We start from the raw sequence: 139,581 nt of genomic DNA on the forward strand, positions 1-139,581 counted from the left end.
TAGTCTGTGGATTCGGAACTGTCACGTGGTCATGGTAGTAAGTTTTCTACTCAAGGTAGCAATAGAATGTTAGTGGTCTAAGTCGCTATTGTAAAACTTCAATTCTTTTATAGTGGACCTGTTTTACCTTGAGGATAGCTAAGTTAAATCCTCCCCAGGTTTTTTTACCGGTTTGGTTTTCCTGAGTTCTTATATCGTGTGCTCTTTATATTTCCGCATTACTTACATGATATGATTTGATTGTGTTAACCTAGATCTGAATAATTTATTTACGTAATCAGTTAGCTAAATAACTAGGTTATACAACTTGTGTTTTAAGGAGTCTAAAAACCTACAAAAATTCCTCTCATTCTTCTTTGAGTTTAAGCCTCGTGTTTTTATATGATTGAGTTATCTTGGTTCCTTGGACCTCCACCACCTTGGCAGGGTTTGGTGCAAAGGTAAATTGGATTTTCGGTTGTGGGTAAACCCAGGCAAACCGACATAATCAATTGTGCATGAATTATTAAGAAAATGCATGCCAGATCAAACCACTTGGGATTTGGTTCATTCACTCTAAAGTGAGTAGTCTGGCCATTATTGCCTTGATCACGCCCACCCAGCATTGCTGGGTGCACCTAGACCTTTTGTAATTTTTTGACTGTTGGTCTTTCTGAGGCCCTTATAAAGGGTTGTACTCTTTTGTTTGAACCTTCTAACTTTGATATATATATATATATATATATATTTTTTTTTTACTGTTACTCTTTTCATGCACAAGGAGTATCTCAACCTTCCCCTCTTTTGATTTTTTTGCTTTCACACAAATATATAGGGTAAATTGCAAATTACATCCTTAAAGTTTGGAGGTGTTTGGATTTTATACCTTAACATTTTAAAATTTTGATTTTACCCCTTAAAGTTTGGAGATATTTGGATTTTACACCTTTAAATTTTAGAGGTGTAAAATCCAAACACCCCTAAATTTTAGGGAATAAAATCCAAACACTCTTAAAATTTAGGAGGTAAAATCCAAATTCTAAAACGTTAAGAGTATAAAATCCAAACATCTTCAAATTTCAGGGGATAAAATCTAAAATTTGAAATTTCAGGGTGTAAAATTCAAACACTCTCAAACTTTAGGGGTGTAATTTGCAACCTACCTAAATATATATTTGCAAGGATGTTGTGCAATCCTCAATAAGGTTTTGTCACTAAAAGCCATTTTTCTTATAATTTATGCATTAACATATTTTCACATGCTTAAGCATCATCCATTATCACATAATACATATTGAAACACTCTCTTATTATCCTATGTTAATTCATTTTTAAATCATCACTTGTTCATGCATTTCATACATTTCAAGATTTTTGCATCTAATTCTGAGTTAAAGTATATGTTAACTTAATTTAGAATCTAATTTCAATATTCTTCCTATTATTTTTTGTCCATGTAATTTCCATTTTTTTAATAATTCAATAGTTACAATGAGGAGGAAGGATTTAAACCCTAAATGTTCCTGTCAAAAATATCAAGAAATTCATAGTAAGAGTCCGTTTGGGATTTGCTTATTTTGTTAAAATTGAAAACTTTTTACTAAAAGTACTGTAAATGAAAATAAAAATTAGCTGAAATAGTATAGTAGGACCCATGAATAATAGCAAAAATAAGTTGAATAGCAAAATAAGTTGACAAAATTAATCATGTCAAAAGTGTCCGTTTGAGAACGGCTTATTTTGTTAAAACTGAAAACTTTTTGTTGAAAGTATTGTAGATAAAGGTAAAAGTTAGCTAAATAGTGTAGTGAGACTCTTAAATAGTATCAAAAAGTGCAGTAAGACCCATGAATAGTAGCAAAAATAAGTTGAAATTGGAGATAAGTTGAAAAATTTATCTCATCCCAAACACATGCTAATTGAGCTACAACGCTCTTCGTGTGTGATGTGTAGTATATGTCACTGTTCCATTGTTTTGGTTGTTTCTTTTTGCAATTTATAGTAATACTAGTCGCTAACCCATGCGATGCACGGGAAAATTAATAACTAAGTTCTAAAATAGTGTTATTTATTTATTTTTAAGAATGTTAAATAATACATGAGTATTTATAGAAGTTCAAATCTCTAAAAACACTATACCAATATGAGAAATTTGATTGCTTTGTTCTACCCAAGTACAAAGTTAAAACAACATCTAACTTTGTATAACTTATTTGTACCTTTAGTTAATAACCTCAAACAATTGGTTGGCATCCTATGTCTATTATCAATTGCATCCTTTTTTTCATGAAATTTAAGGTCTCTGAACAGTCTCTATCACTTTTTTTAACATAATCCTTTCTATTATTCAGTCTATTTGCAAAATCTTGGTTGTTAATTCCTTGTTCTTGTCACCATCAATGTTGCTTAAAAAATCACCTTTAGGAGTATCATTTGAAAAGTCATATATGGTGCAATTAGTAAACAGTAGAAAGGGAGCACAACATGCAAACACAAGAATGCTTTACATATCTTTATATAAACTACATCCATTTAAATAAATAAATAACATATTAAAAGAAAAACATTAAGGACCTTGAACTTGGTGAACTAAGGTTATAATGTTATTACATATAATGTTATTCATCAGCCCTATCTCAATCTTGTGTGCACTGCAAGCATCTAATTGTTCATTAGTAGAAACTCCATCTCATGTAGGCCAAGCATTATAAAAGTATACATCCTCAGTCTCGTGCCCTTCGAAAGGCAAGAGAAATACAAAAGAAGCTCACCAATGCAACCCTTTTCACCTTAACTATCAAAAGAATAAAAGTTAGACATCCTTAAGCTAAACTCTCTCAATCAAAAAAGGGGAAACAACAATGTGATATTCCTTTTTGTTGAAAAGAGAATAAACAGAATAAATATTCCTAAGTAAAAACTAACCTCAAAGATTCCATGCCACTGGTGAGTGGTATAATTAGTCCAGTTCATCACCAATCAAAATGAAAAGCCATCTTTCTCCTTAAAATTCATAAGCTGCAATAAAGGAGTTGTTATACATTCTCTAAATCCTACATGTTATAATCTATTGTAAATTGGGAAGAGATATATTCTCCTAGAGATTCAAGATATGATGAGAGGGAAAACTATTATCAAATTTGATGGAAATGAAAAAGAATGTCATATCATTCTTAGGTAAAACTAAAACATACAGTTTTTTGGATAGAAATTTCATGGTGTGAGCCTAAGAAGGGACCATCATGCATAATTTTACATGATAAGCTACAACCTGAATATGAAGAAAATAGTCCTCTTGCTAATGCTAATTAGCCAAGAAGGTCATATCATCATATTTTAATTAACCCCTCCTTAGTCCTAACAAATCCAATTCTTAAGGCCTTTGTGCACAATAAAGCATTTTGAACTCTAAATGTAGGTTGTAGCTTCACTTCAAGTGAGAACTTGAGTTTAATATTGATCTTCAATAGCTTCTTTTCTTTAATTATTTTCATAATTATGTAATTTATTTTTCTGTTTTTTTATTTTAATTTCAAAAAATAGAGTAGCCATTGGGAGAACCCATGGTCTTGAAGAGACAATGCAAAAATAGAAGAGAGTATATTATACCTTTTTTATACGCAAATTTGAGTAAGCATTGAGTATATATGTCCACTTATTAAACCTGAAAAAGGGACATTGTACAAAATCAAATTGTGGAAAAAGAACAAAAAACTAATGTAATTCATCAAACAATTTGCATTTTTGAATCAACAACAAATTCAAACTATAAACCCTGTAGATGATGGGAATAAAGTTGAGAATAATAATGTGTTAAGAGAGTTAAAAATTGGATTAATTGAGCAAAAAAATTCCAAAAAGAAAATTTAAAAAGAAAAGGGAAGTACATATTAGAATCTGTACAGGGAAGACTTCCTGTTGTAGGCTTTTGATAGAAGAGACCTATGTTTCTTGAAAACCAAAAAAGAAAGAAATTTTGAAATAAAGAAAACACGGGAAACATATTGGAAGCAAAAAGTACTACTCACAATACCAATTAAGAATACACTTTGATCATATATATAATTATTTAAGACATACAATTAGAGAAAGATTATTAATCAACCTCATGCAATTCATCTAAAAGTAAAGAAAATTAATCATACAAGATTAGACTCAACTTTTACTTAAAATTGAAACCTAAAACAAATCCTAGTATCAAAAATTTCAAAATCTCATAACGTAAGATCAGTAGCCAATTAAAGAAACAAATGGATTGTAGAGAACCAAATTTAAGGTACATAAACTATCCTACAATTGTATTATGACTATTTGTTAATCCTTTCAGGTTTTTAATGAGGCTCCTAATCCACTATTTTATCAAATATGGGAATGACAGATAAATTTGCTTAAGTTCCAATTCAATTTTTCAATCTCTCTATTAATTTACTTGTAGAAAGTTTTGTAGACAAACTTCGTAAAAAAAACTGACAGAGAACAATGATTCTAGGAATTTAATTAAATAAAACTGTATCTCACCAAAGTTCAGTCTGTCTCTTGAAAGAAAGAAAAAACACTTTTTAATAAACAAACATAAGTTGTCATTAAGACTTGCTATGACAATTTCTCTATACTTTTTTTCATATCAATAAAAAATCTGCCACCCCATTATCTTATGCCACTTTGTTGATTACTAAGGATCTGAAATATTATAGACAAAATAAGGATCTAAAATATTGTAGACAAAATATTATAAAAGAGTTTCTAGTCCTCTTGCCTACCAAAGTTTTGAACGTGAAATTAACATTCTAGAATGTGCATCACTTTCTTCTACCTTAAAGCATAAACTTGTAAACAAAACTAATATAAATAAATATGTTTAGATCCCACTGGAAGGAAAAGGAAAAATTATACCTTCTAGATGCAAGCCTTGTCTTAAGAGATCTCTGAAATTAACTTTTCTTGAAGCTTCAAGCAAAGCTAAACACCAACTTAGAAAACATAAATAGTCATAATTTCCATGGGTCAAATAATTTGTTTAAGCATTACAACACAACAATTGATTTAAAAGGTATAATTTCCGGTTGTCTGGTCTACCAAAGTTTTGAACCATAAATTTGGAAGGGACAGATGTTTGGCTGAAAATGGCCTCTCTTGGTGCAATTAGAGGAGCCTAGAAAATTGGACTAATGGTAAGCGGTGGACTCTCATAGAGCATTGTAGAATGGCCACATTAATTTATGCAATAATATATATATTTTTTTTATAGTATAAACACAAAAGAAAAAAAAATGCAGGATTTCTTGTGAGAGCTCTCAAGCCAATAAAGGTGAACCACCTTCAACACCATTCTCGCATTTCACTTCCTCTCAAACTTGACTTCTACTTCCACTTCCACAACCAATATTATCTCACTGATCACTCAGAACTATCACAGTAGTTTTAAACTTCAAGTAACTTTGCTTCTCTTTTTCTCTTTACTGTCATAACCTTGTTTAGTTTTTATTGATCACTTCTAAGTACTTGAAATTATAGTTTCTAAGGAACTTACATGGTTTAGGTGCTAAGAACTTAGCATTTCTCATGTGCTTCCTTGATTTACATTTAGCTTTTTTTCAGAAACTTCCTTTAGATGTTGCTTTAATTATACTGGAAAAAGTTAAATATATTATCTCAGTTGTTTCAAAATGAAGCACAAGAATGCCCTCATTTTGTTCCATTAATACAGTAGTAAACTAATCGGAAAAGCCATTCTGAAGCTTCCATAGACATAAAACCATATATATTAATTCAATTGACATCTGTAAGGTACAAAGTATGTGTTCTTAGATGAATTAATTAGTATCAATATGAGGAGCATATAGGTTCTGATATATAAGATCTATTAATAGTTCCCAAAACCATTCTTTGTTCTTAAAGGGAACAAATATGACAAAGAAATTGGACTGGAATAAAACAGGACCCGTAATTTTTAAAAATCAATTAAATCTCTGAATCAATTTCGATGCTGCATTACACATCACTAAAACTATCAAAGTTCATAGTTTAATGCATAACTTATTAGGAGATTAGGAGAAAGAGAAACAATAAAATTTGATAAAACAATACTTGCAATTGTGTTAAGACGTATATCATTGATTGAAAAATAGCCTTCCTCATCTGCTTTGCTCCATAATTGGTATTCCTAATAATTGGGAATTGACATGCAAAGGTAAAATCTCTTTCAAATCTGGTTTAGGCATTTCTTCAAATAGTTGAGGAGGAAATAACACATGCCTCTGATTTGTGAAAAAGGATTTCGTTAAAACTTAAAATTAGTAGAGATTTATAGGAAATTCACCAGACAAAGGTCAGGGAAAAAAGATTCAAATAGAAAAAAAATATTAGGAAAAAAAAGAAACACAATAAAGAAAGTAAATTCAAAGAAAAGATAAAGAACTCTCATCAAACCATATTGTCTCCCTAGCGGCCAGATTTGTCCGATGGAATTGTCTCAGTCTCTCTCCAATGGAATTGTCTCAGTCTCTGAAACTTGATTTGTTCGAATGACCCATGAGAGTCGGTCTCTTAGATCTGATTGGGAATTTCTGTGGTTTTGAAGTATTTCTTGTACAACAACAGTTAGAGATTGGAACGAACACTTCAAATGGAAATTATTTAACTTCGTTAGTTTAGGTGGTGTCTTTTGGGAAGATAAAATATGTTGGTTCGGAATTTACTGAAATGGTGAGTAGATAGTAATAGTAGATACTGAAACGTTTTAGATTTTCTGAATCAGTGTATGTGTGCTAAAAAACCTAGACAGCAAAATAAAGCAAAAGTTGTAGGTAAAGCAAAACCTGTAAGATTGTTGTCAGAATTTGAGGAAGTTGATGTAGATAATGGCATTTGGGGGAGGAGAAGGGTAGAGAAATAAAGAAGAAAGAGGAGAAGGAGAATCGCATTTTTGGGTATCGGGTTTGATTTTCTTCATGAAAGAGTTTTGGTGAAAGAAAAGGTACAACATGGAGAAGGCAGAGCATCGGGTGTGGGTTTTAAAAAAGTTTTATTATTATTATTATTATTATTATTATTTTAATATTATGCTGACGTGGAAAATTGTGGGGTTCTAAAACTTCGGTTTTATATATATATATATATATATATATAGATTATATTTAATTTATGATTTGGACGAGTAAATGAACTATATTGACCAACAAATAACGGCGGAGTAGGGACTGTGGGGACAATTTCCCCTTGGCCCGCGAAAATTTCCTTTGTATTTTATTTTTTATATTTTTTTAATTTATTTTTATATGTTTATTTTATAAACAAAGTTTCATCAGAAAAAATTATAAAGAATATATTTCCTATCTTATCAGTGTTCTTTAATTTTTGAAAGTTAAACAACGATAGGCAAAAAAAAAAAAAACTCAAAAGGAAAATAAAAAAGCAAAAGTTTTAACCAAAGAAAAGAAAGTATACTGTTACATATTATGATTGATTTTAATAAGTGTTAAGAGTTAAGAACTTAAATTCTTCTTTAAAAAATAGCTAAGGTTCTTTATATATTATTTTGTTAATTTTCATCAAAATGAATATATAATTAATAAAATTTGAAATTAATTGTATAATAAATCCATAATTTTGATATTATTTTTAAATTAACCTTAAAAGGTTCAGACAAACAAATGGTTACTCTATGCCTATAGTTTAAAATTGGTACCTTGAACCATTTCCCTTCCCTTGAACCTCCAAGCACTTTGTGTATAGAGAGATGCTAATTCAACTACAAAGCGCTTAGTTAAAAATTGTTTTTAAAATTCGATGATTTCAAAGTTTGGGAGATGTCAAGGCATATATTTTACCCCTCATAATTATTAAAAATCACAGACTTAACTTATAAGTGGGAATATTATTATGAAAAAGATAAACACCATGTATTTGTATATTAAAAAACGTAAACAAATGAATATAATATAATTGATGTGTTATTTTTTTAATGAGTTTAATAATATAAAAATACTACTCAATATTTACGAGTGACATTTTATTGTCCAAATTGATCTTAAATATTATATAAAGCATGCACAATGTATATGTTTATGAAGATATATGTGCGTTAGTTATACATTTTTCCCATTTTGAAGTCAAATATTGCCTAGCTAATAGCCATTGTTATTAGGGCAGTTGTCCAACATCATCCTAATTTATAACTTAGTGTGCGTTTGGGAAGCGCGTTTGCGTTTCCCAAACGCACGTTTTGCGTTTTCTATTCCTTTTTTTTTTTATTTGCACGCGTTTGAGAGACCAACACGGCTACAATTCATGCACTGTTCATGAACAGTAGCCGCAAAATTTGACTTTTTCTACATTTTCAGCACAAATTTTACTATTCACAGACCCACAAATTTCACTTTTTAGTAACTTTTTCATTAAAAATGGGTTCCACGATATTATTCACATATTTAAAAATTATTTTACTATAGTATTTTTCAATTTTCAATTTCAGTTTTCAGTTTTCAACTGTATCCAAACGGACCCTTCGTATACTAAATCTTACTTCTTTTGGATTAACAGTTTTTTTTGCCATAGACTAACATTTTGCTTGGAAAGTAATAAGAACTAAAATAGTGAACTCAAAAGAATTGATAACAAAACGATAAATAATATAATTTTAACCCTAAACATACAAATACACATATATTTATACATTAAAATATTATCAGTGGAAAATAGTTGAAAAGTAAAGATAATTTCCTACATTTGTGATCCAAAAATGAAATAAAGGTTATAATTAAATATTTTTTAAAGGCTTGTATATCCATGATGAAATATCAAGAAGTTTAATTAGGTTTTGTTAGAAAATTGTTATAATCGCCTATGCATTGAAAGAGTATGTGTTGGCTTGTGTAAATACAATGTTTGTTTTTGCCTTTTGTTTTGGTCTTTAGGGATTTTATGTTTGGTTGATTTTATGTTTGGTTGAAGTATGTTCCAGGCATTAGCTTTAAAACAAATAATGAACCTTTCAAAATCTCTCTCTGTGAAAAAAAGTAATCTTTTATAAAATTTTAAGTATATAAGCTTAGTTATAAGTATCTTACATATTTTGGAATTGCAGTTAGCAATGCAAAATTTTACCCAGATAATTGTTCAAATGATGAAGGATAAAAATCTCTTATCTCATCCATGGTTTAACCTTAATAATCTGATAAGCTTGAATTTGAGAAGGAATTTAGGGAGTATCTGAAGGAACTCCATAAGGCTATTAAGTTATGTGAAGCATCTACAGTTTTAGATTTAATGGAATTTGACATTACTAATGTCAAGTTTCACTTTAATTTTTTTAAAAATTTTGTAACCAAACATTTAAAATAAAAAAAATAAATTGTAAACACCACGTTTGCATTGTCACTATAGCAAGATTCATATAGAACTCGACATTACTAATATCGAGTTTCACTCAAAAGTCTACATTAGCAATATCAAATTCCAAAAGAGGGTCATTCTCCTAGATTTTTTGAAAAGAGGGTTGTTTGGTTACATAGATTAAAATTTAAGGCTATTTAGCTATTTTTCCGTTCAGGTTTATACTAATTTGTCCACTTGGTTACCACTGATAAGTTTTCTTTTTCCTTACTGATGTACATTGATGGCAATGATAGTGGAATAGTTCATGAACACGTAGGGAGTACAAAAAAAAAGAAAAATATTGAAAATATAATTAGCACCAGAACACAAGTATAGAGGCAATATAACAAATAAAAACATAAAGTAAACATAAATACAAACACAAAAAATAAATGCAAACGGTAATATGAAAAATGTTAATATAGAAAATATAAAAACATAAACAGTATCAGAATACAAACACATAAGCATTATAAACACAAACACAAACAAATATGAGAGAGAGAAGGTTAAAATGTTCAAATTTCTAAGTTTAATTATTTATTTCAATCTCAATCTCAAACTCAGATGAGATGACCTCAATCTCAAACTCAGATGAGATGTTCTAGGCTTTATTGTTGTTTATGCTACGAATATTTGTTTAAAATAATTTAAATTAAAAATTCTAGAAGAGAGAAGGTTAAAATGTTCAAATTTATAAGATTAATTATTTATTTCAATCTCAATCTCAAATTAGATGATCTTGGCTTTATTGTTGTTTGCTCTATACGAATATCTGTTTGAAATAATTCAAATTAAAAATTCTAAATTGGTTACGAGATTTTATTGACATCAGCTCAACTTTTAACTTTTTACGTATAATGTTTTAAAATCTCACTTTTTCCTGCAATTTTCTTTTTCGAATTTTTCCAAGGTACAAGTATACTTTAACATACTTTCAACAAAAAATTAAATAAACTATTTCTAAACGGACAATAAAACAAACCAAAACAAACCCGTGATAAAGGTTCTTGTTCCATTAGTTGTAATTATATGGATTGCATTTCCATCTTTCTCCCCTATGTTTCTTTTTCTTATTTTATTTTATATTGTTTTAAACAAGCACAACATTCTTCCATTGGCCATTTTTACTCGAAACACAAAAGCTAAGCCTAATTTGGCTTAAGAAACTTGTTTTCAGATATTGCGAAGTGGTGATAACTAAACACTACCTTATTTCTACAATTAATTAACCCATCCTAGCCAAAATAAAGGATAAATAATGACTCCAGATAATCTTCTACAGCAAAGTAGATGTAACATGAGCATATAAAGCATAAGTTTGAGAATGATTACAAAGATATCTCCCCTAGCTTCTTAAACAATTCAAAGAATTGTAAAAAATTTCAATAAAAGAAACCTGTAGGGATAAGGGGCCCAAAATTATATATTAAGGGTCCTTGGGCTTGGCCGAGGACGTTAGGTGGCCATGATGCAAATGAGTCACAGTGACCAGCACCACTACTTAGAGCTATCTACAAGGTTTTGCCAACCAACTTAGAAAGAAATAATTCTTACACACTAGGACTTCGGAAATGAGATGAAAAGGATAGATATCTAGATATTAAATCACAAACCTAATATGATCTAAAAGACTAAAACCAACAACAGTTACAATGGCAAGTTTAGGGGATGTGCCACCCCCAGTCTTCCCCAAAGTTTTAATACTAGTATTTAAATCTCAAGCATAACCATTTTCAACATAACTAGCTTGTATTTTCCCCTTCGAAATTGTTGTGTTTCTTGCCCCCAACACCCACATGCACTTTGAAAACAAATGTTCAATATAACACGTATACGCCCTAGCAGAAACAAAGGAAAAAAGAAAAGAAATTTAAACATTGAAAGATTTGTCCATAAACAATTCTATGACAGGCACAAACATGGAAAAAAAATCAATATAACAATAGTGGCAGTCTGGTAGTAAATATTAGGATATGGGCAAACAAAGCCTTATCTCTATAGAGAACCCTATAGGCAAGACGAAACTTACAAACTTCTCATTGTTTGCAATCCCTCATTGTCTCATGTGGTTACTTGGAGGGAAGGAAACACTCAGAACTTCAAACAATGTGAAAAAATACCAATTTCAGACCTGATATTATTCCTCAGATCCTTATCTAGATGAAGGCCACAAGACAATATTCTTTTTCAAATTTACCTGAACTTCATGGGTTGTGCCCTCCCCAATTGCACTTTCTTATTAAACCCTTAATAATAAAAATAAAAAATTTTAAAAACCTACCTTGTGTTTGTAAACTGTACAGAGCCCCTCTAATGCTTTATAGAGTAGTTAGACATTATCATGACACAACCATTGCATGGCTAGAGAGAATGTGTGTGTCCTCTATGAAGTCCAACTATTAAGGCAAAACCCAAGAGATATAAGAGCCCTTTAAAGCTTCTATCAAATATTCTTTTTGAAGCTCTAAACCATAAATTACCTAAATCCCAACCCACCACAAGAACAAGTAAAAATGGATTTTTTTTTTTCGGGGGGGGGTGGTGGTTGGTGTTAAAAAATTATCCATCGATCTTTCTTAAAAGGATCACCAGGTAAAATACTTTTTCTGCCTATTCAAAAATATAAAAAGGCTATGAACAACAAAAAAAGTTGTTTGCAATTCAAAAGCTATGAAATTAATAAAATAACAAAATAAATTACAAAATGCACATTAATATTTATAAAAATTCAAGCCAATTAACAAGCTGTAGCCCAAAATGGGATTTCATCTTTGGCAGCGGGTTTGATCAATCCCACTTGGGTGTGAGTGATCTTACATAAGCCCATATGTATATGGTAAAGATCAAATTACACCAAAGTAACATCCTGACAATGTTACACCACTTAAATTGAATAGATATTTTTCAAATCTCACTATTGGATTACATGTTTAACCTGTACACCAAAAATTATATGGTAATCAAATAGTATTTACTATCTAATATATAACCTCATTTTTTTATAAGTTTAAAATAATATATGAGAGAGAGAGAGAGAGAGAGAGAGAGAGAGAGCTTGGTTAGTTAGCATATATTAACTTATTATTTGTGTATGATTTTTTTTTTTTTTTAAATGTTATAGATGAAATAGTAATTAGTATTTAATCATCTTGAAACTTTGTAATATTTTGCAAGCATAAGTGTATAAGAAAACAATGTAATCCAATGATGGATTTTTTTTTTTTTTTTCAAAAACAACATACAATAAAAAGTAATTTAATATTAACTAAGCTAACAATAGGTATAACTTGAACTTAACACACGCATATACACATACTTAATTGTCATATAGGCATTATAGATATAAAATTATAAGTATTATATTTTTTGAATTTTTATATTCACACAAACATTCTTAATTTCCATATAGGTTCTATAGACCTAGAGTTATAAGTATTCTATATTTTGAATTTGTGTACATAAAAGATCAAAACAACCTGCTACCCAAATGCCCAATAACAAGTATACATACCAAAGAAACCTGCTGCAGTTGGGAAATTGCATGACAATGAGAAAGAGCACGCATGTACACAATCACGATCGTTTCATGAATGCTTACAAGCGTGCTCTCTCTCATTGTCAAACAATTATATGTCAAAGCTTGAAGAAATCTGCAAAAGATAAGAGAGAACGTATAATAGCAATGCATCAAAAATGACTATAGACAAAATAGATCCAACTATTATGGCATTTTTACTAAGAAAATAAGGGACAGTGCAATGCAAAAACAGTGATAGACTCCATTAATAGTCCATCTTTGAGATTAGGATGAGATTCCCAATCTACCCTCTCATATATCCACACTCTTGTCGTGTCCCTCATTTCTCTGCTTTATCTTTCTCTTTTTGCCCCAAGTCCCTTAATGGGCTGACTCACAACTTGGCCCGCTGGGCCTTTTTGTGTAAGACTTGGGGACCCATTTCCACAAATCTACCTCTTTTTAGGCTTTTTAAGACTGCCTAATTACATCCTTCTCCATTAAGATTTGAGAAAATAACATTCTACCTCAAAATTGAAAGGAAAGTACATATTTCACCCAAACATCTAATTAACCAAATTTTGTTAAATTACTATTAAAATTGTTGTGTACTAATCTATTATTTGCTTTAGGGTAAGTTTTAAAAATTATACTCCATTTTGTAATTAAAACTCATTATTTAAAATTTTAATTAAAGTATATTTTAAAATATTAATTATAAATTTCACTTTTTTTTTCTTTTTAAAAGGATTATAGAGAGTTTTTTTTTTTTTAAATCTCTCTATAAAAGGATTATAGAGAGATTTGCCGTTATAAATATTTTAGTACTTGATTAATTTTGTTATTTTTTTTCTAAATTTATCGGTTTTTTTTTTTTTACTGATCATCGTTCAACTTTTGTAAAATAATTCTTGTAGACTCTATTAATTTTCGAGACCTCATGCATTGCATTACCTTAAGGAAAAGAAAATTTGATTTTAATTAAATTGCTTTTTGTGATTTAGTCAAAATCTGTAATCTCAACAAGACAAAAACCATGCTCCAAAAGACTCATCAGACCAAATGGACCAAATATACTGCACTGGTCCTAAATGGACCGAATAAACTGTACTGGGATATATTAAAAAAAAATTCTCTCATTCTCTCTGCGCCCATCGCTCACGTTTCTCAGTCTTAACTCAGACTCTCTCACTGCGACGGTTGTCAGGTAATCTCTCTCTCTCTCTCTCTCTTTCTCTCTCTCTATTCGATCGGTCTCTCTATGTTTCGACCGGAGTTCAATTTTCCTCACTCTTTCATTCAATCTTCTATTTATACCTTTTAGGGATTTACAAAATTTTGGGCTCAATATTTATTTTTCCCTTTTTATTATTCCTGTATTTTTTTTATCCTTTCGTGTACAATTTTTCTCAGCTACTGAACATGGATTAGGTTTTAGGGATTTGTTTCAATTTTAGTTTTTTTTTTTTTTTTTTTTAATTTCCCAATAAATTTACGCTACCAAACTGAAATTGGGTTGTTTTGTGTTGTTATTGACCTAAGCATAATCATAATTGAACTTCACCGTTTCATTTTCAGATACATTAGTGTGACCTTGATGAAATCCTTTTACAAGGGGGTAGTTTCCAATTTCGTCCCTATACGTTTTATTGTGGCAATTTTATCCATCAGCTATTTATTTGTGTCAATTTTGAGTATAAAATTGAGCGATTTTGAAAGTTAGGGCAAAGGCTGTCTAGTGTTCAGGTGTACAGGGCGGAATACAAGACCGAAATTTGGTCATTTTTTGGACTTGTGTTGTGTCTGTGTCATGTCAAATTATAAGATAAAATTGAAACCGTGACAAATGTGCAGGACCAAAATTGTAGTTTGGTCTTTTTTTTGGGAGGTAGATTTAAGGAAATTTTTGTTTGCTTGAATATGATATGGCTACTGAAAATTGAAGCTTTTGATTCGTTGTTTATTTTTGATGAATAAAGTTCAACCCTCTTTGTGGTGTGGTGTGGTGTGGTACTGAAAGTTGAAGAGTTTGATGCATTGTGTTGTGGTGCAGTTTTAAAATGTCGGATCCATATGAGAAAGCGAAAGGAGGGAGATTGACCTTCAAAGGGGGAAGTCTCGCCACTCGCAGCAAATCCATCGATAAGAAGAAGCAAAAGAAAAAGAAGAACAAGGATAAGAACCCCACAAATGATGAACCTATTTTAGACGTGGAGGCGGGGATTCAGGGCGATGATGCTACAGGTGGCGATGAATCTGGACAAACAGGAGGAGTAGAATACACGATCGATGCAGCCAAGCGCATGAAGTATGAGCAGCTCTTCCCAGTTGAGGCCAAGAAGTTCAGTTACGATCCAAAGGCCAAAACCAAGTCTATCGAAGATGCTCTTGATGACCGTGTCAAGAAGAAGGCTGATCGTTACTGTAAATAAATTCAATAAATATAAGATGGAGTAACGATTTCTTTCTTTGGGGATGAGGCATAATGGGATGGCTGGGCTTGCAGAGAAATCTAGTTTGGAAATTTTGGTTCCAGAATTTGTTAGCAATGTACTATGCTCTGTAGTTGACTCAAAGAAGGAAGAAACGGACACTTTTCTAGTAAGCCCTTTTTATTCTGTAATCATTGTAAACCCTTTTAAAGAGCTATTGTTTGAGGCCAAAAGAAAAGGTCCATCTCCTTCTCTAATGATTTCCACTTCAATTACATTACTCTCACTTTCCTCATATCTATTAATTTAGGATTCTCTGTTCTTTCCTGTGCACATATCAGTCTTACGTGTTAATAACTTTTGCTTAGATTCTACTGGTATATTGAGCTTGGTATTGTTTTTGAGATTTGGTTAGTTGTGTGGTGATCACTACAATTGGAGCAAGCGAGTGGATTGCATGAAGTTACCAGGGTGCTTTATCATGTGTTATGGAATATTGTCATATATAGTTAAACCAGATTATGCCTTTTGCTTGCTTATTTGATTTGCATTATGATGCTGGGAGTGTTCTATGTTGAAACTTGTAATATTAAACTTATCTTGTTATGCATACTTTGAGTTTTCCTCTAGATATTATTATGTTGGAGTTATGCTATGTACTTGGTTTGTTTAAGCGTTTGTTATGTGAATTGGTAAATTTTATGATAACAAGTTAGGGGTATTGAAGAAAATTGAACCATTTTTTTCCAATAACATCATTAGTTTGAATGGGAGGAAACATTGTTAATCTATTTTTTCCTATAACATTATTACTAGTTTGAATGGAAGAGGGAAACATTATTAATCTTGGTGTGTGTGAAAGACATGGACGGAGAAGCTTCTAACTAATTGGATTATGATACAACCAATCATAGCATCATTGAATCATAGCTATAATGATGCATCTATTTGAAACAATTTAGGTGAATCCTATTACAAGGATATAAGGTTGGAGAAATTAGCAGTTTCCTCTTTATAATTGCCTTGAAACCAGTTTTGGACGATCTTACGAAGATTGAGATAATGTGCCATTCACGATTCCACCAATGAACTACTTTCTTATTTGCTAGAATTTTCAATTCATACTAGGATTTAAGAGCTGGGGGTATGTGGCGGGGTGGGGATCTCTGATGCCTATCACTGCTACGATTGCATGCTGCAGGAGAAAGACACAGATGGGTATATATATCCTAACAGATATGTTCTATGAATGGAAGATGTATGGTTTCAAGAAATAAAAGATGAACGTTATTGGGTGACTTTCCCTTTTCTTGTTGCCTAAACTCTCAAATCATTTCATTGTATTTCAGTATAAATAAGAACAAAATTCTTGCTGTTCTGAGAGATGCTTATTAGTTATTATTGATTCCATTCTTTCGCTGATTTGACTGCTGCAGTAGGTTTGATAGGCTTAAGGTATGCAAGGGCATTGTCCCCCTTTGATTATAATTATATTTTATTGTTGGTTTGTCCAGTTTAATTTAGTTTTATTGGCTCATGTTTTTATTCTTTTTCTCAATCTTCCTATTAGTTTAAACCCCCGACCTTGAACTCTTGGATTGATCTGTTTACTATTTTTACTCATTATCCCCCCAAAAAAAAAAATTCTTAATTTGTGTTCTAGTTTGAAGGGTACTGTACGAGGTTCTCCTAGGATTATTTCCCATTTCCTATTTGGCATTTTGCATGTTGTTTTTTCATAAGACTGGATTTGAAATCTTAGCTTCTGTTCTATGAGTGATCATATTTTAATTTTAATTTTTTTTATCTATGATGTCCTGAGTGATTAGCAATTGTCATTTTTCTATACATAATTGTAGACAACAAAATCCAAGTGTTGATTTGACTAGTTGAGCAACATGATATTTTTTAGTTCATCTGAGCAACATGATACAGTCGTTCATCCAAAACAAAACAAAACAAAATAAAACATGATATAGTGAGCAATATTAAAAGCTAATTAACTCTTAAATTATTAGTATTTCATTTCAAAAAAAAAATATTATTTTTATTATTATTATTTAAGAATGCATTTCTGTCAAGCTGCATTAAATTATTATTATTTAATGAAGCATAAGTAAATTAAGGCTGTTCAATTCTGACTCTATTATTATTTTTCATTCTTTTGAAAAAAAAAAAGTAGTCAGGCTGTACATAATTTTCTTGAATTTGTTTGTGCAATCAATGAACATTTAAATGATTATTTTTTAAAAATGATAATTCAATAGTTGGAAGGGAGGAATTTAAACAATTAAACTTTTGAATTTTTTCGTTGAAAACACTAAAAAGTACAAATTTAATTACAAGATTTTTGGCATTATGCATATTTATCTATTTAGAAAAAAAGATGCATTACAAATCACAACTATTTTTCTTTTTGATAAGAACAAATATACCGATAAGATTCAAAATAAGAAAATTCACTTAAAAATAGAGATAACCCCCTTATTAATGGCTGAGCGATGAACATCCCCTCAATTTTTATTTATTTTTAATTGTATATGCATATTTTATAATTTTTTTAAAGGTTGTGCCCAAAAAAATAAGAGTTTTCTCACCCCAAAAACAAAAGTATTGATCAACTAAATTATAAGAATGCTATATGCACTTTTTTTAAAAAATAAAAATAAAAATTCTATTCTCAAGAGTTTATTAAGAAATAATAATAATAATAAACAACTCATTGTGACTTCAATTGTAACATTATGAATTTGACAAAAGCATCCACATGAAAATAATAATGGATGAAATTTATTATATAAAATATTGTCACTGAACATAGCTTTGATGAAAGTTGCTAAGTTCTTTATTTTATTATATTTTTTACACTTGTATAACAAACTATACAGCTTTGTACACTCAATAATGATTATAAGTTTCTTAAAAAATGTTGGAGTTTGCATATATAATATCAAAGTTTGATAATTTTTATATATAGTATTGTGGGGGCTAGTTAATCAGGAGGTACTGTTAAGGCTGTACAAATCGGGCCTATGCCCCAATCTGAGGACATTAACTAATCCGAGAATGGCCAAATGAGGTTATAATGCGAATGGTATAAAAAGAAAAATAAAGATAGTACGAGATAAGTCCAACACACGTCCGAGGAGAAAAGTCATCTCGGGAACAAGGATCCAAGGTTAGTAAGAGTGTCATATCACCCTAAACCTTCTTCAAAGTTACATCACAACTAGAAGTTAGACGTTAGACAAGGAGTAAGTAAAGGAAGGCAACAAATATCTTCAAAAGCTGCTACCCCCACATTAAATGCCTTCCAACTATCTCTCTGACCGTATTAATGTGGAGGTGATACCTAAATAATGACCAAGCAACCTTACAGCTACTATTTGATGGTTTTGGGAGGTGTTGGATGGGACAAGAAAGAGCTCCTAGAATCCAACCTACACATGTATGGTAGGGATAACACCAAGATTGTAATATATAGCACGAGAAGGTGACCAAAAAGGGGGATCGGGAAAAAATTATAAAATCTAGGCAATAACATTGTGGATTCTGGTAACTGTGTTCATCATCAAGATATTATAAGATAAGTTTCTCAGGCTGTGCCGATGACAGATTTTCTTACTTTACTTGTTCTTAACAATCTTAATTCAGCAACTTCTATGGTCCATCTTTTAGAGTAAAACTAGTTCTTTCACCCACACTCTATAAATTCATTGTTTGGACTTGTTAGGCTTAAACTCAATTCCATACTGGATCTAATCCCAATACTATTCTCACAAGTATCATATATTTATGGGTCAAAACTCTTTTAATATTATTCAACAAATTTTTTTTTTTCAGTATTAGAAAATTAATATTCACACATGTGAACGCTTACATTTTATATAATTATTATTTTCAGTTAGTGTATATACGTTATTTGAGTTTGTCTTGACCCATGCATTAATTCAGTAGTTATCTCCCAACTAACTTGATTTTTGTTAGATATATCACAGTGTGCTAATTTTTTTTTAAGAGAATTTTGACTTATAATATTTGTTTCTAATGATAACTAAGATATCAATCTATTTTTGAGTAAAAGAGAATTGAACTTAAAATTCTTTATTTAACAATTAAAAATTTTATCAGTTAAACTAATTAAAACATAACACAACCTCTTACCTCTTTGTGAAGCTACAAAACTTGGACAACCGATTATATATTTTTTATCAAGTGAAAATTTTGATTTTTGTTTTGTTGGTACAAGCCAAAGAGTAGCAACAAAAGTTACGCAACAGCAAAGCACATAAAATAGGGATTTTTTTTTGAAGAAGCTGATGACTGCTATAAGTGGCACGGTGGCCTTGTCTGATCTAGAATAACTCTTAAGTCTTATCAACCACGTGAAAAAAGAGACATGCATCGTATTGCCCACCAAAAATCTAATACATCATCAACACTTGCCAACATTTCTGCACCGAATACCTGTTCCACCATCCTGCTTTCCCAATCGAGTATAGCCATATTTTACAGCTGTATCCTGTATGTAAGGACTCTTTTCAATTTCCATAACCGCCACCCACCAAGTTCAATCAAACCTACTTCCTGTTGCCAATAGATTTTTTTATTTTATATATATATCAACTTTTTAAGTATTTTAATTTGTTTTGTATATAATTTTTTAACACTTACTTGTATATATATAGATTTTTTTTTAAAAAAAAAATTTATCAACTTTCAAGTTATAAACTTTTAAGAAAATAATAGTACATCCAAACACAAAGTTGGCCACTATTATGGTTTATTAACTTGTTAATAGTAATAATAGGTGTCACAAGTGATGGCTCAACATTAATTATATTTTTTATATTGTCTTATATTTGTGATTCGAACCCCACCTGTTACCCCATTATCTACCTATCATAAAAAATATATATTATGACTCGATGTATGCACTTGGCATCTTAAAATGTGTAGGTTCCATGTAATATATGTAATTTGACTATTAAAATGTATGAGCTATGCCATCACCTTATGAGAGAAAAGATACATACGAAATTGGATGCATAAAATAATGGTTATTTTCAAATTGTTAATAATAATAACGTGGAACCCATATATTATGAGAAAAAATGGTACATATATGAAAATGCACGACGCCTTCTTGACTAATAGACATGTAATATATCGCAACAATACATCATATACATGATATTCCTTCTCCATCATTCCCCTTCTCATTCTAAGGTCATCACCTTGGTGACCAACGGCCATTGACATGTAAACCACTAGTAGACCATTTGCATTTGCAGGCAGAGACCATTTTTCCACAGAGTCTCCATTAAAAGCGCTGCTGCCACTCTTAGCTCAAATCCATTGGAGACGCATGTCCCTCAACCGACTCATACTCTCACTTCTCCTAATTGGGCCAACCTTATTTGACTTGACTTACAATTTTAGCCCCTTCACTCACCATTCATAGCCCAGAATCCTACCAAACTTTCTAAAGTCCCTCTCTCTCTCCTATTGGTAAGTTAAAGTAGAAGTGATGACATGGCTTCCTTGTCTATCTCCATTTGGGCAATGTTAATACGTGTCACCCAGTCAGCCAATTGACTAGGAGTGATCAGCAGCCAAACCCAAATAAGTACTTTAGCCTTGCCTTCTTAGAAACACACACACCACATTCCTTCACTCCTTTCCTTTAATGGCCATTTCCAGAATTCTCATTTGTATCCCATAAAAATCTTGCTTTCTCTTTATTTTATCTTCACGATGTCTTTTCCACTTGGAGACAAATCGCACCGAGTCTCCTTAAAACTCTCTCAGATATGAGATATCTCTCTCTCTCTCTCAGTCGGTGGTCTTAGAAACTGCATGTGAAACACCGTTCATCCTCTCTTTGCATTCTTCACCACCGACTCCAAATTTAAAATCCTCTTATCATGGCTTTGCTAAACTGACCTGCCACACGTCTCTACTCTCGAGGAGTTTTTTTTTTCTTCCTCACAATCTCTCTCTCTCTCTCTCTCTCTGTCCATTCCTCCAACCCCATTAAAAATCAAGCATCAACCTTGCTCTCGAAGTATTCCACACAATACTTCCTTGGTAAGAAAAAAAAAATCTCTTTCCCTCACATTCTCATAACCAACTCAAATATATATATATATATATATATAAACATTGCATTGCTGCTTGTCTTTCACAATATCACTCACTCACTCTTTCTTTCACTAGCTATGCCTGATAGATCAACCACAGGTACACAAACCAATAATGCTGATTCATTCAAAACCTTCCTGGAAGGCTGGATGGTCCGCCAAGAACACTACCTTGATGAGCTTCTCTCAGCTCAGCAACACTGCCATGACATGCAAGACGAGGACATCAAAGAACTATGTTCACGTATGCTCGCCCATTACCAAGAATACTACGAAGCCAAGTCAAGAATAGCTCAAAGGGATGTCTTCCTTGCTTTCTCTCCCACGTGGCTAACCTCGTTCGAGCGAACCTTCCTCTGGATAGCTGGGTTTAAGCCCGGAATAGTCTTCAGAATTGTCACCAACTCGGTGCTTGACATGTCCGAAGACCAAACACAGAGAATGAATAGGTTGTTGGAGGAGACCAAGTTGGAGGAACGTGCACTTAACGATGAGCTAGCGAAGGTTCATGAAAGTGTGGCGGGTCCAACAATGTTGGAGGCCGCGAGACGTAGCGGGAGGTTAGTGGGCGGTGAAGCGAGTGAAGAGGAAACGGCTACGGCTACGTTGAGAGTGGCATTGGAGAGTGTGGTGGCGAATGCTGATTCGTTGAGGATGAGGACAGCAATGAAGGTGGTGGAGATACTAAGGCCAGCTCAGAAGGTGAGGTTTTTGGCTGGGGCGGCTCAGCTTCAGCTAAGGATCAGGAGCTGGGGATTGCAGAGACAAGAAGATGAAAGACAGGAATCAACTATCAAGTGAGGATGAATGGTAGGTTTTAAATTCAGCAATGCTAGGGACACATAATTTGACATAACTTTGTGTTCAACTTGCCACGTGGCAAGTTGTAACGTGACGAGTTGTAATTGGTAAAAGTATGAGGTGTGTAGTATTTGATATTATTGATAAATGTTGACAGTAGAGTTCTATGATCTATGGTGGTCTGGTTGGGGCTGCATTTTTGTCAATCAACGGTGATCTATCATCTAAGACAACCATATGCTTTATCCACTATGGATAAAGAAATAGATAAAAAGAAAAGAAGAAGAAGACAATGAAGCTTAGATCATATAAGACTCTAGGATCAATGTTATTTGGGATTTGGAAAGACAGTATGTGTTATTTTCTACCATGCAACTGTATTAATTTAATGGCAGATAAGGAAGATAATCTGCATTGGCATGAGGCTGCAGATTTGTGAGTTGGTGTGTGTAGGTTTCTACATTTTAAGTCCAAATTTCTTTTCTTTTGTAGATACCAAATTGGGCTTTGGTAGTTTGGTTGTCTTACCCTCTTTTCCACACTCTCCATTCACATCATGTGTTAAGCGTGAATATTCTTGAAAAATGTGAATAACTTCTCTTTGAATACCTTATCTGAAAGTGCAGGACATTCTGTATATAGAGTATTTTTGAAAAATGTGAATACCTTGTGCAGACATTGTGTATACGGAGTATTCTTCAAAAATGTGAATACCAAATATGAAAGTGTAGACATTATTGTGTATGCGGAACATGAAATAATAATTTTCTAATTTAAATATAAGAATAACACACAAAATAAGTAAAAACTTTTAGTAAAAAACAAAAATTATAAAGGACGAGAAAAAAATAGACATTGAAATGTTTCACTAAAAATAGTTTTGAGTTTTGTGACCATCTTTTCTTTTATTTTTTAAATATAATTCGATTGTTACAATAAATGGGAGAAGATTTCGCTCCTCATGAAAGAGACTATGTAACATTCTGACTTACAAGACTTTTTAACATCTTTTTTTTTTTTTTTTTGGATAAGTGAGTTACAAGAATTTTTAGCATCCTCCCATCAGTTTATAAAATGACATCCGAAATAAAGACAGAGTTGCTAAATATTGTTTTTTTAAGCATAACTAATGTGGCTTAATTTTCTTTTTATGAGAACTAATGCGGCTTATTAGTTATGCATTACAACCATATGACTTATTAGTTTATTGGTCAATGCACTTCTTTTTGTATTACAATTTCCAAATTTTAATACCGCATGACTGAATTTAATTTAGAATCTAAATACAAGTAAGGAACGAAGCTTATCCTAAAATGTGACAGTAGGTACCTATACTTCCAAGAAACAGCAGCAGCTAAACCTAAGACATCAGAGGACAAGTTCTGTTCTACCAAATTATGCTTGTAGTTAAAGATGCTGTCAAAAAATTAATTAGTACACACAACTTCATCGAATTGCCGATGCTTATCTGATAGCCTTCGTGATGATCAATTTTATGGGTCCACAAGCATGGATCTAGAACATTACTTTTTCGGTTCTTTTTCTAAACATAGGTGTCCAGAACTCTTTGAGTACCTGAGTAATGCCTCAATATATTATTCTTACACTGATTAATTACTAGGAATAAAGAATCCCTTGGACCACTCTCAAAGCCTCAGCTAGGAAACTTAAATCCAGAACCTCATAGATCACACGAGGCCGGAAAGCCAATAAACCAATCCCTTAGGGTTGAGTGGATCTAGAAAAAGGGACCCTTGATTATAATACGGTGACCTCAAAAAAGGGACCACTGACCTGAGCAACTTCAAGAGGTAAATTGAACCCTTGATTATGGGAGCGCCCTTAATCCTGGTATGGGTCATTGAGACTGATATATATAACTTTAGTTGTCTAGTCATGTCTACTATTACTCCAGTAGATTTAAGAAAGCTAAAAGAAAATTTTGCATTTTATTTCATTTCCATCAACATATTCTATACACCATTTGTATAAGTTATTCAATTATTACGGGCATCAAGACTTTCTCTCATTGGAAACATTGCCTCAAGCAGCACAGCTAACACAATAAGAGAAGGGATAATAAGTTTCCAACCAGAGGGTTGAGGAAGAAAGTATACATTTCTAGAGGCGGCTTCTTCGGCTCGATACAGCTGGCTTGAAGCTAGCAATGCCAGTGACTTCCCTACCTGTTACCAAGCTGTTGATGTCATAGGTGCCTTCATACGTGTAGATCGGCTCCAAATCGCAGAATGCCTGAAATGAAACTCCCAAAATTGAAAAAGGAAAAATAGGTAAATAATTGTTTGGGGGTGGGTTACTGCAGCTCAATTTTCTCAAAAGAAACAGTCCCAATTCTTCTGACTGCAAACTTTGCCACAACTTTTGTCACAACTTGCACATTTGTCAACTTGTGATTGAATTACATCCCTTACACATGAGGTGAAAAGTAATCCAATCACCACTTAACATGTGTAAGTTGTGGCAAAGCGTGTGTCCCTAGAATTTTTTGTCAGCCCGTCAATTGCATGTCTAAAATCTTAATCCTATAAGATTCCATTTATCTATCTAGTCATGTAAATAAGCAAAGGTTCTGTCTATTGGATTGGGCATCTGATAGCTAGCAAGTTCAATTAATAATTGTAATTCAAGCGATCTCTCACTTGGATTATGTCTCATAAAATCACATTCTAATTTAGACCCTTCACAAACCAATCCTTTGCAATTGTTAATTCAAACTTTTTCTAATAAAATTACAGCATTAATACCTTTGCAACTAGAAAATCAGCCAATATTCCATTACCACCAAGTAACTCCCGCCCAATTGCAGCAGTTTCTCTTGCCTTCAAGGTGATCCATGACTGAAGAATTATGGGGAAAAAAATGTCAGCACAAGGAACTTACAGCACCTATCACAAATTTAAAGATTTCTAATTATACCTTTCCCAAGCTTGCTTGACCTGGAGTCATTTTACCGTTCTCATACAACTTGCAAAGTCGCCAACCAACAAGAATCATTGCTTGAACATTACCGAGCATCTGAACAAGTTTCAGTTGATTGATTTGGAAAGCTGCTAGTGGTGCTCCAAACTGTTTCCTCTCCTTCAGATATCTTTAAATCAATTGGAAATATAATCACATCACTTCCAAAAGCTTAAAATGAAATAGCACAGTGCAGAAGAACAGAATTTACTCTGGTACCTGTGACACATATCATAGATGCCCATTGATATGCCAATTGGTTGCCAGGCAACCATAACACGTGAAACTGCAAGAATCTGTTTTGAGGCAGCAATTGCATATAAGCAACATGAAAAAACAGGAACACACATGAATACTATAAATCATGGAACTACACGGAAAAAGAAATTGAAAACCAGCAAAGTATATGCAGAAAATTCATGCACAAAAGCACTGCAGGTGTTTCTACAAAAGACTACCATCGGCAGCATCATATATTTGAAGGAATATATGCTTTATGGACCCAACAAACACATTTTGATTGCTCTCTCTTGCTGGGACTCTGCAATTTCATGTGTGTATGGTTGAATGAACTACTACTGATTGATCTGGTTGAAGTTGATGCCCCGACATTCCAGATGGTGAGCAATGAACACGTTAGTAATGCAATGAGGTCAGAAGAACACATAAAAGTGGCATGTTTGCACAATGGTGGCTAGCATTCTGTTTTGGTGCACTCAAGTCTAATGGCTTGAAACCCAAGGTGTTCAAATTCTCTCTCTCTCTCTCTCTCTCTCTCTCTCTCTCTCTCTCTCTCTCTCATCTGGTTGAAAAGAAAAAAACCAAACTATTGCAGAACCTACAAGACTAAAGTTGAAGTTCTGTATATAGCACATACTATGTGTTGTTTTCAAAGGAATAAGGTATTGATTTTTTCATTAGATTACTCTGCACAAGGACTAACAAAGTTGTTCACACAATAAAAAGATATTAAAAGCAATCATTTTGTGTTGATATGATATTAGGGGTAAGGCTACCTACCAATCACCTCTCCAAAACCAGGCAAAAGTGGGAGCTTTGTGTATTGGGTACTACCTCTATAATATTACCATTTTTTTTCTTTTTTTATAAGTATAATATTACCATGTTTCCAATACTGACATGTAAAAAAGATAAAATCTGACCAAAGTAGATGATACACGATATATGATACTCATTGGGTTTTATTTGCACAATAAATGATGTATTATCACAACCGAAGACGCCATTCTGCCCACTTATAGATGATGGTCAGCCCAAAAAAAAAAAAAAAACCATACACAGCAGGAAGTATACAAATGATGAAGGACAAGCAACATTTAAGACAACTCATCACACCCATACCTTGTTTGTATCCTGAAAAGAATCAACGCCAGGTATCCTGTCCTCGTCAGGAATAAAAACTTTCTTCAAGAGAATATCTCCATTTTGAACAATCCGTAGGCCAATTTTATTTTCTATTTTTTTTACTGTTAATCCAGGTGCATCCTTCTTTACTATAAATCTGAAACAGAAAGCAGAAATATCACACATGAAGAGGATGCCAATACAGAAAACCAACTATCTGCCTTTTCAAACAAAAGCCAGTAAAGTTGTACCACTTAAATGTAAAAGTTTAGAATGACAATCCGCCAGCAATACAGGGAATCCTACAAAAGATCATCTAATTGAGCAATGACAGGCAATTGATGAAGGTTTCAAGGTTTGCTTTGGCCCTTAAAGTTTGGGGTTGTTTTCATTTTGGCCCTTTATGTTTCAAAATATTAATTTTGGCCCTTCATGTTTGATTTGGTTTACATATTGAGTATGCAGTCCATTTTCGTTACTAATCTAACCATTAACTCATTAAATTCCCTTCATATCTAACTATTTCATGAAATACTAACTCTAAAGTCTAAAATCCTGTGGAATGTAAGAATTATATTGTTGTACAGAAAAACATATTATGGACAGTCATATTACTAACAGAAATAGACAGAATGACAATATGAAAAGGGAATCAAAAATGAAGAGCTAAAATGAAAATTTTAAAATGTCAAGGGCCAAAATGAAAACAAAAGTGTACTTTAATCTAATTTTTACTTTCATATAGGGTCTCCAATACTAACTTTTGTGGGTTGTTGGTCTCTACTTTTCTCAGATGAAAGGATTGATCCTTACGCTCTAATGAGTATATATTGAGGAATCACTTGGTGCAAATTATGTTTAGATATCACATAAACTGCTTTGTGAATGTTAATTTGATGTTCATCTAGTTATCAAGGGAGAATTTTTGAAAAGAAGAATGGATGTTATAATAGGTCTGACATGGGTAGTAAAGAAGGATGATAAATAACAGAAAATCCACAGGCATGGATATACCATGTCCAACATGACAGCCATCCAAAACCTCAATAGAGGGCCAGGGCATAAGTGCATGTTTACCAACAAACTAGAAGGAACAAGCATATAAATTTGTACATAAGTGTTTTTGTCTCTACGAACAATAGAGAACAATGTCAAGAGGAAAGTAGCACTATACAACACATGACAAGTTTCACAGGGAAAAAAGAAGAAGATATGTTTGTAAGTAGAACAAAAGAAAGAGGAAAGGAGCACTATACAACATAGAGACCAATTAGGCTCTTTTAAGGACCCACACATATGTTTGAATAGGTTTCCAGCCCATAAATTTCCAGCATGTCAATGCTCGGGTAAAGCATCCTGGATATCATAGAGCAGATCACCTACCCATTTATCTGATTTGTTGTGGTGTTCCTCGCAAAAATAACCAACAAATCTGCAAAGGTACTGTTTCCAATCCAGCGCTTTTGGCCCTCAAGTATCCAACCTCCTTCCACCTGATCATCCCAATACAACAGCAAAAACATAAAGTTCCAGATATGAATGTATGTATGAAAACTGGTGTTATTTGCTGTAGATAAATAAATAGAAAAGAAGTTGAGTGCAAGAACCTTTGTTGCTATCGTTTTCAATGCACTAGCGTCACTTCCATATTCAGGCTCGGTCAAAGCCTTAAGATGTGGAAACAACATATTTCAGTAACTAAAGTTTGACAGAAACTCATATTAAACATGTTTTCGGAATCCCATATGGTAATACAATGCCAAGGGCTTCTTACCCAACACGCTACAGTTTTTAACTCTGCCAAAGAAGGTAGATATTTTTGCTTCTGTGCCTCCGATCCACACAATGCTATTGGCAGTCCAGACAAGTAATATTAAGATTTATTAACAGCATCTCGTTTTTATTAATTAAAAATTTAATATAAATAAAACCCTTCCACTACTCTTATCAGGTCAAGACAATTGAAAGGTAATATGGAGATCTCACCAATAGTGAGCATTGCCAGAGATGAATGCACCAGTATGAAAGTAGAGCAGCTTGCATCAACTCTAGCAACTTCTGCTGTAGCAACAGCACTTCCAGTAATGGAGTGACCAGGACACCCATAACCCTGAGAATCAGAACTAGCTAAACATCCCATTCACCACATCTAACAGCTCAAAAGGGAAAGGAAAAAAAATGCATATACCTTGATTGTGGCACCAGCAATACGCAAGGCACCAAGTTTTGGAATAACATGAAAGGGAAACTTGGCCTTCTCCCAATACTGGAAAGAAAAAAAAGTATAACTATTTATTTGCATTTGAACATCTATCGTCTTCAAAGACAAAGCATCACTTTTCCAATGACTAAATACCATTCCAGAATTTTACCATTGTATTCACAAACTATAGTTTCCATCTTCTGAAAATAAAAATAATGATAAGAGTAATGTGATAAAAATATACCTCTGTCATTATTGGGGCTATTTCTTTTTCCATACACTCTCTTACGTTCTTCCTCACAGTCTGCTCCTCAGGACTCAATAGATCATCAAGTTGATAATAGTCTGACGCTGTAAGTTTTATATACCATGAGACAAAGATAAGAAAGTGACCCACCAAAGAAAATTTTGGTTATTCTCATATAGTGCAGCATGCCAAGGCAACTACAGGGGAAACACTAGAAGTACAAAACACATGTTACCAGTTATAGGAAATAAAAAACACATGTTACCAGTTATAGGAAATAAACTATCATATGCACCAAATCTTATAATTGGGGAAATGATGAACAGAACAATGAAAGAGAAGGCAAAATATAAGATGATGACTTTGACAACTACGAAATGTGAATAGAAATAGTTGAGATATAAATTTCCGAACAATCTCTTATTTGAAAAAAGGAAGAGAAATCGCAACAATCTACATTAGAACAGACAGGACCAAGAGATTGTTGGTGAAGCCTGTGGCACATTTAGAACGATAAACTAGCAAAAGACACTTAACTTCGATTGGTAAAAGGGATAGAAAAGTGAAGTGAAAACAAAGCATCTTGTCTTAAATTCTAATTATATCCTTGTATTGAATTGTTTTTAATTAAACTAGAAAGATAAGAATCTCAAATTACCTATATAAGACATTTCTCTCCCATTTTCTTCCCATTTCAAAAGATTAAAAATAGCGGTCCGGGATATAAATTAATCATCCCTCACTTTTTTCTTCCCATCCCACTTTTTTTTGGGTAAATTTCCCATCCCACTTTTCTACTCTACCAAACAGGAGAAAATATCAAATCCATCTTCCATTTTCTCTCCACTTGGTTCAAAATGCACCTTATCAAACATATATACATATAAAAATTTGTTCCCCTATGCACAAAGTTCTAAATGCATGAATTATCTTCACCAATGACAGAAATCACAAGCAATAAATAATTTTTCACAACTGTTAACGCGACTTGCTATGATAAGTACATAGTAAAAAAGTTACGTCAGTAGTGGGACAACGTGAAAGTGACCACGAAAAAATAGTCATGCCTTTAACAATACTAAAAATCACAAAAGCTAAAAAAATGAATTTATCAATTCTTACTACAAGGAGGGAAAATGGAAGCTGGAGTTGCTTGTGGGAACGCAACAGAGATATCCAACGGTGGTGAATTAAAATAAGAGGTCCTTGGATGGTCACGATCATCTGCAAATCATTGAAATTAAACCATTCATCAGAATAAATTGATCAAATCGAAAAAAAGCCAATTAAGATGCAGTTACATCAAAAATTGATCATTAATGAGTTCAACCAAAGCTTCAAATTGTGAACAAACCTTGCTTTGTGGAAGAGAAAACTGTCATGGTGGAGTGCTGCGATAAGATTAGGTTTCTGAAACCCAAAAGAAAAATAGAACTAGCAGCAGAGGTGGAAGAAATGAAGAAGAAATGTACAAATTTAGAAGTAATATTATTTTAAGGGCTATAGTGATGGCGTTGAATTGTTTTGTGGATGATAGGATAAAGATGACACGCAAGTTTAGATTTGGTTAATATTTTAATGCTAAAATGGTTGTATCATTGCTTCTTACAAAAAATTGTAGTATTTACCTATATATAGTAAGAGGGTTCCGAAAGTTTTTTTTTTTTTTTTTTAATCTTGCTACGTTAAGAGCTAGAGAGGACTATGATCAAAGTAAAAAATTAGAAAAAATGCAGAGACAAAGTGCAAAAAAAAAGTGCCACCCCTCGAAATAGAATTTAAAAGGTAGGTACTCTAATCTCTCTCTATATTTTGTTACTGACATTTGAGTTTTTGTGTTGTGATCTCCAATTTTGGTTTTTGTGGGTTGTAATTTATTTATTTATTTAAATTTGATGCTGTGTAAGTGTAGGTGGGAATTTATTGATAAAGATCTGATATAGTATTTTAATTATATGCTAAACATCCCTATTTCTCTTTCATGTTCTTTTTAAATTTTAGTTTTTTGTTTACTAGGTTCTGTTTGCCAAAATATTCCAAGACCATGATAACATTTATTCTGCATGCCTAGAACTTTATTATGCCCAAATCTTTTAATTTAATTTTTTTCTTTTTCTTCTTAGATTTTAGAATTTCTTATATAATTCTATCAGCAAATTATAGCATGTTAATTTTGTTGGTTGGTTTATGTATTTTGTAGAAAATTTGCACAAACAGGCCCTTTTGATATTGGAGCAATATCTTTACACTCAATTAAGTGAGGATCAACATGTTGAGAATTGATGCTCATGACCACGTCTAACTTATTCTTTGAATTTTTTTTTTCCTTTACTTTTTAGATTTTAGAATTTCTTATAAAATTTCATCATCAAATTATGGCTCCAAAAAACCGTGAATGAGAATATGTCTAAGATCTTACAAATCAGTGAATGAGAATATGTCTAAGATCTTACAAATCAAAGTGGATTTCAAATTCATGTATAATATGAGGGGTATTTTAAAAGGCATGCTCTGATCTCCCACACACACACACCCAAAAAAAAAAAAAAAAAAAAAAGTCTCTACACGAATGCATACAAAACTTTTAAAAATATCATAACTTTTGCAGGATATACAAATCATTTACCTTTCAAGGCTTTTTCTTTTTTCTCCATTCTTTTCTCATTTGAATTTAGATTCTATAAAAATTGCAAAGTTCTCCCTAATGATTTTTATTCTCTCTTCCAAGAATAAAAAATATATATATTAAGAATATTTTAGTATAAGTTTTTTTTTTTTTTTTTAAATATATTAGTTGAAGTTGAGTCTTAATTTTGTATCATATTAATTGTAAGGGTGGATTTGAGTGCCAAGCCCAAATGGTTTTGAATTGAGGCCCAAAGAGTCCAATACAATGAATTTGAAGAGAGCGGGCTAGAAACTAGGCTTTAATGAAGTGGGCAACGCTCACTTTGGGCTAGATAGTAAGAAAGCAAGGAAAAACAAGTGTTGGGCAAAGAAGTTCTTCCTCGGCAATGTCCGAGGAGAGTAGTTCTTCAATTTCTATTTCTCTTAAACTGGGTTACAATTATAGTTCTCAATGCTACAGTGTTTTTCCACAGATTCTTCGATCCCCTCTATAATGGGATTTCTCTCCTTTATATTACCCTCCTTTACTCTTTCTCAACCCTCTACGTGTAGATCAAATAGTCGGCTCTTATCCTTGTCTCATCAGCACCTTCTTGAAGCTTTTAGTGACAGCTGTAAGGCTGAACATCACTATTCAGGTATCACTTCTACATTCATGTGGCCAGAGAGTTAGTTACAGAACATTTAATGCGGTAGTAGTAGCTTTTCCTTAGATATTTCTTACCTTCCCCTCTATCATGGGATTTCTCTCCTTTATATTACCCTCATTTACTCTATCTCAACTCTCCACATGTAGATCAAATGGTTGGCTCTTATTCTTGTCTCATCAGCACCTTCCTAAAGTTTTTAGTGGCAGCTGTAAGACTGAATATCACTGTTCAGGTATCACTTCCACATTAATGCAGCTAGAGAGTTAATTACAGAGTATTTAATACGATGATAGCAGCTTTCCCTTAGATATTTCTTACCTTCCCCTGTGTCTTATTCCTTCCTGATGCTCATCCTTTCCATTAGAACTACCTAGAATATTGTCGCTGACGACACGTCAGCCTTTCTGACCTCTACTCTGTTAAGCCGAGGATGCAGTTGTCCTCAAACAACCTTCCTCCATTCACTAGCCCGTACCTCTATATCAATGTTCCTTTGTCCTCGGACTACTAAGTGTCCTCGGACAAAACCCAAGGCCCAATATATATTTTTGGGCCTATCCCTCCTACATTAATCATGACACTAATACGAAGTATTGTTACTTGAATAGTAAATTCTTTGTTGGCTTTAAAGTGGTAAAAAAATTATGAATATTTTAATAGTCGATTCTAGATGTTTACATAATTCTTTTAAGATGTTGGGATTAATTATACACTAATTTTTAGTAATTTTTCTTTATAAATCAAGTAAAGGTAGGAAGAGATGAATCCATGGACAGAAGTTTGTTCTTTTTGTATCTTATCATTATAATTACAATTTGTATATTAATGGAATAAAATTAAGATAAAGAAAGTATTGACATTTAAAAAATAGAAAAGTCTCTAAACATGCGTAAAAGGGCTATTATGTACATTGTAGCTCATTTATGTTATTGGATAGAAGCATTAGTTCGAGGAGCATTCAAATTGGGTAATGTTTCTAAAACTAATTTTCTAATGATATAAACAATTGACAATCACATTAGAATAAACTAGCCTTTTTGCATGTTCTTGGAGACTCTTCTTTTTATTTTTACTTTTCTCTAAGGGACTACTTTTCATTTATCATAATTTAGGATTGATTCATTTTTCAATCATGAAAATATCTAGAGATGTGATTAGATTTATGTATTTCCAAATGTGTATATATTATGTGCTAAATGTCATCACACTCCTAGAGATTTTTGTGATTGAAAATACATCAACCTCGAAAAGATTTTTCCTTTAAAAAAAATAGAAGAGCTTCTGAGGACATTAAACCAAAAAATCCTAAGGGTGTGATGAAAAATTATTTATTTTTCAATCACAAAAAAAACCTAGGGGTGTGATGAAAAATTATTTCACTTGCAAAGGCATAATACTCATCACACCCCTAGATTTTTGTTGTGATTAGAAAATGTAATAATTCTAAAATATAATGAATACTCTAAATTAATCCTAACCCCAATAATAGAAGAGCCTCTAAGCACGTGCGTGAGTGCATGCTCAAAGGCTAGTCTGTATATATTAAGAGGATTCGGAAAGTTAGTTATTACTTTTTTTACTGTCAAAAATACCCCTAATTTAATTAATCTATTCTTATTCCTTAAAAAGAGAAATAAAGTTAAAATGGTAAATCAACTAAAATTTTCTCACTACTCTCACACTTCCCACTTCCCAGCCCTACTACCCCACGTTTCTAACCAGAAATAAGAAAGGTTGGCTACCCACCCACGATTCCTATAAAAAAAAAAAAAAAAGCTACCATCGGTTCCAATAAAAAAAAAGTACTCACATCACATAAAATTATTTCACCACAAATACTTGACACTCATCACACCCCTAGGTCTTTTTTGTGATCGAAAAATATATTAATCCCAAATTATAATTTATGCAAATTATTAACTTTTACAAAAAAAATAAATAAATAAAAAATAGAAGAGAGACTCAGAGCCTAGTATTAAAGAAAGGAGATAAAAATTGCTTCAAATCAAGGCATTACCCAACAGTGGTGATGGGCTTTTTGCGTATTTGTAAAGCTGACCTTATCTAGCACTAGTAGTACTTCAGACAGGATGGACCCGATAAGGGCCCTAGGTAGTTTATTATATTTTTCATTTTTGTAGTTAGCCTCTTTCTTCTAAAATCTTAGGATCTGTTTGGATACAGTTAAAAACTGAAAACTAAAAAATATTGTAGTAAAATAATTTTTAAATGTGTGAATAGTATCTTGGGACCTATTTTTAATGAAAAAAGTTGCTGAAAAGTGAGGTTTGTGGATCCCGTGATTGAAAAGTTGCTGAAAAAGTTATTGTGTGTGCACTGTTCATATCCCAAAGTCAACAATCATGGCTTTGAAAAAAAGAAAAGAAAAGAAAAAAAAGTTGAAAATGCAGACGTGAACGCTGGAAAGCGCAAAACGCGCTTCCCAAATGCACACTTCGACTATTTTTCTCTTTTAATTAAGTCCATTATCGCACACCCTTATTGCAATGTTCATTTCACAAATATAAATACTTTTGAGATGTGGGGGGTAAGGGTCGGGATTCAAATCTCCAAGATGGAGTTTCACACATATACACTTAGATTATACTAGAATAGAATTTCTATCTTGTATATATATATATATATATAATTAATCTAGCCCAATTAGCAACTATCTAACTCAAAAACTTGGAGTATTTAGCATTCAGGAATGCAAAAAAGTGTTTATTATATATTCTCAAAACTTATTTTATCACCCCATTTTACATTTCCAAACAATCCATGTCTAATTTTACTATGAGTTTGGACCTTTTGGGTAATATCTCTTACACCCTCATTTGGGTGGTATCTTTTACATCCAAATTTTTGTTGTCAAGATTTGGATGTTGCATGTCGCCGTGATGTCAGCTTGGTTCGAGAGGAGAGATTTTTCTAATTCCTACTTAAGGCTTTTTGCTTTCTAATAAAATTTTATTTAATAAAAAAAAGAATAAAAAGCTATTAGCATTGAACCAAGCCAAACTAATGATATGACATGATCCAACTCAAGTCGGATTTGAGTATCCCTAATGGCACAAATTTTTCCACAACTTTACTACAATTTTGCTATATGGTGCCACTCATGAATAGTGAAAATAAAATAATGAATCTATATGGATCTATGATTTTACCACTTATAAGTCGTTGCATAATAAAGTTTAAAAAAAAATTTGTGACAGCATACTTACTCCTCGAATTTTGATGATTTGTGGTATGTGCAGTGCACTACAGCCAACGAGCTCATGAGTCATGACTACTCGATGGAAACACAAGTAGAATTCACGCACCACCATTGCCCAAGAAAGAAAGGTACCCAAAGGCTAATCAATGAGAAAAAAAAAAAATTAAAAATAAAACAAATGAAAAAGAAAAAGATAAATGGTCGTTATAAAACAGATACAGTAAAAAACCAAATGAAAAAGAAAAACAGGTAACGTTTTCAAATGGAGAAGTGGGGTATCGATCCCCATACCTCTCGCATGCTAAGCGAGCGCTCTACCATCTGAGCTACATCCCCTTTGTGCCATTCTGCTGCGCAATTTTATATCAAACACTTCATTCCAAGGTTTCAAAAAGTCGAAAAGGACAAAAGCAAGAATCACATAGGACATTTTTACAAATTAAAAACAACGGCTCAATCAAAAATGCCTATTGCATTGACTACAAAACAAAGAACTTCAAAAATAAAAATAATAATAATAAAAAGAAAAAATAGTGTGTATAAACTATAATAAAGCTCCAAAAAACTTTGCATCGATATAATCACTATAAAAAAAAAAATTCAGTAAGTAAAAAAAGACCGAAGAAACAAAAAAGTCTCCGGCGAAACCAAAAGATTTCAAATTCTTTCAAACTGAATCGTCATGTTAGCCGCGAAGCGATTGATTCAGAAAGCTGTGCAACACCATCAGGTAATGAAATTCCAGCAAACTCACTGTGCACTGTTTCTCACTCTTTGCCACTTTTGCTTTTCGAAATTCATCACTTTCCATTTCCAAACAATACGTGTTGTTTTTGTAGTTTTACTTGAAATGCGATTGATCTAGGGTTTCATTTCTCACTGAAAATTTCCATAACTGTCGAATTCTATGCGTTCCTTCTTTTCTTTAAAGCTATATTCAATATAAATTTTTTTATTTTATATACTAATTAAGCATTTTCATTGTGATTCCTAAGCTATAGTTCTCGAATATACCTGAAAATTAAAGAAAAGAAAAAAAAAGAGTTCGATGAAGCTCAAGCTTAGTTATATATTGCTAGCTGTTACTAATAGAGTCCAATTTAGTAACGATTGGATATGTGTGTGTGTGTGTGTGTGTGTATTATTTTCATGATGCTATGTTCTTAGCTGAAGAACTTGCTAGAGATACATTAGGAGTTTCACTGATCATTGAAATATTTTCAATTTCTTTGAATTTGTTTTTTTTTGAACTTAAATGTGCTCAATGTGTGATGTTATATATTGTATATGTATATGTATATGAACTTTTTAGGGTGTCACTGATTATAGAGATTTGTTTGTTTGTTTGTTTTGATTTAGCGTAAAGTGCAACGTGGTGATTTGACAACGGAAGACTTGGATCCGCGGGTTGCTGTTCACTATGGTGTTCCATCTACGGCTTCGGTTCTTGCTTTCGACCCCATTCAGCGCCTTTTGGCCATTGGGACTCTGTGAGTTGAAATATGTAGTCTTTGTTTCTGGTATTGGTAGAAGTTTAAAGCTGCAAGCTAGGTTTGATATTGTTCATTAGTTATTTGCAAGTATCCGTCTGATACTAATATTAGAATATATGATAAATTCCGTATTATTCAGGTTTTTTTTGGCAAATGTGATTTGTCTATCGATAAATTTTGGGATTATAGCGAGATGATCCTCGTGATGTCAAATGATAATCAACATCTATATATTGTGGCGCATATAATTGACAATAGTGAACTGAAATTGAATAGGTTTGTGTGCTGCCTGTTTGGTTCAACTTATTTTTCAGCCTTTTGAAAAGGTTGTACCTAGAAAAAAGTGAAGTTTAAAAAAGCAGTACTTTGAAGAAGTGAAGTTTCAAACTGCAGTGCCAAGCGGGCCTTTGTTGGTCGGTGGGATTGGTATCGCTATCAGGCAATTTAACCTTGCTGCACAAAAGTTCCCTTGTGCAAAGTGATAACCGTGTGCACGACATTTATCATGACATTAGAACTCTTAATTGCATCATTTAGTGACTTAAATTAACAAATGGAGAATGCAGGGCACAAAATGGTGTCCTTATCACTTTGATTCTACTGCAGGGATGGGAGAATTAAAGTTATTGGTGGAGATGGTATTGAAGGACTTCTGATATCCCCAAAGCAATTGCCTTACAAACACATAGAGGTAAGTACATTTAGTATTCAGTTGATTTTAATGTTTGCAAGTACTTTTGATAGAGTTAAGGGAGAATACTGCTGCCATTTTGACAAAAAAGAAAATGTCAATCTTAATATGAATATTATCAAGTTAATGCTTGCAGTTTATCCTTAAAAAGGAAAAAAAGAAACCTATTTCAGCAGCACTTTTCTATTATGAAGTCTCTCATATTTAACAGAGAAGCAGCTAGAAGCTTGATGCCATTTAGAATCAAATATTTGTAGGAAGTCAAGAAGCATATCCAAATATGATACAAAATATCATACCTAACTTCTGATGCTGATTTTTGAATGATTCATTGAAAAACTTGGAATATATAAAATATATTTTTATCAGTAAAAAGTAAGTAGTTCATTAAAAGATGAAAAATGAGAGTCACAGTATACAGGAATTATACTACAGTACAAATCAAAAAAAGGAAAAGAAAATAAGATTCAGCATACAGAGATACTATCTATCAAGGGCAATAAATCTGAAGGACAATCAGGGGATATGGAATGAGCCTGATGCTATGAGAGTAGCAAGCATTCCTTCCTGTCATAGAAACATACAGATAACATGAGTGATGTTGCTCTGGTCGACATAGACAAAAAAGGATAGGTTCTCTTTACACCTGTAAAGGTTTTTAAATGAGTGTTTGGGAGTACTACAAGATAAAAGTTATAACAATGTTGATTTTGTTACTGATATGCTATACATAGCTTGGACAATTGGATAAACCATGTTGAGTTTTAGAATGCTGTTATTTAGAACCAGTAGGCAATGCTAGTTGATGAGAGCATTATCAACCATTTATCTTTACAAAATCCTGAGGATATTCTCTCTTTCCTTTTTTGTTTTTAGCGGCAGATTGATACTTAGTATCTTTTGGCAGTTTCTACAAAACAAGGCATATATAGTCAGCATTTCAAATGACAATGATATTCAGGTATTGGATCTTAATCATATGCAAATTTCATATTTCTTATCATTATCCCAAAAAAAAAAAAAAAAAAATCTATTTCATATCTACCATGTCTTTAGCTTTTGGCATTTTGGAAGAATTACAAGATAACCTTGTTGAATTTTCATATTTTATGTCTTCTTAAGATTGTTGTGAATGGTCATCCACATCAAATGTCTCTTCATTAATCATTTAGTGCAGTTAGTGATCTTTTGGTAGTTTTTTTTTCAACTTCAATATTCCTTTTAGAGGGATACAATTCGAAAGTTCATTATTTGGTTCTCATCCATATGCATTGTTTTTGGTAATCATGTATCAGAACAATTAAAACATTGCACAAACCCTTCGATATGGGTGGGTGATACTTAATAACAGCAACACAGTTGACGTGGCAATCTATGTCTTTCATCAGGTGCTATAGTTTTAAATGTTAGGGAGGTGCTTACACGTAAAAGTGTGTTTATTTATTCAATCGTTTGATAGCTAATTTATTTTTGGCAGGTTTGGGATCTTGCGAGCAGGAGTATAGCTGATTCTTTACAGTGGGCATCCAATATAACTGCTTTTTCTGTGATCAGTGGCTCCCACTTCATGTATGTTACTGGCAAAAATTTAAAATTGGTAACAGATCATATTAATCAGGTATTTGGCAATAACTTCTTGAAATGTTTACTCTATTACTACATGCAGGTATGTTGGTGATGAGCATGGTTTGATGTCTGTGATAAAGTTTGAGGCTGAAGATGGAAAACTTTTCCAGTTGCAATATCATATTTCTGCAGGTTCTATAAGTGGTAATTTCTCCTTCTCTTTGTTTTAAATGGTTGATAAGAATAATGATGTGATGATGTGACAGTTGCAAGCAATTTTCTACCAATTTACAAAGTCAAGTATTACTTTCCTTGTACAAACTTGTTCTTAGATGCCACAAAGATGCAAGTGAATGTGAATTCTGCAACTTGATATGGACAAATATGTCAATTCAAGCCAAAGAAACTTTCTTTCCCAATCCCTCCATTGCTGAGTTCAGCAATGTAATTCCTTTTTATTTTTTGTCAATTACAATCTTTTCAGGGTCGTATCTTTTCTTTAACACATGGTATAATGGTATCATACTAACATGTGCTAAGAAATTTCTTTTGGCATTAAGTGTGCCAACCTGATAATTGATACATATTCCTTCTCCTTGCTGGTGCAGTCAGTGGTCTTTGATGTATGTGCCAAACTCAATAGGTCATGAATTGTAATTTGATGAGTATTTACATGTGTATTTTTTACATTCATTTTGAGTTGAGATACTGCTATTTGTTATCTTAGGACTGACATGTAAGATTGCCAAACGAGCTATTACTCAAATGACATTTCCTCCTTCCTTAATGATGGCATGGAGAGGAAGGTCATGAGTTCAAGACTCATGGGGTGCATGTGTAACTTATCAATAAAAAAAAAAAAAAACTAACATGTAAGATCAATTAAGCATGCATATTTATATGATAACCCATCAAATACTTATGTAACTGAGAGCATTATATCTTAGGAAAGGCTTAGCCACTTTGAGGACAAGTTCCTTGGATTTCATTTTAATTTAACTTTACATCAAATATTCATATAACAACGACTGGTTTAGTTCTGTTGGTATGCACCTATTGCTTTGAGTTTATATCACTAATTTTTTTAGGCAGGGGGGTTACATGCTTTTGTGATTAGCTACTCGACCTGTATGTCTTGTATTTAGTTATTGAACATATGTGGTTCTAATTTGCTTCAATCTTATTTACTGCATCTGTTTTGTGCTATTTAACAGAAGCCGCTGGGTTCCCTCTTCCTAATGACCAACCTATCATTGGAGTTCTTCCTCAACCGTGTTCGTCTGGGAATAGGCAAGATGCAAGCAACACTAAGGCTTTCCACTTTACTTTCCTGCTTTTGATTCTGAAACAGGAACGGTTTACAATTATTTTTAATGTTGCCAAATATGTTACCTATTCAGGAATATTTTGTTTTTAGATTAACGTACTAAATTGCTAACGGTTTAGACTAATATAAGCAGAAATTATGCTTAAATAATGCCCAGCCATGGCTCTCCTAAAGTTATTCTTTCAAGTGTAACAAAAAAGATTAGAAAATATGTATGTTTGAAACCCATGATTAAAGTTCCATGTTTCTCACTAAGCAATGAGTGATGCTTTCAAGTCTTTTTCTCTCCTCTGTATAATCACTTTCATTCATTTCTTATTAAGGCAAGTATTAGTGTCATGTTTGCAGCTAAAACCACTGTCTCTCTTGGAATGTCTTATTGATTAAAGGATGTGATCAAAGTACCTCAAACTCATGTATACACTCTCCATTAGAGGGTAGTCTTGGTCATCTTTAGATTTCAAAAGGAACATCATATCAACTTTTTTCAATGTCATGGTAGGAATTAAAGAAGCATTGGACATTGTAGGGGATAATCTTATTAAATATTGGAGGTGGAGGGATTATTGTGATATTCATTAGGCGGGCAGACTATAGTGATATGGGTAGTAGTAAATAACTTCAGATTCAGTCCTTTTTTCCTTCTTGTGTGTAAACTGATTAATGTTAGTTGTTCTATGTCCCAAGAATATATCTAGTCATTGATTTTGTTTGGCATGCAATATAGCTATTTACTAACATTAGTCTACATGATGGAGTTATAATGTTATATCCTTATCACTTGAGACAATAAGATAGATGATGAAAAATATTACAGTATATTTTGTCTTTTTGGACTTTTGCAGTTCCTTTTTCATTCCTTTCTTTTTTCTTCTCTTTTTCAGAGTATTGCTTGCATATCAGAATGGATTGATTATTCTTTGGGATATTTCTGAAGGTCAAATTCTCTTTGTTGGAGGTGGTAAGGATCTCCAATTGAAGGATGGAGTTGTTGATTCTTCAAGTGAAGTGGATGCTAATCTTCCCGATGCTACATTGGAACATCATCTTGAAGAGAAAGAGATAAGTGCTCTTTGTTGGGCATCTTCCAATGGGTCCATTCTGGCTGTGGGATACATTGATGGAGATATTTTGTTTTGGAAAACATCGTGTGCTGCATCTAGTAAAAGTCAACAAGCTTCATCATCTAACAATATTATTAAGCTACAATTATCATCTGCAGAAAGGAGACTCCCTGTCATTGTCTTACAGTGGTCCAAAAACCAACAATCCCGTAATGATTGTGATGGCCAACTTTTTATCTATGGCGGTGATGAAATAGGATCTGAAGAAGTTTTGACGGTGTGTTATTCATCTCTAGCTATTTAACATTATCTTTAATATATTTAATTTCATACGGTTGTATTAAAGATTTGATGTAGTTACTAAAATTCCTAAGCTTTCTTGGAAGATATTTTTATTTTTAGAATATATCGATGTGTTTAAAACTGTTGTGAGCTTGTCATAAACAAATAAACAGTTTCAACGAAAAGTTTCTTTCAAAGCAAAATTCTTTCTTTTTCTTTCTTCACACAGAGAGAGAGAGAGAGAGAGAGAAGAAAAGAATAGAAAAATAGGTGAAAAAAACCAAAAAAATAACTCAGGGTGACAACGCTGGTTAAGATGAGAGTATGACTGTAATTAAAAGTAAATCATGCAAACTTTTGTTTGTTTTTCATCTCTTGTAGATTTAATCTCTGTACTTCTACCCTGGGATTCAGAAAGAATTTCTGGTCTCTACAATGTTTCAGCTTGATCACTTTCAAATAGTAAATATGATTCCTTTGGCCCAATTAGTAACAATGCTGACATTTTCATAGTTTGTTGTCAGTTGAAGCAGGTAGCTGAAATGGTTTTCTACTAGTTTGAATTTCTCCTAGCATCCAAAATCAGCTCTTTAAAATTTCTCAATGTTGCAGGTTGTATCTCTTGAATGGTCAACGGGGACATTAAGATGCGTTGGTCGTGCAGAGCTTACACTTAGTGGCTCTTTCGCAGACATGATTTTATTACCAAATGCTGGGGTGATGGGGGGTAACCAAAAAGCTGATCTCTTTGTGTTGACAAACCCTGGGCAATTACATTTCTATGATGATGCTAGCCTATCTGCCTTAATATCTCAGCGTGAGAGAAGACCATCCATCTCTGCGATGGAGTTTCCTGCAGTGGTACCATCATCTAATCCTTCCATGACTGTGGCAAAGCTCAGTAAGATACCCACTGGGGGGGACTCATCAAAGGCTCTGTTAGAGGTATTTCATTCAATTATCTATCTCTAAAGATAGTGAGGTTGAAACTGTGAATCTAGTAGGTTATTCTGTTATGAGAAATTAGTAGCTCATATATGTGTCTGTCTTATATTTTCCAGTTCATTTCTATATTATCATCTTGTCTTCTTTTCTGTTCTCTCAGGTGGCCTCAGTTATGAAACTTGCCTCAACAGTGACTGCAGTTAGTGCTGCCAAGTGGCCCTTGACTGGAGGTTTACCCAGTGAATTGTCTATTACTAAAAATGATGGGGTTGGGAGAATTTATTTAGGAGGTTATTCTGATGGGTCAATTCGGATATGGGATGCCACGTATCCTGTCTTATCTTTAATCTGTCTTTTAGAAGGCGAGGTTAGAGTTCCATCAAATATTTCTGTCATATTCTGTCCCTTGATGAATGGAGGATATATGTTTAATAGTGAATGATATCATCTGATTGGTAGGTACAAGGTGTGAATGTGGCTGGTTCAAGTGCTCCAGTAACAAAGTTGGACTTCTGCTCCATCAGTTTAAGGTTGGCTGTTGGCAACGGATGTGGTCTGGTGAGATTTTTTACTGGATGCTTCATTCAAGGCTGTGAGGCATTGCACTATATTATTGCTTATTGTATTTTTGACTTTTCTAGGTTCGTCTCTATGACCTCAAAGGCTGTTCAGATGGGACACATTTCCACTTTGTCACAGAAACTAAAAATGAAGGTGATCTAGATGCCATTTATCCATAATGGGGTACACCTCCATGTTTTCCTGAAGTGTTGCACTGTTTTTCTTTTATCAAGACAATGCAAGTTTTGGCTTTAGTTATGACTTCCTGTCACAGGGAAAAAATCAGAAATAATGCATATAAAAAATTCAATATGATGGACTTTGGAACTTCAATATTTCCAATGGCCTACATCAACATAGATCTTAAAAATCTATATTTTTTTTTGGAAAAGGACAATTTTGTTTGATGCTGATTGGAGAAAGATTGGTTGTCCAAAATTTGAGTGGTTAAGCTTCTAAATTAATCTTTCAAAATTTGCAGAATGTGATATGTAGTTATGATATTGAAAATTAACTTATTTACAGATGATGCCTGTATTTGATTACGAAGTTTAGAAGAACCATTAGCTGAATATGAACAGGTTAAAAGTTAAGTGATTCGATGATGTGTATGTGAGTTGTTAAAGAAGAAAAGTCATGCTTGTGACTTGGTAATCGAGGAGTTTCTGCGAGCAAGAGTGGACCAGTTTCCTTTGCAGATCTCTGAACTAAGACTAGGACTCTTTTGCTTACCTTGCTTGATTTGCTAGCCAGCCAAATTGTAGACAGTTGAAGACAAGCTAGCTTTTTAATAATACCACCATTGATTCCTTTAAACCAATAATGAGATTATTCTGAATCTGTTTTTTATTTATTCAAGTACTTCAATATCTTGATATAGTTTCTGTATCTGGATATCTTTTGCTCCTTTATCTTGAAATACAACAATAAAATCCTTATTTTCCCAAATTAAGATTGTTCGACTTGCTTCACAGTTTACATTTTGCCTCAAGGAAAAGGACCTCAATGTAGAGCTGTTTTTTGCCTTCTTAATTCCCCAATACAAGCACTACAGTTTGCAAATTGTGGAGCTAAACTTGCTGTGGGATTTGAATCTGGTCGTGTGAGTGATGTTATCTAGTTGTTTTATTTCACCTCTTTATTGTTGTAATGAGTTTGGTGATTAGCCAGTAATTTCAACCTTCTTTATTCAGGACTTCTGAACATATTGCCCCTGTTACAGGTTGCAGTGCTCAACACAAGTTCATCGTCAGTTTTGTTCTGGATAGATGGTGTGTCTTGCTCTAGCTTTCCAATAATTTCAATTACTTGGAAAGAACTTACATATACTCATAGCCTTGTCAAAAGCCCTAAGCACTCTGAAACAAAAGTCCCAGCCTACTCTGCAGAGGAAGTAATATTTGTATTAACCAAGGATGCAAAGATTAATTTGTTTGAAGGTGGTACTGGTAAAATTATAAGCACTCAGCCATGGCACTTGAAAAAGCCATCAGTTGCAATTTCAATGTATGTTATAGGCAAGTACAATTTCCTTCTAGGAGCAATTAGATAATTTTAAGTTTGGTTTCACTTATTATAAAATTCTAAGATATTTTGCTCTCCAGCTGTCAGTATCTCTGTCTCTGAATCATCCAGTGAGATGCAGCTGGAGTCCCATGAGGATAGTGCTACCAAGAACGAACCTATGCCCAATAGTACTACAGTTAGCATAAATTCACATGAAGGTGAACAACAGCCCTCTTCAGAAACTGCATGTTCTGAGGAAAGATTGTTGGATTCAATTCTTTTGCTTTGTTGTGAGGATTCATTGCACTTGTACTCTACGAAATCTGTGATTCAGGTCTTCTATCTGCCTTATTTATTTTAGCTTACAGTATTATAAAATTTCCATTTGCAAGCTAATTTGATATAATTTTATTAGGGAAACAATAAATCCATTCGTAAAGTGAAACATGCAAAACCTTGCTGTTGGACAGCAACTTTAAAGAAAGATGAAAAAGTTTGTGGACTGGTCTTGCTGTTTCAGACAGGTGTAATTGAAATCAGGTAAGTGCAGTTTTTTCTTTGCTTTTGTGCTTACCTCAGTAGAATAATCAACAAAATAATATTTACAGTTGTAGGACACCAACCATTCTTTTGATTTATCATGCAATTCCAATGGTTTTGATAGAAATTTCTCTCTTCCACTCTTGTTATGATAGCATGTTCAGCTACCATCAGTAATGTTTGAAATAATTGGTACTGGTGATAACTTTCTTTTGGCAGATCCTTGCCAGATTTAGAATTGGTGAAAGAAAGCTCCTTAATGTCAATTTTGAGGTGGAATTTTAAGGCAAACATGGACAAGACGATGAGCTCTTCTGATAATGGGCAGATTGCACTGGTATTGCTTTTGTGAATGGGGATGTGTGCATTTTTCAGCCAAAGACATGTTTTCACTTCTTAGATCTTGCAGCCTGCAAGTTTTGTAATTTTTTATTATTATTTTGACTTGTCTGATGTTGAGGAACTTCCATAGGCAAGTGGGTGTGAATTGGCGTTCATCTCTTTATTAGCTGGTGAAAATGATTTCAGGTATATTTCAGAACCTAATGTGGCAACACATTCATAAATTCAGGCATGAAGATCATTTTATAACTTTTAAATAAACAAGATAAGGTTTTATGAGGGACTATGCTGTGGTTTTATAGGATTCCAGAAACTTTGCCTTGTCTCCATGATGAAGTTCTTGCAGCTGCTGCAGATGCTGCCCTTAGTTTCTCTTTAAATCCGAAGAATAAGCAGGTTCAAAGAATAATACCCTTTTTTCTTTCAAGTTTTTATTCTGAAGACTGTTGATGTTTTTAACATAGCTTTTCTGACTTTGTGTTGCTACAGGGTACTGAACCTGGCATTCTAGGTGGTATCATCAAAGGTTTTAAAGGGAGAAAAGTTCCCCATACTGAGGATTTTATTCCAAATCCTAAAGTAAATTTTTCTCATTTAGAGGGCATATTTTTGAAGTCCCCATTCTCAGACTCGTCTCCAGCTGTTACAGATAATCAGGAAGCTGAGGAGCTTAATATAGGTTTTGATCTGTCCACCTGCCCATACACTGTCTTCCTTTTTGTTGTCTTTCTTGTTTTTACCAGTCTTTGAAACTTTGGGCTTGGACAACAAAACTTGCTACCCAACTACCAAGGCAACAAAGAAGGCTGGTTTTTGTTGTCTTCTTTTGTTTGGTTCTTTTTAGTTGAATCTTTTTCTTGGCTAAGCTTTTCTGTTGATTTTTTCTCACTCTATGTTTTTGGTACAGATGACATCGAGATAGATGAGCCTCTACCAGCGGCGTCTTCTTCATCTCATGATTTTCAAAATATAAAGACAGGTAAATCTGACTTTTTAATCTTCATCTAATGCATGTTTTGACTTGATCAGGTTGGTATTAAAAATATTGTTTTCCTCCTGCAGAGAAGGGGACAGAGAGGGAAAGATTATTTCAAGGGGGGACTGATGATACCAAACCCAGACTTAGAACACCTGAAGAAATCATGGCTACATATAGAAAAGCTGGGGTAATTTCATATGATGGTTTTAGTTTAACTAGTACTGTTTTCCATAATTTAACAGCTCACTGAATGGATTGTCTTATTATCTGATGTGGTAATTAATTTAAGGACGCTTCTTCGGTGGCTGCACATGCTAGAGACAAGCTCGCACAGAGGCAGGAAAAATTGGAGGTAGGTTATTCATTGGATATTTCCATAAGAAATTATTTGGTCTGGATTGACTGTGTTGCTTTACCCTTGGTTACTTTCCTAGAGAGAGAAAAAAAATGAAGAGAAAAGTGTGACAGTTTATATGACTACTGTATTGATGTCAAGATTGAATTTACAGTTTAATCATATCCAAGTTAATGAATATTTTATTGATGACCTTGTAGCCCAATAGTACTCCTTCCTTTCAAGAAGGTACTAGGGTTAAACCTTTTAAAGATAGGATTTGTGGCTGTGGAGATTACAGATGATTACATAGATTACAGATGATTACATCCTTTGGAAAGAAAAAAAATTATACTCCCACCTCACCTTGTCCTTGGAATTTTATCAACTTTTCTACTAAAACTTCTTTACTGAGGTGGAAGGTTCTTGAGTGTTGGGCAATCACTTCCACATGCGGTTTACCGGCAACACCATTTTTATCTGAAGTTGTGAAAAAGAAAAGAAAAAAATTTGCAATGTCACTAAAGCTTATTCGAATTCAATTCCAGTAAGTAGCACTTCTTTGACTGGCCCCTGAACTAGCTTTTCTTGTTACGTGCATCAGAAAATTAGCAGGCGCACTGAAGAGCTGCAAAGTGGAGCTGAAGACTTTGCATCATTGGCAAATGAGCTTGTCAAGACCCTGGAGGCACGAAAAAAATGGTGGCATATATGAAAAGAAAGTCCGGCTATCTGTGTGTGCTTTAATATTTTAGAGGCAGGAGGATTACCACGATACCAGAAATATTCTCAGAAACCTGCAATCGGCTTTCAATAAAAAATGTGATTTGTAGCCTTTAATCAAGCTGACAAGCAAAAGTCCATGCCGTATATGGTGTATCTGAGTTTTCCAAAGCCCTTCATGTAAATTGTGTAACTACGGCATAAATATCATTTTTGGAGGGAGTAAAACAAGACAGATTTTTATTGTTTTATTCATTGTACAAGATTGAGAAAAATGACAAGTGATTGTCTAATTATTGTACAGGATTGAGAAAAAATGAAGGTAAATTATCTAATTGATAATTGATTTCACAGCATAGAAGAAGTCATCAGTGTCATTGGTTTTGCATTGGTGTGGGCCTGAGTGATGGTGGCTCAGCAATTCTGATGTGTACATGTATCTGTTTACCACCAATAACTAATCCAAAATTTGTAGCTTCAACTCTTCGATGAAGAATTAATCAAAGTAAAAGAATCTATTACTTCCAACTCTTCAATGAGGAATTAATCAAACTAAGAGACTACATCACTAGGTCCTTCGATGAGATTTGAAGCTCACTCACTTCCAAGATGATCTCTTACGAACACCATGGCAATGTGTTTTTGAGCACTGCAAGCCACCGAGTTCTTAAGTGATCTCTCACCAACACCTTCATAGCACCAAACTTTCTCTTGCCCAAAGCATGGTGATTGGCAAAACAATTACTTAGTTAATGCTTAACGTTGCGTTATGCTAGATTTTTTTTCATCTATTTGAAGAAAAGAGGCCATAGTGTGATGTATTCAATCAGAATTCTCCAACTTGACCACTCTCAGGTTCCAGAGAATAATCCCATGTGAATTAGCCCTCCACTTTTCACTATTCTAGTGAGAGAGAGAGATTGAGGGAGTGCCTGATTCACAGAGAAATGTACAATTCAATTGGAAGAACAAGTTTTGGTAGAATTGTTAAAGAGTGGTCATCTAATAAATGAGGAAAAAAGAAGTGCCTGATTCACAAAGGATTTTTCTTTCTTTTTTGTAAATTATATCAGACACAAGGCGATGCCAAAATTAAAGGGTATGTAACCATTGTTCAGTACATGATTAATGAGAACGTTACAGGGGTTAAAAATTCACTATGACAGCATTTTCCTCAGTATGTCACCGCAAATTTGTGAACAAACTTCAGCCTCCACTGGGCACTAAGACCAGACACCTCCTCCTATACCATCCACAACTCTCGAGCTACTAAGTTTCCTGCCAACAAGATCTCTCAGCTCAATTTCGCTAGGGAATCTATTCTCCTTCAGCTTAGAGAAAACCTACAAGTCCAAAGAGGTAAAAGTGATGAGAGCCATGCAAAAATTGAAGAGTTTTTCACGTGTCACAATAACTGCCCTTAAAATCAACCAAGAAGACTTCAAAAATATCCCAAACTGGTATCTGACATTGAGTTTACTACCCAAGCAGGATCAACAAAAATACGTTAACTGGACCTAAAAAGTGAGCAAAATCTATGTATCGAAAGAAGATAAGAACTTTACCAGTTCACCATTACAATATACTTCAAAAGCACCAGAACTCTGCAGGAAGGATTGGATGAAGTTCCCCAAAAGCCAAGTGCTTGCAATACTTCGAAATTTATTGGCACGCAAGGAGTAGAACCAAGGAGGTGGTGCCGCAAATCCCAACCTTGGAAAAATCTGTTCACCTGCCATTATTGTCCCAATAATTCCAAATTGAACAACAGGTACAGCTTTGCTCAGTAGGCGTTTTGGAAGTGGAGGTGGGTGGTTCGCCAGAGCAACATTGATCCCAGGAAATGATGTGTCTAGCATGTTCTTCATTGTTACTGCATTTCCTCTGCCACAAGAAACATAATTTACATGTGACAATAGATAGAACAACTGCCACCACCACTAAGCCTTAGTCTCAAAATTTTGGGGTCAGCTATGGATCCTCAACAAACTACTCGTGGTCAGCCACATGAATTCAAATTTAAGAGAGAACACCAATGATCTTACAAAGTACATGTCCAAAATTTTAAAAATGAACCTACGTATAGATTGATGTAATTCGAAACAGTTTCCTATTACAACAGCGACGTACTGATGGAAACAAGTAACTTGACCTAGTTATTATTAACAAACACAATTGAGCTGACATCATGGATTTAAATTATACTACTGTCACAAGTAATAGTTTGGGCGATATTTAGAGTTAAAACAATATAAAAATTATAGAAACTACTACGATGACAATTAAGTTATATTCGTGATCAAAACTGTCAAAATAGGACGGAGGACGAAGTAAAACATTTCATAGAAAGAAGAATTGACAAAATTAGTCTGCATAAACTTACATATTTTAGAACATATTTCCAAAAGCAAGACTCTACTACCAGAAATTGAAGAGTATGCTAAAGTTCCATTGACCAAGGAATTCTAAGTTTCTAACATCAAGATGCAAACCAATGACTCGTAACAGTAATTTAGCAACACAAGTTGCCAATCCACACAATTCACATGTAGAATTTAAAGTCAAAAGTATATATCATAACACACCATTTCTTCATCAATCAGTTTCACCCTTTTTTCTTTTCCTATATTTACTTTTCAAAATGGACGACTTGGATATAAAAACCACACAAGTAGTGTGCACACATCATGACAGCTAAACAAAACACAATTAGTCAATCAATTATTTGATGATCAGAATGAGCTCAACTCAACAGTTTGGTCTTGTTAACGACTAACTTAAGACCGGAGTTCCCGGAATACTTAATCTTCTATTATGAACTGTAAACCCACAAATTCATAGCAATTATGTAATTTTCTTAACATTTAGGATAAATTATACTTTTAGTCCCTGAAATTTAAAATCAGAAACATTTTGATCCCTCCATAACACACCCCATTTATGAAATTTATGTACCTAAAAATAAAATTTCTGTTTAAACACATACATATATATATATATACACTTTTTATTTGTTGAAACGGTAAAAAAAAAAAAAATCTAATGTTAGGTACACTTGCTAATAAAACCCATCAAAGATTTGGGATAACCTGTAAGAACAGGAAGAGCAAAAGTTGATGTTGACAGTGCTGCCCAGACCAATTCCTCCACCGACAATGCCACTTGGTTTCTGCATTTTCACCCAAAAAAACAAACAAAAATGTTAGGTACATAAATTTTTTTCTCACATGTAAAATACCAATATGGACGCAACCCATTATAATATATGTTACCAAAAAAAAAAAATGTGATAAGAATTGTAAAATTGAGAGGAGGACCTGTGTTGGAAAATCAAGAGGTTGGTTGAGAATTGGTTGTTGGGGAATTGGGTTAGGAGGTTTGTAATGGAATTGATTAGTAGTGGGTACTTTGGGAGGTGGGGTTATGAAGAGGTTTACAATGTCGGTACAAAACAGAAACATTGGTATACCCAACAGAAATAACTGGGCTCGATCCATTGGAATTGGAATTGGAATTACTGGGAATATGAAATCCCAATCTATCAGAATCAAGGAAACAGCGACAAGACCAGAGGGAAATAGAGAGAAATGGACTTTTTCGGGTAATGATTAATGTAAATTTCAGGTGAAGTGAAGGGTAAAATTGACAAAAAGAAAAACAAAAAAAAACAATATGGGTCTATCGGGTCGTGACGTAGCGCGAACCAATCGGTTGATCCGGATGCGGTTGAACAAGACACGTTTTCTCACCTCATGTGGCCTAAATTTTTGGTGGGTGTCGTTTACTCTTGAAAAGAAAAAAACGTGTCGTTTAGGAATGGATTAAAAGGCAACTAAAACTTTTTTTTTTTATTTTTTTTATTTTAAATTTGCATATAATTCTTGATTAATTAATCCTTCCTAATAGTAAAAGTACAAAATATAATTTTTCCTAGTTCTATTAAGTCGGAGTTGTCGGAGAATCAGACTAATTGAATGGTGGTATAAACAATATAGTTTGACATGAAAGTGAAACTAATTATAACAACAAATCTTAATCCTAAATTTTGAAGTTGATTTTGGTTGAAACTAATATTATTTTGCTATTTAACTAGGTTGAGGAGTTTAATAGGCTTGTTGACTAATAATTATCTCTCATCATTCTTTTAACATTTCTTTTTTAGTTCAAGTAAGATTCAATATTAAATTTTTTATGTGATAATAAGAGTTTTTACTAGTAATTTTTATCGCTATCATTCTTCATTGTCAACTAACATTTGCAATTGTTGCTTTGGGGAAATCCCATAAAATTGGATCTAACATTTACAATTATAATTTATTAAACTCGATTTTAAATAAGTGAAAGGTGTGTATCTAAGGTTGGAGGTTGTCTAAATAGTATCCTATTTTGTCACCACTCTTGAACAGTTTAACAAGGATCAGAGGAAGAAATGCCACTTCTTGAATACATGCATTATTCTCTTATGTAAGGCCAATACACCGTAAGAATATGTGGGTGCGAGTAGTGGTATGTTCTGTTGTGTGTTGGTAGTTTTCTTAGGCTTACTTAACCTGTATCTTAAAGTGTAGGGCGATGATTACACAGGCAAGCCATTTTTTCAAAAAAAAGAAAGATAATTACTTTGATATCCAAAATTTGTTAAATTTATACCGAAAATATAATTACAGATCAAATCATAGCATCAATTAAAATAAAAAATAATTTATTTATAGAAATAGAAAAAGATGTTAAACATTTTAGAAGTTAAGGGGTTGGGTTATTATATGTATATTTAATTTTTTTTTTTAAGTTGTTTAGATTGGCAAAATTTTCAACCCAAGTTACCCAATTCAACCCAATATTATTGAACAATATATGTTTTTTTTTTTTTAATGTTTTGTAGTTTGATTTATTTTGGATTTTGACTTAATTTAAATTTATTAATTTGATTAAGTTTGGTATTTTGAGACCTAGTTTTTTAAGAAATTTGAATATTAGGCCAAGTTGTGTACATACATATATAATTTAATCTATTTTATGCATTTTCAATTTATAATTTAATTTTTATACATATTTTATTACAACTTGAAAACACTTCTTTATCTCTATAAAGTCTCTCATGACTGCTTCTACCTCTACTTTTCATCTCTACCTCATTAATTTTGAAGCCACCTCATTAGGACGGTAAAATATTTCAACCACGACAAGGAGACAAGGCGTCCTTGATCTAATTGCTCTTGATCCGATCCTCAGGCTTTGTAAACACCCCAAACACAACCTAAATCAACTCATTCACACTCCTAATTATACTAAACACTCCATAGGATCCCAATCCAACAAAAGACATAATGTTGATGCCTCTTTTTTCTAAAGGTCCACACAAGACAAGTCTAATTCTTTTGGGCCTATTTTTGTTGTATTTTGTTAAAAAATTTTAGAATAAAATATCTTTTTCGTCCTTAAATTTTTATAAAAGTTATTTTTTCATTTCTAAACTTTCAAAAGTCATTTTTCATCCCTAAATTTTGTAAAACATTCTACTATACGTCCTTCCGTCTATAACAGTTAGTTTATCCATCTATAACATCTATAACAGTTAGTTTATATCCTTTATGCATGACACTATCTGATTTGGATTAGAGTATTTTATTTAAAATTTTTGCACATGTGGCACATAGCTATTGGGGCGTGGAAAGAATAATAATATGATGAAATTACCCCTCCCACCTGGGGCCAAAACTAACCACGAAAACCCATGCCCAAACCCCTCGGCAACAACCAGCAACCCCAAACCGTCAGGTGGTTTAACTCTCCATGGTGCGAAGCACGTTCAATGGAATTGGACGATCATATTCATGTTGTTGGGGCTGTCAATCTATCAAAGAAGACTAGGAAAAACTGAAATCAGTTCAAATCTAAGTAATCGCAATCTTGCAGGTTCTCCAATTCTTTTGACTTACTACAGTAGGTCCTTGAAGTGTGCAAATAGGACAAAGAAGACTTTATGATGCTTTGATGGTGCCCGTGGACTAGCAAAAACAAGATTCAACAAAACAAGCCCATACCAACCTACAATGATGGTATATGTGTTTAAAAACTGAAAATTATTGTTTGAAAATATTTGTGGAAATACGTGTAGGTAAAAAAGTGTGTGAAAATATGTGTAATATTGTTTAAAAACTAAAAATGGTTGTTTGAAAACACAAACCAAACACCCCCAGTTTTTCCAAAAAAAAAAAAAAAAAATCACACTAAGTCCAAATACAAATTTCCTAAAGCTTCACGCAAACCTTTCACAATGACATAAAGATTCAAAACAGCCACCCAAAAATTAGTGTTGCCAGTCTGGGATCGGGATTTCATAGTTGGGGTCATTGCCTTGGAATAGCTGACTGGGGTCGCCAGTTGAGGCTGACACTATGGGAGGTTGGGTGTTGGGTTGCGTGGTTCTAGAATAAGGTTAGGTTCTACTTTAAGTGGAGATAATTTAATCCGATCTCTTTTTTCATACGTGCCAATAACTTTGTGTCACATGTCTAAAACTTTTTAAATAAAATAGTTTTGTCCAAATCAAATGCCATGTCAACACTCTGTTAGGTCATAGAGAATATAAACTAATAGAGTAACAGATATAAATGGAAGGATGTAAAGTAGAATGTTTTAAAAAGTTTAGGGACGAAAAATAAATTTTTAAAAGTTTAAGGATGAAAAACGAACTTTTGTTAGAATTTAGGGATGAAAATGATATTTTGAACTCTTTTTTTTTTTTTTTTAACATGACCTAAGTCCATGTAATTATTGGGGAAATTAGAGGAGTGTTGTATAAATGGTAAAAAGTACGTAGATTTTGGGTTTATACCCATAGACCCAAGAGATAGAGTTTGTTAGGTGGGGTTGGAACACTTGCATAGTCTATGAGCCCATGTGTTAGCCATAAAACACCAAAAAAGAGCCTGACTGATCTGTTGAATTTGCCCAAAATTTCGGCCAAATTGCTTTCACAATTTTGGGCCAAATTGCTTTCACCATGAAAAAGCAATTTGACCTCACTTATTGTTAACTGACTAGATCCCTTAAATTTAGTAGGTTTTTTAGGGGTTGTTTTCCCCTAAGAGGACACAACAAAGTTGGTTTGGTTAATAGATTACCCAAAATTGATATAAAGGCATATTCCTAATATCCAAATCCAATCAAGAACAAAACTCAAGGTTGCCAAATATCCGGAAACCAAATGCTTTGATCCTCATTCAACGATGGACATTAGACATGTCTAAACTTATTATAAAACTTGGTTTCAATCCATGCATTAATCTGATTTTTTTTTTTTTTTTTGGTCTAAAGGAAAATATATTAAACTAACTGGAAGAACAAGAACCAGGACAAAGCCTGTTACAGTAATCACCCAAAGAGTCAGCCTCAATCAGAGGGATCAACTCTACAGGGGGAAAAGAATGAACAGAAAAATCCAAGGATTGAACCAGACCTAACTTAGCTAAACGATTTGTACATTTGTTAGCTTCCTGGAAAGTATGCTTAACACGAACCTGAGGGAATTGATCAATTAAGTGAAGTCCAAGCTTCTAGTTTAAGAAACAACATATTCACAAGGGACTCTTGCCGTGTTATAATCAATAATCATAATAAGACAAAGATTATTTTGGTAGATATTCCTTCTATGAGTTAGTATATTTTTTCCACGATGCACCACTAGCCTCCATCCGTGTATTGGAGAGAGTAGCATAATTAGTAAAATATAGCACGCGTATATTACGGTAAACATACAGCAGATACAATTTGGTATTTTTTAATAAAAGTATGTTTTGAAAATTCGGCATAAAAATATAGAAACAGAAAAATAACGGTGCATGTGTAGTACCAGTATTTTTAAAATAATTCGTATAAAAAATACAGAAACATTTAACACACACATATATCATATATTATATAATAAAAGTTGGGCTTAGATGTCATGGTTGCGCCAAGTAACTTCACCAAATTGTAGAACTTTTTTTAGATTTTTAGATTTCAAAATATATATATATATATATATTTTTTTTTTCTCCTATAATCCATAAGTTGAAAAAAATTTTAATTTGGTTACAATCCAAAATTTTCATTTTATCCATGTAATCCTTATTTTTTTACCTGCAGAATATATTACTAATAAAAGTCTAATCAATATTACAGAACCCCTTTCCCTCTTCCTTTTTGTGTGTGTGTGTGTGTGTGTGTGTGTGTGTTTGTTTCTAAAAAAAATGGTAACTGTCTCACATTGCTTAAGAGAGTGTGTTGTGTGTAGTATAACTTACCCCACCCTTTCTTAAAAGTTACCATGACTTTTGAGTGGAGTTGTGGTGTGCCTTTGTGTTAGAGCCCCTTTCCTTCTTTCTTGTGTGTGTGTTTGTTTCTCAAAAAAAAAAAAAAATTGTAAAATTTTTTTCATATTTAAAATGATAAGACACGTATAAAAAAAAAAAAAAAAAAAAAAAAAACCTTAGAAACATGTATAAGATAACTAATTTACTTAGGTTAGGATTGTATAACCATTAGTATTTTATTTAAAATTTAAAATTTAAAATTATAGATAAAAAATAATTTTAGAAAAAATTACACGCTATTTTTTTTTTTTTTTTTGGATAAAAACATTTTTTAACAATATATAATTGAAGAAGTTATATGAACAAAAAGTCTTCACATTGAAGAAGTGGATATGAACAAAAATTTGTGCCGTGTGATGAGAGGAAATAGCAAAATCTAAACTAACGTCTAACATAAAATTTGTAGATAAAAAAAGAAAGAAAGGATTTTAGACACCTAATCCAAAAAGTTTTAGATGAAAATGCCCTATATCAATTAACACAGACCTCATGTATATCAATTGAGAGATACTACGTCCACAACATTTTCACAACAAATCATAGATGGTTAGTTGTTATTGATTCAAATTTGAACCTAACACTAAGATTACTTTTTTGCCCCAACAATAACAACTAGTAATAACTTACCACTTAAGATTTTTTATAAAAATGTTGTGAAATTGTTGTGGACATATTATTTCTCATATCAATCAATCGGAACTCTTTTGTAGATAAAAACAAAATAATTGTATTACAGGCACTTAATCCGAAAAATTTTAGATTAAAAAGCCTCATGTATATCAATTAACTTAGGCCTCATGTATTTAGAAATCTATATCTATATTAACATTAATCATAATTCTATATTAAATTTTGGAGTTTATCCAAAGAATAAAAAAGTAAAGAAAAAAAATAGTTTGATATGACCACAAAAAAAAAAAAGTTGCATTTTTTTGTTAAAACACCGAGGAGAAAATGATAAGTTTGAAGGAACTTATCAACTACCAATATGTAAAATTTGAGACAGGAAAATTACCCTATAAACATACAATGCATCAAGCACCTTCTTTTTGGGATTAGCAGACACATCCCACGTACAAATCTGCAGTCATTGGAGCCATTCAAAAGGTATCCCTCCTTGGTTGGACTCCAAGACAACCCGTACCCTTCCCTTTCTAGATCTCTTTAAAAAAATAAAGTCCATGAGACGTTAAATTAGTAAATTAGAAAAGATATAGATAAACAGTTTTAGTTTTTGTTATTCAAACTGGTTTGGTTTCTCTTAGATTTAGTAGTTGTATGCCACTAACTAACTAAATTAAAAAAAAAAAAAATACTCGTTATATATATATATATATATATATATATATTTTGGATAGAAACATTTTTAACAATATATAATTGATTAGTATTTCATATAGGATAGGTGTCTTTAATTCCAAACCATCTAATAATTTCTCTTATAATTTAACTTCAATATAATTTGAATTCTATGTCTAATAGAACTCTCTCAAGTCCTAACTTCTAAGTTTTTTGGTTAAACATGCATCCTAAGTGATGAGTTTTAGTGTTTTACGTTTTTTTTAATACATATATCTTTTTCCTAAGAATTCTATTTCTCTTATAATTCCTAAATTGATTAGAAATCTAACATCTTCACAATTGAAAATTCTCTATATATACGGGTTTTTTTAGTGTATTCTTATATATTTATATGCACAACTTCTTCATTAATAGCTTCTTTCTTTCTCTTTTTTTTTTTTTTTTTAAATTTAATTTTTTGGAGATAGAAACACTACTTATTGTTCTCATCAATTTTCTCTCTCCCCATTATTAATAATAAGTTTTTTTTTTTTTTTTTTGAGAAACCAGACCCCAAGTGCGGGCTGGGCTTTATTGAAACAGGAATTAAACATCAAGATACATCACCCAAAACCAGAGGGATAATGTCTTCAGGACAATCCTCTAACCAAACTTGTAACTCAGGCCCTGCTTTAGCACGTTTAGCTAATGTATCAGCTACTGAATTACATGAACGAGGAACATAACAAAAATCAGAAAAATGTAAAAGAGAAGCTTGGCCAAGAACATCATCAACTATGTGACCATACAAAGATTGGTTAGCTGATCCTTTTGAAATGGCATTGATCACTACTGCTGCGTCACCTTCAAATATCACTTCGTGTAACCCGATCTCAACAGGAAATTGGACAACGCGCCTACAAGCTAAAGCTTCAACCATTGCCACGGACTGAGGAAGTGGTACTCGAGCTGAAAGCGCACCTATGACAGCGCCATTAGTGTCTCTGATGATCACGCCCAAACCAGCAGAGTTAGAGCTTTTGAACAGAGCTCTGTCGAAGTTGGCTTTGTACCATGGCCGTGCAGGGGCAAACAATTTAGGCTGGATTGGATTTTGGGCTATGACTGGTTCATCATCGTGAGCCTCAAGGAAGTCTTGTAGGAGTTTGGCAGCTTCAGAGAAGATCTGGTTCAGAGGTCGAGCTAGACGCCTAAAATGAATTGAATTTCGCCGATTCCAGAGCAACCAAGCTAAGATAGCAAAGATCTCCACCCTATAATCATCCTGGACTTGCAAAAAACTTGAGAAAAGGTTAGAAAAATCCCCTGGTGAGTGAGGGATAGTGTGTTGCATCTAGTTGATAGTGCTCCACAATTGTGCCACCTCTAGGTAGCCCCACACAACATGCAGGATGTCCTCAGTTTGGGTTTGGCACGTGTTGCAACAGGCAAGGGGAGTTATGTGACGACGAAACAAGTTGTCCATTGTTGGAAGTGAGTTGTTACATGCTCACCAAGTGAAGTGCTTCACCTTATTTGGGGTTCGTAGCATCCAAACACCTCTCCAAAGATGTCTCTGGGGGTGTGGATTTGAGCCACTTAGGCTGTTGGTTGCAGCTTCATTAACCAACAGCTTGTAAGCACTTCGAGTTGAGAAAATACCCGAAGGCGTTTTTGACCATATGGGGCTATCTTGAGGCAGTCTGGTACTAAGAAGAATGCTCATGATTTTCTTCGCTTCATGAGGCAGAAAATTATGCATAATTTCAGCCTCCTTCCAAGTTCCATTCTCCTTATCAATCAAAATACTAACCTTTGCATCAAGGGGAATAGAGGGAAGAGGGGAACTAACCGGATGTTATACTTGATCCGGGAGCCACTTGTCCTCCTTTAAACTCATTGTTTTACCATCATCTATCCGCCAAACCATGCCTTTCCGCACCACATCCCTTGCACTTATAATACTCTTCCATGCATACGACCCATTAATCGAGGGATTAGCTTCAAGAATGGAACAATCCGGGAAAAATCGAGCTTTAAAAACTCTATGGCAAAGTGATTCCAGATTTTTCAACATACGCCAAACTTGCTTGGCCAACAAAGCATCATTGAACTTCTCAATCTCCTTAAACCCCATGCCTCCACAATCTTTAGCTTGACAAAGTTTCTCCCACTTTACCCAATGCACCTTCTTATTATCACGATGGCAGCCCCACCAAAATTTGCGGATCATGACCTCAATCTCCTAGATTAATCCCTTAGGAAGCTTGAAACAACTCATAGAATAGGTTGGAATGGCTTGGATGACGAACTTAATAAGCACCTAAGCACCTCTTTGCCTGCTTGAGATAGGAGTTTCTCCTTCCAACCTTGTATTTTCTTCCAAATTCTCTCCTTAATGTAGGCAAACCCTTGTCTCTTTGCTCTCCCCACAAATGCAGGTAACCCCAAATATCTCTCATATTGCCTGATAGCTAGAACACCCAACAAATGTTGTATTCTGACTTGGACATCATGGTGAGTGTTAGAACTGAAGAAGATATTTGTCTTATCTTTGTTTATTTTTTGGCCCGAACCCCTCTCATAAATTGACAAAAGATCAAGGATTACCTGACACTCAGATTCTTTTGCACGGCAAAAGAGAACATTGTCATCAACAAAAAATAGATGAGACACACGTGGCCCATTTCTTCAAATTGACACTCCCCTGATAACACCCTCAGATTCAGCTTTGTGGAGCAAGCCTTGAAGTCCCATGGCACATAGCAAAAATAAATATGGAGACAACGGATCACCTTGCCTTAGCCCTCTACTAGGCTTGATAGTTCTACCTGGCACCCCATTGAGCAAAACCGAATATGAAACAGACTTGATGCATGACATGATAGTAGCAAGAAAACTTCCAGCAAACCCTAAATGCAACATTGCCCTTTCCAAGAAATCCCACTCCACTCTGTCATAAGCTTTACTTATATCAAGCTTTAGAGTCATATAGCCATCTTTGCCTTGGGTCTTCCGCTTCAAGAAATGGAGTGTCTCGAATGCAACCAACACATTATCAGTAATCAGCCTTCCCGAAAGAAAAGCACTCTGTGAATCAGATACTACATATGGCAAAATCAGCTTCAAACGGTTAACCAACACTTTTGCAATGAGTTTGTAGACCACATTACAAAGGCTTATAGGTCTAAAATCTGAAACTTTCTTAGGGTCTTTTATTTTGGTAATAAGTGCAATAAAAGTAGAATTAATAGAATCTGGAATAGTGCCAGAATTTAAAGCTGTCAAAACTACTTCTGTCACATCTATACCAACAATATGCCAAAATGATTTGTAAAAAATAGGGGACATACCATCGGGGCCAGGAGCTGTGAGAGGGGCCATATGGTGGAGAGCTTTGAGAACCTCTTCAGCCTTGCAAGGTTTATTTAAGCTATTATTCATCTCATCAATTATTGTAGGAATTAAGCCATTCAAAATCTCATCAAAGCCAGTTGGATTTGATGTGGTAAACATAGTATCAAAATAAGTACTTGCCAATCTGCCCATTTGATCTTCATCTTTGATCCAAACACCAAACTCATCTTCCAACCCCACAATAAAATTATGCTTATTCCGTTGGTTGGCCTGACAATGGAAATAGCGAGTGTTGCGGTCTCCCTCCTTCAACCAATCACTATGAGAACGTTGCTTCCACATTGCTTCCTTGGTTCCATGTGCTAAGGTTAACTTGGCAACTTGCAATTTTTTTCAACAAAATACTAACCGGGTTTGAGTCAAATAAATTAACCCAAGATTGTTTCACCACATCCTCACAAGATCTATCTTTGAGCCACATTGCCTCAAATCGGAATGGCTGCCCCTTTCTATAGAACCTTTTTTGCTTAGCATCTGAAATGAGAAGGATAGGTCTATGGTCAGAATGAAAGCACTCTAAGTGATGGATACGGGAAGTAGGAAACCGTAAAAACCAATCCACTGTTGCCACCCCACAATCCAAACGGATCCAAACATTATGGTCTCCTGGTCTTCTATTGCACCATGTAAAAGGGTATCCATTAAATCCAAGATCTTTAAATCCACAATAATCCAATGCATCCTGGAACCCTTGCATCTGTCTTTCAGGCTGATCCAACCATCCCTGTTTTTCTTCAAGTCTAAGTATCTCATTAAAATCACCAAGGCATATCCAAGGTAAACTATGTCTGTGGCTCAAATCTCTGAGTAGATTCCAGGAATGTTCCCGGCTGGCAGTTTCAGGCTCTCCATAGAAACCCGTGAAACGCCAGGTGTCATCCATTCCTTGATCCACCACCTCATCAATGTGATTATCAGAAGAAATAAGGACTTTCATTGCAAAATATTCTTTCCACAGTAAAGCCAGCCCCCCCTCCCCTATTATGACGTGGAACAGCAAAATAATTTTTATACTGCATTTTACGACTTATCTTCTCAATAACATCCGTATCAACTTTGGTCTCCATGAGGAAAACCATTTTGGGATCTTTTTTGCTAACTAAGTCAGCAAGTTCGGCATCTGTCTGTGGGTTCCCAAGCCCACGACAGTTCCAGCTAAGGCAACTCATTGTGACTGGTGGTGCTGGGAACCAGCCACCACCTGATTATTCTCATTTCCCCCCTTACTTACTACATTAACCCTCTTCTTTTTTCTAATAGTCAAGTCCACAGCCTCCAACTCTGGTCGCCTACTCTCTAAAGTCTCCATATCTGAACTTGAATCAGATTCCCCAACCTCACACAATAGTTTTGTCCATTTTTTCTTGGAACTTGTCAAAGGCTGCGTAGCTAACCTATTTGTTATGTTTGCTAGTGGAGTCTGGGTTGCACCAAAAGAGAAAAAACCATTCAACCCCTCACTGTGACCAACTCCCCCCTTATTACACAAAGCAGTTTGCAAGGGCATTGTATAAGTTGGCTGACCCGGACCCACCAAATTCTCCATGCTTTTTTTCCAAAACTTCAGACATCTCACCATTAACACTAAAATCATTTCGGTGCAAATTATCATGATGAGAAATAAGCACACCTGATGGTTCGGCTTCCACGAGTACTGCCTCTGACCGAATATGTTCTGTTGCACCTCCCTTGCCAAGGTCTGAACCGTGCACACCTTTATTGTTCAAGTCCTTGGTGGTTGGCTGTTTACGCTCCATTGCCGGACCCTTTTTCCAGCTCGGTTTCCCACGAGCACTACCAGATATAACCTCCATTGTTTTCCTAGTGTGACGCACCGAATCAGCACGTAACCAATCCCCATATTGTTGCTCTTCTTTCTTCAATCTACCTTTTCCCCGAAGCCACACGTCGCAGTCGCTTTCACTATGGGAAACCTTCCCGCACCAATAACAAAAGTTGGGCAGCTGCTCAAATTTAAGCAAAGCCCACCCAACATGCTTTCCTTCCGACCACAGTTTGCAACACCGCGGAAGAGGTTTTTAAATACCAATCACAACCCGAATTCGCAAGAACTCACTTCCCTCACCATCATCCTCTGGGTCAGCCACCTGCACTAAAGCTCCAATAGTGTTACCCACTGCTTCACCCGTCGCCTGAGTAAGGCACTAATTTGGGACATTGTGGAGTTGCACCTAGAAGGTAACAGAATCAAAAGGGAGCAAAGGAGCAGATTCAACATCCACAGCGCGCTAAAAAGCAACTAAGCTTTTGTCGTAGTTCCATGGCTCAAACTTCAGGACTCGTTCTAGGTCCAGTGCATCATCGAATTCAAACAACAAAATATTGCCCCCAATATCCCGAATCTTCATCTCTCCAATGAGTTTCCAAAGCGGTTTGAACGTCCGACTAGCTGCCTCTGCATTAACCACTCGCTTTGTGAAAAACTTTGCTACTAAACGCACAATGGAGACCTCTGTTTTCTGAGGAACATTAGCCCCGTTCTCTTCTTCTTCTGTCGATGAAAATCGTGACCAAAGGTCCTCAATGGATGCCATAGCAATAAGACTGCCAGCCACACCACTCCCTAACAGGGACATCAACACACACCACTCACCGTCCTACCAGGCACAGGGCTTGAAAGGAACAGGAGAACCTCCACGAAGGGAAGGAAAAAATTCTACACTTGTCGCTGGGAAAACCTAACTAGAGAAACCCTAGCAGATAAACCCTAGGCGGCATGAGAGAAACTCTTTACTCAATAATAATAAGTTTGTATCTCTCTTTTTGTTTGCAGCAGACGGTAGAATACTTTATTAAAACCACAATATTACAAGTTTATTTTTATTCTTTGTTTTTGTTTTTATGGTTTTGCTTATGAGTCATAAATGCAATTTTAAATCCATGAAATCAATTATATGAACCTCTATAATATTTCACCTTTATGATTTATCAGGCATCAATTATTATTTGAGTTTGTTTTGTTTGTGGTAGAATATTTTATCAAAGCCACCATCCACACTACTAAAGGTATGTTTCTTCTCTTTGTTTTTGTTTTCTATGGTTCTATTTATGAGTCATAAAGTCAATTTTAAATCCATGAAATTCATATATAAGCCTATATACATATTTCACATTCATGATCTATCCATCATTAGTTATTATTTGAGTTGGTTTTGTTTGTAGTAGAATGTTTTATCAAGGCCACCATCCATATTATTACAGGTATGTTTCTCTTCTTTGTTATTTTTGAGTGTGTGTGTGTGTGTGTTTTTATTTTTATTTTTTATTTTATGGTTTTGCTTATGAGTCATTAAAAGGTAATTTAAATCCGTGAAATCTACCATATAAACCTCTATATATATTTCACCTTCTTTTATAAATATTTCACTTTCATGATTTGTTTGCATAAATTATTATTTGAGTTAAACTAAAAGGTATGGAGATTTATCCTTCTATCTCTATAATATTCTTCTTTTTTATCCTACAAAAATATATTTAGTTTTTTTCTTCTTCTTTTGTTTGGTTTTGCATTTATGAATTATTTGTACTCATCTTTTTTTTCCCCCTCATAGGCTTTATTTATTTATTATTTAAGAATTATCAAATTTTGTATTTCCTCCTACAACAAGGGTTTCATCTTTTTTATATATATTATTTCTAGGTTGTATTTGAGTTATGCTTATATGTGCATTATTAGATTAAATTAATTTTCTTGAATAGTAAAATTTTTATGTTACTATATCTCATTTTTATTTTTTTTGTTAGTAATATTAAATGTGAGTGCTACAAAAATATCATTATAAGACAACTGATAAGTTAGAAGAGAATTATGTTAATTTTTTTGGCAAATGAAATACCTTTGGTTAAGTTTCCATGGGTTTTTAATTATTAAATTTAGGAATTTTTTCATATAAATATGTTGTGTTATTGCTTGATACTTTTAAGAACAATAATTTTTATGCAATTTATATAATCTAGATTCAAGTGATTATTGATTTATTATTTCTCAGTAAAATTATACTAAAAGTTTATAACTAAAATCGTGCAACGCACGACTATAATACTATATAATAAAATTTGGGCTTAGATGCGGTGGTTGAGCCAAGTGGCTTCACTAAATTGCAGAATTTTTTTTTTTAGATTTTTAGATTTTAAAAATATATAAAAAAAAAATTTCCCTATAATTCTAAGTTGATAAAAATCTTAATTTGATTACTGTAAGGACCAAATTTGAGTCCCAAGCCCAAATGATGAATGAACTTAGGCCCAAAAGGCCTAAAAAGCCTAATACAATAAATTTGTAGAGAGCGGGTTGAAAAACTGGGCTTTAATGAATCAGTCAACAAATAAAGTGGATTCAGATGACAAGAAAATGTAGTTAGAATAGTTTAATCTAAAGAAAACTGTCCTCGGCACAGTCCGAGAAGATCAGTTCTTATATATTGATTCTCAAGTTTGATTACAAGTTAAATTCTTGATTACTACAGTGTTTCTCTCTCTATTTTCCGATCCTCTTTTGGCGCATTTCGCATCGAGGTTCTCACTCAGGCCTTTGGGTCCCGCTTCATTACACGCAGTAGGGTTCCTCGTCCCTTAGATTCCCTACTATCTATGGCCATGTGAGAATGGGAGACCTTGAAAACGTACTCAGACAGATACTGGGAGATGTTCAACGAGATAGATGGTGACTTTAATGATGTGGCCATTAGGACTTTCAAGGTTGGCTTATCTGTCGAGCATGGTTTGAGGAAGTCTTTGACTGGGAAACCCACTACCAGTGTATGCCAATTTATGGACCGAATTGATAAGTACAAGAGGGTCGAGGAAGACCAACAACAAGGGAAGGGAAAGGTTAAGGTTGTCCCTCAGGAGAGGAGGGACTTCAGGTCGAACCAATATAACAATAACAGACCCTGAAGAGATTTTGCTGGGCAATCTAGGCCTACAACTCCTTAGATGGTTAATACAGTGTTCCGAGAACCAGTACATCAAGTCTTGGAGAAAATCAAGAATGAGCTATAAAGTCTTTGATGTGGGAGCAAGTCTAAAAAATTGCTCATGTTGCTTGAAGGAACAAAGTCGTGCGGGTTCTTCGGCCCCAGAGCGGACAAACTGCTTGCGGGTTCAAAAAATCTTCCGCCACAATTACAATCCAAATTCTTCATATAATCCACCTAATCCTTATTTAATCTTAATTTGATTACAATCTAAATTCTTCATCTAATCTTTATTTTTTACGTGTAGTGTATTATAAAAAAAAAGCAACAACTTTCTTCTTTTTTTAATTAATACACTACATGCTTTAATGCATCTTTAATTGCAAAAATGTTTTTAGATTTTTAGATTTTTAAAAAATATATATAATTTTTCTTCTCCTATAATTTTTAAGTTGATAAAAAATTTAATTTGATTACAATCCAAATTCTTCTTCTAATCCATCTAATTCTTATTCAATTTTAATTTGATTACAATCCAAATTCTTCCTCTAATCCATTTAACAAACAAGTTTAAGTTTAAGTAAGACTCTTATTCTATTTTTCTTATCGCCTTATTTGGATAAAGTAACAATAAGTATTGTATCAATTTTTTTATAAAGTAACAATTTTACTTTTAGCCTATTTTAAATGTTAATTGTTGTGTTTTTGTGTGTGGATAAAATATCAAATGATAGCTAATATGTATTAACATAACAAGTTTAAGTTTAAGTAAGACCCTTATTCTATTTGTTCTTCTCGACTTATTTAGATAAAGTAACAATAAGTATTGAATAAATTTTTTTATAAAGTAAAAATTTTACTTTTAGCCTAATTTAAACGTTAATTGTTGTTTTTTTGTGTGTGGATAAAGTATCAAATGATAGCTAATATGTATTAACATTAATGTAAACTTAATTAAAAAAACTAATTTAGGTCAAAACAAAAAAATTAGGATAAAGTAACCCAAAAAAGACTAATATATATATATTGAATAATGACAAATTTTTGCAAAAAAAATAAATGACAAATTCAAATCCAAGTATGTTTGAAGAAAAGCATACAAATTTTATTTCATGATATTGACCAAAAAAAGAAAAAAAAGAAAAAATCATCTTATGCATTCTGAAAACAAACATATTTATTACACTCCTTTTATAAGTTATTACTTATATATATATATATATATATGCATTTCATAATACCTTAGTTTTACACAATATGAATTTATTATATAACTTAAAGGTAAAATATTTAGTTATTTTTATTATCTATTCTATTATCTAATTTTAAGGAAATTAATAAAAAAATATTTACATATGAATTTTGATTAAGTCGTGCATCACACGGGCATAATACTAGTATATATATTTATATTTTGTGACGTTTGACTAGTGAGGGAATGAAGCATGGAAAAATGTCGTGACAGCATCTCACTTTTTATGAGTATCACAATTTAATAAAAATAAAAATAAAAATAAAGATGAAATATAACATTTTTATAATAATTTTACAATAAAGCTTAAGCATTAAGCAGTTAATATTGGGTTAAAAAGTAATATAAGTGATGAACTCAAATTAAAATCATAAATAATTTATCACCTAAGCTTTATTGTAAAAAGGTTGTGAAAATATTGTTTGTTGAAGCACTATTTTAAAATAAAATATATTAAAGTTCTTGTGTTTGAGAGTAATACATACAACATTTTCATAATAATTTTACAATAAAACTTAGGTATTAAGCGGTTAATGTTAAGTTAAAATTTAAAAAGTAATATCATTGATGTACTCAATGAAAACTAGCAACAATTTACCACCTAGATTTTATTGTAAAATTGTTGTAAAAATATTATATGTTGTATCACTATTTTAAAATAAAAACATATTAAGGACGTACTTGGATACTGCTTATTTTGTTGAAATTGAAAACTTATTGCTAAAACTGTTGTAAAAATATTATATGTTGTATCACTATTTTAAAATAAAAATATATTAAGGGTGTGTTTGGATACAACTTATTTTGTTGAAATTGAGAACTTATTAATAAAAGTATTGAGATAAAAGTAAAGTTAGTTGAAATAATACATGGGAGTCATGAATAGTATCAAAAAGTATATAAACAGTAACATGGGACCCACCAAATTTTCAACAAAACACAAAAATCTTTTCTTCCAAAACGCAATTCAAACGCATGCTAAAGTTGATTCTTTGTGTGTTCGAGGGCAATACGTTTCATGTAGATTATTTTTAATATTTTATATTATTCTTTTTGTTTGAGGCGAGGGTAATAAGTTTCATATAGATTACTTTTAATATTTTATTATATGGAGTTTCTTATTTGAGTTTTTGACGGCAACAACAGGTTTCTATTAGAAAATTTTATGATTTATCTTTTATGGATTTTACTAATGTGTGGCTAAGTTCACACAATAATAAATCAATTTTGAAAAAAATTTATTGAAAATTGAAAAAGTTTGTCGTAATGTTTTTCTAATATTTACGCACGTATGTGAACTATACATGTATCTTACGTGTATTTATTAACTAGTATTTCTGCGTAGTACTGTACTAGCCTACTAGACTTGACTACCTTATATTCGAATTTGGATTGATAGACGCAGTCTCCCTTTAGATTGGTACCAAACATGACATATAACAACATCAATGGGGGATACAAATAATAATTAAAAAGATTTCTTGTTACAAACAATCATGACTTTGGAGATCAATTCCTTACGATCTATACCACAAACACAAGTAAAAATATTACCAAAAGAATTTTAACTTTTTTTTTTTTTTTTCCATTTTTAAAAAAATAAATATTCTCAATTCCTATTTAAGATACAAGCTTTAGGAAAATGTTAATGTTATTATAAACTATGGTACAACATATTTATGAGTTATGCATAAAGATAGTGATGTGTCACCACTCACCAGTCACCAAAAAAAAAAAAAAAAAAATTCAAACATTTATTTATTAGATAGTTTTTTTTTGAGAAAGTATTTATTAGATAGTTGAAACTCATTAATTATATTCATTCTCATATTAATTTGTAAACTTTATATAGTAATGTTTATAAGCGTCATGTTGACGGGTGGCAATTGTTAATTATTTTTAAAAAGTTTTAATATAAATTTCATGAAAAATATAAAAAATTGTCAAATAAATTAATTATTTTTTTTCTATAAAAAGTTTTTAAAAATATTTTCTATATGGAAAAGAAATTTCGTATGAATCAAGTTTCAAGTGATGAAAAGAATTCTTCTGAAGAATCCCTCAACCCCCCATATGTGACTTATTCTTGGATCTTTTGTTTTAGAATGATTCCTGGATCTTTTGAATATTCAAAAACAAAAGTTAAACCTTTTCCACGCGTGGGTCATGATCAATAGTATTAACCAATAACCGGCATATTGCCATCATTTCACCAAAGACCCCCAATCGTCAAATCGATTTCTGAAACAGATGTCCCAGCAGTATGATTAGACTAATCATAAGTCTCAAGAAACTTATTTAAAAATGAGCAAAAAAAACCATAGTATATAAAATATATGTGGCATGAAATACTCATGGGCAGCTTTTGTTTTGCAGTTCCCACTTCTCCGTCCAACATGCGGAAAATAATAGTAAATACTCTGTGTCACATGTGACTCGTGACTGATACTTTTCGGCCTTAAATCTCCTAACATGTGGCTTAATAAAAGAGAAATAATTGGAGCACACAAAGATTGAGTAATGTTGGGAGATATTATATTTCATACTTTTTTTTTTAATAATTATTAATAAATTATTTTAAAAAATTTTTGACACAATTTTTATAGAAAGTATTAGAAGTCATCGAAAATATTAATTGTTTTTTTTTCTTTTTCTATAAAAAAAATTTCTAAAAATATATCCTAAATCAATGCCGTATTGGTGCATCGTTAACTTTCCCTAATTAAAATGATTTGATGTAATTAAAGCAACTTCGCTTTTTATATAGATAGATTTATTATTGTTATTTTTTTTAAGCATTAATGACAACAAACCATACTAATTGTTGTAAAAAAATCATAAAATTTATTTAAAAATGTTACCGCAATTTATTTGTCATCTATTTCATCTTAGGTTGTTTCAAAATATTGTCCCGTTTTTAAAATTAAAAGCCCTTAATTTACTAATGTCCCCTATTATGCCTCTACTTTATTTCTAAAACTATTTTAGATTTAGTATTTCAATTTTTTGATAAATTTATTTTAGATTAATTTTAAATATTTTTACATTTTTATACAGCAGACAAGATAATAAATGATATTCTCTTAAAAAACAAGACAAAAAAATTGGGATGGATATATTAACTTTATTATCTTTTTATTTTATTTTATAATTATTGATATGAGAAGTTTGTAAAGTAATATCATTATAAGATAAGTTAATCACGGTCACACAACTTTTATTAACATTTTTTTTATACAAGATAGAATTCTACTTTTACCTAATCTAAGTATATATGTGTGTAAAACTTCATTCTGAACTTCAACCCCAATCCTTGCCTCCCATACCTCACAAACACTTATACCTATTAACATTTATTGAACATTAAGTACAACAAACCATATTAATTGCTGTAGAAAAAAAATTAAAATTTAGTAAAAAAAAAAATGTTATATCTCTAGATTTATTAACTTTACGAATTCTTAAAAAAAACAAATCAATTTAATCATTTAAAAAATACAATTAAATGTTGTCAAAAATGGTATTGTCAAAAGTTTTTTTTTTTTTTGATAAGATTTATTTAAGGATTAGAAAAAAAATTAAATGTTTATGTTGTCAAATCCTACCATTCACCGTCCTAGAATCCAGGTCAAAGCAGGAGTACAACAAAGTGGAATGAGCAAATTCCTAGGAACCACACAGCAAAAAGCGAGAGAAACACGGTTACAAGGAGTGGGAGACCTATTATATATATGATATATAATTTACCACATAGCTTAGCTACAAAAAACACCCAACTTTAAGCACTTTGCACTTGTTGGCTTGTCTCACCACCTCCCATTCCAAGGTTTTGAATCAAAAACCCTTAAAAGCCCTTTCACCAATTAGTGCTATTCTCTCTTTTTTTTGTGCACCAAATAACTGAAACAGATCCATATTATTTAACAGAAGAGAGAGATTTACTGAGAAACCCCGGGAAAAAACTTGAGGACCTTGTTGAAACTCGAAAGAGAAGCACAGACCTAGTGTTTCTCTTATTTTTCTCTCTGAGAAAAATATATTAATACTTTATTAAGTACTGTCAATTTGTTATAGATATTTTTTGCGGGTCAGACTTTTTCTCTTTTTAGTTTTTGCTCCACAAATTGATTCTTTATCACTGTACTCTCTTAACTTTTTCTCTGTCTCTTACTTGAGAGAGAGGGATCCAAAGCAGAAACTGTGTGTGTTAGCTTCATCTGGGTCATCAATGGCGAGCTGGGTCTTATCAGAATGTGGCTTAAAGCCTCTTCCTCAAGTTTTTCATAGACCCGGAGCCAGACCCACCTCATACAAGCCCTCAAAGATTAGATTTTTACATTCAAACAAAGCTGGTACAGATCTCAAATTTGCTTCTCCAACTGGGTGTTTAAGAGACAGGAACTGGGGTCTAAAAGTGAGTGTTCCATTAAGGGTTCCTTCCATTGAAGGAGAGGAAGAGAGCCAACAGAGAATTAACGGTGTAAATGGGTTCAATGGAGAAGAAAAAGAAGAACTTAAATTCAATCCTGGGTCACCACCACCATTCAAATTGGCTGATATTAGAGCCGCCATTCCAAAGCATTGTTGGGTTAAGAACCCTTGGAGGTCTATGAGCTATGTGGTCAGGGATGTTGTTGTGGTTTTTGGATTGGCTGCGGCGGCTGCTTATGTCAACAATTGGTTTGTTTGGCCTCTATATTGGGCTGCTCAGGGAACCATGTTTTGGGCTCTCTTTGTTCTTGGCCATGACTGGTAATTTACAACCAAGCCCTTTTGATTTTTTTATACCTTCTCTGCTATTTTTAGTTGTTAATTTGAATGCCAATTTGTATGTTGTAATGTAATTGGTCTTCGGTCTTGCTTCTGCAGTGGTCATGGAAGTTTTTCAAACAATCCTAAGTTAAACAGTGTGGTGGGGCATATTCTACATTCTTCAATTCTTGTACCGTATCATGGATGGTATGCTTCTGATAAAAAATTCTTCTATGGTTTATACACAATCCAATGCGTTTTGGCCTTTAATATTTGTTTCATTGCATTTGTTTTCTTTGGTAATCTACATAATTCTAAATTTGAGATTTGGAGCTGTTTATGGCCTAATGTATTAATTGTTGGATTAATTTTTAGGAGAATTAGCCATAGGACTCATCATCAAAATCATGGGCATGTTGAGAATGACGAATCATGGCACCCGGTTTGTAAATTTCCTCTGTTTATGGCTTCTCTGTTTGTTTGTTTTAAACAAATTTGATCAATTTTCAAACTAAAATTTAACAATTTTACATGTTATTCCTGCAGTTGTCTGAAAGAATTTACAAGAGTTTGGACGTGGCTACGAAGACTTTGCGATTCACTGTGCCTTTTCCAATGCTTGCATACCCCTTCTACCTTGTAAGTGTGTAGTGACTTGGTTGGTTAGGTTTGAACGTAGAGTCTTAGAAATTACTTGTTAAATTTTGATAAATCTTTTCCTTGCAGTGGAGTAGAAGTCCTGGGAAGACCGGTTCACATTTTGACCCAAGCAGTGACTTGTTTGTTCCCAGTGAGAGGAAAGATGTGATCACTTCCACTGTATGTTGGACAGCAATGGCTGCCCTCCTTGTGGGGTTAGGCTTTGTAATGGGTCCTATGCAATTACTTAAGCTCTATGGCGTTCCCTATTGGGTAAATCCTGTTTCTTCAATATTCATATTGGTCTATGCTATGGAAATAGAGAATGAGTTTTTCTTCTCCAATGGTTGAGTGTTAAAACCTGACTTTGCTTCATTCTTAGGTTTTTGTTATGTGGCTGGACTTAGTCACTTACCTGCATCATCATGGTCATGAAGAAAAATTACCATGGTATCGTGGAAAGGTATGGTTTTTAAAGTTGTATGTCACTTCATTTGTGTCCATTTGTTTTCTTCCTATATTGAAGTATGGAAATATGAAAAGATAAGATAGAGATATGCCTAGAGTTTTTGCAAGGTCGATGTTAGTCCGCATAGATAATTCTTTGTTTAAATTGCATATTTGATCCTCAACCTTTGACATTGTTTCCAAAATCATACATTCAAATTTGTTTCAAGAAGGTCCTTATCGTCATCTAATGAATGAAAAATGCTGGCTTAGGAAATGGAATTCATGCCTTGTCCTCCATGTTATCAAAGTAACCTTGGTTTCATGAGTTCCCTTTGTTAAGTATGCATTTTCCATATACTAGATGACTGTCACAATAAGGACCTTTTTGAAACATTTTTAAGTATGAGGAAAATTTTGAAAAAATAGTCTAAGTTATGCAATTTAACCTAATTCTTAAGACATAATAGCAAAGAAAAAAGAGAAGCCAAGGATATATATATATACACACACACAGGGCCGGCTTAATGCATTTGGGGACCTAAGGCGAAAACTAAAATTGAAGTCTTTTATATATTTAAATATGACTTAAAAAATAAAATATTATTTTAATTATATTATCTTGTTTTAGATGCAAAATTATTACTAATTAATATGAACCAAGTAGAATTTCTTTATTAGAAAGTATTTAGTCACAAAAAATTTGACAAAACTTTTCATATCTATTGACGTGGTAGATTGATAGTAGTAAGTAAAAGAGTGATGTTAATGGTAGACCTAGGTGAAAACTAGTTAAAGGTTGTCAACTCAATTATTGTGAAAAATATTGTAAATTTTTTATGTATTGCTCTCTTTTTTATTTTTTGAAAAGTGCTACATATACAATATTTTTCACAACAAATCTTAGGTGTTAAGTTGTTACTGGTTCTAATTTGTACTCCCAATTGAAAATTTTTTTTGCTATCACTTACATCCAGTAATAACTTGCTACTTAGGATTTACTGTAAAAATGTTGTGAAAAATATTGTGGACATATCGTTCTCCCTCTCTCTTTTTTCTTGTTTTTCATTTGATAAAAAAAAATTATTTTATTTGTTGGGTAATATTGGGCTTAATTAATTAAAGAAATAATTATATTGGTTAAAATTTGGGGGCCTTTTTTCTACTTGGGCCTTAGGCAACCGCATCGATTACATATATAGTAGAGCTGGCACTGTATATATATATATATATAATTTTTTTTTTTTTTGGTTTGAAGTTTGTGGTATGGCATTTTTCCTTTTAGATGTTAAAGTTTCCTCCTTTATGTTGGAACAGGAATGGAGTTATCTTAGGGGTGGTCTTACAACTCTTGATCGGGACTATGGACTGATTAATAATATCCACCATGATATTGGAACCCATGTCATACACCATCTTTTTCCTCAAATACCTCACTACCACTTAATTGAAGCAGTAAGTATCTCTTTTGTGTGATAGAACTAATTTGTCATTTCACAGTTGTGGAAAAACATTAAGACCTGCAAAATTTTGATGCTCTTGTTGTTGATCCACCTGTAGACTGAGGCAGCCAAGCCAGTTCTTGGCAAATATTACCGGGAGCCAAAGAAATCAGGGCCTCTTCCTTTTCACCTAATTGGAAATTTGATAAGAAGCTTGAAACAAGACCATTATGTTAGTGACACTGGGGATGTTGTGTACTATCAAACTGACTCTGAGCTGGATGCATCATCTAAGTTGAATTAAAAGCTTCAAATTGCATTCTTTCATTACAACAAGAAGAAAGGTTCTCGAGATTTTACCTTGGATTGCCTTTCTTAATTAAATTTGATGTTCAAGCTTGTGATCCAATGTGGCATAACAACGAATTTGTTATGCCAAGAGAGAACTAATGCCTGACAAATATGATTAGAGCTACTTCTTTTAGAACATAAGTTAAATATATATGCATATGGCATTCTTAACATTATTGCTGTAATTGGGAGGAAGATGCATATTTATTCTTCTTGGAGAGAATAATCTCTTCAGCAATAATGTAGTGTAATATTAAAAATTTCAGAATTGATGATAAGAAGAAAAAGAAGAAAAATAATTTATTCTAAAAGTTTTGAATTGGGTTGGCAAAGTGAAAGGCTATTGTTCCATTTGAGATACTGAGTACTGACTCGCATATTATTGTTGCTTTGTTTGGTTGTTTGTTTGTTTTATGGTTGGATTTAATCAGCTTATCTAAGGTTCAATCAAGGACTTGTACTTAAAAGTTTTCTCATTCTGTGATTAAGGAAGGATACAATAAATTACACATCTCACTCAACTTTTTTGGAGCACGCCTAAATGATGATTTTTTTTTGGTACTACACCTAACTGAATGATTGATTCTGAATGAAAAATCATTGTCAAAATTTTCAATTAAACCATGATAACCATCCAATTTCCACTTACTGATAAGTTGCCGTCAGTCATCTTAATTCACAAATCTTGGTTTTAGGAGCTAGCTAGCTCCCTATAAGGGCTGTCAATTTCTTTTCTAATGAAGCAATCGTTCATTTGTGTCCTATCCTACATGGAAAATTCAAAGACAGGGACCTGTGGTTTTGAGTAAGGCCAACCATGTGTCTATCAACACCATTGGCATGTGAGATATGTCGCTTATGAGATGGTGGTCCTTACCAGCAAGTAACAAAACGACGAAGAAATTGACTCCGTCCATATGGTATCCATTCACCTAGTATCAAGTTAAAGTTCATTACTTGTATGCATTTGTTGTTTGTGTCAGTGAAAAACTGCTATACATGCATTGAGTAACTGCAATTGGGTCAAGAATGTATGGTTCTGAGTGCTCCCATCCTCCCTCTTGGGCAAATTTTCATTCATCAGGACATTTCTGACTGGTGCCACCTAAATCTAGACTCTCAACTGAGCCCTGGTGACTATTATTTTCCTTTCTAACATTGTGAATATGGCTAGTAGGGAATAAGCAAATTTTCCAACTGATTTCGATACCAACACAACAAATTATTCATAGGAGTTGTCAGCATGCACTAGAATACTTTTCACATTGCTTATCAGCAGGCACCAACATCAGGCCTCACCACACTCATAGCCATTGCTTGGTAATCTCACCCTTTAGAAAAGTGAAACTGAATACGGATAAGAGACCCAAAGGCCATTAATTCTAGTCAGCAAGGTGGAGAAGGACTAATCCGTGACCACGTAAAAATCTGTTTGGGATGTTTCACGCTTAAGCTAGGCCATTCAACTAGGATCATTGCTGAGCTATGGACAACAAGAGAATGATTGGCTCTCACTTGGGATAGGGTATATAGAATTATTCTCAAGGTGGACTTTCTATTGGTCCATTAATTATTACATTATCAGCTAACAACCCATGTTGGGCTTCTGTACTTGTTTTTGATAGCAAGAACTTGTTCGATAGAGATCGGCGAGTAGAAATTTGGTACATCTATTGGGATATGGGAAGTTAATTCTTGGGCAGACTAGCTAATGGCTAAGGGAGGTGAACAACAAGATTTTTTTAAAATATTTGATGAGCCTCCTCTTGTACGAGGAAAATTTTGTTACATGCTAGTTATTGTACACTTTGTACACACTTCCTTTAAAATCGTGTTTTGAAAATATGATTTTAGTTAAAATTGTGAAATGATAAAATCTTGTTTCCTCACAATTTTAACTGAAATTGTGTTTTTAAAATATAATTTCATTCTATGTGGTAGTGTGTACATGGTGAGTATACAATAATAAGTGTGTGATAATTATTATTTATTTGTCATCTCTAAATTTTTAAAATTAATTATATATATAATTGCAAGAACCTACTCGATAGAGATTAGTGGGTAGAAATATGGCACATCTATCTATCGGGAAGCTAACTCTTGTGTGGACTAGTTGACGACTAAGGGAGGTGAACAACAAGAATCATTTTAAATATATGATGACCCTTTGTCTTTTATTGTATGATATATTTTGAAATGAGAGTCTAGTTTAGCTCATTGTTATTTGACCTGACATCTCCTACGTGTGAGCCTAAACTCTCTCTTAACATGTGAGATTTTTAATATTTTAAATGGGATGTAGAATGGAGAGAAAGATTGAATTTAGATTCTTATGCTTTGATATCATGATAAATTATCAATTGTTCCAAAGGCTTAAATTATTAAGAAATGATAAATTTAATCCTATAAGATAATTCTAACAAGTTCCTAGCTACACCATGTTCGTCTCATTATGCTATTGTTTTCAAAATCCTTTGTTATTTGAGGTAGAATGGCAAGAGATCCCATGAACTTCCATTCCAACACAAGTTTTTAGTTTTCTTCTTAGTGAATCCCTCATTTTTTCTTGGAAAATAAGAAGTATATTGTAGTTGCTCGCTCCAATTTTAAGGCTGAATATCACACTTGTAAACACCATGGTCGAGCTCCTCTAGCTGCATTTGCTCCTCCAAGTATATTGAAATTGCCCACAATATTGTATTTCATAAGCGTATTAAGCATATTGAAATTGATTGTCACTTCGTTTGTCATCATTTACTTCAAAGTATCTTGTAGCTATGTTTTGTCTTCTCACAGGATTAGTTAGTTGATGATATCTTCATGAAGCCTCCTCCACCAGGCCGCTTACATGAAGACAAGCCCATTGTATTTGTATAGTTGTATTCCGCTCCTATTGTTTGTAAAATACTCATATATCTCCCTTCATAGAGCACTGATAAAGGTTTTACACACAATTCTTAATACGTACACACTTCACTCATATTTCCTCACTTATCTCATGTTTGAGACACACCAGTGTAGAATCTGTAGATTAGAGCTTGGAAAAACGTGTTTTCATTACTGAGTCAAAGCCCATATCAGTTTAAATATTGGATTCAGCCGACATTTTGAGTCCAATCAAGAAATGACCCACCAACTTAAATCCGAATCAATGCCAGAGAGAGAGACAGAGAGAGCCTGATCCAAAATCTGAAAGTCAATCCAGTCGGTGGCTTGGAATTCGTACAGCGTGTAAGAGCAAAGACCACAGTGGTTCAGACTTTGATAAATATGGAGAGTACCAAAAGAAAGAAAAGTCAGCATCTTCGGCTGAAACCTGAAACACGATTTACACTCGGATTAGATAGATAGATGGTACCAAATCAAGTTACTATTTCGAATCAAGTTATTATTTCGCCGAGTAACGTTAGAATTGTATCTTTTTTCACAGCTTTAGCTGCAATTTGTACCTGTATTGTTAGAATTGTAACTTTTTTTTTTTAATATTTGCTAATTTGAATGGTAAAATTATAAAATTATTATTTTTATTTTATTACTCATAACTTATTAAGTAAGTTTAATATCACAAAATTTTCTACAATTCTGTGACAATTTTACTACTTGACAGCTCGTGAGGAATAAAAATTAAATAATGCTTTCATGTAAGTTTATAATTTCACGAGTTTAACAAAATTGTGAAAAACAAAAAGTTGTGATTTTTGCATTTTTCTATTTCGCGTAGTCTTAGTCTTAGTACGAGGCGCGTAGGTGTAGCCAAAAGGCTATAAGCTAAAAAGTGTGCATGACTGGTGAAAACACTTGGACAAAGTGACTCAAATTCGTCGTTACATTCTTTATCGTACAAAATTTACGCGACCTAATTCCGCGTACACCCATCCTTTATTTTTTTTTTTTTCTGCTCTCTAATGTGAATCCGACAAGTCCCATTTTGACTTTTCCACCGACAGCATTCAATTCCCAATCAATTGATGCCGTTACCTCACATGAAAAATTCTATTGTGATTTCATACTCCAACATGTACATAATTATATCATGTCCTTTTTTTTTTTTTCTTTATTATTATTTTTTTATTTTATAAAAAATTATTATAGTAAAAAATGAAATATTACAATTTATTTAACTTTTTGATGATTCTTTTTAATATTGAATTGATAAGTGTGTGATTCTTCTTAAGAAAATTGAAGTTTTAAAATACTTAAAATTCTGTCTATATAAAAAATAAAAAAATAAAGGGTAAATTCCAGAAAACTACCCTGAGGTTTGGGGAAATACCACTCAGGTCCAACACATTTTAAAATTGACCAATTAGGTCCCTAAAAGACATATTAGTCACTAATACCCTTAACACTGTTAAACCCTCCGTCATTTTTCTTTCCCTCACTCAGAATTCTCAGTCTCTTCTCTCTGGTTCCTCTCCCTCTTTCAATCCCAGCCAAAGCCATAACAAAAAAACCCAAATCTTACCACAAAACTCAAAGCCAAAAAGATATAGAAACCCTTTGAAGAAAAGAAGAAAACTCATTTGACACAATTCAAAGATCAATCATCTGCACACTCGAAAGCCAAAAATAAGATGTAAAAACAAAAACCCAGATCCAAAAACAGCTCCAAAACAAGAAACAACACAAAGATCCATTGATTATTGAAGCTGGGGTCACACGGTGGGATTTGGGGTAAGATTTGGATAGCCATCAACGCCATCCAAACCATCAAGCGAGCTCACAAGTCCTCCTCCACCACACCCGATTACTCCCCCATCCTCTCTCGCCTCCTCAAATCTGACCTCCTCGCTACCCTACGTGAGCTCCTACGCCAAGACCACTGTGCCCTCGCTCTCCACACCTTCTCCACCGTCCGATCTAAATACAACAATCCGGACTTGTCCCTCTACGCCGACGTGGCCCCCGCTCTCGCCAGGAACAGAATGGTGGAAGATCTCAACCGTCTGATCTGTGACTTGGAGACAGATTGTGGTGGAGGTGGGATCCAGTGTGACGACAAGGGGCTCATCGGGTTGATAAAGGCGGTGATTGGTGCTGATAGGAGGGAATCGACGGTCAGGATTTACGAGAGTGTAGAGATGATATAGTTTTGTTGTAAGATGTGGGTTTTTTTGTTATGGCTTTGGCTGGGATTGAAAGAGGGAGAGGAACCAGAGAGAAGAGACTGGAGAGAATTCTGAGTGAGGGAAAGAAAAGTGACGGAGGGTTTAACGGTGTTAAGGGTATTAGAGACTAATATGTCTTTTAGGGACCTAATTGGTCAATTTTGAAATGTGTTGGACTTGAGTGGTATTTCTCCAAACCTCAGGGTAGTATTCTGGAATTTACCCAAAAATAAAAAGCTAATCTAAAAAAATCCAAGACTGTTTAGTAAGTGATTCCATATAACATTTTTTAGCGTTTAAAAATTGAAAATTATAAGCTAAAAAAAAAATGTTTGATAAGAATGTTTGAGTTGTGATTCTTAATATAGGGTTTTTAAATACTATATTTAGAAAACTTTTCATACTAGATTTTAGTTTTCAAGTAACATTGTTTAATAACATTTTTGTAAATATTTAGAAAAGTGTAGAACCCACTTGATTAGACCTAACATCAACTACAACTCTCTCTCCCTCTCTCACGCTGAATAAAAACCTTCTCTCTCCTCTAATAAATATTAAAAAAATAATTTTAATGTCAAAAAGTTACCACTGTAATTAAAAAAAAAAATACACATATTAAACATACAATACATTTTTTTTTTTTTTTTTACATTTTAAAATATATTGTTTGAAACATGTTGCAAAATACATTTTTTGCATTATGAGTACTTTAAACACGTGTTTGATAAAAGTTTTACTCTTATGTCTATTCTATTATTCTAATAAGTCTAACCATGAAATAAATTTTCATAATAATTTTTTTACGACTATAAAAGTGTTAGATTATGATTGATACATAATTAAGATGTAAAAATGATATTGCATTAATTATATACTATATAAAGTCAAAAAGATGATAAGAAAAAAGTAATGAAATTTGTCTCTTGTAATGTTGCTATTATTCTATGCTTTTGGCAATGGAGGAACTGGTTACCTCCGAGTTACTTCCTGGTCCTCGTAAAGTCCTAATTGTTTCGCTGACAAACTTTGAATCCATCTCTACCATTATTCTAGTTATATATTGCATGCCAACCTTTGGCTACCAAAGTTAGCCTATCCCTCTCTCCCTCATTGAACAATGACTCATTCACACAATGCAAATTCTGGGTGTTTCTCCAACATGGTACGCAGGATTTCATGCCTTAAAAGTCTCCCTACTCACCCAGCCGATTATGTTACTAGTGACTCAAAGACAAGCAAGTCTGAGGAGATTCAGAAAGAAAATCCAAAAGCTGAGGCTGCAATCCAAGCTCCAGGTAACCTAGGAGTCGTGGCAAGACTAATGGGCTTAGACTCATTGCCAGAGACCAATTGGGTTCCAAGAAAAGGACCCCAAGACTCAGTTTTGCGAAGCAAGTCAGTGAATTTTGCGGATTATATGCTGGAGTTTGATTTAACCCAAGCTCAGCATCGCAGAGTTAGGACCTCGGTGTCATTTCGTGAGGTTCCAACTTTGTCACATCAAAAGAGCCATGATTTCTTGGTTGTGTGCCTGAATGAGGTGGATGAAAGTGAAACCAAGGGATCAATGAGGACCAAAGTGAGGAAATCTGAGATGGGTTTTGGAGATATGAAGCAGAGGAAGGAACAGAGAAGCAAGAGCAAAGAGAATATGAGGGCGAGTCAAGTAAGCAACAAGATCTCTAAGTTAAGGGATGAGCCTAGGAGAGTCTCAACCAAGTTCAACCTATCTTCAAAAGCTGGTAATGGTAGTAGCAGCAATGGAGCTAAGCGTTTGAGCCTTGTTCCAGCTCCCAAGAAGAAAGAGTATAGAAATAATGTTGCAAGTTTGAAGGCGAAAAGCCCATCGAAGCCAATAAATCAGAAGAAACTGTTGGTTGAACCCAAGTTCACAAGGAGAAGAAAAGTTCAGCATTTAGCTGTGAAAGTAGAGCCTGACTCTGACTCTCAAAATTCAAGTCCAGTATCTGTTCTTGAAGTCAGTGATTGTATAATACAACAAGGAAGTCATATATCAGGTTTGTTTTCTGAATAAGGCTATCATTTTAGAAGAAAATATCTTGTTATATGCAATTTCAACAACATCCTGTTAGGAAAATGCTAAAACTACTCCTAACTTACAAACTGACCTCATAATAAATAAATGTAGCTGGTGCCATTTCAACAATATATAATAAATGAATATCAAAATTACTTTTTGTGATTGAAAATACATCATTTGTAAGTCTTTTAAGTTTTAATGTGTACTAAAATTTGTAGTACATACCGTGTAATGATATCTTCTAACTTCATGTTCTTTGGTGATATTTATTACAGAAGTTTCAAGGCCCATGGAGTTGAATTTAGAGAGAAAATCTACAGCAAAAGTTTCTTATACTGATGATCCTAGAGTCGGATCAATCAAGAGCAAGGATTGCGAATCAATGGATATTTCAGAAGCACAGTATTACAGGGAAGTGTTGGGGAAGCTTTTTAGGTTGACAGAAAATGATACTAAAGAGTCAAATTGGAAAGCAACGAATTTCCATGGATGTGAAGAATTTGAAGAGGTCTGCATGGAGTTCGAGCAACAAGTTCTTGATGTACTACTAAACCAGGTTTTAGATGAACTTGTGGAAATTCCATATGAAAATTTCTTATATACAATGCCTGAAGAAACTCTATAAAATCGTGTATAGAGTTTCAAATTTGACACTTTTGAGCTATTTACATGTGATTTATAAACATTTGATGCACAACATTATGAAGAAAGCATATTACAAGAAAGAGTACGATTCTGCAAGATACCAGGCACAATGTAATACAATATAATTTATTCAAACTTTCACCTCATGACCATGATTCATGAGGTTAACAGTTTCAACTAAATTTCAATTTGACAAAGTCCAGAGGAGTAGAAATATATCCTTCCGAGGATTTACAAATTGAGTTCTTTTTTTTTTTTTTTTTTACCTCAGTACTACCAAAATGCAGAAAAGCAAATGAATCTTGAAATAGAGATCTAGAGAAATAAGCAATGGTGTTTCTCAACTGTAAATTATAGTGCTTATATGGGAGTATCAACCTAAGATCTAATTGAGAATGTCAATTGACACATGTTGGTTAGCATTTTATCAAGGATTATCGAAAACTTGAAAAATCTTTACACAACTCACAAGTAGTATCTTTGATTACAAGGACTTAACTATTAATAAAATCACAAAGGTTGATCTGTTTCTACAGACTGATTGGCAGATAATGCTTGTTATAGCAATGATGCCAAGTATTCAGCCAAAGAAATTCAGAAAGAGGGCTATTAGGCACACTAATCTCTTTATCAAGGTATAGAGCCACAATTGATGTATTTGATCTCTTAGCACATAAACCTACAAACACCTACTATGTGTATCAATTTCAATATTGAAATTGAGGACACAAACAGTAAGGAGAAGTAATCCTTAATGATGTATTCAAATGAAACTGAATACATCTTTCATCACTGCCTACCATTTGAATATAAGAGAGGAAATCCCCTGCAAAGCAATTGGGACAGCAGACACCAATTGTAGTGCCTACAGATAAATATATTGCACTACCTTTTTCAAGTAGTTGAAAGCGCTTACATGCTAACATACTAAAAACCATTAGGCCAAATTAACACATCCAAGAATCAATAGAAGACATCAGGGTGTAGGGAAGCGCCTTGGGATGGAGTTGCTTTGCTGAGTCTGTTGTAGATGGCTTGACGTTAAAAAATTCTTCATTTGCTGATTTTGTCTTGTCAATGCAAAATTCTTTGCCTGGTACCACATCATACAATCAAACAATAATCATCAGACTAGAGAAAATCAAATTTGTTTTTATTTTATTTTATTTTATTTATTGTTAAAGTAGACATATAGTTAATTAAAATCATGCAATGACTGTAGAGAAAGCAATGATCTAAAAAAAATGACCAATGTAGGAATATTAAGTTCACAATTTTCTGAACATTTTCTTTCTAATTCCAAACATCATATAGCCATGAAAAACTCTGCGGATGCCATAGAAAACAAGCTGAAATTCTGACAAAACATATGATCATATACAGAGTCAAGAAATTATGGGGTCTGTGAGCTAAACCTGTAAATTTCTCAGCCCAATTTGGTACTGGGACACCAGTTGTTGCAACTCCAATTTTTGTTTTTCGTACTCTTTCTGAAGTTCATGTTGGATAGCCACTGCTTGCTTGAGCTTTGTATTTTCATGAAAGAGTGCATCTCCATGTTCAAACACCTGTGAGAATTTAAAAACAGTGGAAAAAAATTAAAGATTACCTCCTGCTAATGTTGTTCAAATAATCTTGTAGAGAAACGCAATAAATAAGTTAAAGAGTTCTTACACATTGTAAACCCTTCGATGGACACAAGTTCTTCCTATAGATTAGGGACCCCACTGTAATTAACGAATGTTTTCTTTTCATAAAATCCTTCTATCAAGAGTTATCAACGACAGGTTTCACTAAATATCTATTCACAAATAGCCTTTTCTTGTTTTTTAAAGTGACAATTAGACTTCTAATAGGTAAAAAGAATATATAATAATTAACATATTAGGAAAAAAACTCTATACATGGGGTCATATTAAGCCTCTTAATGGAGATTTTTGCATCAGCATCTTATTTTTCTAAAATAAAGAAACAAGCTATTACATTGATTACATTTTATTCCAAATTTTAAGGGGTCAAATTTAAGCATAGAAAGTTTATGGAGAAAATTATATGAAATGGCCAAACTACAAAAGATAAATTGTAATTTTCTCTAAATTTAACAGCAACAGAATGATAACAAGATAAACAACCTCGTTAATCCCTGCAGTTGAAAGTTCCCAGATGGATTTCTTGAAATTCTCAAGCAATCTTGAAGCACGAGCTTTACCATCTTCTACAGTGGAGGCCCTCAACATTTCTCTAACAAAGAGCTCAGCCCAATGATCAATGCTGTCCATGGGATTGTTCTGTAACTTCTGTTTATATAAGAAGATATCAAGTTGGGCTCAAAAGCTTCTTTAAGCAATAAATGAGTAAAATTGCCAATAAAAAAGAAAAATTCAAGCCCAAAACATTCAAGGAAATCAAAATCGTAGAAACCCCATAAGAGATTATCTTAAAGAAAACAAAAAGAAAGTGTAGCATAAATGTAAAATACAAAAAGGAGCTTTCTTTATGCTCTGTTTGTTTACCAAGAAAAAGTTGGATAGTAAAAAGAAAAGACTTTTAATTTTTAATCTCTAATTTCTCATGTGGAACCCAGTAATTAAAGCCAAGTATCCCACACAACTAGTTTCTTTTTATTTTCCTAAGTATAAAATTAAACAAGAAAAATAAAGGTCAAGACCAAAATATAGTGCAAAAAGAATTGCATTCTTTATTGTTGGCAACTTCAACTTGCAAATATCAAAATGCCATAACTAGAAGAGAATCAACAAAATGAACCAACATGAAAGCAAATACTATGTATTGTATTGGGAACTCAAAGAGACATGAAAGGAAAAGAATAGAGAAAATAAGAGTACCCTTGAGAGAGAAGTATTATTAGCGATCTTGAAGTGAGAGCTAACAGCGATTCTTGTTTGAGAATTGAGAATTTTCAATTTTGAGAGCTCTTCGTTTGAATAGTGAAGAAGAGTGAGTCTACGAGAAGATATGGCTCTTATAAACCGACCTAGTAAATTAGTTAAGTTAGTTACTTCCCGCTACTTTTGGGTTTTGGCTTTTTTGTCAGCTTCGGTCAAAGTGACCAGCGACCGATAATTTGAGCCATGTTAACATTTATTAAATATGGTAATTTTTCTTTAGTCTTCGCTTAATTAGTATACAATGTTCATAATTTCACGTATAATAAAAATATTTTTTTAATTAATGTCTGTATTTAAAATATGAAATAGATGTATTTCTCAAAAAAAAAAAAAAAAAATGAAATAGATGATGTGTATGGGACGATGTACAATACAGTGTCTGTGTGTGCGAATGAGACTATGAGAGAATCAATGCCCTTAACAGAATGGGTCCATTAATGGAATATTATCATATGGATTAGTGGGTCAATAAAGTTATTGTGAAAATTATTTTGTGTAGCATTACTCAGGTATGATGGGTACTGGGTAGTAGGTGGTTGTTTTTTGCTGAAAGGTTGTGTTTGTTTCATCCAAAATATTTCCATGTTGACCATCTGAAAATAATTTCCCCCAATTTTAGGTGGTCAACATGGAAATATTTTTTTCCCTCAAAAAAAAAAAAAAAGGAAACATTTTAGGTTGGCTATAAAATTTAGGGCATTTTGGTGTAAAATGATTTTTGCCTTTATTTTCGGGCAAAACATTTTATGCCTCTCATAAAACACAGTAGCCTTTGCCTCCACCCTCCACTATTAGCATCTGATGTTAGCTTAAACCATTGGTCACCGATCTTATCTATAGTCACAGAACTCCCTAAAAACTTCTCTCTCTCTCTCTCTCTCTCTCTCTCTCTCTCTCTCTCTCTCTCTCTCTCTCTCTCTCTCTCGTTTTTTATTTTGGATTTTTGGGTTGGAATTTGTTTATTATATATAATTAAAATTTGAGAAAATGTGAGAAAGTATTAGAAGATACGTTTTCTAGAACATTTATTAGAATGCAACTAAAAACTTGAAAAAATATATATATTTTTGAAAATGTTTTCACTTGAAAATAGTTTATGGTTGGAAAATAGTTTTAAGTGGAATAAAAAAAAAAAAAACCTTAGATTGAAATCGTGAAAAAAAAGGAAAAAGAAAATAAATTTTCAACCTATATATTAATAAGAAGGATAGAAAATTAGGAAGGAAATATAATCGATCTTTCCAATGTTTTGATAGGAAAAATATGAAAAGGTTTAGCTCCATCCACTAATAGGAAGATGACATATATCCTGTCATATGCAATGTACATGACTTACTTGGACATATACCCTGTCATATGTAATGTACATGATCCATTTAATTCGTTGGACAAGTACAAATGTCATCTTCCTACTGGTGATGACAATAAAAGTAATGTCATGAGCGACCTTATATATTGTGAAATAAATTGTAAAGTTTATTGTGTTTGTAGCATATATTGAAGTAATACCACCACCAAGTATTCAGCCAAAGAAAACCAGAAAGAGAGATATTTAAGCCAAAGAGTCAATTTCGTACTAGAGGCCATTTTGGTTTGGCCAAGGGAACAAAATATTTCAATTCCGGTTAATACCGATGTACCGTTTTGGGATTACTGCTACTTATATATTTCTATACATCTATATATATATATATATATATATATATAAAAGCTAAAGCGTAACATTTATTATTGCTACGCTCTTGTTGAGCTATATCAGTGGCCACATCATCTACCTATTTATCATTTCTCTCCACTACTTCCAACCATAACTTCTCTCTTACCTTTTTATCTCTCTGTTACTCTTAACCTTAATGTCACTCTTGATCTATTTTTTCCTCTTTCTTTTATTTTGACTCTTCTTATCCCTATTCTATTACTATAAATATGACATTTTCTATCCCATTTTATACATATTTTCTCACATGAAAAAGGTTATTACTCTCTCTCTCTCTCTCTCTCATGTTTTATTTTGGTGTGAGTTTTTTATTTTTTGTATCTCTACTTTAAATTGATGTATTTATGTGTTCTTTAGAATTTTACTTTGGGTTGCAATTTGGTTTTGTGTTTTTAAGTTATTATCTTTTTTATAATTATTAAATGTTATTTTATTGCATATAAATATAGTTTACGAGAATATAATGTTATTTTATTATATATCATGGTTTGGATAATTTGGTGTTTGACTTATGACTTATTTTTAATTCAATGTTTCTTTTTCTCATTTTATTTTCTATTTCTCTCCCGAAAAAAGTGATTACTCTCTCTCTCTCTCTCTCTCTCTCTCTCTCTCTATATATATATATATATATATATATATTCTTTTTTTCAACTTTACTTTATGTTGATGAATCATTGTATTTTTTATATAATACTATTTTGGGTTAATACGATTTGGTAGTGTGTTTGATTTTTTTAAGTTTTCCGTTACAAGTCTTCTCTCTCCCTCTTTTAGCTTTTGTTTGATTTTTTTTTTTTTTTTGGGACATAATACTTTGTTATTTTGGAAGTGAGATTTTGAATTTATATCAAAATACAATGTTGGCTAAGTATTTGAATGTGTCTATCAACTATTAAAATTAAACCGCCCAAGATGAATATGTATAGACAATATTTTTATTTTTATTTTTCATTGATTCGTTATTTAGTTATAACATCAAAATTAAAGTAAATGAATATGTAAAATTAAAACTGCCTAAGATGAATTTGTAAAGCCAATATATTTATATATTTAATATTTTCAAAAAATTAAATGTAAAAAATAAATACTAAAAGAATAATTATGTGGCCAATGATGTAACAAATGAGAAGGCTCAACAAAGTGTAGTAACAAAAATGTGATATGAAGATCCAGTTAAAGGCAATAAAATCTTAATAAATAAAAGTGTATGTAATCAAAAAAGAAAAGAAAAAAAGAAAAGAAAAAAGATCATGTTCTCTTTATGTTATACTGATTATTTTGTTTCATTTTGATAGGTGAAGTGTTCAATATTAGACATAAACTCTACTTTTTTCCTACATATTATTTTAAATATTAAATTTATAATATGGTATAGTCACTTAGGAATGTCTAAGAAATATGCAGTTCCAATTTCATGTATATATATTAGTAAACAAAACTCAATCAATAGTTCGAAACTACTCCTATGATAAGAAAAATTATAAATATAATAATTTTTTTTAAGAGAATGAAAATTTTGAACAATATATTTGAAACTCAAATAGTTTAGTTGTACAGGAAAAAAAAAATTAGGAAAATATAACGCACGATAACATAATTTATCAAAATATGGACTGCCTAAAAAATGAATAATATCAATCAAATAAATTCAAATAATAAAATGATGATATATTTTTTGGGATAAATAAATGAAAAAAAATTTTAGAAATTTTTTAAGTTTTTGGGAGAACAAATTATTTTCCATAAAATTTAAAGAACAAATTATATATTATATCATAACTAAAATATAATTATCTATTCACACACATCGCGTGGGTCTGCAACTAGTGTATTTTAAATTGTAATGCCAATACTGGCCGAAACATCTCTGGTATAGCCAGCACAATCTAATACATTTTAGAGGAGTATTGATACTAGTTTAATAACTAGTATGGTATATTTCCCTAGTATATATGGCTGATATCTGAATGGTATTGATTTCCCTTAAGCACCATTGATCCCTTTATCAAGGTCTATACCTAAGATGTATTTGAACTCTTTGTAGAGCTTTGCCGTTGTGGAAACTTTGTCAAAATAAATTTGACACTCAATAGAAAAGTATTTTGTCAAATATTTTTGCTATGAGTTGTTTTCGTCTACCTGTCGGTCTTTGCCAAGACATTGAGATGCTCATTCGTGAGTTTTGATGGGGCCAAAGGGGAGAAAGGAGAAAAATCACTGGAAGAAGTGAGAGGTGATGTGCAAACCAAAAGTGGAAGGAGGTTTAGGGTTCAAAGACTTGTGTAAGTTCAACGAAGCAATGCTAGCAAAGCATGTGTGGAGACTCATTCATGACATGGACTCTTTATTCTATAGGGTGTTCAAAACAAAATACTTCCCAAACTGCTCAATCTTTGCAGCAAAATCATCCACGGGTTCATATGCTTGGAAGAGCATTCTAAGGTCTAGGCACTTAATTGGAAGAGGAGCAAGATGGCAGGTGGGTGATGGGCAGACCATTAAGATCTTTCATGATGCTTGGCTACCAACTGATGTAGGTAGAATCACAACACCTCAATCTGATCTAGCCCCGGAAGCAACAGTGGCTGTGCTGATAAATCCGGTTTCGGGATGGTGGAACGTTCACTTCATTGATCGCCATTTTTATCCGCCGGATGCAAAGCTTATAAAGTCTCTGCCTTTATGCTCGACCCCACAACCTGATATTCTGATCTGGCCCAAGGAAAAATCTGGAAACTACTCTGTAAAATCTGGGTATAAGCTTCTGTGTGAATGGCAAAATGAAGAGCTGAATCGGCACCAAGTTTCTGATGTTGAGAAGAGCTTCTAGAATAGCATTTGGAAGATTAAAGTTTCGGGAAAGATTAAGCACTTCATATGGAAAGCGTGCTCAAACTCTTTACCAACAAAAGATAACTTGATGAAACGAAAAATTCTTCAAGAGGCAGTTTGTCAACGTTGCTCAGATGGCATGGAGGACGTTTTACATTCTTTGTGGAGCTGTGACAAGTTAAAAGCGGTCTGGGAAAAGGATTTTGGCTGGGCGGTCAGGTCTGGGAATTCACTAAACTCTTTTTCCGAGCTTCTGCAGTTGATCCAAAGCAAACCCCATTCAGTGGCTTTGTTTGCAGCAACGGCTTGGTCGGTCTGGTACCACAGGAACAAGACTCGTCTGAATGAAACGGCCCTACCCTTGGAAAAGATCACTGACTTCGCAAGAGACTACATCCGTGACTTCCATAATCTGATAAAGATCCCTCCTTGCTCACGTCATGATATTCAGAGGAGGAGGTGTCCACCTGTACCAGATTACTGGAAGGTAAATTTTGATGGAGCCATGTTTGGAGAGTCCAATGAGGCTGGCATAGGCGTGGTCATTCGAAACTCCAATGGCGAAGTGAGGGCTGCTTTGTCCGAGAAGATCAAGAAGCCGCCTACTGTGGAAATCCTGGAGTTACTAGCAGCCAAGCGAGCAGTGTTATTCTCCCTTGATACTGGTACTACGAAATCAGTGATTGAAGGGGATGTTGAGACAGTGATCAGGGCACTTCAGTATGGCAGCTGGGAGAGAGCTCAAGGGGGTCACCTAATAAAAGATATTTCTGCTATAAAAAACTCTTTTCAGTGTATTTCCTTCTCTCATGTTGGTCAACAAGGCAATGCAGTCGCTCATGCCTTAGCCCAGAGAGCAAGATATTCATTTCCTTATTTTGTTTGGATGGAGCATGTTCAACATGACATTGTATCTTTTCTTTCATCTAATTTTCATATTCCTTAATTAATAAAGCAGCAGCACGTTTCCTTCTCAAAAAAAAAAAAAAATCTCACCACACTCAAGTAGATACTCAAAAGAGTTATCAATAAAATAGAAGCTTTTATTGATCCATAATACATTACACACACTTTACTACACACACCACTTTTTACTATTTCATTCATGGCTTAATTCCTTACACTTATCTGCTATCACTATTTTTTATTGGATATAGGGCAAAATTTAGGTATAATATTTAGGTGATATTTCTTAGGTTTCCCTATTAAAATTCAATCATGTGACTGTACTTAACTAAAAGCACGCTTCTGTCACATGAGAAAAGTCATATGATTCCTAAGGAACAACACTTAAATACTATATCTAACTTTTGTCTTCGAATATAATGTTTCTATTGGATGTCTTACATGCATAACCGTAGAAGCTATATACAAAACTTATAAAGGAGACAAGAAAACAAAACATTAAATGCTTTCACCTAAAAGAAAATGAAAATAAAACTACACTAGTTGAAATGTAGAAAACATGGCAAAAGAAAAGTCAAGAAAGGTGACGCATATGCATTTTGAACTTCTCTTAACCTAGCCTAAGCTATTGTCCCTAATATGCAAACACATAACACATGAAAAATATTTCACCGTCCAAACTAAAGTTGGTGATGAATCTTACACTTTTAGGGTATGTTTGGTTAGAGGTGGAATAGGGTGGATGAAAAATAATGTAGATAAAATCAAGGTGGTCGATACCGTATTGGTACCAGCCGGTATGTACAATATCGGTATGTTTACTAATATCGAAATATCAACGTTTCGTACCGGTTTAAATACCGGCCATGTACAGGCCATACCGGTTGATTTCGGGCATTACTGACCGGTATGCGTATCAGTTGGTACATAAAAAAACTTTTTATTTTTATTTTTTTTTTAAAGTTTTGTATTTTTTGAATTTTTGTAAGGGCAGAATGGTAACTTATTTGCATTAACTTATTAGTATTATTTGTTTTCTTAGTATGCAATGAACAATTAAGTTTTTTATTTTTTAATTTCAAAGCTAATTTCAAAGCTTTTTATTTTTTATATTGTTTTTTTATTTTTCTTTTAATTTATGTTAAAGTCTAAAACCATGAATAATTTGTTCTGAATTGAGGTAATGTTTTATGGTAAACTTTTATATTTATTATAATACACACACACACACACACACACACACACACACACATATTTTTCACAAAAAAAAATATTTATAAATATAAAAAATTATAGTAAACTCGAAATGGTACACCGGTATTGATCGGTATCAAAATATATCGTTCCACTAGTCAAACCGGTATAGCCTCTGGTACAAGATTGACTTCTTTGAAGAAAATAGAAGAGAAAATGAGTTTGTGTGTTATTTGGTAAGGAGGGGGGAAAGAAATTTTTTGAATGGGGCCATGCAGTTTCCACATAGGTCCGCTCAAAACTTGTCTCTCTGAAATGGAGAGAAAGCAGGCGTGAAAAACGCTATTGAATGTGAAAGAAAAAAGTGGAGGATTCTGGCCTTATGCCCTTTCTGCGAAACATATTTGGCATAATGCCCCTGTTTCGAAACTATATAGGGGCGTGCCCCTGTTTTAAAACTCGATCTCCGTAAAGCCGAGTTACTTAAGTAACTCGATTATGAAGAAACCGAGTTGTAGCCAGGTTCTTGCCACGCTGGTGTGCCAGCTTGGCTTTTGGGCAATAAAATATTCCAGCGTAACTGTTTATAACTCGTCAATGGGGAAAACGAGTACATAAAACCCGAATAACTGATAATCGAGTTATTGGTGTTACTCGGTTCTCATATAACCGAGTTTTATGCTATTTTGACGCCATTTCACATCAGTTTTTCACACGTGAAGCTGAACCCGATTAATAGGAAATTGAGTTATTAATATTACTCGGTTCTCTTATAATCGAGTTATTCTGCTATATCTACTTCTCAAGCAATTCTCCTCATCATTTTTAGATATTCTCCTCATTCTAAGAATTTTCGGTCAGAAGTTGGTGTTATCTCTCCATCATCTCAGGTTTACCTAACTCATTCTCTTCTTTGAAATACATTGAGGATTTTATTATTGTCTTGGTATAGTTGTAGATATTATAAAAATTTATCAATCATAATGTATGTTTTTTGTTAGAGTATAATTTTCATTTAATAATTTGTATTACTTATGCTTTGGTATTTTCTTGAATGGTATTTTAGAGGTATATTAGTTGTTTGATGTTACAAGAAACGTACAATAAGCTATAGAAATGGTGATAAATGTTATGTGTGTACATTGAGTTATATTGCGTGTTATGTGTGTAATGCTTATGGTAAAATTTGAGTGTTAGTATTTAATTTTTAGCATGTAATAGTACACAAATTGATGAATGTCTTTGTCATGTACCGGAGACGGAGCCAGGGGGGAGGGGGAGGAGAGGGGGCAAGTGCCCCCCTTGAGTTGTCCAAAAATATTCCATATGTACTACTATTAGGGAATATTTAGAATGCTTTACCCTGCTTGATGCAGAAAATAAACAGAAATCAGGAAAAAAGCTTCCTGGCCCTGCTGAAATAGAGGGAAAATGACAAGCTTACCTAAGTCAATGACACTGTGTAAAGAAAAAAAATAGGAAACAACCCAAAAGTTTCGTGACAGAAGCAAAAATAATTAGAAGAATTTCCGTTAGGCAGAATAACACACACCAAGAGCTTTTAACTTGTTAGCTGTTAGCTTTTAATTAGAAGAATTTCCGTTAAGCACAATAACACACACCTAGCATAATAATAATGCATTGTAGTGTCTTTCTTATGTCAATCGATAGTCCTATATTGTACACAATTTTTTTTTTGTTTTTTGGTCCTCAATTTGTTGACATTTCAGTTTTAAATTGTGGGTTTATGCTATGAACTAGAATTTTAATTAGTTTGTAAAATAAAAAGAAAGTCGAACTTTTCCTATAGTTTCAAAAACAATCAAGAAAAGATAGTGAGATGTGTATACAACTTTGCAAGTAAATTGCTATATTTTAAATAATTTTAAAATTTATTTATTTCCACAATTTATTTTATAGTATTAACTTAAATGTCTAAATATAGTTTACATAGTTTTTGTATGACACTTATAGTTGTTTTTATAATGTTTTTTAATATATATATATATATATTTTTTTTTGTTAATATTGACTTCTAAGCTTGCCCCCCCTGAATTGAAATCCTACCTCCGCCACTGTCATGTAGCATCTTATGCAGCATTACATTATTTACCAACAATTGATGCACAGTGTTAACTTGATCAGTTGATGTTATTGTATTCAGTGTCAATGTCTGGTTCTGGCAACCCACAACTCTATAGGCCTCACGATGTGTTCACTGCTATGGGTCGTTGCTGGGTATTGGAAGATGAGTTTAGCTATCCAATCAATCCAAATCTGCGAAATAGTGCTTATGTTCACAATACCATGAGACAGGAATGGGATTGGTTATTTCGTGAACAACAAATGTTTTATGATGAGTTGACTGGTTTTAAGTTGCCAGTGCCTCGGCGACTCGCATCGCAGATGCCTAGAGACACGATTGACGAACTTCGTAAAGCATTGAACCGCATAAGAGAAGAAAATAATCGAATGAAGATACGTCTTAATCGATATCGGACCCAAGTCGAGATTCGAGAGTCAGTGGAGGGAGGGTGGTACGAGCACGCACAATTCATGCAATCACTTCTTGCTGATCCCATTTATCAGTCAGATGTGGAGATGTCAGATGAAGACTAATCGTGTCGTGGTGTAATTAGACTTTGTTATTTAACTATTTTTGTTAACTATGTTTTAAATGTATGTGGGTCACTGTTGTTGCATTTGTACTATGTAAACCTTATTATTGATTGTGAGGACCATGCACATTATTCGTAATCTAGTTTATTCCCACAGAACGCATAAAAGTCAAATATTCCCACACATGATGTTTTTCAATAAGCACCTAGAACATAACAATAAGCACCTACAACATAATACAGAAAACTTAAAGTAACTTACACGATGTCACCAATATGCATGCATTGCATATTGAACACTAATGCTACTAACATTATTGACTTAACCTAGACATAACACACATACCACATAGGCATTCACTTTGACAGGTAGTCCTCATAGTTAAGGACATTGTTACATTCCGTCGGAGTGAGTTGCCGGTTCGTGGCAGCGGCCAGCTCTTCCGCTAGCTGTAGCATGTGATACCTGGACCTACGGAGTATCATGAGATTATTCTCTTTTTTTATTTTTGTCACTGCACGCTCATATTGATGCATATTTTGTCGTGATAGTGTGAGTGAGACACGATCAACAAGAGGCGCTCCGATTCGCACGAGATCATCGTGCAGAGCGTTGGACTCGTTCACACGAAAGTCCCACTCCCGCCGCAGTCTGGCATAGTATTCCCTCTCGTCGGAATCTCTCTCCCTCCTATAGTTATCTGGAAAACGAGGTAGCATCCAATTGCGCATTGACATTGGAAAATGTGACTTATGATCGGTATCTGTAGATGTTTTGCAAGGGTAGATGTAAATGGGAGTGGGACTTTATATAGGAGTTTTGCAAGGGTAGATGTAAATGGGACTAGGACTTTATATAGGAGTTTTGCAAGGGTAAATATCCACGTGGATGTGATTATATGTAAGGGTAAGTATTCACGTGAATAAAGATGATATGTCTGGACATTGTATTGTTTAGTGAGGTGTTGAGGAGCACATACTAACTGCGAACATGACTTGGCTATACAGTGGCACCTGTTGGTGCACGTGGTTCGCTGAGGCAACTGTTTGACATGGCTATAGCTAATGCTACAGTAGAAGGCAGGTGATGTGTACTGCAAAGGAGGTTGTGTGTTTATTCACGTGAAGACTATTCAGCATTCCTATGCTTCATCTGACATGACTTGATGAGACAGTGTCGAGTTGCATTAAATGTTTCATAAACTTTTCAATGATGCTCTGCATCATTGAAAACAGTGCATTGTAAAAATCTGCATATTTGTGTATTGACGAGCGTGTAGGTGATATGACTGGATAGTGTTCACGTGAAGACTATTCAGCATTCCTGTGCCTTGTCTGACATGACTTGACGAGACAGTGTCGAGCTGTGTTAAATGTATCATAAACTTTTCAGGAATGCTCTGCATCCTTGAAAACGGTGCATTGCGAAAGGATGCATATCTGTGTGTGCATGTGCGTGTAAGTGATATGACTGGACAGGGTTCAACAGTGTGACGCACTGTTGAGCAGCACATGCAGCACTGCAAAGTGTATAAGTAGAAATGGTGGACAGCTTACCCCCAAAATTAATGCATAAACTTTGAAGGGATGCTCTATATTTTCACGTGAGTGTGGATGGGTACTTGTGGTCAGGGTTCAACAGTGCTGAGCTATCCATGGTAGCTACACTCACTGTTCCCTATAGTGGTATTTGGCAAGTGGGATTGAAGAAAGTTGATAACAACATTTGGTTTTGTAATGGTTGGCAGGATTTCGTTGAATACCATTCTATCTGTTATGTTTATTTTCTAGTTTTCAGATGTGACGGAAAATCAAGCTTCCATGTTCTTATATTTGATAAGACTACCACTGAGATTCAATATCCACTCAATAACAACTGTAAATTGGAAGATCATCAGCTAGAAATAATAGATTTATATGAAGATGATAGAAACATATCCCTTAGCTGATTTGCCCATAAAACATGAAGCCAGACTAAAGTTTGTTACGAAAGTAACAAAAAACTTTCTTCTACATAAAGAGGAAGACAGAATGAGTGGTTGGCCTGGTTTGGATGAGTCTGTATGTAATGTATTTATATAAAGTAGGACAGTAGCAGAACTAAGATACACGGATTCGGGTATATGATACAGCAATTGATGGTGTCATATATATGAATTATTTGTATTATTGAATCATATGTGTGGTTAGTATGTGTGGTTTGGATGAGTCTGTATGTATTGGATCTATTAAATTTTCCTACAAGTAATGTGCAATAAATCTAAGTTGGGTGATGAGTGTTATGTGGGTAACATTCCAATTTACACAGAGAGAATATTGGAAACATCAACATATCTAAGCAGAGGACATTTTCCAACCAAAGCACAAGAATCATATGTAGCAACAAAGAACAACAGGGAAAGAATGAATTACGATTTCATATACACTTAGCTAATCCATTGAAAACATTGCAACATACAAACAAAACAATGTAATACAGTACCAGTTTCACAGAATGCATGTTGGAAGGGAGTATTATCTTGAACAAATGTGTGTTTTTACACCTCGCCGGTGATGGTCTCAGTTGGGCCCCACTCTACTTCGGCGAGTCCTTGCTTTAGGAACCATATGGTTTTTCTGTGAAAGAGTGGTTGGTGTGTGTGGTTTGGAAGAGTCTGTATTGTAGAAGGTATGAAATTTTCAGTTTAAATTTTCATATGTAGCAACAAAGAACAGCAGGTAAAAAATGATAAACTGATTTCATTTAAACTTAGCGAAAACCTACATGACCTCTCTCTCTCTCAAAATCTCAATTTAATTCCTACTTTTGTTTCTTTATTGCAATTTTCCATCTGCATCAAAAGCCTAGTGGCAATTCATATTCCATTCTTTTCCATTAATTAAATTACATATCAAACCCCATTCAAAACCCTACACTTTATAGAGTCAAAAATTAATTCCGACACACAGAAATCAATACCCTAGGGAAATAAGTATAGTAGGCCAAACCACCAAAAAAATAAATAAATAAACAAAGCCCTAGGTCCGTCAGAAGCACCCTAGAGGATGTACTATTTCCATTCCCAAAAGCCACCACAAATCTCAATGCTCCCTAACCTAACCCAATCTATTATGAAAGGATTGGGTGACCCTAAAAGGCCACTAAGGCCACTAAGTTCCCTTTTCAACCCCAAATGTAATAGATGATAATAATAATAATTCGATGTACTTAGTCACCAAACATAACCCACAGAAGCTGCTAATCTGACACAAGACAGGAGCTTAAACGGGCTTTAATACCAAATTTGATGTAGCCTTTTTAGGAATTTCAACACTAAACTAGATTCTTGATAACATATTGATTGTGTTGATGGCTGTTTGGTATTTAAACAATAAAAAGAACATCAAATAAACAAAGATAAAACATTGGCCAATCACACCTAGGCCTAGGCTTTCCTAAGCACTCACATTTAGGTAAGATATAGCAATTGCGATTGAAAAAAGTTGGAATGTTCATTATATAGGCTACTTCTAAATCCTTTCTTACAAAGGCTAGGAATACTAATAACCAAATAAAAAAAAAAAGTACTTTAACAACTTCTAAGACAATTCTAGTCTCTTAAGACAATCAAATATGCATCTGTACACAAAATGTAAGTGACTTTCAACTGATGTGGTAAGTAAGTTTATATGTTCCCGTATGATATTACAAGGATAATGACATGAAAAAAAAAAATTACAAACCAAAACTTAGATGTTGAATAAAAACAATATGGCACAGTTAGAGCCCTAAGCAGAGTAAATGGCAGCAAAGGTTTTAGGATGTCCATGGTCTGTGTGTACATATATGCGTGCATATCCATTATACACACATTATATCTATTATAATAAAAACTAAACAGAGTGGAAGCTTGTAAAAACCAGTAACTTTGAAGCTTGTAAAACCAATAGCTTCCCAATTCAACATCATTCAGCATTGAATTAAAAAGAAATTTTCCCTAATTCAAAATCATGACATAACTTGTGACATAATTTCTGGAAAAAATAGAGATTGATTTGATACACTTTCAAACTATATGAATTACAAACCAATTTCCCCTAACAATGAACACCGTTGTCATGCTAACTGTATTTTACATGAATTTCTGCCCTAGATGTGCGTCATAAAACACTTCAAAACCAAACCCACTTCAAAACCAAACCCAACAAAGCTAAAACAGCAACAATAATTATGAATATAGATAGACAACAATCTAACAGCGAAAAACTTAGGAAGCGACACTCAAATCAGATTACATGCAAAGGGAAAAAATTAAAATTTGAACTCAGCATTTACAAATTACCTTAATACGTTTGCAATCCTTTAACTCCGAAGACAGATTGGGTTGAGCTTCGGCCGTGCTGAGATTGAAGAAGTGTGGGTATGGGTATGGGTTTCGATTTAACTTCGGAAAAGGTCTACTGAACGGTTTGGTTTGGGTGCGGGTAGAAATAGGAGAATCTGACGGTGGCTATTGACGGTGGCTACTGAACAGACTGGCGGTGGCTACTGATCGGACTGAGGAAGGGAGAGAGACTGTAGACTGCAGAGGAAGGAAGACAAACAGTTTTAGAGACGTTACATTCAAAAACTGGTTCATATTCCGCATATAACTCGTTTTCCCCATTGACGAGTTCCAAACAGTAACGCGGGAATATTTTATTGCCCAAAAGCCAAGCTGGAACACCAGCGTGGCAAGAACCTGGCTACAACTCGGTTTCTTCATAATCGAGTTACTTAAGTAACTCGCCTTTACGGAGATCGAGTTTTAAAACAGGGGCACGCCCCTATATAGTTTCGAAACAGGGGCATTATGCCAAATATGTTTCGCAAAAAGGGCAAAAGGCCAGAATCCTCGAAAAAAGTGGCCAAACATTTTGAATAAAAATTTGAACCACCAACGTTCACAAGCTCCTTGATTGAACATTTTGTCTTTCCTCTTGGCTCTTCACTTGGCCACGTTCAAGCCTCTTTTTTCTTTTTTTTTTTTTTTTTTTTTTTTTTTTTTTTGAAGAATACAATTTTGATTCTTGAACTTGTGTGTGTGTGTGTTTTTTTTTTTTTTTTTTTGCTTTTTTTTGTTAATGAAATATTCATTCATACACAAATTTTTAATAAAAATATAATGAGTTACTTTTGTTTTTTCTAAAAGGGACATAATAGTAAATTTTTACCAATTCTATTTCTATCATTTTATTTCTCTTCTCAACCAAACAAAAAAGTTTTTCATCTCTCTACTTTTCCATCTTTTTAACCAAATATATATGAGAGAAAACTAAATTTTTTCTATCTTCTCACTTTTCTATAATTCCACCATTTTTTATCTTCTCACTTTTCTACCTCTCCAACCAAACCGACCCTGAGCACATAAACCTACAAACACTTACTATGTGCATCAATTTCAATATTGAAATTGAGGACACAAATGGTAAAGAGAAGTAATACTTAATGATGTATCCTAATGAAACTAAATGCGTCTTTCATCATTGTCTAGCTATCATTTGAATATAAGAGAAGTAAAACTTGGTTTTTTCACATACTAACCACCCATTAGACCAAGTTAACATATCCAAGAATTAATGGAAGATATCAGGGTGCAGGGACTGAGAGAAGCGGCTTGGGATGGAGTTGCTTTTCTGATTCTGGTATAGATGCATTGCAAAGTTCTTCATGTGTAGATATTTTCTTTCCAGTATAACATTCTTCTTCTGGTACCGCATCATAAAATCAAACAATAATCATTAGACTTATGGTTAATTGAAATCATGCAATGACTGTAAGGAAGCTTAAGTGCACAATTTTTATGAACATTTTCTTTCAAATTATGGAGTCTGTGAGCTAAACCTTTAATGTTCTCAGCCCAAGTTGGTACTGAGTCACCAGTTGCTTGAGAATCATATATTCCTGTAGTAGTGTTTCATGCTCCAATTTTCGTTCTTCACGCTCTTTCTGACATTCTTGTTGTTGGATAGCCATTGTTTGCTTGAGAATTATATATTCCTGTAAGAGTTTTTCTCCTTGTTCCATCAGCTGTGAGAATTTTAAAACAGTGGAAGAAATTAAAAAAAAAGGAAACAAGCTACCCCTTATTAAATTGAAGGATAAAATCCAATTTACTTCCTAGTTTGACTTTATAAAAATTTAATACACACTTTCTGTTGCTACATTTGAACTCCTAAAGTTTGGATTAAAATGAAATTGTTAGGATTCCATTCAAATGAACTAATTTTCCATTTTGTGGACAAGTAATTTACCCCCTTTTGGCCCACTCACAATTCAATCTCACAAACGTTAGTAATTACTACGTTTTAACCCCTAAGGTTTGAATTGAAATGAAATTGTTAGGGTTATGTTGGATGGATGGAATTTTAACGATTTCGTTTTAGTTCAAATTTTAAGGTGTTAATATAACAATTGAAAATTTGTGTAATAAAATTGTGAAATGACTAAGCCAAAAGAAAATAAATTGTAATTTCTCCTAAACCTAAATTTAAATCCTCCCCACACACTCAACAGTCAATGCTGCCCTAGCACCCCTTCACTTCTCTCCCCATTTCTCCCATCCACCAAAGAAGAAAAGGAAAGAACGATAAGGGAAAGAAATATGATAGAAAAATAAACAACCTGGTTAATCCCAGTGTTTGCAATTGCATGTATGGATGACTCGGAAGCATCAAACACTCTTGAACCACGAGCTATAGCATCATCTTCATTGGAGGCATTCTTCATTTCTCTATCTAAGAGCTTCACCCAGCCAACACGGTCCATGGGAGCTCTTTGTAACTTCTGTTTATGTAAGAAATTAATGATCAATTAGTTGGGGTCAAAATCATGCATTTAAACCAATATATGAATAATTGAAGAACAGTACAAGTCCATAACAATATTGCAAATCAAAATCGTAGAAACCCCATTACAGATCATCCAAAAGAAAACAAAGAATGTGTATAATAAATGTAAAATATGAAAAGGAACACCCAAGTATTGCTCGAATTATGATTAAAATTACACAAATAATTGTGCTTAAATCCCCAAGAAATCACCATAACATATTTACATAAACAACCTCAAATTCACTAATTAAAACCTATCCAATATACATCATGAAATATTATAATTAAACTTGAAAGCATAAATCACCACAACAATATATATATATATGCACATGCCAAAAAAGCCCCCATTTCAAAGATTAAAATAATCCAAAACAATTGAATGTAGAATTAAGCAAAAACCTAGATTTAATAATAAAAAATAATCCAAATTCTAAATATTAAAAAGATTTGGTCGTAAGTTAGCGTAGAGAGCCTCACATGAAAATTGAATTAATGTAGAAAGTGCCAGGTCCTTGTAGACAAACGAATTGCCATCAAATTTATCACCTCAAAGTTTCCTATCCAAATACAATTGTTATAAAAAAAAATCCTCAATTCAATAAAAAAAAATCATCCAAAAATAATTGAATGCAGAATTAAACAGAATACTAGATTTATAATTAAAAGTAATCGAAATTTCTAAACATTAAAAAGATTTGAAAGTAAGTTAAAGTAGAGAGCTAGAATCTTACATGAAAAAGTGCCAAGAGACTTGTAGACTGATAAACTGCCATCAAATTTATTATCTCAAAATTAAGCTAAGTGGCTAACTTAATAACTGTATATGGTCACTCCACAAGTATAAGTGCTTGTGGGGTGTGGGGGGCAAGGGGCAGGGTTCAAGTCTCCAGGAGGAAGTTTCACACACATATACACTTAGATTAGGCTAGAGTAGAATTCTATCTTGTAAAAAAAAAAAAAAAAAATTGGATAGACATAAAAGCTATTTTTTATATCAAATTTTATTTATTTATTTATTTATATATAATTTTTATTGAAAAAACAGCTAAAAGATTTATTATTACATAATGAACCTATTACCTGAAAGTTTTAATTCGGTTGCAGAAAATAACAGTCTAAAATTGTTTGCAATATAACAGGAGTTTTGCGGTTATAATGAACTTATAAGAACATGGGAATTCCATTCCTTTTGTCTTTAAAGGAAACCACTGTACCCACATCAAGCATCCAAAGCATATAAAAAATGCTTCAAATCAGTGCTGTTTTCAATTTTTAATGCTGAATTCACAAATTTAAGTACGTGTATGAGGAGTTTTATTTATCTTTTTGAAGTAAAAAGAAAAATAGCTTAAACAAAGGCAACCCATGCACAAAACCTATTCAATTTGATAAAGAAGTAGAAGAAAATAATTGATAAAGAAGAATAAGAAGGCAAATACATACCTGTTGAGAAGGGAAGAAAGAATACACTAAAATGTTTTACGGTACGTTGGATACGGTATGTAGGAGAAGAAGGGAAGAATCCATAAGAAAAAACCGAATATGTATATATAGAATTTTAAGTTGTGTATAGAAGTTGGTGTGAAAAAAGAAGAAGGTGTTTATGTTAAACTCAAATACTTATTTCCTTATTTTGTAGTAATCAACTTAGAAATTATAGGAGAAGAAGATAAGAATAAAAAATATTATATTTATTTTTTTAAAAAAATATTAAAAAATATAAATACAAAATATTTGGTATTATACTATTTTGGTCCCTAAACTTTACCAAAAGTATGTTTTTATTTCTAAACTTTAAGAAGTTAATTTTCTGTCCTTAAATTATTGAAAAAATCATCTTTCGATCCTAAACTATTGAATTTTTTTATTTTTTATTTAATTTTTGTCTTTAAACTTTACTAAAATTTTGTTTTTCATCCCTAAACTATTGAAAAAAAATTATTTTTTCATCCTTATTTTTGTTTCTAAACTATTGAAAAAACTCTTTACAAAGTTTAGGGATAAATTTTTTTTTTTTTTTTTTTAAAGTTTAGGGATGAAAAACAAGTTTTTGTTAAAGTTTAGGGACCAATATAGTATTTTACCCAAAAATATTCTATCTATTTTTTGTTTCTTATGTCCGTGTAGTAATATAATTTAAGTAAAAATAACTAGTAAAAAATAAATTAATAATAAAACAATTAGATGGAGAATTTGGATTGTAATCAAATAAATTTTTTTATCAACTTAGAATTTATATGAAAAGAAGATAAGAACAAACAAATATAAATATATAAATATAAATATATATTTATATATATATAATAAAAAAATCTAAAAAAAATGTTGCAATTAATTTAGTGTAGCCACTTTTTTATTATATAGTATATACTTGTTTTTGGTGTAAGTAAGGATTAAATCTTAGATTTCTTATTCAACCATCAGAAAATTTGTTTGGTGCAGGTGGTGATTAAATCCCAAATCTCTTATTCAACCATCAGAAACTTTATTAATTGAGCTAACTGTAAACCACTTATCATCCATATAGTATATGATATGATTTTGTATTCACAATGTTCATATTTTCAAGTTCAATATTTACATCTTTTATTGATTCCATATTTCAAACATGAAAATGATGAAATGTATGAATGATGTACAATAAGGTGCGAGTGAGGAACAATCCCTTAAAGAATGGGTCCATCAACAAATTATTATCATATAGTGAGTCAATCAATAAGTCTAGAGTAAGAAAAAAAAAGTTCACAATTGTTGAGAAGTTGTTCTTTGTAGGTCAAAACGTGACGTTAACAATAAATCTAAATGAGAATCGGTAAAACTTAATGATTCAACTTCTATTAAAAATGTTGCAAAAATTATTGTGTAGCATTACACTGGTATAATTGATAGTTAGGCTGTGTTTGGTGTGACTAGTAATATTTTTTTTTTTAAATATTTTTCTCAATTTCAAGTGTTTGGTGTGACTGATAATGTTGGTCAACCAGAAATGTTTTCATGTTGACTATAAAATTTGGGGTATTTTGGTGCAAAATGATTTATGCCTCTATTTTAGGCAAAATATTTTATACCTCACACAAAACTCATTAGCCCTAGCCTTTAATCCCCAGCCCCTCACTGCTAGCTATTGAGATTCTCACTCTAATCATTGGTCGTCTATATGGCTACCGATAGTTGATCTTGCCCTAAACTTCTTATTATTCTCTCTTGAAAAAGTGCTTATTCTATTTCTCTTGATTTTTTGTTCTCTCTTGCATCTCTCTCTCTCTCTCTCTCTCTCTCTCTCTCTCTCTCTATATATATATATATATATATAATAATAAAATTTAGAGAATAAATTATAAATATTCAGTATACGTTGGATATGAATTTTGATTATCAAGATAATTTCTTTTAAGAGAATGAATAATTTGAATAATTTATTTAAATAAAAATTATACACACATACATACATATATGTATTTATTTATTTATTTTGCTTAAATATATAATCAACCTCATGCAGTTCATTTAAAAGTAACGACGTTTGTATATTCATAACCTTTATGTTTAGAAGTCTTTCACTTAAATTTAGTTGTATCGAAGTAGATTGAAATGCTACATTAATGTAGCTCAATAAAAGTGTAGCAAAAATTAATGCTATGTTTAAAATTTTAGATATCATGAGTTTTAGATATATATATATGTGTGTGTGTGTGTGTGTTTTAATAATTTTGGATTTAGAATTAGTGCTTTCAACTCAAACATGTCTTTTCTCATTATGTAAGGGCACAAAATAGATCGAAATGGACCAAAATGAACCAAAGAGATTCGAATGGATCGAATTGGACCAAATGAAACAAAGTGGACCAAATGGACAAAATAGGACCAAATGGGAACAAGGTGGACCAAATAAGAACGAATGGATTGAATAAGACTGAAGTGGACAGAATGGACCGAACAGGACCAAATTGGACTGAATAGAACAAAAATGGACAAACTAGATTAAATAGGACCAATGTGGGCTGAATAGAACCAAAGTGGGCAAAATGGACCAAAGTGGACTGAATGGCTTGAATAGGACTTGATGTAGAATAGACCGCCATGACCTTCATGGACTCTTATGTGCACTTGAAATCAACACGCAAGGCAAAAAGGCACTAGTAGAAATCATGGGCCTTGGAGTTGGAATTACATAAAATTTGGTAGGCTGAAGAGAAATGGCTTTCTGAGCAATAGTCATAGCTTTGCCTCGAGGTATCTCTTGAAAATGACGAATTCCTTCATTTAGGCCCTAAAACTGTGATTTTGCTGTTTATAGTAAGATTTGTTTCCTTAATAACTTTTTACTCAAAAGTTAGAATAAGGTTTCGCTTATTTTGGGATGACTCTTAAGGTTAGTAGTTTATGATTTTGCATTTAACTCAATTTTTCCATTTTTAGTAAATTTTGGTATTTTGTCACCTAATCGTGTAATTAAGGCGAATTAGAGTTGTAGACGTTTTTCTTAGTATTTATATGTTTTGTGGACATTAGAGGCAAATCAGACTATTATCAATAAACATAGACTTTTTGTCAAATTATTTCTCTAGTGGATTCCAGTTTTCTTCTCCTTATGGATTCAAAGAAACTTCTCGTGAATTCGAGGTTTACTACCAGAAATTAATAGTTTAGTTTTTGTTCTATCAAAAGAGTATTGTGTGTACTTTTTTCAGACTTCCGCGACATTAGGACTAAAGTGGATCAAAGTGGACATAATGGATTGAATCCGACCAATATGGACTGAATAGGACCAAATAGAGCCAATGTAGATAGAGTGAACCAAATAGGACCGAAGTGGACTAAATGGACTAAAGTAGACAGAATAGGACTAATGTGGACTGAATGGACCGAATGGAATTGAAGTGGACTGAATAAGACTGAATGTATTGAATTGGACGGAATAGAAATCTAGTGGACAGAATGGACCAAATAGGACCGAATGGAATGAATTGGACCAGGATAGACTCATATTTCTAATTTTCAATGTCTATTTTAGTTTTTTTTTTTTTTTTTAAACTCAAAACTAAAGAGTTAAGCCCAAATATAATAAAATTTCATACTTTTCAACCCAAAATTTTTTGAATTATTTAAACTCTTATTTCTTTCTTTTTCTCTCATTTATTTTCCATAGCTCCTAAAATCACTCTAACCTGGGGAAATTGGCAATTCAAGGTGAGATTCTTTGGCTGTTTGAATTTTTCAAAATATTAGATCCTCTTTTGGTTGAGTAATTATTTTAGAGCCATGTTTAAAAATTACTCCTTTTGTTAGCTCTATGTTTGATTGAAAGATATTTAAGGTGAGAATTCAAAACTTTCACGAATTAATAAATTTATGGGTATTTGATGGACTAATATATGGATGTTTAAAAATCTCAAAATACATTAATTCCCACATTTTTTTGGGTTCTAAAATTAAACTTATTTGAGATCTCACCCTTAAAGCTAGTAAAATTTCTCACCATTTAGAATTTCTAAAATTATATTCTTAAGGCCTACCATAAACTAGTAAAATCTAAAATTTTACCGAGATCGATTACAACAAATACTATCACTTGGGTACATTTTCGTCGATCACTTAATTTACAAGGTGAACACAATCAAGACAAGAGTGGAGGATCACCCATGACATTCAATCATTTTGGAAGTAGGGAATAAACTCAATAAAGTATTCGAGAGATGCAAAGCAGTAACCAAAAAGAAAAAGAAAAAAAATCTAAATATACAACAAAACTCATAACTGTTGAGACTTGAGATGATAGGTTATATATTCAGCCAAAGAAAACTAGAAAGAAAAAGAGATTTAAGCACCACTAATATCTTTATACAATTACTTTACTTGATCTATAAACACATAAACCTACAAACATCTATGATGTGCATCAATTTCAATATTGAAATTACTTATCAAAAAAAGGTTCAATATTGAAATCGAGGACACAAACAGAAAAGAAATCTTTAATGGTGCATTCAAATGAAACGAAATGCGTCTTTAATCACTGTCTACCATTTGAATATTAGAGGAAACTCCAGCAAAGCGATTGTTGGGACAGCAGACCATTTGTAATGCCTACCTTTTTCACAACAGTTGAAAGCACTAACATACTAACATATTAATTGTTTGCGGAAACTGTAGTAGTTGCATTGTCAACGCATATTTTTCGTCCTAATAGTGCATCATAAACACAAACAATAGTCATCAGATAAAAGAAAAATTAGAATACGACAGTAGACATATAGTTAATTGAAATCATGCAATGACTATATGGAAATCAAGGATTCAATGAAAATTATTAATGTAGAAACTGATTTGCACAATTTTTATATACACTTTCTATCAAATGCAAAACGGCATATACAGCCACCAAACACTCTACTGCTAACATGAAAAACAGACTGAATTTCAGTCCCAACATAAGACAATATACAGAGGCTGAAATTCAGTGCCACCAGCCTAGAATTGTTCTTATGATGGTCACCTTTTGAACACACATTCTTTAGTTTTGTTTGTGTTATGCATATGTAACCAATTTGCACCCAAAAATCTGGGTTGATGGCCAATTTCTTTTAGCCATCATCTCCTCCGTTGCTCCAATCAAAGAGCCAGTTGCCAAGCAAGCTGCCTATTTGGCTAATCTCACCGCATGTATTGAGTAAATCAATTTCAAGTAACATCACCTTCATTTCCTTCATTGTGTTCTCTGTACAAACAGAGCTTTCTATTCAATTTCTATTAAAGACCCAATTTTTCTCTTATTTAAACAAAGTGTAAACTGTAAAGTCCTTTCCTTTACCTTATTACCCTGATCTTTTTGTACCTACTAACACCAAATAGACAAACAAACAACATGGGGTCTTTCTTTACACACACACCTCCCCAACCCCCACCACCCCCAAAAAAAAGAAAAAAGAAAATAAAATCCCTCCAAGCATCATAGTAAAACAAGCATATATGGGGTCTGTGAGATAAACCTCTAATGTTCTCTGCCGATTCTGGCACTCGGACACCTGTTGCCTCAGTTGTTCCAACTCCGAATTGAGAGATCCGTTTTGCTGATTAAGTCCATGAACTTCTCGCCTGAGATTTCTAATTTCCCGATTAAGTCTATCAACTTGTCCCTCTAGCTGTGAGAATTTAAACAGCAGAAGAAATTAAGCTATACCTCCTGCTAATGTTGTTTAAATAATCTGTAAAGAAAAAAAAAAAAAGGAAAGGAAAGAACATCAAAGGGAATTATAATACATTGTTAACCACAGGGCCTATACGGTTACGGATAAATGTCATGATGTCCTCAATCAATCTTCTACAATTAGCTGTGGCAATTTCTTCATTGAAGGTACTCATCCATTCTCTAACACTGCGCTCCACCCAATTATTAATATTGTCCATGGCAGCGTTCTGTAACTTCTGTTTATGTAAGAAATATCAAGTTGGGGGTCAAAAGCTGATTTTAAGCAATTAAATGAGTAATCCAATGTCAATACCAATAAAGTAAATCAAAATCGGAGAAACTCCATTAGATATTATCCAAAAGAAAGTGTAGCATCAATGTAAAATAAGGAAAAAGGAGCTTTCTTTATGCTATGTTTATTTACTAAGAAAAAGTTGGATAAGAAAAAGAAAAAACATTTAAGTTTTAGTCGATCTCTAATTTCTCATTTGGAACACTGGTCAAAACCAAGTACCCCACAAAACTAGATTCTTTTTCTTTCCTCAGTCTTCTCGCAAACCAAACAAGAAGTAAAAAATTATCAAGAAAAAATCTTTTGTTTCTTTGGATACAAGTTTTTAAGCCAATGAATAACAAGCTCTCAACTTTTCTTGAACGTTTCTAATAAAGGTCAAGACCAAATAAGCCACAAGAAAATTTAAAAAAGAAAAGAAAAGAAAAGAAAAGCAGTCGATATACTTTATTATTGGGGACTTCTACTCTGCTTTTTTTTTTTTTTTTTTTGAGGGGGGACTTCTACTCTGCTAATATAAAAAAGAAACAATATGGTTGCTACTGTGAAATTTATTTGAATTTACTCAAAGGAAAAGAATGAAGAAAATAGAGAGTACCCTTGAGAGAGAAGTCTGGTTTGAGAATTTGAGAGTTTTTCGTTTGAATAGCGCAATAGAGGAGAAGAGTGAAAGCTACGAAGCTATAGGCTCTTATAAACGGTCTGAGTAAATTAGTTAGTTACTTCCCGCTCATTTTTGTTTTGGCTTTTTTGTCAGCTGCAGTCAAAATAATCAGCGGGGGAAATTTTAGCCACGTTAGGATATAAAATAATTGAGTGTTGGTGACCCATTGTGATCGTAATATGTATAATCAATTTTATATGGGACCATCATTGAAATGGGTAAAACTTTAGATACAATATTTCAAATATTATTACTGTGGGGCCCGGCCCAAAAATAATGGGCTATTCCAAATTCAGGCCCGACCGAGGAGCGTCCTGTCCGAAGAGAAAACACATATGAAGCATTACTCAATCCCAATAACGCCAAGGAAACCTGTCCGAGGAGTAACTCCTCCTCGGACATCACGAAACCCAGACGAGGAACTCTCCCCAGCCAATTCAGTTCATCCTCCCAACATATAAAATGAATAAAATCCAAAATATCTCACGAAAGCTACCACCACATTAATTGCACCCCAACCACCCTCTTGGCCACATTAATGAGGAAAAGACCCATGAACAGTACCACCTTGGCCTCTGCAACTCACAAAGGGAGTGATGAGGGCGGCTGATGGGACAGGTGCTCAAGTAGATGCTTAGATGATCAACAAGTGTAAGGTGGAGATGAGAGAAGGAGAACTATATAATGTAGTGGAGTCCCTCAAAGAGAGGGACGGGGAAACTGTATTAGGAACTGAAGAAATAGAATCATACGTGAGAGTACCATTCTTGTATTTTTATTTTCTGCAACAATACTGTCCATGTATCAGACCGAATAGGCTCACTGAGGCTAAGTTCTTTGACCCATCCTCTACAAATATTTATTGTGGGTTGCGCTTTGGGCCAAGGCCTGATCAATAGAATTTGGGCCAGGAAAATCGTGCAACTACAATTACTTAAGTTCATCTCTTAAATTTTGGTATGTGATTTTTTTTTTTCTCATAGAATGGAATTATGGAAGTATATTTCTAGTTAAATAGTCACGTGATTGAATTTTAAGAAGAAAACCTATAGAATAACACTTGAATTTTAAGAGAGAAACCTATAAAATAACACATAGTACTATACCTAAATTTTACCCTATTGAAATCATTTTTATTGTACACCAACTACAAACGGCAAACTAAATAGTTGGGAAATTGGGCTTATAGTTATTGAAAGATTAATATAAATATATATATATATATATGTATATATATATATACATATATATTTTTTTTTAATCTCATGTATTTGATAGGAAGGATAGAAAAAATCGAAAAAGTTTGACTCTAAACATATTTGGAGCCTTAGGCTTCAACTCCTAATAGGAAGATGATATGTGCCCTTAAAAAAATGGGTCAATCAATGAATTATTATTATACAATGGGTTAATCAGTAAGTATACAATGGGTTTATCATCCCTCTTCTCAAAAAAAGCTATTGCACTCTTACCCTATTTTTCTCTCAATTTTCTGTCTATTTGGAGGGATTTTTTTTTTTTTTTTTTTTTTGGGTCAATGAAGATAATAACTCCCACCAATTTTCCATCTTCTCTGTTTTCTATCCAATCAAACAAGAAAAAACAAAAGCTCTTATTTCTTTCATTTTCTCTCATTTATTTTTCATCGCTCCTAAAATCACTGTTAGTGTCTATTTAGCAAAAATTAAAAAGCCAGCTTATTTTACTATTCAGTTTATTTTTACTACTATTTATGGGTCCTATTACACTTTTTGGTACTATTAATGGGTCTCACTGTTCTATTTTAGCTAACTTTTACCTTTATTTACAATACTTTTAGCAAAAAGTTTTCAATTTCAGCAAAATAAGCAGATCCTAAACAAATCTTAACTTGGGAAAATTGGCAATTCGAGGTGAGATTCTTTGACAATTTGAATTTTGCAAAATATTAGATCCTCTTTTGGTTAAGTAATTATTTTAGAGCCATGTATAAAAATTACTTCTTTTGTTAGCTCTATGTTTGATTGAAAGAAACTTAAGGTGAAAATTTAAAATTTTCACAAATTAATAAATTTATGGGTATTTGATTGACTAATATATGGGAAGTTTAAAAATCTCAAAATATATTAATTATTCCCACATTTTTTGGGTTCTAAAATTGCACTTATTAGAGTTGTTACCCCTAAAGCTTGTAAAATTTCTCACCGTTTAGTATTTCTAAAATTATATTCTTAAGACCTACCATAAACTAGTAAAATCTAAAATTTTACGAAGATCAATTACAACAACATACTATCACTTGGGTACAATTTCGTCAATCACTTAATGTGCAATGTGAACTCAATCAAGACCTAAGTGGAGGATCACCTATGACAGTCAAACCTTTTGGAGGTAGGTTAGAAAGCATTGGAGAGATGCAAAGCAGTAACCAAAAAGTGATATCAATGACATCACTTGTGAAATAAGTTGTGAAATTTGTTGTGTTTGTCGCACATATTTAAGCAATATTGCCTAGTATTCAGCCAAAGAAAACCAGAAAGAGAGAGATATCTAAGCACCATTAATATCTTTATCAAGGTGTATTGCTAGTTGCTACAATTACTTTATTTGATCTACATAAACCTACAAACAAAATGTGTCTTTCATCACTGCCTATGCTACCATTTGAATATAGGAGAGGAAACTCCCCCACAAAGCAATTGCTGGGACAGCAGACACTATTTTTAGTGCCTACAGATAAATAGCACTACCATTTTCACAGCAGTTGAAAGTACTCACATACTAACATACTAATTATGCACCCATTAGGCCAAATTAACGTGTCCAAGAATCAATAGAAGACATCAGGGTTCAGGGAAGCCCCTTGGGTTGGTGTTGCTTTACTGAATCTGTAGTAGTTGCATTGTCAATTCACATTTTTCCTCCTGGTAGTGCATCATAAAAACAAACAATAGTCATCAGACTAGAGAAAAATTTGAAAACAACACTAGACATATAGTTAATTGAAATCATGCAATGACTATAAGAAAAGCAAGGTTTCAATGAAACTTAATAATGCAGAAAGACTGATTGCATAATTTTTATGAACATTTTCTATCAAATGCAAAACAGCATGTATAGCCACCAAACACTCTACTGCTGACATGGAAAACAGACTGAATTTCTGTCTCAACATAAGAGAATATACAGAGGCTGAAATTCAGTGCCACCAGCCTAGCATCGTATTTATGATGATCACCTTTTCAACACACATTCTTTAATTTGCACCCAAAAAATCTGGGTTAATGGGCAATTTCTTTTAGCCATCATCACCTAAAGCCTTTGCTCCAATCAAAGAGCAAGTTGCCTATTTGCCTGATCTCACCACATGTATTGAAAGCCACAGCAATACCACGCAAATTCAAGCTCACACGAGTCTTAAAAGGAAGAAACCCAATATTAAGTAAATAATTTCCTTCATTCTATCCTCTGTACAAACAGAGCTTTCTATTCCATTTCTAATGAAGACCCAAATTTTCCCTTATTTAGACAAAGTGTAAACTGTTAAGTCCTTTTCTTAAACTTAATGGGAAACCAAAATTACCTATTGACTATTTAGAGAACACAACAACCCCCCCCCCCCAAAAAAAAAAAATCCTTCAAAGCATCATAGTAAAAGAAGCATATATGGGAGATAAACCTCTAATGTTCTCAGCCTATTCTGGTGCTCGGACACCTGTTCCCTCAGTTGTTGCAACTCCAAGTTGAGAGATCTGCTTTGTTGATTAAGTCCTTGAACTTCTCGCTTGAGAGTTCTAATTTCCCGATTAAGGCTATCAACTTGTCCCCTCAGCTGTGAGAATTTAAACAGCGGAAGAAATCAAACTATACTTCCTGCTACAATTAAACTATTCCTTCAAGAAAAATAAGAATTTTCATTGACACGTCTTACTAAAATACATATACACAAAGACATTTCAAATAGGATCCTATTACTCTCTCTAATTATTAAATATAAATATATAATAAAAATAATTAAATTACTATAATATACCATATATTTGTAAGTCACATATACATCACAATTTCCTAAAATAGGAAAAATAGGAAAATTCACAATAAGTAAACAAAGCCTAAAAAGAAAACAAGCTATTATTCGATTTAAGGGTATAATACAATTTCCTCCCTTGTAATTTGACTTGATTACAAAGTAATAACAAACTTTCTTCTTCTTTTTCCTTTTTTCTTTTTTTTGAGATCAATACGCAAACTATCAATTGCTACATTTTAACCCATAAATTTTGGAGGAACATGAAATCAGTAGGGCTACTTTGGATGGAATTGTAACAAATTAAAACTTTAAGGGTCAAATGTAACAATTAGAAGTTTGTGGAGTAAATTATGAAATGGCCAAATCACATGGAGGTGAACTGAAATTTTCCCTATATTCAAATCCTCTTTAGTTTTTACCCTAACCCCATTCGGACAATGCCCATTTCTCCCATCTACCAAAAGAAAAGAAAAAGGAAAGGAAAGAACACTTAGGGGAATTATATTACATTGTTAATCACAGGGCCTACACGGTCACGGATAAATATCACGATTTCCTCCATCAATCTTCTACAACGAGCTCTGGCGATACGTTCATTGAAGGTACTCATCCATTCTCTAACACTGCGCTCCACCCAATTATTAATACTGTCCATGGCAGCGTTCTGTAACTTCTGTTTATGTAAGAAATATCAAGTTGGGGGCCAAAAGCTGATTTTAAGCAATGAACCAGTAAGCCAATGCCAATAACAATAAGAAAGAAAGAATTGAAGCAAAATTCAAATCGGAGAAACCCCATAAGATATTATCCAATAGAAAGTGTAGCATAAATGTAAAATAAGGAAAAATGAGCTTTCTTTATGCTATGTTTGTTTACTAAGAAAAAGTTGGATAAAAAAAAGAAAAAAGATTTAATTTTTAGTTGATCTCTAATTTCTCATTTGGTACACAGTGGTTAAAACCAAGTACCCCACAAGACTAGTTTCTTTTTCTTTCCTTCTTGTAAACCAAACAAGAAGTAAAAAATTATCAAGAAAAACTCTTTTTGTTTCTTTGAATACAAATTCTTAAGCCAATGACTAACAAGCTCTCAGCTCTTCTAAAACTTTTCTAATAAAGGTCAAGACCAAATAAAATGCAATATAAAATTGCATTCTTTATTATTGGTGATTTCTATTTGCGAATATAAAATGCAATAACTAGAAGAGAATCAACAAAAAGAACCAACATGATTGCAAATGTGAAATTTATTGAATTAATACTCAAAGGAAAAGAATGAAGAAAATGAGAGTACCCTTGAGAGAGAAGGCTAATTTGAGAGATTACTTTGAGAACTGAGAAATTTGAGAGCTCTTCGTTTGAGTAGCGCAATAGAGGAAAAAGGTGAAGAAGAGTGAGTCTACGAAGCTATATGCTCTTATAAACGGTCTGAGTAAATTAGTTAAGTTAGTTACTTCCCGCTCCTTTTGGTTTTGACTTTTTTGTCAGCTGCGGTCAGAGTGATCAACGGTGGAAATTTTAGCCACGTTAGCATTTAAAAATTAAAATAACTGATTGTTCAGATACAGTGGGTCTTGATTGATAGATAAAATGAAAAGGTGAAAAGGGAATGCTACCATGCACCCAACAAATTTAACAATTTTTTGTCACTTTTTGAAGCCACACATTGTGATCTGTAATATATCACTTTTACATGAGATTATCATTGAAATCATTATTCATGTACACCAATTACAAAGTGCTGACTCCATAGTTGTGAAATTGGGCTTATAGTTGGTACAAACTTTGTGAAATTGGGCTTTTAGTTGAGAGCAGTTAGGGTGCTATTATGGTTACGCCTAGGTAGAAAAATCACACTAATTACACCCCTCTCTAACCAATTTTTTTACCCAAAAAAAAAAGAAAGAAAGAAAAGAAATTGGGCTTATAGTTATTGAAAGATACTAATTTCCATCTCATGTATTTGATAAGAGAATTTAAAAAAAAAAAAGAAAAAGTTTGGCTCTAAACATAATTGGAGCCTTAGGCTTCAACTCTCAACAGGAAGATGATATGTGCCTTTAAAAATATGGGTCAAATATGTATTTGATAGGAAGGAGAAAAGAAATAGGAGGAAGAAAAAATAATGTGTATGTCCAATGTTTTGACAAGAGAAAGAATGCTTGTGATTTGTAGTAAATTATTGTATCATCCCTCTTCTCAAAAAAAAAAAAAAATCATCCGTATTTTGGTCTATATAGTTATTGCAGGCTTACCATATTTTCCTCTCAATTTTCTGTCTACTTGGACGGAAAAATATTTGGTTCATTTCGGTTTATTTTGGTCTACTTTGATCCATTTGGTCTATTTGGTCTACTTTGGTCTATTCAATCTTCTTCGGTCAACTTCAGTCCATTTGATTCCATTTGGTCTATTTCGGTCCAATTAGTTCCATTCAGTCTACTTTGGTCAATTCAGTCCACATAGGTCTACTTTGGTCCTTTTCGGTCTACTTTAGTCCACTTCATTCTACTTCGGTGCAATTCCCTCCATCTGATCCACTTCGGTCCATTCGATCTACTTCGGTCTGTTCAGCCCACTTCGGTCCAATTTGATCTACTTTGGTCCAGTAAGTTTTCTTTGGTCCATTTCAGTCTACTTCAGTCTATCCGGTCCAATTTGGTCCATCTTCTCTATTTTGTCTAATTCGATCCATTCGGTTTACTTACTTAAGAATGATGGGAAAACACAAGTTTGAGTTGAGATTACTATCAATTATTTGAGTATATCAATTGTAATTATATGACAAGTTTTTGGGTCAAGGAAGAAAATAACTCCACCAATTTTCTATCTTCTCTACTTTCAATCTGAATAAACAAGAAAAAAAAATCAAATTTCTTATTTCTTTATTTTTCTCTCATTTATTTTCCATCACTCCTAAAATCACTCTAACCCAAGGAAATTGTAATTCAAGGTGAGACTCTTTGACAATTTGAATTTTGCAAGAGATCCTCTTTTGGTTAAGTAATTATTTTAGAGCCATGTATAAAAATTACTCCTTTCGTTAGCTCTATGTTTGATTGAAAGAAATTTAGAGTGAGAATTTAAAATTTTCACAAATTAATAAATTTATGGGTATTTGATTGACTAACATATGGATGTCGAAAAATCTCAGAATGTATTAGTTCCCACATTTTTTTGGGTTCTGAAATTGCACATATTAGAGTTGTCACCCCTAAAGCTAGTAAAATTTAGCATTTCTAAAACTATATTCTTAAGGCCTACAATACACTAGTAAAATCTAAAGTTTTACCAAGATCAAACCTTTTGGAGGTAGGGAAAAAAGCAATGGAGAGATGCAAAGCAATAACCCAAAAAAAAAAAATCTAAATATACAACACAATTCATAATTGTTGAGATGATAGAATATAATATTGGTACAATAAAAGTGATGTCAATGACCTCAAATGTTGTGAAATTTATTGAGTCTTTAAGTAATATTGCTTAGTATTCAGCCAAAGAAAACCAGAAACAGAGAGATAGCACATCTAATACCTTTATCAAGGTATATTTGCTACAATTACTTTATCAGATCTCTAAACACATAAACCTACAAACATCTATGATGTGCATCAATTTCAATATTGAAATTACTTACCAAAAAAGAGGTTCAATATTGAAATCAAGGAAACAAATAGATCGAAAAGAGAAGTAATCCTTAATGGTGTATTCAAATGAAACGAAATGCATCTTTCATCACTGCCTACCATTTGAATATAAAAGAGAGAAACTCCCCGCAAAGCAATTGCTGGGACAGCAGACCATTTGTAATGCCTACAGATAAGTAGCACGGCCTTTTTCACAGCAGTTGAAAGCACTCACATACTAACATACTAATTATGCACCCATTAGGCCAAATTAACACATCCAAGAATCAATAGAAGACATCAGGATGCATGGGAGCGTAGCCTTCTGTTGGAGTTGCTTTGCTGAGTCTGTTGTAGTCGCTCTGCCAATACATTATTTTCCACCTGGAATGCATCATAAATAGTTATCAGACTAGAGAAAATTTGGAAAACAACAGGAGACATATAGTTAATTGAAATTATGCAATGACTATAAGGAAAGCAAAAATTCAATCAATATTATTAATGTAGGAACACTAATTGCACAATTTTTATGAACATTTACAGAGGCTGAAATTCAGTGCCACCAGCCTAGCATTTACTTATGGTGATCACCTTTTTAACATAAGTTCTTTAGTTTTGTTTGTGTTAATAGCCAATTTCTTTTAGCCATCATCTGCTATGGCCCTTGCTCCAATCAAATAGCCAGTAGCCAAGCAAACTGACTATTTGGCTAATCTCACCTCATGCATTGACAGCCACAGCTATCCTACACAAATTCAAGCAAGTCTAAAATAAAGCTCACACAAGTCTTAAGTAAATCAATTTCAAGCAAAATCACCCTTCATTTCCTTCGTTTTATCCTTTATAGAAACTGAGCTTTCCATTCAATTTCTATTAAAGAGTAAAGACCCAATTTTTCCCTTATTCAAAAAAAGTGTAAACTGTAAAGTCCTTTCCTTAACTTTTTTAACCTAATCTTTTTGTACCTATTAACGCCAAAAAAGTCAAACAAACAACATGGGGTCTTTCTTTTTCCAATGAAAAACTTAATGGGAAACAAAATTACGTATTAAGAGAACCCCCCCCCCCCCCACAAAAAAAAAAAATCCCTCCAAGCATCATAGAAAAAGAAGCATATATGGGGTTTGCGAGATGAACCTCTAATGTTCTCTGCTGATTCTGGTACCCGGACACCTGTTCCCTGAGTTGTTCCAACTCTGTTTTGAGAGATCCGTTTTGCTGATTAAGTCCATGAACTTCTCGCTTAAGATTTCTAATTTCCCGATTAAGTGTATCAATTTGTCCCTGCAACTGTGAGAATTTAAACAGCAGAAGAAATTAAACTATACCTCCTGCTAATGTTATTTAAATAATCTGTAGAGAAAAGCAAAGGGTAGTGTTTTGAAATCTTGTCTTCAACTAACAATAATTAAACTAAAATAATATACTCTACATATGTAAGTTACATATGCATCACATTTTCCTAAAATCGAAAAATTGACAATATGTAAATAAAGCCTAAAAAGAAAACAAGCCATTATTAGATTTAAGGATATAATACATTTTTACTCCCTTGTAATTCGACTTTATTTCAATTTAATACACAAACTTTTTTCACATTTTTTTTTTTTTTTGAGATCAATACACAAACTATCAATTGCTACATTTCAACCCTTAAATTTTGGAGTAGAATGAAATCAGTAGGGTTATACTTTGGATGGAATTCTAACAGTTTCGTTTTAATTAAAATTTTGAAGGGTCAAATGTAACAATTAAAAGTTTGTGAAATGGATGAATCACAAGAAGGTGAATTGTAATTTTCCCTATATTCAAACCGTCTTTACGCTAGCCCCATTTGGACGCTGCCCATATCTCCCATCTACCAAAGAAAAGAAAAAGCAAAGGAAAGAACATTAAGGGGAATTATAATACATTGCTAACCACAGGGCGAACACGGTCACGGATATATGTCACGATTTCCTCAATCAATTTTCTACAACGAGCTCTGGCGATACGTTCATTGAAGGTGGTCTTCCATTCACTGATACTGCGCTCCACCCAATCATCGATACTGTCCATGGCAGCGTTCTGTAACTTCTGTTTTTATAAGAAATATCAGGTTGGGGTCAAAAGCTGATTTTAGGCGATAACTGAGTAATCCAATGCCAATGACAATAAGAAAGAAAGAATTGAAGCAAAATTCCAAGTCCAAAAAACAATAAAGCAAATCAAAATAGTAGAAACCCCATAAGATATTATCCAAAAGAAAGAGTAGCATCAATGTAAAATATGGAAAAAGGAGCTTTCTTTATGCTATGTTTGTTTACAAAGAAAAAAGTTGGATAAGAAAAAGAAAAAGCATATAATTTTTAGTCGATCTCTAATTTCTCATTTGGAACACACTGGTTAAAACCAAGTACCCCATAAAACTAGTTTCTTTTTTCTTTCCTCAGTCTTCTTGCAAACCAAGCAAGAAGTCAAAAACTGTTATGATTCTTTGAATTCAAATTTTTAAGCCAATGAATAACAAGCTCTCAGCTTTTCTTGGACGTTTCTAATAAAAAAGAAAAAGAATGAAGAAAATAAGAGTACCCTTGAGAGAGAGAAGTCTGGTTTGAGAGATTATGATCTGAGAGCTAACGGAGACTCTGGTTTGAGAGATTGAGAAATTTGAGAGCTTTTCGTTTGGGTAGCGCTATAGAGGAAAAAGATGAAGAAGAGTGAAGTCTACGAAGCTATAGGCTTTTATAAACGGTATGAGGAAATTAGTTAAGTTAGTTACTTCCCGCTCCTTTTGATTTTGGCTTTTTTGTCAGCTGTGGTCAGAGTAATCAACGATGGAAATTTTAGCCACGTTAGAATTTATATATATATATATTTAAATACAATATAAAAATTATACTTTAACCTAATCTAAGTGTATATGTGTGTGAAAAGGGAATGCTACCATAGTCGGAAGCCACTATGGTTACGTCCAGGTAGGGAAGTTACTCTGGTCGCCCTTCTCTAACCATTTTTTTTTTTTTTTTAAAGGGAAAATTGGGTTTATAGTTATTGAAAAATGATATTTTTTCATCTCATGTATTTGATAGGAAACATATGAAAAGAAGGAAACAAGTTTGACTCCAAACATATTTGGAGTCTTAGGCTTCAACTTCTAATAGGAAGATGATATTTACCCTTAAAAAAATCGGTCAATCAAAGAAATATTATCATATAATGGATCAATCAATAAGTCTAGAATTAAAAAAAAAAATCATAGCAGTTGAGATTGAGCAAGTTATTTATTTATTTTTTGTTGGTAAAACAGTGATGTTAACCAGTATCATTATTAGGGTATGACTGATAATTAGGCTATGTTTGTTTTACCTAGAAATATTTTTCAATTAATTATTTTTTCAATTTCAAGTGTTTGGTATCACAGGAAATGTTGGCCAACTTGTTGACTGCAAATTTTGGGCAATGTGGAGTAAAATAATTTACACCTCTAATTTTAGGAAAAACATTTTACACATCACTTAAAACTCATCGACTCCAACCTCCACCCCACACCCTACAATTAGCAGCTAATATTCTTGCCCTCATCACCTGTCGTCAATCTTGCCATTGACACCAATCATTGATTCACCCCAAAAACTGGGCTCTCTCTCTCTCTCTCTCTCTCTCTCTCTCTCTCAACTTCTTTTTTTATAGACATATTTTTTTTATTAATTTTGGATTTTTTTGGGATGGAAATTGTTTATTATATATCTGTTTGTGAGTTGAAAAAATGTGGGAAAGTAATAAAAAAATATGTATTTGATAGGAAGGACAAAAAATAGGAGGAAGAAAAAATAATGTATTTGTCCAATGTTTTGACAGGAAAAAAATGCTTGTGATTTGTAATTAATTATTATATCATCCATCTTCTTAAAAAAAAAAAAAAAAATCACCCCTATCATATAAAAAGTATAGGAGGGATACAAATACATATTTTTTGAGGGAAAAATATTCCTCTTAATGATGGCGTCCAATGTTCAATGTTCTTGCACTCTTACCCTATATTCCTCTCAATTTTTTTTGCCTATTTGGAGGGAAAAATATTTTGTAGCTAGGGAAGAAAATAACTCTCACCAATTTTCCACCCCAGTTCTATATATATTTGGTTGATGGAAATTGTATAAATATTACTTCTTTCACTAATTTGGTTGATAGAAATTTCAGGTGAGAATTTAAAATTTTCACCAATTAAGAAATAACTCCCACCAAATTAAATCATATTTGTATTTGTATCTCAAGATTTATTGAAAACACCTTCGTTTTTTCCTTTTTTTTTTTTTTGCTGGCTGGTTTCACCAGTTAAGTCTCTTCTTTTAATTAGAAGTTGGTCATACATTGTAATTTTTTTTTTTTTTTTTTGACATAAACAAAGTATTCATTTGTAAATTGGTACTATATAGACCAGAGATGAGAGCTTTTCTAATATGAATATCCTACTATTCACAAATGGTTTAAAATCTATGCTATCTTTGTAAGATGGAAGTAGATGTCATTTTACCAAGATCACTTACAAACTTGGGTATATTTTTCTCAAACCTTTTGAAGGCAGGGGAGAAACCATTAGAGAGGTGCAAAGCAATAACAAAAAAAAAAAATATATATATATATATATATATATAAATATACAACAAATTTCACAATGGTTGAGATGATAGGTTATAATATTGGTGTATAATAAAAGTTATGTTAATGAACCCAGCTAGATGATGTCTGGTGGTTAGTAGTGAGAGGACTCTTAGTACCTGCATACCCAAAAGAGGGTGCCTCATATATTTAAGCAATATTAATTGCCAAGTATTCAGCCAAAGAAAACCAGAAAGATAGAGATATATAAGCACCATTAATCTCTTTATCAAGGTATATTTTTACAATTACTTTATTTGATCTTGAAGTCACTTTTACCTACAAACACCTATGATGTGCATCAATTTCAATATTGAAATTATTTACCAAAAAAAAGTTCAATATTGAAATCAAGGACACGAACTGTAAAGAGAAGTAATCCTTAATGGTGGTGTATTCAAATGAAACTAAATGTGTCTTTCATCACTGCCTACATAAGAGAGGATCAGGAAAACCCCGCAGAGAAATTGGGACAGCAGACACCCTTTCTAGTGCCCACAGATAAATAGCACAACCATTTTCACAGCAGTTGAAAGCACTCACATACTAACATACTATCTATGCATCCATTAGGCCAAATTAACGTATCCAAGAATCGATAGAAGGCATCAGGGTGCACGGAAGCCCCTTGGGTTGGAGTCGCTTTGCTGAGCCTGTTGTAGTTGCATTGTCAATTCATTTTTTTCCTCCTGATAGTGCATCATAGAAACAAACAATCGTCATCAGACTAGAGAAAAATTAGAAAACTAACAGTAGACATATAGTTAATTGAAATCATGCAAATGATATGCAATGACTATAAGGAAAGCAAGGATTCAATCAAAATTATTAATGCCCAATTAATTTCTTTCGAATGAACAGCATATATAGCCACTGAAGACACTGCTGCTGACATGGAAAACATAAGACAAAATACAGAGGCTGAATTTAGTTTTGTTTGTGTAATGCTTATGCATTCAATTTGCGCCCAAAACAATTTGGGTTAATGGGCAATTTCTTTTAGCCAATCGAAGAGCCAGTACCAAGCTACCTATTTGGCGAATCTCGCCACGTGTTGACAGCCACAGCTATCCTACACAAATTCTTGAATCTATACCATATAAACAATCAGAAAAGCTTACAAGTAGAGCTGGTAGCACTAGTTCCACCATGCCCACCAGAGTATGGTTTGAACTTAAAGATCTACAGCAATTCCAGCCCACCCCTTAACACTTGAGACATCAACCCCCAAGTGGCAGGATATATTCGGTAATTTGGCAATTGGTTACCTCTCTCACAATAAAGCTCACACAAGTCTTAAAAGAAAGAAACCCAATATTAAGCAAATCTATTTGAAGCAATATCACCCAAACAGAACTTTCCATTCCATTTCTTTTAAAGATCCAATTTTTCCCTTCTTTAAACAAAGTGTAAACTGTAAAGTCCTTTTCTTTATCTTTTTATCCCAATCTTTTTGTACCTACTCACACCAAAACAGACAAACAAACAACATGGGGTCTTTCTTTTCCCAGTGATCAATAAAATGGAAACAAAACTATCAATTAAAACAACCTTCAAGCATCATGGTAAAACAAGCATATATGGGGTGCGTGAGCTAAACCTCTAATGCTCTCAGCCGACTCTGGTATTCGGGCACCAGTTGCTTCAGATATTGCACCTCCAAGTTCCGATTTTCAAGCTCTTTCTCACGTTCAAGTTGGGCTTCCTGTGCTTGCTTGAGATTATTAATTTGCATACAAGCTCCTTCAATCAGTCCCTGCAACTGCGAGAATTTTAAAACATCAGAAGAAATTAAACTATACCTTCTGCTAATATTGTTCAAATAATTTGTAGAGAAAAACACAGAAAAAGATAGATCTCCTCAAGCCTATAAATTATCCCATTAGAAAGTCCTTTGATGGACAGAAATTTCTTCCTATATATTAAGGATAGTCTCCATTTTATAAACTCCTTCCATCAAGGAATTTTCATTATCAAATCTCACTAAATACCTATCTATAATGAAATTCCTAATGGGGTGAGTCTTTATCTATTACTCACTCTAACTATTAAATATATTTTTTTTCTTTTAGGAATAAATAAAATACATTTCTCCTATCTACCAAAGTAAAGAAAAAGGAAGGGAAAGAACAATACATTTTCGCAATGAGAACCCACAGATTCAGCATTACTCCATGCTAGTTTACTATAGGTTGTGATGAAAGCCTCCAACAATCTTCTACTACGAGCTCTGGCCTGATGTTCATTCAAGGAATTCTGCATTTCTCTAACACAGTTCTCCACCCAAGGATCAACATCGAAATCATCCAAATCGTCCATGGGAGCGTTCTGTAACTTCTGTTTATGTAAGAAATATCAAGTTTAAACAATAAATGAGTAATCCAATGCCAATAACATTAAGAAAGAACTGAAGCAGGATTCAACTGCAAAAAATAAAGCAAATCAAACATGTAGAAACCCTGTAAGAGATTATCTAAAAGAAAACAAAAGAAGTGAAGCATAATTGAAAAAAATTTGGAAAATAAGCTATCTTTATTCTATGTTTGTTTACGAAGAAAAAGAAAAGACATTTAATTTCTAAACAATCTCTAATTTCTCATTTGGAACACACAAAAACTATCAAGAAAAACTCTTTTCAATACAAATTTTAAGCCAATAAATAACAAGCTCTCAGCATTTCTTGGACGTTTCTAATCAAGTCAAGTTCAAGTAAACTACAAGAAATATTAAATTAAAAAAAAAAAAAAAAAAAAAAAAAAAAAAAAGAAAAAAAAGAAAGAAAGAAGGGGTCGATATGGTGCATAAAGAATTGTATAACTATGAACTAGAAGAAAATCAATAAACACATGATTTCGACTGTGAAATTTAAAGAGTTGGAATCGTATGAAAGTACCCTTGAGAGAGAAGTTCGGTTTTGAGAGATTGAGATCTGGGAGCTAACAGCAAATCTGGTTTGAGAATTGAGAATTCTGAGTGCTCTTCGCAATAGAGGAAAAAGGTGAAGAAGAGTGAGTCTTTATGAGAGAGGCTCTGACTCTTATAAACGGACTGACTTAAGTAGTTATTTTTAGTTAAGTTAGTTACTTCCCGCTCCTTTGGGTTTTGGCTTTTTTGTCAGCTGCGGTCAAACTGATCAACCAATGGAGAATTATTTTTATAATTGTTCTCACACTTTTTATAAGTTAGAACAATGTTCACAATTTCAGGATCTGGATCCTCTCCATTTCCCTTTGAAATGGAGAGGCTCCAGTTCACGGACAGGATCACCTTTGCATTATATCAAGGGCCAAAAATGTGCCACGTCATAACTTAACCCACTTAACCCAAACCACACTTAACTACACTTAAACTAGAGGTTGTTTAACTCAACCGGACAAACCACAGTTTCTCTCTCACCAAACCCATCTGAACATTTCAAATTCAAACTCTCTTTCTCACTCTCTTCTCCAAGGTTCTCTCTCGCCCCGCCGTCACGATGCCTCCTCGCTCAGTTCCTCGCTCACCACACAGATTGAAATCCCTAACCCATGAACTCAGCTCCTCGCTCACCTCACACTGTGGGTTTCCTCTATCTCTCACACGGCCTCTCACATTCACACACACAACCCCGCCAGCACCGACGAGCGGAGCCGAGCCCAGCATCGATGTGCTGAGTCGAGCCCAGCCCAGCCCAGCGACGACGCCAATGAGGCTGAGCCACTGAAATTTTACTTTGATCAAACATAAAAGATAATGTTATACTATAAACCTAATTCATCCAACATTGATGTGGTTATTGTAGGACAACATTGAGTGTTAAATGGCCAACACGTTTGAATTTGCACCCATTGTCATTTGATCAACCTTTTTAGTAACTAGTAAGTTGCCTATATGATACACGGATAATTTTGTGATACTTTATGTAAGACAATTTTGGATATGTTGTACATATATTATAAAGAAAAAGTAAATTAAATTAAAGTAAATAAATATATACATTTTGAGATATTAAAAATTAGTTTAGTAACTTCACTGCATATTTGTAGCCTTTTTAAGGTAAATTTAAAATAATAAAAAAAAAATCATGAAACCAAAAATAAATGCAAAAGAGTAACGGGACCATGAAAATCAACTAATTTGTGTTGTGTTCACATATTTCATACCATGAAATGAAAGTATGCCCAACTCTTTGACCTTCTTCAACTCATCAATGGTGCGACACTAAGACATGGTGTGGGTAAGTGTGTGCATCTTTCTTATAGATGATTTAAAATTAAACCACGGTAAAATATAGTTTTACATTGCGCACCAAATATTTTATCTACTTATATACCTAAAACAAAAACTATCCAACCAAATTACCTAAACATAAATCGTATTTAAGCCCCTAATTTAAAAAGAAAAAAAAAATTACTCGTAGGGGTTTCGACGTCTTGATGGTAGTGGGAGGTCAGTATAACGGAGATAAGTGACCCCTCAGATTCTTCAATTTCTCTCTCAAATGTTTTGTTAGTCTCAGGTATTTTATTCTGGTAATATATAGTGAAATAGTGCATATTATTTAACAATCTACAATATTTTTGTGTCTCTCTATCTCTCTTCAGGGCCTTATCTGATTAGTTATTACTATTAGTCCTTAACTTATTTTATTATTATTTTATTTTTTTTTTAATGCTAAAACAGTAAGTATGCTGAATAACATGAAGAATAGAGAAATGTATGATGTAAGCTTAGGCAATTAATGTGATATTAATAAGATAACAGTAAAATAAGTTAAAGTGAACTATTGGGTAACAGTAAAAAAAAAAAAAAAAACTTAATAAAAGAGGTAAAAAAAAAAAGATTAAAAGCAAAATTAGAGTGCCACTTAGCAGGACCTCATGCATTCTTACATGAGGCCTCTGCTTATATATATATATTTTGATTTCAATAAAAATATTAAACGAAAATACGTGCAAGTTCCAGAAAAGCAAAAGCAGCTGTGTGAACAATTCTAATCACAATCATTTACGAACAGTAAGTAGTAAGAAGCAAATATCAAAATGCAATAGCTGAATGCCACACACATTGACTATCTTAATACATAATGCTCTGGCATTGTTTCGATCCATCACTCTCAGTATCAAAACAAGAAAAATAATGCATAGATGGTGCAAGCCTCGGGTGCCACTGTCAGGACTGCAGTCTATGTTAGAACAATCATTGGTTGGAGAAGAAACACTAGTTGACTCGGAGGGCAATTGATGTTCAGTTGATTTTCGCTTTTTATTGATCGCTAGCTCTGAAAGATTTTCATCAGTTAATTGATCACATACATCAATTTCCATGTATGAAGCAGTTGAATCGTCAATATGGTCCGCATCCAGATTTCTCTATTTGGAAGCACTTCAGGTGAATACAATTCCTCTTTCCTGTTGCATTTAAAAGTATCACATTAGCTATGTTGGGTAATGAAAAAAGTTGACAGATTCTGAGATGTGCAGCACATCAGCAAAATCTACTTGTGACCAAACTGCTCAACACTTAGACTCATTCATTACTACTGAAGCATTAGGGTAACTATACAAGAAACTAAACTTGTGTGTTTCTTTTTCAGTCTGAACTCATGAAATCATTCAAAATATAAATTCTATCACCAAATTAATTATTTTTAAGGCATTTAAGTTCCATTCCATAACCATTCATAAATAGTTCAATTTTCATTCTGATTATCTTTCTACTTCTAAAGTAATTCTTGCTTAAATAACCGCCAAAAGGGGAGGTGGGGGAAAAAAAGAGGACACCTAAGACAACTTTTAAATCGTCATCACAATTAATTTGGAGAACGGAAGAAACCATTCTTTGCATAGGTTTCAGAAGTTTTTTTTTGGGTAACTTTTATTTCTTAAATAAGACATCAAGGCAAGAAGAATATAAATAATAATATTTTTAATTAAAAAAAAAAAAGTTTCCAATGCAATGTGCATTTTATAGATTTAAAATTGTTCCCACACAAAAAAAACATTGGGTGATTTATGACAACAATGAGATTGTATCTGCAAAAACTATAAAAAGATAGATAGCTAATAAAGTAACCCTAAAACATTTTTTTTTTTTTTTGACAAGAAATATGTATATTCAAAAAACTCCTAAATGCAAAGAAGCATAAAGTATCTAAGAGAGTACCCTAAAACTTTATACTAAATAAAATCTTAAAATTTCTAAGAAAAAATTGAACTGCCCAATAATCTTTAATTAAAATGGTGATCTGCATAGTAAGGTTTATGAAACAAAGAAGAAGCACAGGCATTTAGAGAAGCACCAACAAACCTCAAGTTTTTTAAATAAGTGACAAGCTGCTTCTCCTCTTGCAATTTTTTTCTCCCCCTCATATCCCTCTCCAATCAAAAGGACGTCTTTCAGCTGTAAACTAAGCTCGGCATGCACCATATCTCCCTTCTTTATAAATGTTTCTTTTATAAAATACCCACGAGAAGCACATAGTTCTTTCAGTTTTCAAAATGGATGCAGTTCAAGCTTATCAGGGGTCACAATTGGAGATAACAGGGGCTTATATATTCTCCAAACTTCATTAAGATTAAGCTTGGTGTCAAGTAGTATTGCCCTTGCAATACTTTCCACCATATCTCCAAGAGCCTGTAACAAAAAGAAGATGGTCATACAAACAAACTAATCATAAACAGAAAAATAATGGCAACCAAACCACAAAGAAGCAAGTCAATGTAGAACTCACCAACCAAATGACTTACACAACAGCAAATATTTAAGAAACATTGACTAAGAATCATGGATACAAATGGCAACTGTCAAAATTCACATCAAGAAGAAGGAAAAGGGGAATGAGCATAAAAACTAACCTCAGGACCTTTTGGGCCTCGGAGTGATCCATCAGTATGAGATTCAGAAATAGACTTCACATATTCTGTTAGTTGACATAGAAGTAACCCTGAGCAGTGTTGAAGATCCTGGTGAAGGTTTAGTATTACAGCAGCTTGAGCGAAATTTTCATTATTTACTGAAGCTGAACACAAGTCAGTCAACTGTCAACTCACCTGGATCAATATCTGTGTAGCTCTGATAGAGATGCCATGTAATAAGCAGGTCCAACACCGAGTCACCAAGATATTCAAGCCTATGTCAAAAAATTCAAGAAGTTAAGAAGAGAGATTATATACAGCTCTTGCTTATTCTGTGTTCAATTTCTTGTCATTTTCAAAATTTACAGAGACTTCTTCAACAGACATTTAAAAAGGATATTTTAGGAAAAGGAAGAGGGGGTGAGGGGGCAGAGAGAGAAAAATTCAATCAAGTGATTCAAATCTGCTGAGAATGTCCATTGCTACCTGGTAACAATAGCCAACTCCCAGTTCTTGCTGGGATGCATGTGTTATGACCTCCTGTAAAAGACCCTTAACAGAAAATTCATAACCAAGCTTTGACTCTAGGGTTGCAACCTCATTATCTTTTGAGACGTAGGACCGTAGAGAAGCAGTAGTAATTGCTTCAACAACTAATGAGGGATCAAGTTCAGCATCAATTCCAAGCCACTTCATCAGATGGAGTGCAGCAATTATTCCACCACCAATATAGTATGCTCCTATGAGGGCTTCAACACAATCAGCCATGGTTTTTAAACTCATCCATCTATGACCTTAATCACAGCTATTTCCAATCATAACTTTGGGTCTTCAGTATGGAATTTTGCATCCAAAGGCACTTCTGGAGTATCCACCCCACATTTACAGGGAATAGGCCATAAAAACGCTGTCCAGGAGCAACCCAACGACGAGGATCAAATACACTGTCACGTATATATCCCTGTCAAAGAAAAAATGCAAAGCATCGTAACTCATAAACTCATTAAGGTACTAAAGCCTGTTAAAAGTTAGACTTGTACCCAGTGCATACAGGAATGCAAAGCAGTGTATAACAAAATAAAAACAAACAGGGATAACATATGTTCATATATTGTGGCATGTTCACAAAACATTAATGTCATTTTTCTAATGTACATAACAAAATCCCAGTGATCATTGGACCAAATAGCATCTCCTTCCCACATAAATGAGGGATGGAGAGTCCAGTTCCGGTGCCTGAGTCTTATATATCTGTCAAAGAAAGAAATTTATACACCAACATGCTGCTGATTATTACATGTTCATATTGACTTATCAGATACTAAATTTATTTTATCCAGGATGCCATCTCAATGTGCCCATATTGTATTGTAGCTGCATAGTCTTCCAAAATGGTTTGTTTGTATATTTTTATTCCACTAATAAGACAAATTTCATTTTCCACCATTGTAAACTAACTTAAGAAAATGACAGATTGATACATATTCCATAATTATGTTGCCAAAATAACAATTTGAAATAAATGAAACATTTTCATAATTTACAACTCAACTTGGTATCAAAGCGTCCTGATCCAACCCTAGAACTTACTAAAACACGTTGGAGGCTATGTTCCAATGAGAGGGGTGTGCTAATGTCAGCACCGACAAGGTCACCAGAATCCGAAGAACAAACCATCTGACTTGCCGGAATCTCCTGATATTTGCAGTGATTTTCCCAATATTTTTGGAGCCATCTGCAATGTCTTTTTCATTTTCCATTGTTTTCTTTTACCCTTGGCACCAATTCAACCCTAGAACTCACTAAAACGCATTGGAGGCTGTGTTCAATGATAGAGATCCATGTACCTCACAAGGTGATCTACTATATGGAGGTTAAGGGTGGCGTAGTGCAAGGAACCCGGTTTTGTGAGGCAGGTAGGTCCATGATTGAGAAAACTGTAGTATGTAAATGCCTTGTTTGATGTATTGTATTTAGCTCAGATTCAGGATGGGATAGAAGACAAAGTGTGTTAGACACTTAGAAGTCATGACAGGAGTTATCTATGGAACTATATAGAGGAATCCAAAGGGAAAAATACACAATAAGCTCAAAACATCATTCAGGATAAGAAATCACTTACTTTTTGTTGAAGTACTCTGAAAATGTCATATTTTGATGAGGCATTGTCAGTGTTTCCGCCAAAAGGACTCTCAGCAGAGATATTATTCACAACCTCAACAACAAAGTAGATTTTTCCAGTGTGAATTGCCAAAACTATCATCTCCTTGAGGTTGTTTATCTCAGCCATGCTATAAGCAAAGTGGATAACATTAGTTCCAATAAAGTTAGAAACTCACTCTACTTTAAGACTAAGAAGACAGTGATAATACTTAAGTTCCAAGAAAGTTAGAAACTCACTCTAGCCTCAGCAAATCAACCTTCTTGACTAGCTTGCTCTTGCTAACAACATTCTTTGCCTTGCCATGCAGAGAAACTTAATGTTCTTGTCATGTTACAACAAACCCACTTCCAACTTTCTTCAAGCTGACTCCTTTGTTTAGCAATGTATATATAACGGAAAATCTTATTTCGCACTCATTATTCCACACCCTATACACACTCATTTTTTAAATTATGTTTTTAAAACATGATTTCAGTTAAAATTGTGAAACCGGGGCTTGTTAAGCATATTCAACATAGCTGGTTCAAAGCAACTGCCTTATTGGCCACAACAAGTAGCAATAGTTCGATAAGCAAAGCGAGATATGTGTAGAAAGGACCTTTAACACATTAGCAAAAACATTTTAATTGTTGAACAACCACATTAAAACAACAACACGTGGAAGAGCTAAAGCTAGTTACAATATTCTGAATAACTGATTAAAAGTACTCAACATCCACAGATCACATTGTCTTTTCTCTTAACAGAATTTTACAAACAAAAGCGAAATTTGAGTCTCTCCCTCTTGATCTACTGTTGTTGGACTCAAGGGTGGAGCCAGGGGGGTCGAGGGGGGTGCCTCCCCTTGGCTCCTTGAAAAAGATCCTTGAAGTTGGTATATTATGAACTTTTCTTTGGTACTTTACCCTAACAAAAAAAAAAAAGACTCCCACTGTACAGACCCTTAACATAAAGAAAGTAGGAAAATAAATCTTCTCCACATATCAAATCATATCACTTTTTCACCAAATTTACCATTCTTATTAGTTTTATCTCACCACTTACATCTTCACCCATTTCATTGTTCCTTTTTTTCTCAATCATTATTTTCAATTTACTATTCACAACACTTTTCTTGCTGAGCAATGCTATGAATACTACAAATTTTACAAATTGACGTGTTATCAATCATAAAAATATTCATTCAAACATTTATTTATTATATTGTTTAAGTGCCATACATTCTTGTCATTGGAGAGCAAAAAAATATACTGAAATTATGGCTCAATTCCTAGCAAAAAAAAAAAATCTCAGAATTTCCTTACTAGCACATTTTCATTTTCTCACATCATAAAAACAAAAAGTAAAATCACGTACACCTCTTAATAAATTTGATTGAACAAAATCAAATTAGAGACCTTTTTTGGTCCAACCATAATCGCATGGGAGAACAAAATGAATGGAATAGCATTCTTCTTCTGATAATCAAGATTCATTCATTCAGCATTCTTAATTCATGACACAAGCAGACATTTTAAAAAAACCTCAATGGGTCGTCAAAGCACCACTACACTACATTACATTAGTGTTGTTAATATTTTTTTTTTTACCTAAAAAGAAAAGGACAAAAATATATAGATTAGTTGTTTCTTTTTGTTTCTGCTCCAAAACAGCAGCGGTATTCTCTACTAACTAAGATTGCGCCTGAGAATATTGATCCTGAGAAGATTGCTCCTCCTGAGAAGATTGATCCTGAGAATTAAATTATAATATAATAGTGATTAGTAATCAACTAAAATATTACAAAAAAAATGGATATAGATAGAAAGATAAAGAAGGAAATATAAAAAAAATATACCAATCGCCGAAGAGGCACCCACGAACCGTCTCCGACAAAGGGAAAGTTAATGACTATTTGTTCACTGCCAAAAACCCTGAATCCGAGGGCACTTTGGTCATAAAAGCCTCCCGGAAGAGATATTTCCATAGGGAAGTGCGGAATCGCCGAATCAATGTTACCATTCACAGTAACGGTTCCTGTGTTCCAATTCACGAAGACCCTGACGTCACGTAAATTAGAGCCCTGTGGATACACAATTATCTTTTGACATCCCTCGCTCAGTGAGCGATGATAGATATGATATGGACTCCGGCTGACAGGCAATGGGACTGGTTCACTCATTTTTTTTTCCGATAGAAACGGCGAGATGAAGTTGATCTGGTTTTTAGGGTTTTTGAATTGTTGTGTTGTGTGTGACTGAGAGGATGAGGGAAACAGGAAAGGGCTTTTATATCTTTAGGGTTTTGTTTCTTTGTTTTTTCGATCTATTCTGTCAAAAAAAAAAAAAAGTTTTCGGGCCCACTCCAAGTGACGGTCTAAATCTACAATTTTCTGGGCCTATAGGCCCCTTTACAAAATGTCTTAAGACCTTTGGGCCTCTATGCCATCACTTTGCCACCAGAGATTTTTCCTTCTTTTTTTTGTGATACATGTATAATAGGGTCCAAGGGCCAACATAGGCTCAAACAGCTAGCCTAGCCCGTGGACAAGCCATATATCAATACACAAACTATCAATTGCTACATTTCAACCCTTAAATTTTGGAGTAGAATGAAATCAGTAGGGTTATATACTTTGGATGGAATTCTAACAGTTTCGTTTTAATTAAAACTTTAAAGGGTCAAATGTAACAATTAAAAGTTTGTGAAATGGATGAATCACAAGAAGGTGAATTGTAATTTTCCCTATATTCAAACCGTCTTTACGCTGGCCCCATTTGGACGCTGCCCATATCTCCCATCTACCAAAGAAAAGAAAAAGGAAAGGAAAGAACATTAAGGGGAATTATAATACATTGCTAACCACAGGGCGTACACGGTCACGGATATATGTCACGATTTCCTCAATCAATTTTCTACAACGAGCTCTGGCGATACGTTCATTGAAGGTGGTCTTCCATTCACTGATACTGCGCTCCACCCAATCATCAATACTGTCCATGGCAGCGTTCTGTAACTTCTGTTTTTATAAGAAATATCAGGTTGGGGTCAAAAGCTGATTTTAAGCAATAAATGAGTAATCCAATGCCAATGACAATAAGAAAGAAAGAATTGAAGCAAAATTCCAAGTCCAAAAAACAATAAAGCAAATCAAAATAGTAGAAACCCCATAAGATATTATCCAAAAGAAAGAGTAGCATCAATGTAAAACATGGAAAAAGGAGCTTTCTTTATGCTATGTTTGTTTACAAAGAAAAAGTTGGATAAGAAAAAGAAAAAGCATATAATTTTTAGTCGATCTCTAATTTCTCATTTGGAACACAGTGGTTAAAACCAAGTACCCCACAAAACTAGTTTCTTTTTTCTTTCCTCAGTCTTATTGCAAACCAAACAAGAAGTCAAAAACTGTTATGATTCTTTGAATTCAAATTTTTAAGCCAATGAATAACAAGCTCTCAGCTTTTCTTGGACGTTTCTAATAAAAAAGAAAAAGAATGAAGAAAATAAGAGTACCCTTGAGAGAGAGAAGTCTGGTTTGAGAGATTATGATCTGAGAGCTAACGGAGACTCTGGTTTGAGAGATTGAGAAATTTGAGAGCTTTTCGTTTGGGTAGCGCAATAGAGGAAAAAGATGAAGAAGAGTGAAGTCTACGAAGCTATAGGCTTTTATAAACGGTCTGAGGAAATTAGTTAAGTTAGTTACTTCCCGCTCCTTTTGATTTTGGCTTTTTTGTCAGCTGTGGTCAGAGTAATCAACGATGGAAATTTTAGCCACGTTAGAATTTATATATATATATATATATATATATATTTAAATACTAGATAAAAATTATACTCTAACTTAATCTAAGTATATATGTATGTGAAAAGGGAATGCTACCATAGTCGGAAGCCATTATGGTTACGTTCAGGTAGGGAAGCCACTTTGGTCACCCTTCTCTAACCATTTTTTTTTTTAAAGAAAAATTGGGTTTATAGTTATTGAAAAATGATATTTTTTTCATCTCATGTATTTGATAGGAAACATATGAAAATAAGGAAAAAAGTTTGACTCCAAACATATTTGGAGTCTTAGGCTTCAACTTCTAATAGGAAGATGATATGTACCCTTAAAAAAAATCGGTCAATCAAAGAAATATTATCATATAATGGATCAATCAATAAGTCTAGAATTAAAAAAAAAAAAAAATCATAGCAGTTGAGATTGAGCAAGTTATTTGTTTATTTTTTGTTGGTAAAACAGTGATGTTAACCAGTATCATTATTAGGGTATGACTGATAATTAGGCTATGTTTGTTTTACCTAGAAATATTTTTCAATTAATTATTTTTCCAATTTCAAGTGTTTGGTATCACAGGAAATGTTGGCCAACTTGTTGACTGCAAATTTTGGGCAATGTGGAGTAAAATAATTTACACCTCTAATTTTAGGAAAAACATTTTGCACATCACTTAAAACTCATCAACTCCAACCTCCACCCCACACCCTACAATTAGCAGCTAGTATTCTCGCCCTCATCATCAGTTGTCAATCTTGCCATTGACACCAATCATTGATTCACCCCAAAAACTGGGCTCTCTCTCTCTCTCTCTCTCAACTTCTTTTTTTATAGACATTTTTTTTTTATTAATTTGGATTTTTTTGGGATGGAAATTGTTTATTATATATCTGTTTGTGAGTTGAAAAAATGTGGGAAATTAATAAAAAAATATGTATTTGATAGGAAGGACAAAAAATAGGAGGAAGAAAAAATAATGTATTTGTCCAATGTTTTGACAGGAAAAAAATGCTTGTGATTTGTAATTAATTATTATATCATCCATCTTCTTAAAAAAAAAAAAAAAAATCACCCCTATCATATAAAAAGTATAGGAGGGATACAAATACATATTTTTTGAGGGAAAAATATTCCTCTTAATGATGGCGTCCAATGTTCAATGTTCTTGCACTCTTACCCTATATTCCTCTCAATTTTTTTTGCCTATTTGGAGGGAAAAATATTTTGTAGCTAGGGAAGAAAATAACTCTCACCAATTTTCCACCCCAGTTCTATATATATTTGGTTGATGGAAATTGTATAAATATTACTTCTTTCACTAATTTGGTTGATAGAAATTTCAGGTGAGAATTTAAAATTTTCACGAATTAAGAAATAACTCCCACCAAATTAAATCATATTTGTATTTGTATCTCAAGATTTATTGAAAACACCTTCGTTTTTTCCTTTTTTTTTTTTTGCTGGCTGGTTTCACCAGTTAAGTCTCTTCTTTTAATTAGAAGTTGGTCATACATTGTAATTTTTTTTTTTTTTTTTTGACATAAACAAAGTATTCATTTGTAAATTGGTACTATATAGACCAGAGATGAGAGCTTTTCTAATATGAATATCCTACTATTCACAAATGGTTTAAAATCTATGCTATCTTTGTAAGATGGAAGTAGATGTCATTTTACCAAGATCACTTACAAACTTGGGTATATTTTTCTCAAACCTTTTGAAGGCAGGGGAGAAACCATTAGAGAGGTGCAAAGCAATAACAAAAAAAAAATATAAATATATATATATATATATAAATATACAACAAATTTCACAATGGTTGAGATGATAGGTTATAATATTGGTGTATAATAAAAGTTATGTTAATGAACCCAGCTAGATGATGTCTGGTGGTTAGTAGTGAGAGGACTCTTAGTACCTGCATACCCAAAAGAGGGTGCCTCATATATTTAAGCAATATTAATTGCCAAGTATTCAGCCAAAGAAAACCAGAAAGATAGAGATATATAAGCACCATTAATCTCTTTATCAAGGTATATTTTTACAATTACTTTATTTGATCTTGAAGTCACTTTTACCTACAAACACCTATGATGTGCATCAATTTCAATATTGAAATTATTTACCAAAAAAAAGTTCAATATTGAAATCAAGGACACGAACTGTAAAGAGAAGTAATCCTTAATGGTGGTGTATTCAAATGAAACTAAATGTGTCTTTCATCACTGCCTACATAAGAGAGGATCAGGAAAACCCCGCAGAGAAATTGGGACAGCAGACACCCTTTCTAGTGCCCACAGATAAATAGCACAACCATTTTCACAGCAGTTGAAAGCACTCACATACTAACATACTATCTATGCATCCATTAGGCCAAATTAACGTATCCAAGAATCGATAGAAGGCATCAGGGTGCACGGAAGCCCCTTGGGTTGGAGTCGCTTTGCTGAGCCTGTTGTAGTTGCATTGTCAATTCATTTTTTTCCTCCTGATAGTGCATCATAGAAACAAACAATCGTCATCAGACTAGAGAAAAATTAGAAAACTAACAGTAGACATATAGTTAATTGAAATCATGCAAATGATATGCAATGACTATAAGGAAAGCAAGGATTCAATCAAAATTATTAATGCCCAATTAATTTCTTTCGAATGAACAGCATATATAGCCACTGAAGACACTGCTGCTGACATGGAAAACATAAGACAAAATACAGAGGCTGAATTTAGTTTTGTTTGTGTAATGCTTATGCATTCAATTTGCGCCCAAAACAATTTGGGTTAATGGGCAATTTCTTTTAGCCAATCGAAGAGCCAGTACCAAGCTACCTATTTGGCGAATCTCGCCACGTGTTGACAGCCACAGCTATCCTACACAAATTCTTGAATCTATACCATATAAACAATCAGAAAAGCTTACAAGTAGAGCTGGTAGCACTAGTTCCACCATGCCCACCAGAGTATGGTTTGAACTTAAAGATCTACAGCAATTCCAGCCCACCCCTTAACACTTGAGACATCAACCCCCAAGTGGCAGGATATATTCGGTAATTTGGCAATTGGTTACCTCTCTCACAATAAAGCTCACACAAGTCTTAAAAGAAAGAAACCCAATATTAAGCAAATCTATTTGAAGCAATATCACCCAAACAGAACTTTCCATTCCATTTCTTTTAAAGATCCAATTTTTCCCTTCTTTAAACAAAGTGTAAACTGTAAAGTCCTTTTCTTTATCTTTTTATCCCAATCTTTTTGTACCTACTCACACCAAAACAGACAAACAAACAACATGGGGTCTTTCTTTTCCCAGTGATCAATAAAATGGAAACAAAACTATCAATTAAAACAACCTTCAAGCATCATGGTAAAACAAGCATATATGGGGTGCGTGAGCTAAACCTCTAATGCTCTCAGCCGACTCTGGTATTCGGGCACCAGTTGCTTCAGATATTGCACCTCCAAGTTCCGATTTTCAAGCTCTTTCTCACGTTCAAGTTGGGCTTCCTGTGCTTGCTTGAGATTATTAATTTGCATACAAGCTCCTTCAATCAGTCCCTGCAACTGCGAGAATTTTAAAACATCAGAAGAAATTAAACTATACCTTCTGCTAATATTGTTCAAATAATTTGTAGAGAAAAACACAGAAAAAGATAGATCTCCTCAAGCCTATAAATTATCCCATTAGAAAGTCCTTTGATGGACAGAAATTTCTTCCTATATATTAAGGATAGTCTCCATTTTATAAACTCCTTCCATCAAGGAATTTTCATTATCAAATCTCACTAAATACCTATCTATAATGAAATTCCTAATGGGGTGAGTCTTTATCTATTACTCACTCTAACTATTAAATATATTTTTTTTCTTTTAGGAATAAATAAAATACATTTCTCCTATCTACCAAAGTAAAGAAAAAGGAAGGGAAAGAACAATACATTTTCGCAATGAGAACCCACAGATTCAGCATTACTCCATGCTAGTTTACTATAGGTTGTGATGAAAGCCTCCAACAATCTTCTACTACGAGCTCTGGCCTGATGTTCATTCAAGGAATTCTGCATTTCTCTAACACAGTTCTCCACCCAAGGATCAACATCGAAATCATCCAAATCGTCCATGGGAGCGTTCTGTAACTTCTGTTTATGTAAGAAATATCAAGTTTAAACAATAAATGAGTAATCCAATGCCAATAACATTAAGAAAGAACTGAAGCAGGATTCAACTGCAAAAAATAAAGCAAATCAAACATGTAGAAACCCTGTAAGAGATTATCTAAAAGAAAACAAAAGAAGTGAAGCATAATTGAAAAAAATTTGGAAAATAAGCTATCTTTATTCTATGTTTGTTTACGAAGAAAAAGAAAAGACATTTAATTTCTAAACAATCTCTAATTTCTCATTTGGAACACACAAAAACTATCAAGAAAAACTCTTTTCAATACAAATTTTAAGCCAATAAATAACAAGCTCTCAGCATTTCTTGGACGTTTCTAATCAAGTCAAGTTCAAGTAAACTACAAGAAATATTAAATTAAAAAAAAAAAAAAAAAAAAAAAAAAAAAAAGAAAAAAAAGAAAGAAAGAAGGGGTCGATATGGTGCATAAAGAATTGTATAACTATGAACTAGAAGAAAATCAATAAACACATGATTTCGACTGTGAAATTTAAAGAGTTGGAATCGTATGAAAGTACCCTTGAGAGAGAAGTTCGGTTTTGAGAGATTGAGATCTGGGAGCTAACAGCAAATCTGGTTTGAGAATTGAGAATTCTGAGTGCTCTTCGCAATAGAGGAAAAAGGTGAAGA

The 139,581-nt window shown here is 33.3% G+C and overlaps 18 protein-coding genes, 1 long non-coding RNA gene and 1 other non-coding gene across 24 annotated transcripts in view; 6 read left to right on the plus strand and 14 right to left on the minus strand.

The window, feature by feature from the left end:
- Nucleotides 1-2,551: 2,551 nt before the first annotated feature.
- Nucleotides 2,552-5,204, minus strand: LOC115952261. Of its 2 annotated transcripts, XR_004083305.1 has the most exons (4): nt 4,873-5,204; nt 3,589-3,643; nt 2,905-2,997; nt 2,552-2,773 (listed from the first exon to the last, which is right to left on the minus strand). It is a non-coding gene; the product is annotated as an uncharacterized LOC115952261 (long non-coding RNA). The 2 variants fall into 2 exon arrangements; XR_004083306.1 differs by lacking the exon at nt 3,589-3,643.
- Nucleotides 5,205-13,972: 8,768 nt separating this feature from the next.
- Nucleotides 13,973-15,628, plus strand: LOC115953304. The gene is made up of 2 exons (XM_031070907.1): nt 13,973-14,081; nt 14,928-15,628. Exon 2 carries the CDS (start codon nt 14,935-14,937, stop codon nt 15,304-15,306), a length of 372 nt encoding a protein of 123 aa, XP_030926767.1. The 5' UTR covers nt 13,973-14,081; nt 14,928-14,934; the 3' UTR covers nt 15,307-15,628.
- A 5,694-nt stretch (nt 15,629-21,322) lies between these two features.
- Nucleotides 21,323-22,868, plus strand: LOC115954060 (protein DOG1-like 4). Its single transcript, XM_031071915.1, has 2 exons — nt 21,323-21,396; nt 21,526-22,868. The coding sequence occupies exon 2, from the start codon at nt 21,528-21,530 to the stop codon at nt 22,248-22,250; it is 723 nt and encodes a 240-aa protein (XP_030927775.1). The 5' UTR covers nt 21,323-21,396; nt 21,526-21,527; the 3' UTR covers nt 22,251-22,868.
- A 1,301-nt stretch (nt 22,869-24,169) lies between these two features.
- Nucleotides 24,170-30,618, minus strand: LOC115953806 (acyl-coenzyme A oxidase 4, peroxisomal). Its single transcript, XM_031071605.1, has 13 exons — nt 30,399-30,618; nt 30,167-30,268; nt 29,042-29,148; nt 28,783-28,860; nt 28,581-28,704; nt 28,369-28,442; nt 28,202-28,261; nt 27,978-28,087; nt 26,592-26,751; nt 25,449-25,525; nt 25,188-25,359; nt 25,016-25,108; nt 24,170-24,503 (listed from the first exon to the last, which is right to left on the minus strand). The coding sequence occupies exons 1-13, from the start codon at nt 30,424-30,426 to the stop codon at nt 24,372-24,374; spliced, it is 1,317 nt and encodes a 438-aa protein (XP_030927465.1). The 5' UTR covers nt 30,427-30,618; the 3' UTR covers nt 24,170-24,371.
- A 5,187-nt stretch (nt 30,619-35,805) lies between these two features.
- Nucleotides 35,806-35,878, minus strand: TRNAA-AGC. Its single transcript has one exon. It is a non-coding gene; the product is annotated as a tRNA-Ala (tRNA).
- Nucleotides 35,879-36,109: 231 nt separating this feature from the next.
- On the plus strand, nt 36,110-48,366 carry LOC115952465. 2 transcript variants are annotated; one of them, XM_031069646.1, is made up of 24 exons: nt 36,110-36,272; nt 36,902-37,032; nt 37,642-37,726; nt 38,634-38,687; nt 39,204-39,295; nt 39,393-39,496; nt 40,507-40,582; nt 41,504-41,960; nt 42,578-42,910; nt 43,071-43,277; nt 43,370-43,468; nt 43,552-43,624; nt 44,446-44,573; nt 44,694-44,988; nt 45,076-45,311; nt 45,393-45,517; nt 45,737-45,854; nt 45,990-46,045; nt 46,162-46,255; nt 46,349-46,538; nt 46,767-46,838; nt 46,922-47,025; nt 47,128-47,190; nt 47,777-48,366. In XM_031069646.1, the coding sequence occupies exons 1-24, from the start codon at nt 36,225-36,227 to the stop codon at nt 47,885-47,887; spliced, it is 3,351 nt and encodes a 1,116-aa protein (XP_030925506.1). In that variant the 5' UTR covers nt 36,110-36,224; the 3' UTR covers nt 47,888-48,366. The 2 variants fall into 2 exon arrangements, with proteins under 2 accessions (XP_030925506.1, XP_030925507.1); XM_031069647.1 differs by lacking the exons at nt 36,110-36,272; nt 36,902-37,032 and having other exon boundaries at nt 38,603-38,687.
- Nucleotides 48,367-48,686: 320 nt separating this feature from the next.
- LOC115952466 (selT-like protein) lies at nt 48,687-51,502 on the minus strand. The gene is made up of 4 exons (XM_031069648.1): nt 51,213-51,502; nt 50,985-51,064; nt 49,461-49,779; nt 48,687-49,238 (listed from the first exon to the last, which is right to left on the minus strand). The coding sequence occupies exons 1-4, from the start codon at nt 51,390-51,392 to the stop codon at nt 49,119-49,121; spliced, it is 699 nt and encodes a 232-aa protein (XP_030925508.1). The 5' UTR covers nt 51,393-51,502; the 3' UTR covers nt 48,687-49,118.
- A 6,644-nt stretch (nt 51,503-58,146) lies between these two features.
- LOC115951962 lies at nt 58,147-61,887 on the minus strand. Its single transcript, XM_031069070.1, has 6 exons — nt 61,324-61,887; nt 60,251-61,238; nt 59,865-60,157; nt 59,398-59,778; nt 59,065-59,346; nt 58,147-58,818 (listed from the first exon to the last, which is right to left on the minus strand). Exons 1-6 carry the CDS (start codon nt 61,885-61,887, stop codon nt 58,147-58,149), a joined length of 3,180 nt encoding a protein of 1,059 aa, XP_030924930.1.
- Nucleotides 61,888-70,890: 9,003 nt separating this feature from the next.
- Nucleotides 70,891-75,102, plus strand: LOC115952967 (omega-3 fatty acid desaturase, chloroplastic). The gene is made up of 8 exons (XM_031070356.1): nt 70,891-71,891; nt 72,009-72,098; nt 72,267-72,333; nt 72,438-72,530; nt 72,618-72,803; nt 72,913-72,993; nt 74,295-74,432; nt 74,538-75,102. Exons 1-8 carry the CDS (start codon nt 71,368-71,370, stop codon nt 74,721-74,723), a joined length of 1,365 nt encoding a protein of 454 aa, XP_030926216.1. The 5' UTR covers nt 70,891-71,367; the 3' UTR covers nt 74,724-75,102.
- Nucleotides 75,103-76,481: 1,379 nt separating this feature from the next.
- LOC115951963 (protein THYLAKOID ASSEMBLY 8, chloroplastic-like) lies at nt 76,482-79,860 on the plus strand. Its single transcript, XM_031069073.1, has 2 exons — nt 76,482-76,494; nt 79,460-79,860. Exons 1-2 carry the CDS (start codon nt 76,482-76,484, stop codon nt 79,858-79,860), a joined length of 414 nt encoding a protein of 137 aa, XP_030924933.1.
- Nucleotides 79,861-80,801: 941 nt separating this feature from the next.
- Nucleotides 80,802-82,660, plus strand: LOC115954267. The gene is made up of 2 exons (XM_031072178.1): nt 80,802-81,896; nt 82,195-82,660. Exons 1-2 carry the CDS (start codon nt 80,996-80,998, stop codon nt 82,542-82,544), a joined length of 1,251 nt encoding a protein of 416 aa, XP_030928038.1. The 5' UTR covers nt 80,802-80,995; the 3' UTR covers nt 82,545-82,660.
- A 306-nt stretch (nt 82,661-82,966) lies between these two features.
- LOC115954268 lies at nt 82,967-85,630 on the minus strand. Its single transcript, XM_031072179.1, has 4 exons — nt 85,411-85,630; nt 84,697-84,861; nt 83,980-84,132; nt 82,967-83,657 (listed from the first exon to the last, which is right to left on the minus strand). Exons 2-4 carry the CDS (start codon nt 84,841-84,843, stop codon nt 83,541-83,543), a joined length of 417 nt encoding a protein of 138 aa, XP_030928039.1. The 5' UTR covers nt 84,844-84,861; nt 85,411-85,630; the 3' UTR covers nt 82,967-83,540.
- Nucleotides 85,631-100,297: 14,667 nt separating this feature from the next.
- On the minus strand, nt 100,298-102,106 carry LOC115952808. The gene is made up of 4 exons (XM_031070094.1): nt 102,076-102,106; nt 101,387-101,548; nt 100,607-100,792; nt 100,298-100,470 (listed from the first exon to the last, which is right to left on the minus strand). Exons 2-4 carry the CDS (start codon nt 101,528-101,530, stop codon nt 100,339-100,341), a joined length of 462 nt encoding a protein of 153 aa, XP_030925954.1. The 5' UTR covers nt 101,531-101,548; nt 102,076-102,106; the 3' UTR covers nt 100,298-100,338.
- Nucleotides 102,107-107,483: 5,377 nt separating this feature from the next.
- LOC115952639 lies at nt 107,484-109,751 on the minus strand. Its single transcript, XM_031069820.1, has 4 exons — nt 109,678-109,751; nt 108,859-109,023; nt 108,588-108,740; nt 107,484-107,781 (listed from the first exon to the last, which is right to left on the minus strand). Exons 2-4 carry the CDS (start codon nt 109,003-109,005, stop codon nt 107,713-107,715), a joined length of 369 nt encoding a protein of 122 aa, XP_030925680.1. The 5' UTR covers nt 109,006-109,023; nt 109,678-109,751; the 3' UTR covers nt 107,484-107,712.
- A 2,520-nt stretch (nt 109,752-112,271) lies between these two features.
- On the minus strand, nt 112,272-115,134 carry LOC115952355. Of its 3 annotated transcripts, none has more exons than XM_031069512.1 (4): nt 115,046-115,134; nt 114,261-114,425; nt 113,402-113,554; nt 112,272-112,646 (listed from the first exon to the last, which is right to left on the minus strand). In XM_031069512.1, the coding sequence occupies exons 2-4, from the start codon at nt 114,405-114,407 to the stop codon at nt 112,602-112,604; spliced, it is 345 nt and encodes a 114-aa protein (XP_030925372.1). In that variant the 5' UTR covers nt 114,408-114,425; nt 115,046-115,134; the 3' UTR covers nt 112,272-112,601. The 3 variants fall into 3 exon arrangements, with proteins under 3 accessions (XP_030925372.1, XP_030925374.1, XP_030925373.1); XM_031069514.1 differs by having other exon boundaries at nt 114,261-114,416; nt 115,046-115,124; XM_031069513.1 differs by having other exon boundaries at nt 114,261-114,462; nt 115,046-115,120.
- A 2,064-nt stretch (nt 115,135-117,198) lies between these two features.
- LOC115952192 lies at nt 117,199-120,160 on the minus strand. Its single transcript, XM_031069269.1, has 4 exons — nt 119,952-120,160; nt 119,292-119,456; nt 118,518-118,670; nt 117,199-117,761 (listed from the first exon to the last, which is right to left on the minus strand). The coding sequence occupies exons 2-4, from the start codon at nt 119,436-119,438 to the stop codon at nt 117,678-117,680; spliced, it is 384 nt and encodes a 127-aa protein (XP_030925129.1). The 5' UTR covers nt 119,439-119,456; nt 119,952-120,160; the 3' UTR covers nt 117,199-117,677.
- Nucleotides 120,161-122,217: 2,057 nt separating this feature from the next.
- LOC115954188 lies at nt 122,218-125,170 on the minus strand. The gene is made up of 4 exons (XM_031072097.1): nt 124,915-125,170; nt 124,158-124,358; nt 123,622-123,783; nt 122,218-122,710 (listed from the first exon to the last, which is right to left on the minus strand). Exons 2-4 carry the CDS (start codon nt 124,338-124,340, stop codon nt 122,630-122,632), a joined length of 426 nt encoding a protein of 141 aa, XP_030927957.1. The 5' UTR covers nt 124,341-124,358; nt 124,915-125,170; the 3' UTR covers nt 122,218-122,629.
- Nucleotides 125,171-127,024: 1,854 nt separating this feature from the next.
- On the minus strand, nt 127,025-130,962 carry LOC115953675 (endoribonuclease Dicer homolog 3-like). Its single transcript, XM_031071432.1, has 6 exons — nt 130,448-130,962; nt 129,344-129,818; nt 129,053-129,132; nt 128,858-128,946; nt 128,310-128,636; nt 127,025-127,411 (listed from the first exon to the last, which is right to left on the minus strand). Exons 2-5 carry the CDS (start codon nt 129,382-129,384, stop codon nt 128,496-128,498), a joined length of 351 nt encoding a protein of 116 aa, XP_030927292.1. The 5' UTR covers nt 129,385-129,818; nt 130,448-130,962; the 3' UTR covers nt 127,025-127,411; nt 128,310-128,495.
- A 1,402-nt stretch (nt 130,963-132,364) lies between these two features.
- On the minus strand, nt 132,365-133,292 carry LOC115953673. Its single transcript, XM_031071425.1, has 2 exons — nt 132,859-133,292; nt 132,365-132,752 (listed from the first exon to the last, which is right to left on the minus strand). The coding sequence occupies exons 1-2, from the start codon at nt 133,180-133,182 to the stop codon at nt 132,693-132,695; spliced, it is 384 nt and encodes a 127-aa protein (XP_030927285.1). The 5' UTR covers nt 133,183-133,292; the 3' UTR covers nt 132,365-132,692.
- A 3,481-nt stretch (nt 133,293-136,773) lies between these two features.
- The window catches only part of LOC115953672, a 2,952-nt gene continuing 144 nt past the window's right edge, over nt 136,774-139,581 (minus strand). The window contains exons 1-4 of the mRNA XM_031071424.1: nt 139,470-139,581; nt 138,714-138,914; nt 138,178-138,339; nt 136,774-137,266 (exon numbers count right to left, since the gene is read on the minus strand). The exon at nt 139,470-139,581 is cut by the window's right edge and continues 144 nt beyond it. Of these exons, the coding sequence (XP_030927284.1) occupies nt 137,186-137,266; nt 138,178-138,339; nt 138,714-138,896 (426 nt within the window). The 5' untranslated portion in view covers nt 138,897-138,914; nt 139,470-139,581 and the 3' untranslated portion in view covers nt 136,774-137,185. The remainder of the gene's footprint in view (nt 137,267-138,177; nt 138,340-138,713; nt 138,915-139,469) is intronic.

Source organism: Quercus lobata, chromosome 7 (assembly GCF_001633185.2).
Source record: "Quercus lobata isolate SW786 chromosome 7, ValleyOak3.0 Primary Assembly, whole genome shotgun sequence".
Classification (NCBI taxonomy): domain Eukaryota; kingdom Viridiplantae; phylum Streptophyta; class Magnoliopsida; order Fagales; family Fagaceae; genus Quercus; species Quercus lobata.

What these genes read in the sequence shown, in the direction of transcription:
- LOC115953304 (XM_031070907.1), top strand. Translation starts at nt 14,935, where the DNA reads ATGTCGGATCCATATGAGAAAGCGAAAGGAGGGAGATTGACCTTCAAA.
- LOC115954060 (XM_031071915.1), top strand. Translation starts at nt 21,528, where the DNA reads ATGCCTGATAGATCAACCACAGGTACACAAACCAATAATGCTGATTCA.
- LOC115953806 (XM_031071605.1), bottom strand. Translation starts at nt 30,426, where the DNA reads ATGACAGTTTTCTCTTCCACAAAGCAAG. An exon ending in TCTGGCAATGCTCACTATTG is followed by an intron (nt 28,443 to 28,580) that starts GTGAGATCTCCA and finishes GACTGCCAATAG; the next exon opens with CATTGTGTGGATCGGAGGCA. An exon ending in CTTTTCAGGATACAAACAAG is followed by an intron (nt 25,526 to 26,591) that starts GTATGGGTGTGA and finishes GCCTCAAAACAG; the next exon opens with ATTCTTGCAGTTTCACGTGT.
- LOC115952465 (XM_031069646.1), top strand. Translation starts at nt 36,225, where the DNA reads ATGTTAGCCGCGAAGCGATTGATTCAGAAAGCTGTGCAACACCATCAG. An exon ending in CAAATGACAATGATATTCAG is followed by an intron (nt 38,688 to 39,203) that starts GTATTGGATCTT and finishes TATTTTTGGCAG; the next exon opens with GTTTGGGATCTTGCGAGCAG. An exon ending in CTACGAAATCTGTGATTCAG is followed by an intron (nt 45,312 to 45,392) that starts GTCTTCTATCTG and finishes TAATTTTATTAG; the next exon opens with GGAAACAATAAATCCATTCG.
- LOC115952466 (XM_031069648.1), bottom strand. Translation starts at nt 51,392, where the DNA reads ATGGATCGAGCCCAGTTATTTCTGTTGGGTATACCAATGTTTCTGTTT. An exon ending in CTCTTGATTTTCCAACACAG is followed by an intron (nt 51,065 to 51,212) that starts GTCCTCCTCTCA and finishes GTGAAAATGCAG; the next exon opens with AAACCAAGTGGCATTGTCGG. An exon ending in TATATTGTAATGGTGAACTG is followed by an intron (nt 49,239 to 49,460) that starts GTAAAGTTCTTA and finishes TTGGACTTGTAG; the next exon opens with GTTTTCTCTAAGCTGAAGGA.
- LOC115951962 (XM_031069070.1), bottom strand. Translation starts at nt 61,887, where the DNA reads ATGAAAGTCCTTATTTCTTCTGATAATCACATTGATGAGGTGGTGGAT. An exon ending in ATGTGGTGAAACAATCTTGG is followed by an intron (nt 61,239 to 61,323) that starts GTTAATTTATTT and finishes CATGGAACCAAG; the next exon opens with GAAGCAATGTGGAAGCAACG. An exon ending in CCACAAAGCTGAATCTGAGG is followed by an intron (nt 60,158 to 60,250) that starts GTGTTATCAGGG and finishes GCCGTGCAAAAG; the next exon opens with AATCTGAGTGTCAGGTAATC.
- LOC115952967 (XM_031070356.1), top strand. Translation starts at nt 71,368, where the DNA reads ATGGCGAGCTGGGTCTTATCAGAATGTGGCTTAAAGCCTCTTCCTCAA. An exon ending in ATGACGAATCATGGCACCCG is followed by an intron (nt 72,334 to 72,437) that starts GTTTGTAAATTT and finishes TTATTCCTGCAG; the next exon opens with TTGTCTGAAAGAATTTACAA. An exon ending in TTGCATACCCCTTCTACCTT is followed by an intron (nt 72,531 to 72,617) that starts GTAAGTGTGTAG and finishes TTTTCCTTGCAG; the next exon opens with TGGAGTAGAAGTCCTGGGAA.
- LOC115954267 (XM_031072178.1), top strand. Translation starts at nt 80,996, where the DNA reads ATGACTCATTCACACAATGCAAATTCTGGGTGTTTCTCCAACATGGTA. An exon ending in ACAAGGAAGTCATATATCAG is followed by an intron (nt 81,897 to 82,194) that starts GTTTGTTTTCTG and finishes TATTTATTACAG; the next exon opens with AAGTTTCAAGGCCCATGGAG.
- LOC115954268 (XM_031072179.1), bottom strand. Translation starts at nt 84,843, where the DNA reads ATGGACAGCATTGATCATTGGGCTGAGCTCTTTGTTAGAGAAATGTTG. An exon ending in CAACTGCAGGGATTAACGAG is followed by an intron (nt 84,133 to 84,696) that starts GTTGTTTATCTT and finishes AAATTCTCACAG; the next exon opens with GTGTTTGAACATGGAGATGC. An exon ending in TTGGGCTGAGAAATTTACAG is followed by an intron (nt 83,658 to 83,979) that starts GTTTAGCTCACA and finishes ATGTGGTACCAG; the next exon opens with GCAAAGAATTTTGCATTGAC.
- LOC115952808 (XM_031070094.1), bottom strand. Translation starts at nt 101,530, where the DNA reads ATGGACCGTGTTGGCTGGGTGAAGCTCTTAGATAGAGAAATGAAGAAT. An exon ending in CAAACACTGGGATTAACCAG is followed by an intron (nt 100,793 to 101,386) that starts GTTGTTTATTTT and finishes AAATTCTCACAG; the next exon opens with CTGATGGAACAAGGAGAAAA. An exon ending in TTGGGCTGAGAACATTAAAG is followed by an intron (nt 100,471 to 100,606) that starts GTTTAGCTCACA and finishes ATGCGGTACCAG; the next exon opens with AAGAAGAATGTTATACTGGA.
- LOC115952639 (XM_031069820.1), bottom strand. Translation starts at nt 109,005, where the DNA reads ATGGACAATATTAATAATTGGGTGGAGCGCAGTGTTAGAGAATGGATG. An exon ending in TAGGCCCTGTGGTTAACAAT is followed by an intron (nt 108,741 to 108,858) that starts GTATTATAATTC and finishes AAATTCTCACAG; the next exon opens with CTAGAGGGACAAGTTGATAG. An exon ending in ATCGGCAGAGAACATTAGAG is followed by an intron (nt 107,782 to 108,587) that starts GTTTATCTCACA and finishes ATGCACTATTAG; the next exon opens with GACGAAAAATATGCGTTGAC.
- LOC115952355 (XM_031069512.1), bottom strand. Translation starts at nt 114,407, where the DNA reads ATGGACAGTATTAATAATTGGGTGGAGCGCAGTGTTAGAGAATGGATG. An exon ending in TAGGCCCTGTGATTAACAAT is followed by an intron (nt 113,555 to 114,260) that starts GTAATATAATTC and finishes AAATTCTCACAG; the next exon opens with CTGAGGGGACAAGTTGATAG. An exon ending in ATAGGCTGAGAACATTAGAG is followed by an intron (nt 112,647 to 113,401) that starts GTTTATCTCCCA and finishes ATGCACTACCAG; the next exon opens with GAGGAAAAATGTGAATTGAC.
- LOC115952192 (XM_031069269.1), bottom strand. Translation starts at nt 119,438, where the DNA reads ATGGACAGTATCGATGATTGGGTGGAGCGCAGTATCAGTGAATGGAAG. An exon ending in TTCGCCCTGTGGTTAGCAAT is followed by an intron (nt 118,671 to 119,291) that starts GTATTATAATTC and finishes AAATTCTCACAG; the next exon opens with TTGCAGGGACAAATTGATAC. An exon ending in ATCAGCAGAGAACATTAGAG is followed by an intron (nt 117,762 to 118,517) that starts GTTCATCTCGCA and finishes GATGCATTCCAG; the next exon opens with GTGGAAAATAATGTATTGGC.
- LOC115954188 (XM_031072097.1), bottom strand. Translation starts at nt 124,340, where the DNA reads ATGGACGATTTGGATGATTTCGATGTTGATCCTTGGGTGGAGAACTGT. An exon ending in TGGGTTCTCATTGCGAAAAT is followed by an intron (nt 123,784 to 124,157) that starts GTATTGTTCTTT and finishes AAATTCTCGCAG; the next exon opens with TTGCAGGGACTGATTGAAGG. An exon ending in GTCGGCTGAGAGCATTAGAG is followed by an intron (nt 122,711 to 123,621) that starts GTTTAGCTCACG and finishes ATGCACTATCAG; the next exon opens with GAGGAAAAAAATGAATTGAC.
- LOC115953675 (XM_031071432.1), bottom strand. Translation starts at nt 129,384, where the DNA reads ATGCATCCCAGCAAGAACTGGGAGTTGGCTATTGTTACCAG. An exon ending in GAGTTGGCTATTGTTACCAG is followed by an intron (nt 129,133 to 129,343) that starts GTAGCAATGGAC and finishes TTTTTGACATAG; the next exon opens with GCTTGAATATCTTGGTGACT. An exon ending in GAGGCCCAAAAGGTCCTGAG is followed by an intron (nt 128,637 to 128,857) that starts GTTAGTTTTTAT and finishes TTTTTGTTACAG; the next exon opens with GCTCTTGGAGATATGGTGGA.
- LOC115953673 (XM_031071425.1), bottom strand. Translation starts at nt 133,182, where the DNA reads ATGAGTGAACCAGTCCCATTGCCTGTCAGCCGGAGTCCATATCATATC. An exon ending in GGGTGCCTCTTCGGCGATTG is followed by an intron (nt 132,753 to 132,858) that starts GTATATTTTTTT and finishes TTTAATTCTCAG; the next exon opens with GATCAATCTTCTCAGGAGGA.